At 34.9% G+C, this 140297-nt stretch overlaps 3 protein-coding genes across 14 annotated transcripts; 2 read left to right on the plus strand and 1 right to left on the minus strand.

Annotated features, from left to right (window-relative positions):
• Positions 1–72786: 72786 nt before the first annotated feature.
• Positions 72787–117151, minus strand: LOC149566585 (uncharacterized). 12 transcript variants are annotated; one of them, XR_016362236.1, is made up of 9 exons: positions 116875–117114; positions 116388–116457; positions 107104–107219; positions 106773–106903; positions 106311–106378; positions 104491–104796; positions 102929–102998; positions 73560–73675; positions 72787–73424 (listed from the first exon to the last, which is right to left on the minus strand). XR_016362236.1 is itself a non-coding variant. In XM_089819885.1 (9 exons), the coding sequence occupies exons 7-9, from the start codon at positions 97329–97331 to the stop codon at positions 73378–73380; spliced, it is 216 nt and encodes a 71-aa protein (XP_089676011.1). In that variant the 5' UTR covers positions 97332–99195; positions 102929–102998; positions 106311–106378; positions 106773–106903; positions 107104–107219; positions 116388–116457; positions 116875–117139; the 3' UTR covers positions 72787–73377. The 12 variants fall into 12 exon arrangements, 5 of the variants coding, with proteins under 5 accessions (XP_089676011.1, XP_089676008.1, XP_089676009.1 ...); XM_089819885.1 differs by lacking the exon at positions 104491–104796 and adding an exon at positions 97279–99195 and having other exon boundaries at positions 116875–117139; XM_089819882.1 differs by having other exon boundaries at positions 73611–73675.
• On the plus strand, positions 78227–83231 carry LOC149566586 (uncharacterized). The gene is made up of 4 exons (XM_089823368.1): positions 78227–82396; positions 82519–82751; positions 82869–83021; positions 83107–83231. Exons 1-4 carry the CDS (start codon positions 81774–81776, stop codon positions 83229–83231), a joined length of 1134 nt encoding a protein of 377 aa, XP_089679494.1. The 5' UTR covers positions 78227–81773.
• Positions 83324–84903, plus strand: LOC149566587 (uncharacterized). Its single transcript, XM_089819880.1, has 2 exons — positions 83324–83507; positions 83613–84903. Exon 2 carries the CDS (start codon positions 84100–84102, stop codon positions 84724–84726), a length of 627 nt encoding a protein of 208 aa, XP_089676006.1. The 5' UTR covers positions 83324–83507; positions 83613–84099; the 3' UTR covers positions 84727–84903.
• Positions 117152–140297: the final 23146 nt, after the last annotated feature.

Below are 140297 nucleotides of genomic sequence, written 5' to 3' on the forward strand. Positions count from 1 at the left end.
GATTGAATAAAGATTTGCAATCCTTGACATGGATGTGATTATTTTTCATTTCAGGGCCTTCTATCCATCTCTCAAGGAACTTCCTTCCTAGATTTTTAAGCATTGGGAGCCATATATAACTAGCAGTATTCAGATCTTTCCTATGGTGAAAGGTTTCTTTATTGCAAGATTCAACAATGTGGATGATATGAGAACCATCCTATGTGATCATTTGTTCACATGGGAGAACTGCTTCTTATTGATGGTTAAACCTTCACACAAGGACTTCAACCCTACTACTAAAACTTTATGTAAAATGTGTATATGGGTACAACTTCCTAACCTCCCTCTTCATTTCTAGCATGATTTTATTCTTAAGGAAGTTGGTGATGCTTTAGGAAATTTTTTAATGGTGGATTCAAAATCCTCCAACATTTATCATTATACTTATGATTAGATTCGTGTGGATATTGATGTGTCCAAAGGCCTTTCGACAAAGATCAAACTATGTAGTATTGTTGGCTCTTGGATTCAATATTTAGATTTTGAAGGTCTCCATTCAGATGTAGGATTTGCTTCAACACTTAGCATGTTGCTACAAAATATGAGGCTAATCAGGTTAAATCTAATAAACCCTCCTCATGGTGGAAGGGTGCTTTTTTGTAACATTATACGTTGTCCAAGAAGTCCTCATTGGTGGTGGAAGTTCTCTCTGAGGCTATTGCTAATCATTAGGAAGGTGATATTGTCCCTCCTAATCATTTGGTTGTTGATCTTAGTTAAGTGGATGTTGTTGTTGCAGACCCTCTTGTGGCTAGCTATGATTGTGATGGCTCTGTAGTTTTTTCTTCTACTACTGCTAATGATCAGAATAATGTTGTTATCTCTAGCCAAGATGAAGTTGAAGAGCCTTTTGTCACTAGAATGTCCAATGTATTGGCATTGTGGCTTTTAGGGGAAATTCTAATATAGTCGACCCTATCATAATTGAGAATGGTGGATATGGTATTGTTGGTTGTGATACAGTAGCCCTTATCAGTAATGGTGTTGGAGTTGTTGGTTCTATCAACTCTACTAATTCATTGTCATGTCACTTTGTGGTTGAAAGATTGAGTAGGGATGGATATGGTTAAAGGAAAACATTCAAAGAGGTTTCCATCCATTTCTTCTCCTGAAGCCCACAAGTTGGGGGCTAAGGGGAAATATTAATTTTGTTGTCTATTTTCTTTTTGTTCAGTGGTTAGTTCATTAATGACTTATTCTTTGTTGAGCACCAGTCTGTGAGGGTGGGTATTTTTGTGTTGTTGGACTCCCCTTCCTTTGTTTGTGTCAAGTTGTGTCCATGTCTAATTTCTTTCTTAAGAATTTATTACATATCTTTCTATTTAGTTTTTAGGTTGTCTTACTTTGCTTCTACTTTGTGTCAAGGTTTTGGGTATGTGTTTTTCGGTAATGGGCAAAACTTGAAAAGTAGGCACTTGCACTTGTCCTTATGAACTTTTCCTATTGTGTTACATTCTTCATTAAGGGTAGATTCTTTAATTTTGTGAATTTCCTATGCAATGGTTGGAAGAGGTTTTTGATTCCCTTTCTTTCAGTGATTTCTCATCAATAGCATTTGAAAGCCCTTTTATAATGTTTATTTCCTTTTATGTTTGATTAAATTGATGCATTCCTTGATTTATAAGCTTCATGGTTGTGGGTCACAACTCTTGATTTATTTCATTACTGAGTAGGTTCACATTTATAAATAATATTATTATACTTATTTTTTTATTAAATAAGATTTGATTATTATAAATTTTCCTTATTTATTATTAAATAGAATATGATTGTTTCCTTATTATTAAGTATTGATAATAAATCAATATAATATCATATGGATGATTAATGAGACACAATTATTTATCAAAATTAAAGTGAATATATTTATATTAAAATAATATATACATTTACATAAGTCATATGTCAATATGGGTTTATGATATGATATTATGTAATGCTCCACTCAAGAAGCTAAAAAAAAAACCTTATATGATATAATGTTTACTGAACTATTTTTTTGAAAGTTCATACAACATCAAAATAACAATGTGAAGGAAATATACACATACACATCAATTCTACATATGCAATACAAATACAAATTTCATTCAAGGGTTCCTTCATGTTTATATATGTTTAAGAAGTTTGATTAATAAGTTTAAAGCTTAAGTACATTATCCATAATCATAAATGACTAACATATACATAATCTCGTAAGAAGATACATAAGTCCTCTATTACAGACAACCCGAATATAACATTGGTTCTCAAACCTAAGTCCTCACAAATGCTCAACAAAATAGATCTCATAAAAATAATTCTCAATTTGAATTCATAAAGCACATCATAACATCCATTCAAGTAATGATCAAAAAAGAAAACTCAAAAGAAACCTCTAGTGTATATCCTAGTTGACTGACTAAACAAATCATATAAAACCATCAGGAAAAAGAACATCACAAGGTTTAAAATAAGACACCAAGAAAGCATAAGTTTCCTACTTAAATTTGTTTGTTCTGAAAGTCTAGTTTTGGCTATATGGATGTGTTTATATGTTTCCTATTTTTCAGCTTGGGCATACCAGATGTTTAATCATAGTGTTAATTATCTTTTAAAATAGATAACCTCTTCATGGTTAAATAGTTAATAAGAATGAATAAAATAATATTTTAACCATGAATTATAATAACAATATATTTGTAAGTAATCATTGTCAACAATTATAAATCCAATAATGTTATTAAATTTAATTCAACATATTTAAATAAGAAATAATGTTAACTAAATTTAATAACATTTAAACATAACAATCTTAAATTAATAAATTAAAGTTTAAACATATCTTAAATAAAATATAAACCAATTGCTTTTAACATTAATAATTTACTTTAAATTCTGGAGATCACCTTGTGGTGTTGTGGTTGCAATATTAATTATGCAACCAAGGTTGAAATTCCCACTTGGTCCAAAAAAAAGTCAATGCTAGTTAGGTGGCCTCATTAGTTCATAACTCCAACCAAAAGAAAAACATTACCGACAAAAAATAATTACATTCACTTTTAATAAAATTTAATTATAATAAATTTTAAATATATTAAAAACTTTGCATAAATTAAAGTTTACATAAGAAAATAAATTTTAAAAAAAAATACGTGAGACCAGGCATGTGCAGGTCATAGCCCTTACGGACTCCCCATGGCATCCCTTTTAAGGGAGGAACCACTGCAACATTCATGTGAGTTGCCAAGGTATCTACACAAGTTGCAACAATAGCCATGTGTGTTGCCAAGTATATGTAGTGATCTTTAACTACAAATAAGGGTTCATTAGGAAACTATGATTGGACAATGCAAGATAGAAGGCTAGAAGGGCACTGAATTTCAAAATGCATAGAATAACATAGAAAAGCAAATCAAATCTAAAAAATCATGAGTCTCATGTAAAATCAATTTAAAGAGGATCTAGGGGGACTAAGTTGACATGTTCCCTATAGTTTCAATTGTTTTCAATTGCAAATTATCCCCAAGGTCATAAAATTCATAGATCTTGAGGAATCAACGTTGAAATTGAAATAAATATTCATGTAAAGAAAGTGAGCTGATGTAAAATAGAGACTAGTTATGAAATGGAAATATGCACACCTTCAAAAGTATACTTTATGTTGTAATGTCTATGAAGATGCTTTTAGTCATCGTAAATGTTTTTGTGGAGTGCAGAGAATAATCAAGAATGTCTTTCACAAATGCATACATTTGCAAATAATCCTCAAGTCTCCAAATGTTGCTATTCACATTGACTCTTTCCTTATATAGAACTCTACCCACATTGACTTTTGTATATTTGAAAAGGGCTCTTGCTTACTCGAGGTCTTCTCTACTTGGCCTTCATGAGGGAGAGAATGTTGTTACAATGAAGAAGACCACCTTCAAAGGATGCCTTGCATGCTTCAAAATCTACTTGAGAATGCTTAAAATGTGAATTATAGGAGAGATCTTGAATTAAAATCACCTTGTGTCCAAATGAGGAGAGGTGGGTTACTTAGAAACCTCTCACAAGCATTTCAAAGCTCAAAAATCAAAGAGAGCTAATAAAATTTTAGGTTTCTTGCTTAATTAATGAGACAAATCCCTAAATTAAATTTGAGGGCAAACCATGGGGTTGACCTATTCCTCCTTGAAAGGCCTTGAAATTTGATCTAAGGTTTAGGATTGTGAATAAGATGTTGGGTTAAAAGAAAAAATGAGACTAAATCAAGCATAACAAACACATAATCCTAAGAGCTAAAATGGGGCCTAATGAGCATCTAATTGTAGGTGCTTACAATTTAGGATGTTGCATGGAGGATGGATTATTAAGAAACCCCATTTTGAATATTCCTGATGAACTCTATTGTGGTGAATAAATGTGTGGAGATGTGGAGATATTTATTATTGGAGACATAGTAGAAGTTAAAATATTGAGGGTAACAATTATAGGTCACTACTCTTGGTACACCACCTCATATGGATGACACAAGTCACATGAGGCCAAGAGGGACAATGCATCCACTCTTGAGCCTATAATATGAAGTCACTAAGACATCTCATAAATCCAATCTATCATATTACTCTTATGATTAAGACACCTTAAATATAATTTTAAGCAATCTATTGACTTAATTTGCATTTCTAATATATACATATACATATACATACATATATATATGTGTGTGTGTGTGTGTGTGTGTGTGTGTGTGTGTGTGTGTGTGTGTGTGTGTGTGTGTGTGTGTGTGTGTGTGTGTGTGTATGTATGTATATATATATGTGTATATATATATATATGTATATATATGTGTATGTATATATATATATACGTATATATATGTATATATATATACATATATACGTATATGTATATATATATGTATATATGTATATATATATATATATGTATATATGTATATATATATATATATGTATATATATATATATTTCTAACTCAAAAATATCTAATTATGAATTGTGTTTATAAATATTTTTACTTGCTCATAGAATCTTAATTGAAGCAAAAATAAGGCACATCCAAAACCTTACTAGTTCTAAATAATTGTAATCCAAGAAATATTTTGGGTACTCAATTTGATGACATTAGAATACCTTAGTCCCTACTCAACTCCAAGAATCAATCATAAGACTTATTTGTCTTAATTCTATCAAATCAAAGGAGAAAGATCACTCAAAAAATATGCAATCAAGAGATAACACTTCTATGAAAAGGATAGGAACAAGAGATGATTCCTTTCTAATAAAAACTTAGAAGAACTCCAAAAGAAATGGATAGGTTATGGCTGTAAAAAGAAATGGGAAAGTGAGCACACTTGAAAACAAGAAAGAAAAAAAGAGAAAAGTGGCATTTTAAATGTAAAGATCCATGGAACTCAAGCTATCAAAGGAACATTTGAAGGAAAAAATTATGCTTCAAATACCAAGAGGATTGGAAACTAGGGGACATGTGTGGGAAAAGAAGTCATCTACAATCTGGAAGCGATACCGCATAAATAAATGAGGGAGAAAAAGGAAATCCAAGAAAGAGAATATGCTACAAAGAAGAAGGTCTTGAATGCATCCAATAAAAATATGAAGGAAAAATAAATAAATAAAAAATAGGACTTTTTGGAAGAGAAACTTTAGTAACTACAACACCAAGATCTCCAAATAGCTTATCCCATAATCCTCAAAATTAATGGTTGTGATATGCCAACTCAAAATATCTCAAGAGAACCCCTAAGGTTTCATGGAAGATTAAAATAAATATAAGTCATCATAATGTGCAAACATGGGTTATCCCAAGTTGATCTTTGCATTTACAATTGATGAGGACATTAAGATGAGAAAAACTTCTTTTAATTTAAACACCCAATAAATTTTAAAAACCTTTGTTAAGATTATTCAACTAAAAACTAGCTATACTAATAAAAAGTATTATAGCCAAATCACACTATTATTCATCATTATGTAAGGAAGCTAAAGTGTGCAGAATCACTTCCTACACTAATCTTTGAGGGGATGATTATGCAAATTCAACTAACTATTGCAGAGATCTCAAGAAATGCATAATAACATAATAAAAATAATAATGAATGCATAACACAATAATTACCATGGGAAACCCTTCCAAGAGAAAACCCTACCCTCCAAAACCCACACAATGTATTATCAAATATTAAAGATTACAATAGACTTGCAATACAAGTTCTTATAAGAGTGCATCACCACAACTCGAACTTAGACTCGGACTCAGAAAGTCTCCTTCTAGCACCAGTCTTGCAAACTAAACTTGATGATTCAAACACCTCCCCAAGCTCTCCTTTTATAGTGATTTGCCACTTGAAAACCATTTATGGTTTTACAAAAATATGGGCCAAAACCATGGGCAAAACAACTATGCCACATGTTACCCACTTGTCATTTGTAACTCCAAGAATGGCATTTTTGTCCATAATTTTTTCCTCTAGTTTAGACCCCCATAGAATTCATAAAATGAGTTGTTTACACTCTAAAAATAGCCCTTCTACATTTTTCTAGAGACTAGACACAATTTTAACAAATCATAGACCTTTTTCCAACTCATAAACATGTAGAAAACTACCACAAACAAATTCTAGAATTTTCTAAAAAAATTCTAGAGTTTTCTAGATAAAAATTTCTAGAGTATTCCAAAAAAATATTGCAAGGCTGAGACACAATTCTCAACATTCTCCCACTTGTCGAACACCTTACAAGAGTCAAGGGATCCACAGTGTCATGGAATTAAGTGCTAGGGGTCGAGAGGCCCATAGACCCTGAACACCATCTAAACTTCTCTATGCTCACAGGCTTAGTTAATGCATCAACAAAATTCACCAAAGTCTCCACCTTTTCCAGCTTCACTTTGTCATCCTCGACCATATCTCTCACAAACTGATATTGTACATCAATGTGCTTGGTCCTGGCATTGAATATCAGGTTCTTTGCTAGGCAGATTGCACTCTAACTTTCACTATAAATTGTCATTGTACCCTATTTGAATTCTATATCAGAACATAGTCTCTTAAGCCATATAGCTTCCTTACAGGCATGAGTAGCTGCCATATACTCTACCTCTATAGTGAAAAAAGTGACCACAACTTGTTGCTTGCTCATCCAACTAATTGCACCACCAAATAATGTAAACACATATGCATTGGTGGATCTTCTACTATCAACATCACTGGCCCAGTTTGAATCCACGTAGCCTCGAATATCCAACAAATGCTCATTTCTTGTTCCATGAAAACATATTGAGTACTCTAAGGTACCTCACAAGTATCTAAATTTTTTTTTTACTGCATCCCAATGTGCTCTTCCTAGATTAGACATATAACGGGAAAGTACTCCCAATGCTTGGGCAATGTCTAGTCTTGTACAAACCATAGCATACATAAAACTTCCAATAGAACTCTAATATGGTACTTGAATCATCTCTTCCATATCCAATGGGGATGAAGGACACTATGAGCTAGAAATGTTTGTTCCCATAGTAACAAGAATGCCCAATGGTCTAGTATCCTGCAGATTGAATATTCTTAGAATATTACCGACATACTTACTCTGGCCTAGCCAAAGCTTTCTATTTTTTCTATCTCTTATAATCTTCATTCCTAGAATGTACCTTGCTGCACCGAGATCTTTCATTTCAAATTTTGCTGAGAGCTAAGGTTTTAATTCTGCATTCAAACCTTTTTCCTTTGCCAATAAAAAACATGTCATCAACATATAAGGCAATAACCAAGAAATAATCACCATCAGACTTGTAGCATATACAGTGATCATATTTGGATTACACAAATCCCAAACTCAATACATATGTATCAAACTTCTAGTACCACATCGTAGGACTTTGTTTTAAACCATACTAAGACTTCTTCAATTTATAGACCAAATGATTTTTACCTTTCGCCACAAAGTGCTCTAGCTATGTCATATAAATTTATTCCTCCAAATCTCCATGAAGGAGAGCTTTCTTCACATCCATTTGCTCAACTTCTAGATCATAAGTTGTTGTAATAGAAAGTAAAAATTGAATGGATGTCATTTTTGCTACAGGAGAAAAAATTTCACCATAATCAATTCCTACAACTTGGGAGTAACCTTTTGCAACCAATCGTGCTTTATACTTCTCAATGCTTCCATCTGAATCCATCTTCCTTTTGAAAACCCATTTACAACCAACATGCTTCCATCCTTAAGGCAATGGTACGAGGTCCCATGTGTCATTTCTCTTAAGAGATTCCATCTCTTCTTCCATGGCTATCTTCGAGGACTCTAAATCATTCATACCAAGAGCCTCTTCTACAGATTTTGGTTCATCAATATTAGCATTGAAAGAAAATATACACCTCCAATAATCAGGGGAATATCCATACCTTTCTGGTGCTTTCCTCTGCCTATGAGACCTTCTAACAAGATTTAGTTTAGGTTCACGTTCAGGTTCATGATTAGGTTCTCCCTCTTCCTCTGATGATTCAAAACTCATAAAGCTCTCTTCAACAACTTATCTTTCTAAGGGCCTCAATTCAACTTTCTCAAGTGTAGCAAGAAGTTGAATCACATCTTTCTTTTCTTTTATCTATTATAACTGCATTGTAATAGAAAAAGGTTCATTTTCTCTAAAAATAACACTTCTGGAGTAAAATACCTTTTGTGCAATAGGATCCAAAAGCTTGAATCCTTTCACACCATAACTATATCGGATTAAGATACATTTGAAAGCTTTTTTTTCCAATTTTGTTTGCTTCTCCTTTGGCACATAAGCATATGCCTCACAACCAAAAACTCTCAGATGTCTAAGTGAAGGCTTGTGGCCTAACCATGCTTCCGCTGGTGTCTTATCAACAAGATCTAATGTAGGAGACTTGTTTATTAGGTAGCAAGTAGTGGCTATAGCTTTAGCCCAAAACTTTTGTTCCAATCGAGCTCCACTCAACATACTCCTAGCCTTCTCCATCAAGGTCTTGTTCATTTTTTCTGTAACTCCATTATGTTGTGGAGAATATGGTGTTGTCTTCTCTCTTTTAATAGCACAATATTTACAAAATGTGTCAAAATCATTGGAGCAATATTCAACGTCATTATCAGTTCTCAAACACTTTATCTTCTTTCCATTCTAAAACTCAACCATTGCTTTAAATTCTTTGAAATGACTAAAAACTTCATCTTTACTTCTAAGAAAATAAACCCATGTTCTTCTACTGAAGTCATCAATGAAAGAAACATAATAAACTAATCTACCAATAGAAGGAACATCAAATGGACCAAATATATCCAAATGGATTAGATCCAAAATACATGAGGACTTATGAGAACTTGAGTAAAACTGAATTCAATTTTGTTTACCATGGATACAATGCTCACAAAAATCAAAATCAAGATTGCAGTCATTCAACCCATCAACAAGGTTTTTATTCTTTAAGGTTCATAGACCTTTCTCACCTATGTGGCCGAGTCTCTGGTGCCATAACATAGTCTTCTCTTTAGGTAACTTTGATTCAGTAGATAGAGCACCCTTAGGTACCCAAAAACCACGACCATCTGTTGAAAGAGAAACCCTCTCCTTCTCCAACAAAGTAGTCCTCTTCATAGTCTTATCAAAATTACTATTGCACTCAACTATGCATGCATCAAGTTGGTATAATGTACTCAATATACTTCCTCTCACTATTATTATAGCACTTCTCACCATTTTCACACCTACTTTAGAAAATTGTACATGCACACCTGCATCTATTAGTTTACTAACAAATAACAAATTCCTTGCTAGTCCTAGGATATGCAAGACACCATCAAATCTTCTAATTCTACCATCAAATTTTTTTACACAAATACTTCCATGACCAAAAATATCAAGAACTAAGTTATCACCCAAACACACCTTACCACCATCAAACTTTTCATATTTACTAAACAAATTTCTATTAGGAGTCGTGAAAATATGCACCTAAGTTGATCAACCATGTATTATCACCTACAGAAGTGGCCAAGGCTACAATGAAAACATCTCCATCTTCCTTCTCGGACTCAGAATTGGAATCTTGCTTCTTCTTCTTTTTCTTTTCCTCTTTGCAGTCCTTTCAGAAGTGTCCAAGTTTGCCACAATTCCAATAGATCACCTTGGACTTACCACGAGATTTTGATCTTCCCTTATTTCTGGACTTAGAACGGCCATGCTACTTCTCGTTCTTGTCTCTTTCCTTTTGTCTTCCTCAAACACTCAAAGCCTCTTTGGCATTCAAAGAGACTTTCCTTCTCATCTTCTCAAAAAGTAGAGAACCAACAATGTCTTCCATCTTCAAGACAACTAAAGTGCTCCCTATGGCCATGACAAGGTTGTCCCATGAGTCTGGCAATGACCATAGCAATATTTGACACCTTTCTTCTTCATCCATCCACACCCCAATTGAGGTCAAATGAGTCACCAACATATTGAAACTTTCAAGGTGCTCAGAAATCTATCCACCTTCTTCCATTCTCAAGGAATACAACCTCTTCCTCAAGAAAATCTAGTTTACAAGTGATTTCTCTTGATAGATCTCACTTAGCTTCTTCCAAACCTTCTTTGTAGTAGGTTCTTCATGGACATTAATCAGTATAGAGTCTACAAGACACAATCTAATGAGACTTTTAGCTTTTCTGTCTCTCACATCATACTCTACTGCTGAAATTGGATAACTGGGCCTTGTAATAAGCCAATTTAATACCCCAAAATTGGCTTATTGCCATGATCACCAATTCTGGTCTATTTTTGATCGATTCTAAAGTCCTATGTCATTAGGCAAATTCTTATTCTGCTACTCGCTACTTGACTTAATTGTCAAATGTAGAAAACCTAAATTTACATTCATCATACTCTTTATTTAATTCCTAAAGTATTGATTCATATTAGTCACATTAAAACCTGTTGATTACAATTTAATTTAATTTAAAGTATTTACACTTTAATTAGATTAAATTATATCCTAAGGCTAATGTACTATGGAATTAAATTTATTTAATTTAATAAATATGCCTATTTTAATTAATTAAATGAAATTATTTAATTAAATGGAGAACTTACTTCTAATTAATTAAACAAAGTTATTTAATTAAATGAGAAGTCATTCCTAATTAATTAAATAAAGTTATTTAATTAAATACGAAAAGTGCCTCTAATTAATTAAATAGAATTATTTAATTAAATGAAAAAGGTAATTATGAGAGCATATCTCATTTTATTAAATTAAATATCTCTCCAAAATCTCTCTTCAGTTCAAAAAAGAAATTCTCAGTTCACTGCTAATCAAATTAGAAGTGACCCAGATCACTTGCTTTTACACTAAAGTCTATCTGAGTTGACGGACTCTTACACTCAAATCTGAGCCAATTAACTCCCTTTGATTTGGGAATCTTTCTTTATGACTGAACTTCATTTTCAATCCTGACCGTTGATTAAAATTGATCTCAACCGTTGATGGATTCTAGGAAAGTATATTTAAGAGATCCTCATTTCCTCATTACAGATGTTGAATTTTCATAGTAGTGAATTGCTGTCGAATTGAGCACTCACCTTATTTTCTAAATTTCCACATTGCTATCATTTTTAGATTCTCATCTAGCTTAATAATGCATACATTTAGCTTAATGTCTTTTATTTCTTAGATTAATTGCTTGCACTTCATTTAGAGTATAATTGCATTCAGCTAGCTTAATTGCATTCATCAAATCCTTCATTCTTAGAGGGTCTGGTTGCTTACACCTCGAATCTGAGGATATTTAATAAGCAAAAAACCCTTTAGATAGGAGGCAATGGGTCGCACTATCGTGTGTCTTGGGTAAACAATACCATGTTTATCCCAGGATGATTCCGCAGGTAATGAACATGTTGAAGTGTCTGTGAGGTTCAGAGGCCCATAATTCACAAGTACATTTTTGGCACATGCCATGGGGCCTGAGAAAATCAATTTCTCAGGGCTTCTCTGCATTTTTTTAATCAAATTTTAAATTCTCTGTTCATACGATTCGGTACAGATTCAAGAATCTTCACGCAAAACTATTTATTTTTGCACGAGGATCCAAAATCTTCGCGCGAAGATTCTCTCCGGGTTGTGTGAGAAAGTGCCTAAGCGCACAAAATTTCACACAGCACCTATTTCTTTGTGTGGGCTATAAAACAATTTTGTGCAAGCTGCGAACAATTTTGCGTGGCTTGAACAAAGATTTCGCTCAAAATCCTATGACAGCAGTTTCAGTTTCTAGAATTATTTTTTGATCTTCAGCTTATCTGATTTTGCTAATGTACTTGTCTTAATCTGGTCTTTGATTTCTTGCAGCTTAACCATATTTTGTAGGACGTATTGCTGAAGATTCCTTTTAAAAACCTACTCGAAAATAGACTGACGGTTTGCTTGCAAGATGCTGTCAAAGACACGCTTGTCAAAGATCAATATTTTCAAACCCACAAAACAATGTGTGTCTTCCTTTTCTATTTTCAAAACTAGTCTAATTAGGAGCTTGTGAACTTCCTAGAGTGCAAGACGGAAGAATAGGAGAATATGCTCTTCACTTCTTGGAAGTCATGACCAAGAGTGAATCAGAAACCTAGACACTTTCGAAAGATGGCATTCTGAAGAAGGCAACCAGCGTGGTGGTTCTCCAACACTTATTCTCTTCTATGATGAGACAATGATTTCCTTTAAGGGAATCAAAATCTTTAAGGAAGAATGAGTTTGGATTGATTAAGCCAAGTTGGTAATTAACTTGTTTGGCATGTTTGGGTGAGGAAATAAGGTAGAGGATTATGCTCTTTCCCCTTGAGGGAAATCAAAAACTCGGACCCTTAGATCTAAACCACCAGTCTGTGCCAATCCTTTAGAGGGCCTGCCAGAGTGATCCAACCTCCAAGAATGACCCAAGTGAACACACTCCTTTCGTTGGAGATTCAAACTCACTATAATCAAGATGCTTTGTAGAGTGAAAGACTCCAAAGCTGGATTAATTTCTTCCCCTTAATTCTTGATATCGCATATCAAAGAGAAGCTCTGTTTGTGCACTGGTCGATGCCGGCCCCTGGCTTGTTAAGCAAGTAGTGTGCACTTTTAGATGTTGGTGTGGGATGCTAGTCTCAACTCCACTTGCAAAGCCACCAGGAATTAATATGAACAGAAGCCAAGTAAAAACCTCCTAGTTAGAAGCTACCTGGTTCACCTCCGAAAGGAGGCATAATCTTTGTGCAAGGAGGGGGAAGAATCTCTCCTATAGAACTCACCATAGGCATGCTATTGGATGTTTGAAGGTGGTATATGCACTCGTCCCCTGCCACAAGGGCACCCGTTCAGCGTATACTATTGAGTCCTTTGAATATACCAAAAACAAGAGCGCCCTCTAGGGGGTGACACGGATGTGTGAGGTACACGCATGCGCATAATATGTGGGACAAAGGTTTTTCCTTCTCTACCAATTTTTCTTTCTAGGGATAAAGTGTGTCTGTTATCGAGTCATCAAAAAAGTCCAAACCATTTTACAACAAACAAAAGTCAAGACTCCCCTGTCCTGTCGAGTTGCCCTGTCCTCGGCAGGACTGTTTTTGACTACTACTTGCCTCCCATTGTCTTCTTTGAACACTTTGCCTAAATTTTAAACTTGAAACTTTGTCCAAACGTCTTGTGAGGTCAATCTCATTTTCTATCCAATTGAACTTGTCTCAAAAATCTGCCCAATTTGTCCAAAAAGCCTAGAAACCTTGTCAAAAGCAGTTGTTGTTGTAAAATTGGTCTACCTTCTCTCGCAAGATCATTTGGGTCTTGCACGAAATCATTTTTTCTTCATGCGAAATCATTTTGTCCTCATGCAAAATTAAACTTTTGTCATGAGTCTTCGCATGACCCTGTGAACTTTCTCGTGCAAAATTAAACCATTGTCACTGACCTTCACATGAGCCAGAAAACTTCTTCGCGTGGCCTGTAAAACTTCTTCGCGCAACCTGTAAAGGTTTCTTGCACGAGACTTTGTGTCAACATTACCAATTTGGGTCTATTTTAGCTATTTGTAGTTTGCACACTATCTTTTTCTACATCCTTTTATCACTCTCTATCTGCAAATAGTCCTAAAATAGTGACACTTCACTTAGTTGAAGACTTATGTATTGTACTTTGACTGGTCTCGTCTCTTAAGTTACCTTTTGTCTTTGTTTCTTAATGCTTGTCACACTTTGTGTCGCATTGGTCATAATCTTTGGCTTTTCTAGCCTTTAAATCAGACCATTTGTGCCATTAGTGCACAACATTCTTGCTATTATCTTGTCCTTTTTGAGACTCAGTCTTAGTGTAGTCCTTGTCTAGGTTCTAGCTTCTTGTCCTTGTCTATGACTGTCACAACCAGAAGCGGCAACGTGTTTTATCCTCTTAGACTTAGACATGGTCATGCCAGGGGTCGTAATCACGATAGAGGTTGCTTACCTTACGTTACACAATCTATATCTAGTGAGGCATCTTCACGATCCCCCTCACCTGCCAGGTCACCTCGAACTCAGCAAACATTTTCCAGAAACTTGCAACAAGTTAAGAATCCTTTGTACCAAGAGGATACTGAGATAGGAAGAGGTCCTACATTACCAAACACGATGTCTGATCCTTTTTTCAGAAGATCTTTTGAAACACAACATGCTGAAACTGAACACATTCCTATAATGACTAATCGTGAACCTAAACATGGTAGTTACAGTCGACATCAAGAACCACCAAGGAATGACAAAGAGAAAGAGAAAGACCATGACACTGATGAAGAATAGGAAGAGGTGGAAATACTCCTTGAACACATAGCAAAATGTCAAAGAGGTAAAAAATTTCAAAAGGTCATGGGAATCCTACTCAACGAAGAGAAAGAAAAATACTTTTTCAAACTTGCCCAAGAGGGAGCTAAACTGCCCTCTCATTTCAATGTGGAAACCATTATCACACTTGAAGAAGAAACTGAGACTTCTAAACTTCAAAAATAACTGAAAATTATGCAAGATCAATTGGCTCAGATGATGCATGAGAAAGAGAAACCCATAAAGACATACACATTGGACACTCTTTTTGCATTTCCATTTGACAAAAGCATAAACATGCCACCTTTCCCACGAGGCGTAGAGCTACCCAAATATGACAAGTACTTTGGTACTACTTGTATATGAGCAATGTTAGTACGTTAATAGAAACCAAATTTAAATAAAACTTCTACAAACTAAACAAAATTCATAAACTTCAAGATAGACTAAGATGAGCTCTCAATTGAGAATATGAGCTATTAAGGGGCTCTCTCAATGAGAAGTTGTCTTGTTGAGTGGCTTTGTCTAAATAGATAGGATGTATGCTCAAGCTTATGCTTCAAAAAGGGCTTCAAATGGAGTTGGAATTTGGGTGTGAGTGTATGGTTTTGATGTAAAATGGCTTCTTAAAATGGCATTATGACTTTACTTCATGGATTGTGTTAAAATGGCTTGGGAGAGGATTCCTTAAATAGGCAAAAGGCTTGAGGGATGGAGGGCTAAGATGCAAGGATGGGAAAAAGCTCATGGAGGGCTCATATTGCATGAGAGGAGAGCACATGGATTGTGCTTCCTTACAACCAATTAGGGAGTGACACATGTCACAGGGTGAGAGGATGGAGGAAAGGGGAATGATGAGTCAACAAAGGAGGCTCAAGGGATAAAATCTTCATAAAGACCCTCATAATGGCTTGTAAGAGCAATGAAAGGGCTTGGAAGAGTCATTTATGGCCTAGTGGGCTTCATAAATTTTTATGGTTGGAATATTTTGAGGGAGATGAGAGGAATTTCGACTTGGGCTTGGTTAGGAAGGTTTTAAGCTTACTTAAGATTGTGCAAATGATTAGAGGATGGATTAGGATGGTTTAGGATTAGATTAGGCTTGTTAGAGATGGGCAAGTGGATGGCATTTAATGAGGGTGGGTGAAGGAGAAGATATTTGCTGGCTTTAGCTTGGGTTAGCAAGTCTTAACCCATGTTTAGGGAATGTGACAAGGTTGGGGGGGGATTAGGATTAGGGTCAAAGATAAGGATTGACATCTTCTAGAAGAGTCTAGGCTTTGGATGAGGATGTCAAATACATTCTAGAAGAGTCTAGAACTTCCTAGGATGATGATAAATAAGGTTTTTGGGAAATAAATAAAGTTTTATTTATTTCAAGGGTTTGGGTTGAGGAGATATTTATTAAAATATTTTTAATAAACATGAAGATTAATATTTAATCTTAATTAAATATTTTGAGTTGGGATTAGGGGTAGGAAATGATGGGATTAGCCTTTAATCGAAATTAAAGAAGGATTAGAAGATTTTGGAAGAGGTTAGTGGTCTTAAGGAAATTGGCCAAGTTTTGGGCAAAAAATAAATTATTTATTTATTTTGGGATTTTTGGTCAATTTATTAATTAAATAATTAATAAATAAGGAAATAATGTTTAAATAAGATTTAAACATTTTTGGGAGGGATTCCTTAATTAAATATTTTAAATTAAGATAAAGGGATTTAATGGCATAAAAATAAATAAATAAATTAATTAATTAATAAATGATGATGTCATCAGAGACTTTTTTCAAAAAATAAAAATATTTTATTTTCTAAAGGATTTTTAGGTGTCTACACTACTGATCCCCAAGATCACTTGCAGGAATTTGATGCTTTGTCCATGGAGTTTATACATGATCACACATACCTCATGCGTTTATTCCCTAGAAGCCTAGGTGGTCAGGCTTTGGAGTGGTTCTCACATTTACCTTCTGGTATCAAGACGTTCGATGAAATTGCCAATCTATTTGTTCAACAATATTCTCATAACATACAACACCCTATCAATATTCAAGATCTGTGCAACCTTAAACAAAAAGCTGATGAGCTTTTTCTCACATACCTCCAACGATGGAGACAACTATACACTAAGTATTCTTGCAAAATCCCAGAAACAGAGAAGCTTGACATTTTTACTGATAACCTCTTACCTGATTTCGAGTATAGAGTCCAACTACAAGGTCCACATACCTTTGAAGACATGATTACATAGGCTATCCGTATCAAAGAATTTATGGTCAAGAAAGGTGAACTCACTCTTTAGAGAGACATAAAACAAGGTTCCAGTTCCAATAGGGATAAAACCAAACATGTCAACAAGAACCAAGAAATTGTATATGATGGAGTTGTTGACAATGTCACACCCAAACTGGCTAAAGTAGCATTTAATCTCATAGACTGCCTCAAAGTGGCCAAAAATGTTGAGAAACCTCCCCCTAACAATAAGACGTCTGGGAAAAAATCGAGAAACTCTTGGGCAACACACCCCAAACGAGAATACACACCTTTAGGAGAACCCCTGGATGTGGTTTAGAAAACATTGCTACAACACAAGCTTATATTACCAATGGATAACCCTCATCCCTATGATCCACAACCACGTCCACCATGGTGGAATGAGACCTCATTCTGTGAGTATCATCAAAAAAAAGGACACAAAACTAGCAACTATATAAACTTGTGCCATAAAGTCCAAGACATGATTGATGTTGGTGACCTTGTGGTAGATGGACATAACAAAAACTCATACCACAAGGCATTCAAAGAACCTTTCCCAGCTTATGAAAAAGGAGAGACTTCGCAACCTCAACCCTACAACAAGGTCAACTATACATATTCCAATGATGACAATGTCATTCATATGGTTGAACCTATGGATTCTGAATATTGCAACATTATTAACAATAAGGGGAAACAAGATAACAACAAACCCAAGACACCATTTTTCTTGAGGGGCCCTACTTCCAATGCAATGGATAATATGCCCTCGCAACACTGTGCTAACACTATTACTCACTCTCATGCCAAGTTGATGCTCAAAGGCCCTGCACCTCCTACTTCAAATCGTGCACAACACAAAGACAAAGTCCTTGCTGGTCCAGCCGATAAAGGTGCAAAACCCACAACGAACTTGACCACAACCAATTATAGTGTTCTCGATCAGCTGAAATGAACTAATGCTCAGATTTCCATCTTCGAGCTGCTTAAAATCTTGCCTGCTCATAGGAAGATTCTGGACAAAGCCCTCACTGAGGTAAATGTTCCTCAAGATCTTGATCTTGAGCGATTTCAATCCATGGTAGGTCACCTGACCTCACCTTATCTTATGACCTTCTCTGAGGAGGATGACAACTCACTGAATCACCCACGCAATCAGCCTCTACACATTGAGGTTATGATCCACCTAACACATGTTCATCGGGTACTCATTGACAACAGCACTGGCCTAAATATTATCTCTGCTGCTCTTCTTAGACAATTGAATTATTCTGAGGACTCTATTGATCCTCGATGAAAGATCACTATCAAAGCGTATGACAAAGTGGAACGAAAGTCTATAGGCCTTGTGGTTTTACCCATTCGTGCTGGTCTTGTAGAGAGGATGTCACCTGTCAGGTGCTTGACATTCCCTTGGCTTACAACATTTTTTTGGGATGGCCATGGATACATGAGATGCGCGCTATGCCATCCACATACCACCAATGCATCAAGTTCCCATTTAATGGCTCCGAAGTTACTATTCCTACCAGTACTAGCTACACCTATAATATGCTCAAAGCTACTGAAACTTTCATCCCTGCTAACTGTGAGTCTACTGATTATCATGACAATAAGTTGAAACAAATTGAGCAATCATTCAAACTGAAAGAAACTGGCATGGGAGAGTATCACATTGAACCAGTGATGTCATTGACATCTCTCCCAGAGTCTCCTCGACATTATGGGAGACCTTCAAAGGAAAAGAAGTCATTCATGCTAACACCTCAGACCAAGTATAATGGAACTTTTGTCAAGGCTACAGTTCCCTTAGAAGATGAAAGAAAAAATAGAGCCATTGTTGCATGGCTGTACAGAGAAGAGGCTCCAATGGACCTAACAGAACAAGCTCAAGAAATTACTTCTAAGAAATATGGGCCTGGCCTTAAGCTTATGAAGCATTTTGGTTACAAGGGAACTAGCCCTATCGAGTGCAATAACAATGGCCTAATCAATCCTATCAAAACAAAAGCTTGAAACAACAGTGATACAACTGACCTAGGGTTTAAGAAGGTCCTTTTTCATTTGGGATCAAACAAATTCATACCGGTATCTGAGAATTCATCTAAACACAAGTCACAAGCTGAATCTAATACTCAAGAGGAAGAATCTGATGATGAGGATTCCTACCCTCATCCTATTCCTTATGATCTCACTAAATTCTTTGCTGAGCCAGATGACTTTGGGCCACGTGTTAGCACTGTGGATGATACTAGTGATTCTTCTGAGGACAATACTAAGCAACTCAAATATCATTCAGAAAAGGAAGAATCTAGCCAATCATGTCGTATTGAGTATTTGTGTAAGAATCCAGAGGCTGAAGGAGAGTATGTCCCTATCACTGTTGGGGAGTTCTATAGTCTCTCACCATGTAGCACCGATTCTCATGAATATGAATTTGACTCTCTTTCAAAAGCTACTACTAATAAAGACATTGACCAAGTGCATGTCTATGAAAACCAAATCGAAGTGGGTGAAATGTCTAGGGTTAGGTCACAGGGGTTTGATCCAACTAGTGTGCTAGAGTCGTTAATTACTAATATTCATACTTCGAGGCATTTGAACACACCTATGGACAAAGTTGCCATAGGTCTCAAATTGCTAGTCCACGCACGTAATGACTATACTGTGAACGCAATTGAACCAGCCACTACTCTCTCACTCACACATCCTGAGCTTATAGATTAGAACCCCAATGTATCTAACGAAGTCCCCACATTCCAGAATGACTATGCTCTCGCCTATTACCTAAATGCTATCAAACCTGTAACGTCTTCCACCAATGAGCAGAGCATTAACATGACTGAGGCTGACATCAAATATCTCAATCACACAATTAAAAAGAAAAAAATGCAAGAGGTCTGATGGTGAAAACCACATTGTGGTAGTGTCGGATCCCAAAAAAGTAAAAAAAAAGACATATCCAAGGGTGAAAACCTCTCTGAGGCACTCGCAGATGAGATATTTGATGTCCTTCCTAGTCACTTTCAGGAGAGATCATCAGTGTTAATAGAGCTGACGCAGCCAATTAATCTGGGCATAGAAGAACATCCTCATTTGATACATCTAGCACAGTCACTGTCACCTAAAGAGAAGGAATAATTCATTGCCTTTTTCAAAGAAAAGAAAAGAAAATTTTCTTGGACATACTCTGACATGCTAGGATTGGATACTGATCTTATCATGCATCACTTGTCCATAGCACCAGGCATCAAACCAGTTAAACATAAGCTTTAGAAAATGCATCCTCATGTTGCATTGCTTGTCAAAGTAGAATTGGAGAAACTTCTAAAGGCTGGTTTCATCTGTGCAATTGATTATGTTGACTGGATATCCAATATTGTTCCTATTTCCAAGCACAATAAATCTATCAGGGTTTGTACAGACTTCTGTGATCTTCACTTGGCATGTCCTAAAGATGACTTTTTGCTCCCTAATATTGATATGATCGTGGACATGATAACTGGTTATGAGATGTACTCACTTATGGATGGTTTTTTTGGATACAATCAGATAAAAATTGTGCCAGAAGATCGGGAGAAAATGACTTTCACATGTGCATGGGGAACCTTTTGTTGGAATGTGATGCCATTTGGTTTGAAGAATGCCGGTGCTACATATCAACGAGCTGTTACAACAATTTTCCATGACATGATGCATAGAACCATGGAGGAATATGTCAATGATACCTTGGTCAAAAGTGCTAAACACAATACTCATCTGCAAGATTTGGGACCCATCCTAGATCATATGAAAAAATTCAATCTTCGGCTCAATCCTAAGAAATGTGTATTTGGTGTCACATCAAGGAAGTTGTTGGGATACATTGTTTCTGCAAAAGGAATTGAAGTAGATCTAGAGAAAGTACAAGTGATAATGGACATGCCACCACCTCAGAACATCAGTCAGATGAGAGGACTACAGGGAAGGCTTCAATCTATTTGCAGGTTTATTTCACAATCGGCGGATAGATCACAACCCTTCATAAAGACCTTACATAAGGGTGTGAAATTCAATTGGAGCCAGGATTGTGAGAAAAGCTTAACATAGATCAAACAATATCCCTTCAATCCTCCAATTCGTATGCATCCTATTCATGGGAAGCCTTTGCTTTTATACATTTCAGCCACTAAAACATCTTTGGGAATCTTGTTGGCTCAAGAAGATAAAGACAACAAAGAAAGAGCTATTTACTACTTGAGCGAAACACTGGTTTCTTATGAGAAGAACTATAGCATTATTGAGAAATCTTGCTTGGCAATTGTCTTTGCTTCCCAGAAGTTGAGACACTACATTCTTGCCAACACTCCATGGCTTGTGGCTAAAATAGATCCACTAAAGTACTTGCTCAATAAGGTGGCTCTCATAGGAAGATTGGCTAAATGGGTCATGATATTCAATGAGTTTGACATCCAATATGTTGAACGCAAGGCTATAAAGGGACAGGCAATTGTAGACTAGCTGGACGAGGCACCCATACAAAGTCTTCTACCAATGAACATTGATTTCCTAGATGAGTCAATTCTGACACTCATGCACCATACATGGGTTATGTTTTTCGATGGGTCCTTCATGCAACAGGGATCAGGTGTTGGATTAATCTTTATTACACCACAAAGATACACATTTCCCAAAGCATACAAGATTTTGTTTCCTTGTACAAATAACATTGTTGAATATGCAGCTTTGATCAATGGCATGAAAATTGCAGCTGAATGGAGAGTGGATCAGTTAGACATCTTTGGTGCCTCTCAACTTGTTATCAACCAAGTAAATGATGTGTATCAAACAAAGGATGAGAAACTAATTCCTTACAAGCACATGGTTGATGACTTGAAGAATTATTTTGCACACATCACCTTCCAGCAAGTTCCATGAGCAGATAATAAAGCGGCTGATGCCATGACCACTCTGGCTTCCCTGCTACAAATGCTTGAAAATGATTTCCGACATGAGTTCTTGGTGGAAGCATTACACTAACCAGCCTATGACACCCCTAATTCTAGGATGATTTATTCTATTGTTGGTCAAGAATCATCCCACTACCATCACATCTATTCCTACCTTCGTAATCAAACCATTCTGGAAGGTCTGACTCAAAATGAGAAATGTTACCTAATCTGTAATGCTTCGCATTATGTCATTATTGTTGACGATATGTATAGGAGAGGTCTCGATAGAACACTCCTTAGGTGTTTAGAATCCGACGAGTCCAAACACACATTAATTGACGTTCATGAGGGCATTTTCGGATCTCATTCCAATGGCCTAACACTAGCTCACAAACTCCTTCATGCTGGTTACTACTGGCCCAAAATGGAGCAAGAAGCTATCAAGTATGCTAGGTCCTACAAGCAGTTTTAGTTGCAAGGGAATCTCATCCATGCTCCAGCCAGAGAGCTGATTCCTTCTACTACAACATGGCCATTTCAAAAATGGGCCTTCGACTTGGTGGGACAGATCCACCCAACCTCTTCTAATGGACATAAGTTCATCATCGCAGCTACAGATTATTTCATGAAATGGGTAGAGGCAATCCCTCTCACAGTTTTTGATGGAAAAATTGTAGCGCTTTTCATCACAAACTACATCATCTGCAGATATGGTGTACCATCCTCAATCATTACTGAAAATGGAGGACAGTTCAAGAATCAAGACCTCAAGGAACTGTGCAAAAAATTCAAAATCACACAACATTGGTCTTCCATTTATTTCCCCCAGGGTAATGGCCAGGCTGAGGCATCCAATAAGGCAATCCTCAAAATTCTTCATCGTATAGTTAGCAAATTAGGGAGAGATTGGCATCTCCAGATCAATCCAACTGTATGGGCATATAGGACAAGCATTAGAACTCCAACGGGCACAACTCCCTTTGCATTGGTGTATGGGGCGGATGTTGTGCTTCCAATAGAGGTCGAGATTCCTACCTTGAGAATCTCTATGAAAGGCCTTATCACTGATGATGACTACAAGATAGCTTGGCTTCAAGAGCTTGTGTTACTGGATGAACAAAAACAAGTGGCATGTGATCATCTGTGAGCATATCAACAACGAATGGCAAGAAGCTACAATCGAAGGGTCAGGCCACGTGACTTCCAGCTAGGTGATCTCATCCTAAGAGAGAACCCCAAGAATCGACAACAATGAGTACAAAAAGGAAAGTTTGAACCAAACTGGCTCGGTCCATACATCATTACTGTAGTATATGGATCTGGCACCTATCATCTTTCCATAACCGAAGGAGAAGTGCTTAAAGAGCCTATCAACACTCTCCACCTGAAGCAGTTTTACAGTTGATTTAATCTCAGCAAGCTCTTTGAACATATCTATATGTCTTGAAAAATCATAAAAATCAGAAAAAGTCCTGAAAAAAATTGTTACCCTGGTGAAAACCTAGCAATAGGCACCTTGGTAACACCAAAAAAATTGAAAAAATCTCAAAAATACAAAAAAATTGAAAAACAAGAAAAGTGCCATTGGTGAAAACCTGGAAATAGGCATGATGGTAGCAAAAAAAGGAATTTCTACCAAGAAGGTGAAAACCTGATAAGCAGGCACCTCTTGTTCCCAATGCCCCATCTTGCAGTGCATCCTTTGGCTCTTTGTACAGTCACTTTCATGCTTTCACTTTCCTGCTTTTCCTGCTTTCTGCTCATGTATCCATGGATTGAGTCTTGTCATAGCTTGGGGGCATTCCCCCTTAGTGTCACTCTTTTTGAGATTCTCCTCATAGAATCTCCTTTGTGACAGTCACTAGTGGTCCTCACTGCATCTGCCTATTTTTGCTAGTGTCACTCTTTCTAAGATTCTCTTCATAGAATCTCCTTCACGACAGTCACCAGTGGTCCTCACTGCATCTGCCTACTGTCGCTAGTGTCACTCTTTTCAAGATTCTGCTCATAGAATCTCTTTCGCAATAGTCACCAGTTGTTTCAACTATGTCTGCCTACTATTGCTTAGGTCATGTCTCCAGATTCCTTTATGGAAAATCTCTCTTGCATCAGTCACCAGTCATCCTCGTTGTGTCTGTCTACTATTGCTCAGTTCTTCTTAGGTTCTTCATTGTGAAGATTCCTCTTTGACCTTAGTCACTAGTCGTTCTGACTGCATCTGCCTACTGTCGTCACCCTACTGAAGATATTTCTTTCAAACATGTTCTGGACACTGACACTTGACATCAATCCCATAACAAATAATAGTTTCAAAATGACATACTTGTTTGGATATGCCGAGCTTTTTCTTTGTTTGCTTTGTTTTTGCTTTATCATGTCTCTTCGAGCAACTCGATGATGTCATTTCTGATTAGAGACGTAATGAACGGGGGCATGATCTTTTTCTTTGCTTTCTATTTGTGGTTTAGTTCCAATAAGTTGATCTATTCCTATAAAAGGGGTGTCCACTATAAGAGCCTCCATCTTGTATTGGATGGCCATGTGTACCTTGACTCCTTTTATACGAATACGCCAATAACGTTGGTTCTTCTCCTTGTTTGTTGGAGTGAACTCTTTATGCTACATTAAATACTGATACTCATCCTACTAAGTGAATGTACGAGTCACTGCGAGTATATCTAGCACACTTCTGTCTCAAGTTACGAATGCAAGGGTCGTTGCGGACATAATAAATATTGAATACTTAGCATAATATGGATCTCCCATGTGTCTGGCATGTTTATATGCAAGCAACATTTAGGTCATCCTAGCATTTATGCTTTGATGCTTATGTTAACTTGCTATATTAAAAGGGACAAATGTTCTGGTCATTCTGACTTCTTGTGCCTCAAATGCTTACATTTAATCCTGACAAACCTATAACGTATGTTCTATTCATATTCCCATGATTGTGATGTTAGTGAGAATTGTATAACATATGAGCTTTGTTTTATATCCAATGATGATAAATTGTTGAGGCTTGGTAACCAGACCTAGGGTTGCATTTAACATAGTCTTGCATTGCATACTTCACTTGCATAAGCATGTGATTCAATTGCAAATCTACTTTCACCTTCTCTGATGAGGGATTGCTGATCTCTTCAAAGAATCATGTTCTTTCATGAACTACACAAATGATTGATTAATCACCCTCTTGGATACTTTGGCTACTCAGAACCCATTTTTCGGGATTGAATTCAAAATCTGACACACTTAAGTGGCTCAAAAAAGCATTTTAAAATTTTTGTGCAATCCAAATTCTTTTGATACTTTGTGATTCTTGGAATCTTTTGAACTCAAACTTGAACTTTTGGACCTCAAAATCTCTTCGGATCAACTTCCAAATTTCTTCAGATCATTTCTGATCTCTTCATATTTCCTCAGATCGTTCTGATCTCTTTATATTTCTTCAAATCATTCTGATCTCTTTATATTTCCTCAGATCGTTATGATCTCTTCAATTTTTTCTAATCATTCTAATCTCTTCATCTTTTCTTTAGATCATTCTGATCTCTTCTACATTTTGTTGAACCTCAAATTTGATATACTGCTTCACATCATATTTCTGGTGTGTCATCTTTCAATTTTTCTCCCGATGGGGCAGGATGATTACATCATTGAATACTTATTGCTTGAGGCATCTCGTTCCCATCTTATGTCCTCATCACTTGGGGCATCTCATCACTCAAGGCATCTTGTTCCCTTTTATCTGGCATCTTTGTCATCTACCTTATCTTTTCATCAATTGATCAACCTTATAACAGCTCTTCTCAGAGTTTGATGGACAGGTATTGGGATAGTCTAAATCCTAACTCCTGAGGATCAAGCCTCGTTCTGGGGATGATTCTACAATTCATGATTGGACCTTGTTATCTTTTTTCATCTCGAGTATCTAGGTGTTCTATCTAGATCCTTGAAGGTTAAGCTCTGTTCTGTAGATAGTCTTCTAAATGCTTTCAATCTCAGGTATCTAGGTGTTCTATCTAGATCCTTGAAGGTTAAGCTCCATTCTAGAGATAATCTTCTAAATGCTTTCAGTCTCGGGTATCTAGGTGTTCTATTTGGATCCTTGAAGTTTAAACTCTGTTTTGGAGATAATCTTCTAAATGCTTTCAATCTCGGGTATCTAGGTGTTCTATCTGGATCCTTAAAGGTTAAGCTCCATTCTGGAGATAATCTTCTAAATGCTTTCAATCTCGGGTATCTAGGTGTTCTATCTAGATCCTTGAAGGTTATGCTCCGTTTTGGAGATAGTCTTCTAAATGCTATCACTTCCAGGTATCTAGACGTTCTGTCTAGATCCTTAAAGATTATGCTCCGTTTTGGAGATAGTCTTTTAAATGCTATCAATCTTAGGTATCTAAGTGCTCTACTTGGATTCCTTAGGATTAAGCTCTATTCTAGAGATGGTCCTTAAAAGCTTATCAATTGGTCTCTGTGTCATCAACTTCAGAACCAATCCCATCTTCGCATCACGCTTTCTAATTTTTCTTTGAATTGAACGTGCTATTCGCACATTCATTCAAAGAGGGGCAAAATGTAATACCCCAAAATTGGCTTATTGCCATGATCACCAATTCTGGTCTATTTTTGATCGATTCTAAAGTCCTATGTCATTAGGCAAATTCTTATTCTGCTACTCGCTACTTGACTTAATTGTCAAATGGAGAAAACCTAAATCTGCATTCATCATACTCTTTATTTAATTCCTAAAGTATTGATTCATATTAGTCAAATTAAAACCTGTTGATTACAATTTAATTTAATTTAAAGTATTTACACTTTAATTAAATTAAATTATATCCTAAGGCTAATGTACTATGGAATTAAATTTATTTAATTTAATAAATATGCCTATTTTAATTAATTAAAGAAAATTATTTAATTAAATGGAGAACTTACTTCTAATTAATTAAACAAAGTTATTTAATTAAATGGGAAGTCATTCCTAATTAATTAAATGAAGTTATTTAATTAAATACGAAAAGTGTCTCTAATTAATTAAATAGAATTATTTAATTAAATGAAAAAGGTAATTATGAGAGCATATCTCATTTTATTAAATTAAATATCTCTCCAAAATCTCTCTTCAGTTCAAAAAGGAAATTCTCAGTTCGCTGTTGATCAAATTAGAAGTGACCCAAATCACTTGCTTTTACACTAAAGTCTATCTGAGTTGACTGACTCTTACACTCAAACCTAAGTTAGTTAACTCCCTTTGATTTGGGAATCTTCCTTTATGACTGAACTTCATTTTCAATCCCAATCGTTGATTCAAATTGATCTCAACCATTGATGGATTCTAGGAAAGTCTATTTAAGAGATCCTCATTTCCTCATTACAGAGGTTGAATTTTCATAGTAGTGAATTGCTGTCAAATTGAGCACTCGCCTTATTTTCTAAATTTCCACATTGCTATCATTTTTAGATTCTCATCTAGCTTAATAATGCATACATTTAGCTTAATGTCTTTTATTTCTTAGATTAATTGCTTGCACTTCATTTAGAGTATAATTGCATTCATCTAGCTTAATTGCATTCATCAAATCCTTCATTCTTAGAGGGTCTAGTTGCTTACACCTCGAATCTAAGGATATTTAATAAGCAAAAAACCTTTTAGATAGGAGGCAATGGGTTGCACTATCGTGTGTCTTGGGTAAACAATACCATGTTTATCCCAGGATGATTTCGCAGGTAATGACCACGTTGAAGTGTCTATTAGGTTCAGAGGCCCACAATTCACAGGTACAGGCCTCAACTTCTTTTCATCAACTGCATCCCATAGATCCCAATCAATCAATAGATCTTCCATCTTCAGCTTCCACATTTCAAATTTTGTGCTAGAAAACTTCTCTACATCAATCCTCCCTTATGTGCTTACCATATTTGCAATCCTACAACACATAAATAAAAACCTCTGCACAAGCTCCCACTCAAACCTTGATTAGCTCAAAAAATCTTGTACCCAACAAATAGAACCAAAAATGGTCAGGCTTTTATACCACTTGTAAGGAAGCTAAGGTGTGTAGAATCGCTTCCTACACTAATCTTTGAGGGGACAATTATGCAAATTCAACTAACTATTGTAGAGATCTCAAGAAATGCACAATAACATAATAAAAATAATAATGAATGAATAAAAAAATGATTACTATGGGGAAACCCTTCTGAGAGAAAAACCCCACCCTCCAAAACTCGCACAATTTATTCTCAAATATGGAAGATTACAGCAACACATCAGCACAACTTGAACTTGAACTCAAACTCAAAGAGACTCCTTCTAGTACCAATCTTGCAAACTGAACTCAATGATTCAAACACCTCCCCAAGCCCTCCTTTTATAGTGATTTTCCACTTGGAAACCATTTGTGGTTTTACAAAACCATAGGCAAAACAACCATGCCACATGTTACCCACTTGTCATTTGTAACTCCAAGAATAGCATTTCGTCCATAATTTTGTCCTCTGGTTTAGACCCTATAGAAGTCATATAATGAGTTGTTTACACTCTAAAAATAGCCCTTCTACATTGTTCTAGAGACTACACACATTTTAACAACTCATACACCTTTTTCCAACTCATAAACATGTGGAAAACTACCACAAATAAATTCTAAAATTTTCCTAAAAAATTCTAGAGTTTTTGTGGCTAAAATTTTCTAGAGTTTTTTGAAAAAAGCTTGCAATGTTGAGGCACAATTCTCAACACATTACTTGAGGGAAAGCATGTGATGCCCTCCCTAGAGCCACTTTTATATGACTTAGTACTTGCATTTGGGAGATTGATATCTATACAATATCATATTTTATTCTATGTTTTTTTAGAGATAATTTAATTGAAGTATTTACTTAATCTAAATGATTAACATATTTGGACTAACCCCATTAACCAATTATATGTGTATATAATTTTTTGGTGTACTTCCATGTGCGTTAATACTTTTATATATGTATATGCAGATTGTATATTTTTGATCGATGATGTAGGTGTATGTAGATAACAGGTATAAAAAATCCTCAAAGAAATTAAAGATGTAGAGATGGTACCATGAATCATATAGTTATCCTTGTTTCCCTACAACTCTAATAGGAAGTTAAGAAACCTTGGTTGTGGGATCATATGTTTGACAATTTGATTAGAGAGAGTTAGTGTCGATAATTTTATGATCTTGATATTTGGGTTTTTATTTTAAGTGTATATATTTCTTTTGATTTTACATATATGATCTTCTACCTTGATATTTTAAGTATAATTATCTAGGTATATATGGGTGCACACATATATGGATGCCCAAATAAATATACAAACTATTATGGGTGTAGTAATTTAGTGAATTGTATGTAAATGAATTATAAACATGATTAGATATTAAAAAGTGATAAAATTGTAATAATTTTCTTAAAGCAATATGAAACACCAAGATTTAGAAGCACAAGAGATAACACAAGAGAGACGAGAGATGATCAAATGAGAATCTCAATAATGATCAATGATAATGGATTTCAAATGAATACATCATATAAGTGTCTTGTATATAAAGGCAACTGATATGTCTAGGAGTCATACAAGAGATAAGCATAAAAATTAAGCACATGTCTGCCAAGAGTGGATTATCCTCCATTGTACATGAATGTACATGTAACAATGAGAGGATAAGAATATAAAGTGTATCTTGTAAAGAGATGTAGTAGACAACATGTACTCAATTGGAGTGGAAACTACTATGTTGTCAACATGATAACTCATATGAATATGTAAACTCCTAAGTGTCTACATGAAAATGCATCATCTTAAGTAAACTTAAGTAAAGTGTAAATAGTAAATACTTATTTACACCCAACACCCCCCTTAATTGAAACTTAGGTAAATGTACTTAAACTCACAAAAGCTAGCTAATAATGCAAGATGGGTCCCTGCTACTAGGCCATGTTAGGTACCCACGTACAAACTGCAAGTGCAAAAGATATGCATTGCAATCTCTCATAAAGTAGAGAAAGAGGCAAAGCCACATGGGAAAAATCCCCATCCAAAAAGAGATATAAGTACAATAAAAGAAAATGAGAGAGAAGAAGACCTTGCATGAGGAAAAGATCCCCCATAAGATAGAAGAAGTGGAAGAGAGACCAAGTAACTCCCCCTCAATTTAGAATGTACACCTATGATAGATGCTTCAAGATTGATGTAGAAACTCCTCCATGAGTATAGAAAAACATTCTTACCCTTAAGAAGAAATAGAACCAAAGGTGTATCCATGAAGCCTCTCCCATCTGTAGGAAAAAAATCTCAAAATGTATGAAATCTCTAAAACCTGCTCAACTGTCCCCATGTCAATACTAAAAAGGTGCCTCCTCCAAAACATGTGTACTATGCCACTCCTCTAAAAAAGACTAATTAGGATCAACTGAGGATGAATGTGGAAAATGTATCAAAGACTCAAGTATCTCTTCTAAATAAAAATTAACCTCCTCCAACTATTATGTCAAAGGATCTACCATCATGTCAACCTCAAAAGACTAATCAAGTAGAGAATGAAGATGAGGGCTAGCATGCTCCCTTGCAACAACTAAAGAAGGATCATCTCCACCAAAGAGAAGATGAATGTTGCCAATAGTGTCTCCCAAATATGCAATGTAGGAATCTACAAAAAAATTGAAAAATGTTTGTCAAGCAATCATCCCATGGAACTGAGTCTAGAAGACAATGAATATCCTATTGCACTAAATCATGTGAATCCACAACTGTGTGAATACAAGCATCATCAAGAGAAACAATAGATGCAATATCAGTAGGAGGAGAAGAAATAGATGGCTCAAGAACTTGATCACATGTCAGAATACCCAAGTTCAAGTAGCCAAAGTCCTCCTCAAAGTTTGAATCAACACTAGAATTTGTTAGGATTAACCTCGGAAAGAAATAATAGTTACATGCAAATATAACCAATACAATAAAATAGTAGATCACACAAAAGAGAACACAAGATACCAAGATTTAACATGGTTCACCCAATCCCTGGGCTACGCCCACCAATAGCAAGTCCAATATTATTACTATCCAATTATTACAATTCACAATCCCTTACAGCTCAATACCATTGCAAGAAGCTACAATATTACCATTACATTTTGAAATCCCTAACCACAAGCCTTTTATAAAAGTTTTTTCCGCTTACAAAATTAGGGCTAGAATAAGTCATCTAATAGGAAAATAGCAATTGACGCCTTTCATAATACAAGGTCATTTTTGGCTTCGAAGGCATTGCCCCTTGACCCCACCCTACATTGTGATAGGAAGTGCACCTCGGGGGCTACCCCTTGACCCTGTCTTGGGGGCACTGCCCCTAAACCCCCGTAGAAATAATATGGGGAGAAAACCACACTAAATAAATCTCTAAGTTTTATTAGGCTCCACATCACAACAATCTCCCACTTGGAGACTAATCAGGCTCCACAACAACAACCTCCCACTTGGAGACTAATCAAAGCACTGCTGAACATGTAGCTCCCACTAGAATATCAAACCACCCTAGACTCTATTGTTCTTTTATTTTGTTCAATCTAGAAGACCAACCGAAGCTAAAGAGAAGTTCAATTTCTCCCTTGTTACTACCTTGGCAAACATATCCATTGGATTCTCATCTGTATGTATCTTGTCCAGATCTAATTTTCTATCATCCAATACTAACCGAATGAAATGGTACTACTACAATATGTGTTTTTTCTTTGAATGCATAGCTAAATTATTTACAAAATGAATGGCACTTTGACTATCTGTAAACAAATAATTATCCCTCTGTGGGTGTCCCAACTCTTCCATGAAGAATTGAAGCCATATCATCTCCTTAGCTACCTATGTAGCAGCAATATACTCTACCTTTGTAGTGGATAAAGCATCAACCTTCTATAATCGAGAAACCAAACTTATTGTTGAGCCACCAATAGTAAATACATAACCTATAGTACTCTGTTTGGTATCAATATCCCCTACTAAATCAGAGTCAGCATATCCCTATAAATCAATAATAGAGCTCCCAAAATGTAAACACTTACTAGATGTTCCTCTCAAATATCTAAGAATCCTTTTAACTGCATTCCAATGCTCAATTTTTAGATGACTCATATACCTACTAATAACTCCCACTACATGTGCAATATCTAGCGTTGGACATATCATAGCATACATCAAGTTCCTTATAGATGAAGCATAAGGTACCTTGGACATCTTATCCTCCTCTTCTTGTATCTTTGGACACATCTCCTTAGTCAACTTCAAATGACCAAGTAAAGAGATGCAAACAACTTTACCATTCTCCATAGAGAAATGTTGGAACACCTTCGTAATATAATCATCCTGAGATAATGTCAATTTCTTGTTTTTCGTATCTCTGCAAATCTTCATACCAAGGATTTGTTTTCATGCCCCCAAATCCTTCATGGAAAATGATGTGCTAACCATTCCTTTAACCCCTTAATGTGATCCATGTTAGACCCAGCTACAAGCATATCATCAACATATAAATATAAAATAATATAAATGTCATCATCCAACCTCTTAAAATAAACAAAATGATCTGAATGACACCTACTATATTCATGCTCATGCATAAACCTATCAAATTTTAGATACCATTGCCGAGGTGCTTGCTTCAAGCCATATAAACCTTTCTTCAATCTGCACACTAAGTTCTCCTTACCTTTGACCTCAAATCCCTATGGTTGTTCCATATATATCTCTCCATCCAAATCACCATAAAGAAAGGTTATTTTAACATCAAGCTTCTCCAAATGCAAATCTTCAGTAGCCACAATACTTAAAATAGTGCGAATAGAAGTCATTTTAACAACATGAGAAAATATCTCATCAAAATCAATGCCTTTTTTCTATGCAAATCCTTTTACAACTAACCTGGCTTTAAATATTTTCTTACCTCCATCTTCTTCTTTCAACCTGTAAACCCATTTATTTTGTAAAGCCCTTTTACCTGCAGGCAACTTGCATAAATCTCATGTCTTATTTTTTAGCAAAGAGTCCATTTCGTCTTTCATTGCAGACTCCCACTGAATCTTTGTATCCACCTTCACAGCTTCATCATAACATTCAGGTTCACTAGCATCAATAAGTAAAATAGAATACAAGGAAGGAGAAAATCTTTTTGAAGGTCTACTTAGCCTTGTTGACCATCTAACATTCACTGGGGCGTGTGGTATTTGTTTGTGCGATTGTTGTAGATCATGAGGAACTACAGGAACATCATCTTTTGGAGTATCATCCAGCACTATATAATCATTTTCTTTCTTCTCATGTTGCTGCAACAAATCTTTGTACAACACTTTGTCATTGAATATGAAATCTCTGCTTCTTATAATTTTATAATTTTCAAAATTCCAAAGCCTATAACCAAATTCATTAATTCCATATCCAACAAATATGCATTTCTTTGACTTAGCTTCCAACTTGGTTCTATTTTTAGAATCTATTGAGAAAATGCTTCACAACTGAAAGTTTTGATAAAAGAATAATTCACCTTCTTACTAGTTCATGCTTCCTCTAGAATACCACAACCCAAGGGAGTATAGGGACCTCTATTAATCATATATATAGTAGTATTGACAACCTCCACCCACATGTTTAAGGTCAACCTTGCATGCAACCTCATGCTTCTTGCACTCTCCATTATAGTCTTATTCACGCATTCAACCACTCCATTTTTCTATGGAGTCCTTGGAACAGTTTTATGTCTATGAATAACATTTTTGGAGCAATAATCTTCAAATTCATGACTGCATACTCACCACCATTATCAGATCTGAGACATTTTAATTTCTTACCAGTCTCATTTTCAACCAAGCATTTCCATTTTTTAAAATTTGAAATACATCATATTTCTATCTAAGAAAATAAACCTATACTTTTCTAGTTGCATCATCAATAAATGTAACATAATAATGAGAGCCACCAAGGGAAGATACCTAAGCTGGTCCCCATACATCTGTATGTACAAGCTCTAATGTCTCACTTTTCTTTTCCTTCTCAATGTTCACAAAACTCACTCTCTTTTATTTTCCATACACACAACTTTCACATAAATCCATATTAACACATTTTAGACCTAGTAAAACTTGCTTTGAGTGAAGTATTTTCATACCTTTTTCACTCATGTGCCCAAATTCATTGTGTCATAGCACTGTATGAGAATCTATAATATTTGTTTATTCTCCTTGCTCAATTACCGCAACTATTCCTAAACATTCATTTTTATTTGAAACAATCAAAGTAGAAGGAACAATATGACATGTACAAAGATATAAGGTACCTACTTTCACACCTTTTTCTACTACAAGGGAACCTTTTGAAACCTTCCAATTTGTATCATTAAAAGTAACTACACAACTCTCATCACCGAGTTTCCGTCCTAAAATTAGATTCCTTCTTAGCCTATTAACATGTCTTCCCTCATGTAGTAGCCAATGATTATCATTCTACAACTTAATCTTAACTTTTATCTTTCCAACAATCTGATAGGGTTCATTATCCCCCAAATAAACAATCCCAAAATCCCCTTGGACATAATCAATAAAATAACTTCTATGAGGTGTAGCATGAAATGAAGCACCAAAATCTAAAACCCATGAATCATCAATACTTTCTAAAGAAAAAAGCAAAGCATCCTCTTTAGATTTTTTACTTATCACATTTGTCTCCTTGTTCCCTTCTGGCTTATCTCCTTCATTGTTCTTTCTATTACAACAATCTTTCTTCTTATGCCCTGGTTTATCACAATATCGGCAATCTCTTAGTCCTCTGGATTGAGACCTCTTTCCCTTTGACTTTCCTCTTGATTTCCTATGATTTCCAAAATTATTTCCTCTTTTAGTCATTATGTCTCTACTTTGTGCATTCAATGCACTTCTTAATGTAGATCCACCGAAGGTTTTTCTACGAGTTTCCTCACTCAAAATAACACTGATCACATCATCAAATTTTAAGGTATTAGATCCAGAATAGAATTACTTATAGCCATTACCAAGTCATTCCAAATTTTAGGCAAAGAACACAAAAATCAAGAAAGCCCTAATTTCTTCATCAAAATTAATACCCACAGAAGATAACTAACTAGTAACAGTATTAAACTCATTAAAATGATCTGCAACATATCCACCTTTTGTCATCTTCATATTAAATAAATACTTCATAAGAAATACCTTGTTTGAAGAGAAGGGCTTTTTATACAATTTCACTAGGGTTTTCATCAACTCTTTCATCATCTTCAATTTTGTGATGTTAAATTTCACTAATGGTGCCAAGCATAATCGAATGATTCCAAGTGCCTTTCTATCTAAAATTTCCTAGTCCTCATTTGTCATAGTTCCTTGTTTCTTTGTTTTTCCTTCCAATGGCTTCCATAAATCTTTCTGATAAAGATAGTCCTCCATTTGTGTCTTCCATAACTGAAAGTTATGTCCATTAAACTTCTCCACCTTTAGCTTACCCTCATCTATCATTGCTTCCACTCAACTGGGAGACCTTTCTATAGAGGATCACTTAAAAAATGATGATAGTCTGGCTAAAAAAATGATAGTTTGAGCTAAAAAAAATGATGATAGTCTGGCTTTGATACCACTTGTTATGATTAACCTCAGACAAAAATAATAGTTACATGCAAATATAACCAATACCAAAAAATTGTAGATTGCATAGAAGAGAACACAAGACACCAAGATTTAACGTGCTTTACCCAATCCTTGGGCTATGTCCACCAATAGCAAGTCCAATATTATTATTATCCAGTGATTACAATCCACAATCCCTAACAGCTCAATATAGCTGCAAGAAGCTGCAATACCACTATTACATTTTGAAATCCCTAACCCTAAGCTTTTTTATACAAGTTTTTGTCACTTACAAAATTAGGGCTAAAATAAGTCATCCAATAGGAAAAATAGCAGCCAACGCCTTTTACAATATAAGGTCATTTTTGGCTTTGGGGGCACTGCCCCTAAAAAACTCCTGCGGGAGTGTTACCCTTTGACCCCACCCTATGCTGCCCCAGGATCCTGTAGGGACACTACCCCTCGACCCCATCTTGGGAGCGCTACCCCCAAACTTTCGTAGCAATAATATGGGGAGAAAATTGTGCTGAATAAAACTCTAAGTCTAATTAGGCTCCACATCACAACAAAAGTGTGATCAATATCTATTGAGAAATCATTGTGATCATCATGAGCAAAATATGAGAATTAATATAGCCTAGATGCATGATCAGCCGCCCCTATAGCAATGACCTCTCTAGTCTTCAAGTCTCTAATAAACACTAAATCATGTGTGAATTCCACAATCCTCCTTGTATCCCCATGAGTGAGCTTATAGATGGAAAGATGATTATGACTTAAGTGAGGTACACAATATACATCTTTGATGTATCCCTCCCCCTTATCAATAGTTCATTTCCCAATCACATTCATGTAAGTATGATTGCCCATCAAAATAGGTGGAGTGTGACAAGGATCAAATGATGAAAACATAGACTGTGAAGATGTCATATGATGTGAAGCCCTTGAATCTAGAAGCCATTTCCCTAAATCTTGACTTGAAGTAGCAACTATGGCTTGATGTTTCTCAATGTGATCTTTTCCTTTATCTAAATGTGGAGAAGAGGATGCATTAGTCATTCTTGAAGGTATATTTATTTGATTCTTCTTAAGAAGATTCTTTAGTTCATCAATTTCCTTCTTATAGCAATGATGTTCTTCATGTCCACTCTTTTTGCAATATGCACAAGTAAGCAACTCCCTCTTGGATGATTTCCTGTTATTATTGGAATTGTCTTGTGGTGAGGAGGTGGATTTTTCTTTCTCAAATTGTGTCTTATGTTTCCACTTTTTTTGCTTCTTTTTGCCTTGATTCCCTTGATTACCTACCAATGCCTTAGAATTGGAACACTTGATAATTCCCGTACTCATTAATTTTGATTGTTCCAACATCAACATCTCTCCAAATGACTCAAATGAAGGTGTAGTGAATGCACTTCCCATTGTCAACTTGTGAGTTTTGTAGCTTGAAACAAAGGATGCATTTTCTGAAGGAAGATTGTCCATCATGTGATGAATCAATTGGAAATCCTTGATGGTAATACCACAATCCTTAAGTTGTACTCTTAACTCATTAGCCTTGTTGATGAAATCTTGGATTGTGTCAAATTTTTCAGGATCCAATTTGAGAAGCTTTGCTTGAATTGTGATTCCCTTATCTTCATCTACTTTACCTTTAAAATTTTCAAGTTTATACCAAGCTTCCTAGGAAATACTCAAGGGTATAATGTGAAACAAAAGATCTTCAATGACTAATTCTCTAATGATTCCAAAAGCCTTAGAGTCTTCAATTTTCCATATAATTATTTCCTCAGGATCTACATCAGGACTAGAGGGAATTAGAATTGTTCCATTCACAAAGATATTGAAGCCTCTTTTCATTAACTTTATCCATAAATTTTCTTTCCATGTCACATAGTTATGTGGAGTTAATTTAGAAAATGAAGAAAAACTCATGATGAAAAATTGAAAGAATTCAAGAAAAATTACACAAGACGCCCCTCCAAATCACTCAATGAAAGAACCCCCCACCCCCCCACAATATTAGATGCTTTGTAACTTTATATTTAGTGCATGTACAATAGCCACTTGTCAAAATGGAACAAGGTGGACTTCTGATTTTGATATCTACAATAGAAAATGTGAAGTTATAGTAGACTCAAGTACATAAGACACCAGATATCTCAAGGATCTAAACAGTTACAAGTGCCAAAAAAGACCAAATGTTGAAAGTACAATAACTACTTATAGGTGCTCCAAATTGATACCAAATCTAGAAAGTAGACAAAAAAATATGCACTTTCAAAAAGAAATGGTACCTGAAAATGTGCCTATATAAGCCCAAATGAAGCCTCTAAAGTTGCAAAATGTGGGATCGAACATGTACAATCATGAAGATCTGGTTGTCCCCCAAAACCAAAATATGGTTGCACCAATGCAAAATTTAGGAAATGTAGCCCAAAATCAAAAAAAAATGAGCACAATTTGGAGTCTGGGTGAGTGATTTATGGCCTTTTAAAGTTAGAATACCAAATTAAAACTCAATATGATGAGGGGTTAAAATGTAAATGCTTGCTGACATCACCAAAACTACATGGATAAAATTGACAGTTTGGACCTCACCACAACAAAAAATAAAAGCTCTCCTTTGACTGTGAGATGGGAGTCAAACTAAATCACCAAATATATGGATCAAGAAAATTTATTTATAAAAAATTACCATTCTCGTTCATGATGGATGTTGATTGTGAATGTTTATGAATAGGTAGCATTTCACCCACAGTGAAGAAGGTAGTAATAATCATGTACACCAAGCTCAATATCACTAGAGAGAACCTTTGTGTGAGCTCAAGCGTTTAATATAGCTCATTCATCCTTTCATGAGGATAGTGTGTGTGTGCCAGTGTTCTAATCTTGGATCTCAAAGGGTCAAATCTATGTGATCAGATTGAAGGAAATATTGCATGAAGCTCAATGTCATTATTCTCATCCTCAAATCATGTGAGGAGACTGCTAGACCATTGTGCTTGCAACTTCTGCTACATTGGATCTTGGAACCCATGATGTAGAGAAGTGTAGATTATGGTGTATGCCAATCATAAAATACTATGACCAATGTGTGATCTGCAAGCTCGAGGCCTTGTGTGGATCTGTTAATGCCTTTGAAGTCTGATATTGCTATTGATTATGGATATGTTAGCCGAGGAATATCAATTGGGTTGTTCACAATCACCCTCCCTATGTTCATGCCCTGATGTGGAGAGAGACTCAAAGCAATGGGTCTAATGTTTGCAACTAGAAATGATGTCTCTACATAGATGTGGAAACTAGGCAATGTGTAACCAAATTTGATGACTACCTTGGCTCACGTGATGAGGATTCATATCAACTACATGTGGAAGGCCCATGTGGAAAGTTCCCATCTGTGAAACTCATGTGGGATTGGGCTCAACTTGGTGGTAGTGTGAGCTCTAGTTTAATATAGAATGGAAAATGCACTTCTTGCCACTATGGTTGGGCTCACACAATGAGATATCCAAAGGAGAATTGTGCACAAAGCAGAGTGGATGAATTGTAGATCGATGATGCTAGTATTGTAGATTGTGTGCTGGTGTTGGATCAATTATGCGATCCTTGAAATGTGTTGATTGGGTAGATCTGTGTGGTCTATAATTATTCTATCATGAGAAGAATCAGTAGTTGTCGAATTGTAGATCGGTTGTCTTCGGTAAAAGATGATCAAATTGGCAAATTGGGCTTCCAAGTCAGATTTGCAAAAAAATATTTTCCTCAGAATTGACATTTATCAACATAGACAAATTTATAGTCAAAATTCATTGGAACGACCACCCAAATGCATCTTGTTCAAGACACTCCTAATAACTGCAGATATCCTAGATCTAAATTGTGGCCCTCCAAAATGAAGCAAAATGATGCTCTCCAATGGCTATGCAATGATGCTCCTATGGTGCTAATACCATGTAAGAATTTTCCTAAGGCAATAATGCAATGCCAAGATTTAGAAGCACAGGAGATGGCACAAGAAAGATGAGAGATGATCAAATGAGAATCTCAATAATGATCAAATGATAATGGATTTTAGATGAATACATCATAGAAGTGTCTTGTATATAAAGGCAACTAATATGTCTAAGAATCATACAAGAGATGAGCATAACAACTAAGCACATGTCCACCAAGAGTGGATTATCCTCCATTGTGCATGAATGTACATACAGCAATGAGAGGATAAGAATATAAGGTGTATCTTGTAAAGAGATGTAGTAGATAACATGTGCTCAATTGGAGAGCAAATTACTATGTTGTCAACATGACAACTCATATGAATATGCAAACTCCTAGGTGTCTACATGAAAATGCATCATCCTAAGTAAACTTAAGTAAAGTATAAATAGTAAATACTTATCTGCACAACAAAAATAATCAATTGAAATTAAAAGAATATACATAATATAATATAATAAAGTCTTATTCGAAATTCTAGTCTAGGTTCTAGGAGAATCAAACTGAAATGTCTTAGGGACAAAGCTAGTTAGTCACCATCAAGCCATTAGTATTCCTTGAGTTATGTGTTTATGATTTTAGTTTTATTAATTAAATTTCAAGAAAATTATTAAATATGGAAAATAAATAAGTTTATTCAAGAGGTTTAAACCTATGACCTATGAGTTTTAGCAAGTTCTCTTTGCCATTAAGCGATTGATGATCCTTGAATTCGAAGCTTGGTGATAACGATCTTAAAGATTGAGACCTAATTAAAGTAAACAAAAAATAAACAACATAAATAAAATCATAATTGTAGTTTGATTTATTAAATGACATTGTTTAATAAAACAAACCATAATAGAAATTGTTGCATCCATCTGAAAGTAACTTCTCCAACCAATTGGATAATTATAAATTGCTTCCCAGATGCTAATGGGGAGGGAGGGAAAATTGAGAGATCAAATAGAGGATTTAAAATTTAGAATTCTTTGAGAGGAAGTTTCTGTTGGTGGAGACTACTGAGAAGAAGGCCTAATAGGAGTTTGCAAGCATGTCAAAATCGTTTAACAAGCCTTCACAGTTTAAAAAATAAAATAAAATCAATTAGGTACCTTCCTTCCCTATAGATTAGAGTATATCATTTTGTTAAATGTTTTGTGATTAGTGGTGCAAGATTATGTTATTTGTGTCCTCGTAAAACAAAACAAATAAATGGAATCTATAGAAATAATGGTAGTATCTTAAATAAGGGTAATTATAGTTTAATCAAATACAAATTTAGGTAGAATGATAAATTAATTAGAATTCTAATAAGTGGGTTTATATATATATAACCCCATTAACTATAATGCAGTCCCCATAATGAATGACAAACTAAAAAACTGTGGGTTTATATATATATATAACCCCATTAACTATAATGCAGTCCCCATAATGACAAACTAAAAAACTAGAAAGGGATTTAAAATTTATAGTAATTATCAAGGGTGAAATTTATAGATAACATTTTGATGTAAATAAAGTTTTAAGAGAAAAAGAAGTAAATTTATAAAGCTGAAAATATGACTTAAGTGCAACAAACTTAAAATATATGTGGATTTATAAAAGTTATAAATCTAATTTTAGTTGGAACAAATTTAATGTCAGTAATATTTACAAGATAAAAATTTGGTTTAAACTTTCAATGCAGATTAAAAAACTAAAAAATAAATAATTTTATTAAATTTACAATTTCAAAATTGTAAGAACAGGCTCAAAATTTATATGAAGTACAAAAATAATAATAATGTGTTTATTGATAAATCTAATATAAACACAATACAAAATGAGTATGTAACCAAACTTGGTGTAAAAATAGTTTATACGTAAAAGAAACTCTTAATCATCATTTTATTAAAAAGTTTAGAATTATAAATATGATTAAAATAAAATATATTTAATTTAGAAAAAAAATTGCATACAATTTTAAACACAAAATAAATGGGCAATGTTCTCAAGAAATTAATTTAAATTCTCATAAGAAAGAGGTCTAGAGTTCTATTCCCATTCCCATCAAAATATAGAGAGAAGAAGTAGAAGTAAATTAAATATTCATTTAAATATATTTATAAATATGACGTTGATGAAATATATATAGTAAATTTATTTACGTTTTAGGAACACAAGAATTATTTTATTGTGAGATATGTAATAATTTATATCAAACTATTGTTCATATTAATAACAAGTGTGTAATTAAGATTAATAGTTTCAGGTAAATATCAAATGTTTAAGATTTACTAAGCTAGGGTATAAGGGTTGGGTGAATCAATTGCTAAATTTATATTAAGTTGAAACCAACTAGTATTTATAATGGGTATAATAACTAGTTGTTTAAAATAAAAGGGTAAAGATTATAGTCTTGGGGTATAGTTAAGAGTTGTGAAATTTAAGTTAATAATAAATATATATAGGCAAAAATAGCTAAGTCATTATATTTTATTAATAATATTTTTTAAATACACTACTTCAAAAGGCTCCTGGGGGAAAGAAGCGGGAAGAAAACCCCCAATCGTAGTTGTGATTGAACATATACAGAGAAAGCAATACACTGTATGTGTACCAAAAGGAAGAACATCATTACCCAATTCATGCGCTCTATGTCCAAAGCAGACCTCACTCAAAAGCCACTTAGCAAACATGATTGGAGAATCTCCATTTTATTTATGAAGGACGCCTTTGTCCTTGAGGAATTCTAGAATTATATCTCAAGAAATTACAAAGAAATTGGAGTCCATACAAAAGTTCCGCAATTCCACACCCCGATTAGATAGCCAATCTACAAAAAAAGTTTTAACCAAAAGAGGGGTAAAAATTTTATTGACAATCTACAAAAAAAGTTGCTTCTCTGAAGCAGTGGGAGATCTTTTAAGATATGAAATAGGGCAGCCAATGCCAAACCTCCACAAGGATATAATGAAGCTCCTAGTTGACAACTTTTTTAGTTAATAATAAATATTATTAGGATTAATTATGGCTTAAGTATTCCATAATTATCCTATTAATCAGGGATACTTAATTGTTCATTCATGAACTTCTTGAATACTTTATATTGAGTAATATTTCCATTAAATGTGCATTTTAATGATTGTTGTATTCTCATGTTGATAAGATCTCTTGATGATGAAGAGGATTTATTGATAGAAACCTTGGAATTTTTCTTATTGTGAATATTGATTATAGTGGTTATTTTATGTATAGTATCCTGCAAGCCCCATGACTTCCCAGGGTTGCCAGAGGCTTTAAGATCCTCTATGTTAGTCTTGAAGTAATACTTTATGTTTCTTTTGAATGTCTTCATATGTATTGGTGATGGAAGTGTGATTTTTTATGTAATATCTTTACCATCTTGAATTGCTTTCAAATCTTGAAGTTTTTTAATGAGTTATTATCTCCTAAATTTGGCTTGGATGCCTTAGATGGTAATGTAAGGATTTTGGGGCTTAGCCTAAATATGTGTTACTTTATATATTTCCTTTCTAATATTTTTTGTGGAATGTTGTGGAGTAGGGTTAGGTGTTCTAGGTGAGTCGTTCACCATAGGTGTTGGGATCTAGAAGTGGTGACTAGAGGATCCTTTGTAGTAGAGGCTAGAGCCCTAAGTAGGGTGGTTCTACATATGAGTTTGTAATCAAGTGGAAATATTAATTAAATAAATGGTTTATTGGGGGTTTGGGTTAATGCATTAATACAGAGAAGCGATATTGGGCCACACTTGTCCTATTGGAAAACTGGGACTATATGTCATCTTGTATAAGGCCTTGTTATGACAGGGTGACAATGATTCAGGAGGTTGATCCCAACATTATGGAAAGCGTGATAAAGTCACATATTCCATGTTGGAGTAGTAGGACCGTATGTAATTATATATAAGGTCTGGATGCAGTAAGATGACATTAGTTTAGGAGGTTGATCCCAACATTTGAGGGGCATGTGATGTCACTCACCTAGATGCATTTTAAGCCCTAAATCTTATTTATTTTCCCCTAGAAGTTTGTGCAAATATTATTCTTTATATTTTAAATGTTTTGTTGGGTGAAACCTATACTTTAAATCACCTTAGAACCTATTTAGACCATGGTCTCATCTCATAGCTCGGGGGAGTGGACCATTCATGGTTCCACATGGTTGGGTGGAGAAATAATTTTGAGGTAGCATTCATGCTTCATGGATTGATCTACATTGATTCTTGCTGAGAAGTTTTCTGAGATTATCACTTGGATCTTGAAGTCCTTGTGTTTTATTTCTTGCAAAATAAATCTATGCAATGCATTATGAGCTCCTAAATGAGGATTTAACATCATATGTATATATATCATGAATTAAAAAGTCATCTAAAAGGAAAAAGGGTATCTCTAGGAGAAAACAAGGGGAAAGTAAAGATGTGGTGTTTCAAAAGTTTAATGAAATAGTGATGATGTTATGTAAATAAAAAACTAAAAAAAAGAAGTGGTCTAAACTTACTAAAATTTAGCCTTATTCAGAAGAGAAAATATGAAAAAATGGCTCCCACTGGTGACGTTTTTGAAAATTTGCCTCCCGCCCATCACGCTTCGGCTCCTACTCACTTTTCTTGCGATGGTGTGTGGGAGGCTCATGGTGTGCTGGCTGCCTCTGCTACGACCAGGCTCCCTGTAGCAAATGTTGTTACGGCTTCCTCTATTAGGGTTCTTGGGCCCCCTCTTATTGTGGTTGTTGCTAGATCTAATGTTGTTGTTCCTGCTATGGTCACCTCTCCTACCATTTCTCGCATGGTTGGAGGTTAATCTACTATCTCCTATGCAGATGTGGTAGCTTTTGAAGTAGGTATTGTTCCAGCTCTGAGGAAGGGGTCTCGTTTGACTGTGGCTAGTTGTGAGCCTATGTCTATTCCTGCATGTAAGTCACTTTTGCTTAAGCTTGAATCTGACATTGTTGATGAGATTAATACATATGTGGATGATTTCTCTACTACTGTTGCTATCTTTCATTTTAGGGGTTTTTGGCCCTCTCTCTAATCTTCAGGCTTGGATCTCCAAGTTTTGGGTACCAATCATTTCAGATTAGTTCAGATCTACCCTATGGCAAGGGGTTTTTTATTGTGAAATTTGCTAATGTTGATGATAGGGATTCAATCCTGTGTCATGGTTTCTCTTGGGAGGAACGGTTCCCCCTAATGGCCAAACCTTGGTATCTAGCATTTAACCCAACTACAGAGTCCTTTGATAAGATTCCTCTTTGGGTTAGATTGTCGAATCTTCCCCTTCACCTATGGAAGGACTCAATCTTGGAGGCTATGGGCGATGGCCTTGGGGATTTCTTAATGATTGATTTGGTTTCCTCCAATGTATTTAGGACAATGTACGCTCACATCCTTGTAGAGATGGATATCTCTAAAGGGCTCCTTGTTATGATTAAGCTGACTTCTTCGAGAGGTTCTTGGATTCAACTTCTCGATTATGAAGTTCTTCCATTCAGATGTAGGAAGTTTCATAATACTGGACATCTTGCTGCTTGATGCTCCTCTGATAAGGTTAGATCAAAGAAATCACCTTCTTGATGGTTGGGGGTTTCAAATGATCATTATACGGTTGAGAAAGTTGCTTCGGTTGTGGATGGGTTGGATAGTTCTTTGCATATTGATCTCACGTTGGATGAGGATTCTGTAGATTTCTCTGATGTTGCGCATGTTTTTCCTTCCACGGTTTTGACTCAAAGTGTTGTTGATGTTCCATCTCCTGCTAACTCTGTGGTTCTAGACCCTTTGCCTACTTTGAGTCAAAATTTTGTTGCTATCCCTTCTACTATGGACTCTTTCCAGAACACTACTACTAGCTCTTTGGTAGGGGGGTTAGTGGGGATTGGTAGAAAATTGCGGGGAAGGTGGAGGATGGTTGGACTTCAGCTAAAGGGAAAAAAGGAATGTCCTCCAAACCTTCATTTGATATGGCTTTACGGTCTCAAAATAAGGGACCAAAATGTAAATCTTGATGGTCTATGTTTGACTTGGGTTGTTTGCCCTCATGTTGGGAACACTAGTGTGTCCCTCTAGTTTGTTCAATGGTTCTCCATAGTTGTTTTGAGATTCTCATTGTTATATCTTTCTTGTCCCTTTGTACAAGGTTTCAGGTCCTTTTAAAACCTGTTTTTACTTAATCAAAACATCTAGCCTTATCCTTTTGGGTTCCTTGGTGGGGTGTTGCAAAGAAATCTCTTGAAGGGAAAATTTTTATATCCCTACCAATATTAGAAGAGTTTTATATCCCCACCAAAATAAAAATAACTATGTTATGAGGAAATTGAATTGAAAGAACTTAAGATTTTCTTAAAGGATACTATAAGTAGAGAATTTTTTTACAAACAATTTATAATGTAATTTTTGTATTATTATATTTCATAGAAAAAGACTAAAATAAGATGAAGAAAATAAATTTCAATGAATTTATTATATGGTAATCCTTAAAAAGGTTCAAATTCACCAAATGTTAACAAAAATGCAATTATGGGAAATGTATAATTGAGTGAATATAATGTGCGCACTAGTTTAGAAAGGGATGCAACTTTGGAGGACATGTCTCTCTCTACAAGAGTGAAGTATAAGAAATAGAGGCAAGCAATAAAGAATTTCCTTGATTTTCAAGTAGATTTAATCTACAATGACCCCTATCAAGTACCTAGATATTATCAATAAATCGATATTAAATATTAATCTTGATAATGAACAACATTGTGGATTCTTATTTATGATTTGTTATGATTGATTATTTCTTATGAATAACATGTATATGATAATATTATTGTGTGATCTTCATTTGGAGGATATAAGCACATTTTGTGTAGTTCTTATATTTTGGTTGTTCACTATGATAAGGAACTCCAATCATGGGCAAAGAATAAGGGTGGAAGTGAATATGTAAGCAATTATGGATCTCTCATTAAATAAAACCCTCATCTTAATCGCAATAGCCACAAGAATTCAAGAGGGAAGGTAATCAACTTAATGGATTATGCATCTCTCATTAGATACACCCACTCATCTAGATGGAAAGAACCACATGAGACCCAGATGGATGGTAGTTGACTCTTGTCTCTATTGAAGAGGGTTAATGGATTATGGATATTTCTATTTACACCCTTCATTTGTATGAAAAAATCCACATAAGGCCAAGAGAAATAGTAGTTGACTCTTGGGTCTAGTGTAGAATGTTGTATTGGTCTCTCGTTAGATATACCCCCTCATCTAGACAATAAGAGCCATACAAGGCCAAGAGAAATGGTTATTGACTCTTAGATCTAATGTAGAAGATTAATTCATTATGTATCTCTCACTAGATACACCCCCATCATCTAGAAATCAAGAGCCTCGTGAGGTTAGGAGGGATGGTAATCAGCTTGTGGGTTTATTGTAGATGATTAATGGATAATGAGGAACCTCACTAGGTACACCCCCTCAACTAGATATAAAGCATCACATAAGGCCAAGAGGGATAACAATATCCTCTTTGGCCTAGGGTTGAGGTTTTTTTAAGCACCATGATACACCCTTTATCCTACATCTCCAATCATTGGACTTTATTAATAAACTGAACATAACTCATAGTTAATTTAATGTTCTTAAACCCAATTGCAATGATCTATCTTTAATACCTTTAACAAAGTAGGTCTAGTTTTTGAATTGTGTTTCAATGATTTCTTAACATATCTTAGTACTTAAATGTTATTTTTATTACTTTTCTAATTTATATGAATCATTTAGGGAAAAAATCTATTTCATATACAAGAAATGCCATTACATCTACCCATGTGATCAATGGAGCAAAAACATCTAGATCTAAGGAGTTTGAGCCTCGAGACATTCCTATAATTAAAACCACGTCCTAGTGAAAAGGCTTGGAGATTTCAATCTCTCTTAAAATGCAAGCAAAATTAGAGTGTCCCGCGTAAAAGACTCATTTGATAATCATTTGATAACAGGGACTCATAAAAGTGCCCCGCGTAAAAGTGTCCCACGTAGAGTGTCTCTTATAATCATTTGATAACAAGGACTCATAAAAATTATATAGAGCTAATGACCATATCATCATACAACAAACCTCCCTAAATTGGAGGGAGAGACTTAGAAATCTAACCCATATTAGATGTACATTAAGAATTTTTTGTGATATTTGTGATATAGGGGAAAAACTAAAGAATATACATGAAGTGACATTACATCTAACAACATGATCAATGGAGAAGCAACCTCTATGTCTAAACATGAGACCCCATAATCAAGAGTTTTATACCAAGGCCTTTCCTCAACAATTAAAATCACATCATAGTGTAGAGGAAATGAGATTCCAATGCCTTTTAAAATGCAAGCAAGATTAGGGTGTTCCACATAAAAGGTGGTATTCTCAACCTTTGAGAAGCAACCAATTCTATCAAATTAATTAAGTAGGAGACACCTCATAAAAAAATCCATATAGGGAGAGAATTAGAAATCTAAAACAATTAGACACACACAAAAGGTTTTGTACAAACGTTAATAAAGTTGACCAAGTTTTGGAGAGAGATTACTCTCCCAAGGACCAAAATTTACTATGCAAAAGAAGCAAATGAAGTAATGAAGAATTCTTTAGCACAAAGGAAGAGTTCACTCTTACTTTCGATAAGAGACCACCACAAATGCAATACCCAATTGTGAAGGTCTAATAAAGTGGGCCATTGGTTGTAGAAATCTATGCCAATCCTGATTATTGGAAAAACCCCTCATTTTCCATCCTACCTTAGCTATAAGCCATCATAATTGGCACAAAAATGGTACAAATACTCCTTCAAAAGGACGAGTGATACCAATACCAATTCCTAATAGAATATGCACCAACAAAAATTGAGACATTAAATTACCAAAGTTAAATGGCACACCCACACAAAACCAACAAACTACTCACCAAGGTGTCTCATCGAAAAAAAGTTTGGATGGCTCTCGCTCCTACTCCCACCCACGCTCCTGCGACTATTTTTCAAACTGGTGTTTTTCTTGCCCATTTTCCTGTGGTTTCCGTTGTGGATGCTCTTGTTGCTATGGCTCAAATCCTCACTACTCCAACTGCTCCCACCCAGGTGTGTCTTCTTGTTGCCACTGTGGCAGCTCACCCATCATCCTGATGTTCCTCGTGCAAGGCTCCCTATTGTTTCTCCTGGTGGGTCTCAAGTTGTTGTGGGGAGATCTTATATTTCATATGCAGATGTGGCTACTTATGGGGCAGGTCTTGGTGATCTTGTTGAGAGAAGGGGACTTCATTCGTCTATGCCCATCTTTGTAAGTAACCTACTTGTGATTCATCTTGATCTAGACACTGTTGATGAGATTTCCCAATATGCGGAGGATTACTCTTCTACTGTTGTTATTTTTCATTTTCGAGGTTTTTAGCCCTCACTTTCGGATCTGCATGCTTCAATTTCCAAATATTGGGAACTAATCATTTTGGATTTAGTTCAAATTTACCCTATGGCAAGGGGTTTTTTTATTTTTGCAGATAGAAATTCAATCCTGTGTCATTGTTTCTCTTGGGAGGAGAGGTTCCCCTTGATGGTCAAACCTTTGTATCAGGATTTTGATCTAACTACTGAATCTTTTAATAAGATACCTCTATGAGTAAGATTGCCAAATCTTCCCCTTCACTTTTGGGAAGATTCAGTCTTGGAGGCTGTAGGGAATGTCATAGGGGACTTCAAATTGGTTGATTCAGTGTCTTCAAATGTGTATAAGATGACGTATTCTTGCATGCATTCTTGTGGAGATTGAGATCTCCAAGAGTCTCCCTGAAAAGATTAAGTTGTCTTACCCTAATGGTTCTTCTATCTAGCATCTTGATTATTAGGGTATTCCCTTTAGATGTAGGAAATTTCATAATACCAGCCATCTCATTGTGTGATGCTCCTTTGACAAGGTTAGATCAAAGAATCATCTTCTTGGTGGTTGGGGGTTTTCAATGATCACTATACAGTTCAAAAAGTATCCAAGGATGAGGATGGGGTGGATAGCACTTCTCAGAATGATCTTTCTTTGGTTGGGGATTATGTTGTTGTCTTTGAGGATTTTATTGTTGTCCCTAAGGAGGCTTTGATTCAGAATGTTGATGTTGTCCCTTCTCTTGCTATTGACTCTATCCACAACATGGTTACTAGTGTTGATTCAGTTGTTTTATCTCCTGTTACTGTGGATATAGAGGCCCATTCTTCTGCGAGGGTTTTGGGGGTTAGTAGTGAGGCTACCCCTTGTCTAGCGATTTTCCCTGGGGATTGGCAAATGGTTGCTGGGAAGGTGGAGGATGGATGGACATCAATTAAAGGAAAAAAAATCAAATCCTTCAAAATTTTGTTTGATATGTCTTTACGTTCTCGAAAGACTGGACCAAAATATAAATCTTGATGGTCTTTGGCTTTTTGGGTTGTTATCCCTCTTGTTGGGAACTTTGGTGTATCCCTCTAGTTTTTTGGGTGGAGTTCCATAGTTGTATTAAGATCCTTCATGTTATATCTTTCTTGTCCCTTTGTACAAGGTTTTGGGTCCTTTCAAAACCTATTTTTACTTAATCAAAAATAACTACTCGCCAATAAAAAAAAAAGAGTAATTATAGAAAATGGTCTCATAATATATGGCTCACTAGGCACACCCATGACAAACAAACTGAGAATAATAAACAACACAAAGATTAATGACATAGTTGCACCAAAATGCACACAACAATAGTAGAGTTTGCAACACTAAACACAAAGTAACTATGAATTCCTATAACAAGTGATGAATGGAGAAGAATAGGAGTAAGAGTGGCCATTTCCAAAGTCACAAGAAATAGAATTATTTTTTTCAAAATTTAGATTATTTTTTATTGAAATAGACACAAAAACAAGGGTCTTAACCAATACACAACCATATCCCATAGGTGTCTAATAGAGAACAACAATGCACTAATAATACAGGTGCTTCCAATTACAAGGAAAGATCGTAAACCACCCACTATCAAAAAGTCAAGTAACCCACCTTAAAGGTTGGTAGACAACTCGCCCATAGAATGGGAATGAGAAAAAAAGCTAAAGAACTATATTTCTAGGCCATCAGAATCTTGTCCAAATGATACCATCACTAGGATCCCCACCGCAAGGTGAAGTAAGTGTAAGACTCTAATTGAAAGACTATTAGCACAAAATGAATATTAGAGCTTGGCTAGAGAAATAAAAGAGGAAAGGTTCAGATGGCTACTAGGGGCCACACCCAAATAAAAGGATCCATAGAAATTGTAGAGACCAAATTTGCAGCAAGAGTTGCATCCAAAGGGAAATTATAATTGACATGTAATTAGTCATTAGATGAAGAATCAAAACCCAAGATAATCAAATGTTCATCATTAGTGTCCTTCCACCAAGTATTATTCCCTTTTGTGCCTCAATAGAAAATAATTTGCAACTAGATAATCAATAGACAAGCATGTCTAACATTAAAAGTGGAGGCCTTCATAATCTAGTGATTGATTTCATGATCTATCCCCTAGCACGAGACCTCATCTCCTGAAAGAGGTATGGAGATGCCAATGTCAACCAAAATGCAAGAAAAGGTAGAGAGAACCATAGCAACTATAAACTCATTCACCTTTCAAGAAACTGTGATGAACCTCCTTATAGCAGTATCGTGAGAATGCTCGAAATAACAGAATACAAAGTGATAGCAGAACTCAGAATGAATCTACTGATCGCAGGCCACTTCGAGGGGGTAACCTCCTTTGAGCAAGCTCAATACAATAAATTCGTCCGTGCCCATCAAGGGCCTCAACCTATTCTTATATACTGAGTACGATCTAGAAAAGTAATACTACCTATGCATGTGGGATAATAAAATATACTCACGGGACGACTTACAAAGCATATGCGTCCAACAACACTACTCTAACAAAATAAACAGAAGGAACACACAGGTTCCTAACATCCCCTCTCCCTTAGAAAAAAGCTTTGTCCTCAAAGCTTAAGGTGTGGAAATTGTTGTTGAATCTGAAGAAGGGGTTCCCAGGTAGCATCCTCTGGTTGCATGCCATGCCACTGAATCAAGACCTCAGAGATGGAGCGAGAGCGAAGCTGGCGAGTGCGCTGGTCAATGATTGCCACCGGCTCCAGGATAATGGATCCTTCCGTATCCATTTCAGGGAGAGTAGTTTGTGCTCTGACAGTGGTACCCAGAACTTTCTTTAGACAAGAAACATGAAAGACTGGATGAATGCGGGAAGAAGGAGGAAGTTCCAGTTTATAAGCAACTGAACCAATCTTCTGCAGAACCTTATAAGGCCCATAAAATTTTGGGGCCAGCTTATGACGCCCTTTCAGCTTTAGGGAGGATTGTTTGTATGGCTGTAGACGAAGAAAAACCATATCCCCAACTTGAAATGAGCGCTCAGAACGGTGTTGATCTGCTTGCTGTTTCATCCGATTACGGGCCATGTGAAGATTATCCTGTAAGGTACGAAGAATCTGATCCCTGCTGCGGAGAACTATGTCAACTGCCTGGACTGGTGAGCTGTTGGGAGTGTAGGGAAGGAGCACTGGAGGTGCCTGACCATAGACTGCTTCATATGGAGTCATTTTAGAGGCAGTGTGGTAAGAGGTATTGTACCACCATTCAGCTAAAGGGAGCCACTTGGCCCACTGATGTTGCTGTTCGGAAGTGAAGCAACGAAGATAAGTTTCCAAGCATTTATTGACAATTTCAGTTTGACCATCAGTTTGTGGGTGATAGCCCGAACTCATCTTCAGTTTGGTGCCAATTTTCTGAAACAGTTCAGTCCAAAAATGACTGGTAAAAGTTGCATCACGATCAGAGACAATGGAAGAAGGGAGTCCATGAAGACGAAATATCTGGTCCATGAAGATTTGTGCAACAGAGGAGGCAGTATAGGGGTGGCTGAGGGCACAAAAATGACTATATTTCGAGAGACGATCAACCACAACCAAGATCACTGTCTTGCCACCGGATTTAGGAAGCCCTTCAATGAAATCCATAGAAATATCAGTCCAAATTCGTGTAGGGATGGGCAATGGTTCGAGCAAGCCAGGAAGGAGGGTCGTTTCACCCTTGTGGCGTTGGCAAGTATCACATTCAGCCACCATCTGTTGAATCGTCTGTTTCATCCCTTTCCAAAAGAAGTTTCTCCTTGCTCGCTCATAAGTTTTGAGGAAGCCTGAGTGCCCTGCTGAAGGAGAAGCATGGAGTTCATAAAAAATAGCCTGATGTAGAGCTGGGTTCTGAGGAAGCACTAGCCGACCCTTGTATCGAAGAGAAGCACCATCCCAAGAGTAATGTGGTATAGCAGAAGGATTATTGGCTAGCTGGTGAATGATTTGAGATAAAGAAGAGTCACTGTCATAGCCCTGCTGAACAGACGCTAACCAATTGGGAATGGGCATAGAAATAGCGGAAAGGGAAGCTTGATTATCAAATGTGCGAGAAAGAGCATCTGCCACAATATTCTCCTTACCCTTCTTGTAGGTGATCTCATAATCATACCCCATGAGTTTGCTGACCCATTTCTGTTGTGTAGGAGAGGATACCCGTTGGTCCAGGAAGTATTTCAGACTTTGGTGATCGGTTCTGATGCAAAAATGACTCCCTAAGAGGTATGGCCGCCACTTCTGTACAGCATGCAAAATAGCCATCATTTCTTTTTCATAAGTAGAGAGGGCTAGATTCTTACCAGAGAGGGCTTTGCTAGTGAACGCAATAGGATGGTCATCTTGTAGGAGAACAGCACCCAATCCATTGCCGCAAGCATCACTCTCAATAGTGAAGGGTTTGGAAAAATCTGGCATTGCGAGAACAGGTGTACTGCACATAGCCTGTTTCAGTTGTTCAAATGCAGTCTCAGCAACAGGGGTCCAAGAGAAGGCATCCTTTTTTAACAGAGCTGTCAATGGTGCTGCAATTTTCCCGTAATCTTTGACAAACTTGTGGTAGTAGCCAGTCAACCCCAAAAAACCCCGAAGGCTCTTGAGAGTTTTAGGATGCGACCAAGTTTTCATGGCATCTATTTTTGTAGGATCCACCCGCACTCCATGGTGTGCAACAATATGCCCGAGATACTCCACTTCCTCCTGGCCAAACACACATTTAGATAGTTTTGCACAGAGTTGATGATCAGAGAGAAGTTGCAAGACAAGCTCCAGATGATGGAGATGCTCAGCCCAAGTTTTGCTATATATGAGGATATCATCAAAGAAGACCAGAATGAATTTTCGGAGGTATGGTCGAAATATGTTATTCATCACTACCTGAAATTTTGAAGGAGCATTCGTGAGGCCAAAGGGCATGACTAAAAATTCATAGTGACCATCATGTGTGCGGAAGGCAGTTTTAGGTATATCCTCCTCATTAACCCGAATTTGATGATACCCAGAACGAAGATCTAACTTGGAGAAAAAATGAGCCCCATGAAGTTCATCAAGAAGTTCATCAACAACTGGAATGGGAAACTTGTCATTTATAGTGAGATGATTAAGTGCTCGGAAATCAATGCAGAGTCGCCATGACCCATCTTTTTTGCGAACAAGCAGAACTGGAGAAGAAAAGGAACTGGTACTAGGGCGAATAATACCTTGCTTCAGTAAGTCACGGACAAGTATCTCGATTTCGGTCTTCTGATGAAATGGGTAGCGGTAGGGCCTGATGTTGGGCGGAACACTGCCAGGAAGGAGCTGAATACGGTGGTCCTCTGGACGAGAAGGAGGTAATCCCACAGGTTCAGCAAATACACCAGAATACTTGTCCAAAATGTGTTGGAGATCGGCAGGAGTGCTAGAGACTGCTGATGGCTGCATCTGAATGGAATGGAGCTGAGCGATGACACCATGTGAATTCTTCTTAAGAAGTTTTTCCATACGGTGTGAACTGATGATGCTGAGAGACCCTGGTTGTAAGCCTTTCAAAGTGTGTTGGTGCCCCTCGGCTGAAAATTGCATCCAAAGTTCAGCAAAATCCCAGAGAATGGGGCCAAGAGTGCGTAACCATTGGGCACCCAAAACCACATCACAGCCACCTAAGGGTAAGGCAAACATGTCAGAGCGCATGTTATAATCGCCAATAGAGAGACGCACATTGCGACATTTCCCTTTACAAGGTAAAGTGCCCCCATTGGCAATCATGACTTCAAAGCTAGAGCAGGGATGGATAAAGCAATCAGCCTGTTTGGCTATTCGTGGATCAATGAAGTTATGAGTGCTACCAGAATCAATGAGTATAGTAAGAGGGATCTTCTTGAAGAAACCCTGGACCCGCATGGTTTGTGGAGTAGTGACTCCTGCCAAAGCATGGACAGATATCTCTGGTGGAGCTTCTGGTGAAGGAGGTTCAGGCTGGTGAGGCTCAACCTCATCATCCACTGTTTCCTGAGCATCTACATATTCTTCCAGTTCCGGTGGAGAATCCACATCCAAGAGATAGAGCTTTTGTTGAACACATCTATGGCCCCGAGACCATTTCTCATCACAATTATAACAAAGCCCTTTGTCTCGCCTGACTCGCATCTCTGTTTCAGACAAGTGCTTGATCGGAGTAGTTCTGGGAGCTGGTATGACTGGAGGGTTGTGAGAACCTGTATTTCTGAATGGAACAAAATTAGATCTGGAGCGTTGTAGAGCACTAATCTTGTCTTCCGCTAACTTAGCCAACCCAAGGGCTTCCATCATTGTAGTAGGTCGAAACATTTTGACTTCTGAGCGAAGTGCATCCTTCAGACCGCTGACAAAACAACTACGGAAGAATTCATCAGACAAGCCCTCTGTGTGATTAGCTAATTTTTCAAACTCTGTCTGGTATTCTCTTACAGTGCCTATTTGACGCAGTTTAGTGAGTGCTCCTGTGAAATCATCAAAGGAACTAGGGCCAAAGCGCTCCAAAATGAGGGTGCACAATTCTCTCCATGTTGGGCCTACATTAGCCTTGATGTACCAACGGAACCATTGAAGAGCTTCATGTTCCAAATGAAAAGATGCAAGGGGGACTTTGTGGTTATCCAAAGTATTATGCAAGCTGAAATACTGCTCTGCCCTATAGATCCATCCAGTCGGATCAGAACCATCGAAGTGTGGAAAATCAAGCTTTGGTCCACGGAAATTGCCAGAAGAGGACCCAGTATCTCCTGAATGGTTTCGGCTCATGGCTGACTGCTGAAAGTTAAGACCCAGAATTTTGTCATCCAGATCTTGAAGTTTGGTTTTGAGGGATGCCATTTCTTCTTCCATGATTTTTGCTCCTGTACGCGTAACAACCATAAAGCAAGGTTTTTTTTTTTTTTTTTTTTTTTTTGGAATGGGTAGAAGATGAGAAACAAAAACTTTTTTAGTTACGGCAAACTTGAATTTGGGTAAAACTCAGATAGGAAATGGGTGTTCGACGGGTGGTGGGAGACTATCTAGGGACAAGGGAAACAGAAAAATGAGGGTTTCAAGGGTAGGGAGGCGAAATGAGGCGAACAGTCCAAGAGGGATAAGGGAGCAAAATGAGGAATTGAATCTTGTGGCTCAGTTTGGTGGCGATTGGATGAGAGGTGAAAAAGATAGGGCAAACCCTAAAATTAGATAAATGAGGGATTTAGGGCTTTGATATGTAAAATTTGGGGTTGGGTCGCCAAGGAAGGAAGTATGCGAAATGATATTGCAGACGTTCTGCGGAAGTATGAGCAGAAACAGAAAGCAAACAAGGAAGCTACGACTAAAAAAAGAAAAAATTTTACTCTTTTTTTTTTTTTTTGAACAGTCGACTTAGAAAAATTCACTCACAGACAGAACAACTGAAAAGAGTTATTGCAATAACAAGAGATATTAGAAGTGAGAGGAACCTGAAGGCCACGACAGAAAAAAAATTTGATGTAATTTCCACCCAGCGAGCCCAAGAGAGTGCTCTGATACCAGATGTGATGAACCTCCTTATAGCAGTATCGTGAGAATGCTCGAAATAACAGAATACAAAGTGATAGCAGAACTCAGAATGAATCTACTGATCGCAGGCCACTTCGAGGGGGTAACCTCCTTTGAGCAAGCTCAATACAATAAATTCGTTCGTGCCCATCAAGGGCCTCAACCTATTCTTATATACTGAGTACGATCTAGAAAAGTAATACTACCTATGCATGTGGGATAATAAAATATACTCACGGGACGACTTACAAAGCATATGCGTCCAACAACACTACTCTAACAAAATAAACAGAAGGAACACACAGGTTCCTAACAGAAACAACCAAGAATTTCCAATGGCCTAAAAAATAAGTTCTCCTAGAAGTGAAGTGGGGGGAGATTGGGGAGATGAACCAACAACTAACATACACTAAGTAGTTCAGTAAGAGGACTAAAGTAGATTTTCCAAATTTCAACTAAGATAGAATGAGCCCTTAAATCTCACACCTTGCTCAACACCAATATTTCTCTTCAAAGGAGGAGAATATAGCAAAAAAGTCCCATTTTTCTCAATGCTTCTAGAGACTAAGAATCAATAAGAATTTGTAATCCAACAATAAAGATTCGGAAGAAAATGCCAAAAACTAACAAATCTACAAAATAACCCACAACCTTGGTAGAAATCTACATTATCCACCACATCCACCCACACACCACCACATGGAATGTCGTAGCACAAGTAGTCAATATTTTTCCTTTGAGGGAACAACAAAAACAACAACAACCAATTTGGCTACATCCTTGGTAGAAATCTACATATCCACCTCGTCCACCCACACTCCACCACATGGAATGTCGTAGCACAAGCAATCAATATTTCTCCTTTGAGGGAACAACAAAAACAACCAATTTGGCTACATGAAAAAGGTTTTGTCCAAAAACACCAAAAGGGAGGCTTTGGGTGAACTTGCTCATTCACCATTTTAGCATGTTCATAACCAAGTCTCTAAAAATAATGCCTAGTGAACACCACACTAGCATAAACCCTTTCACCACTAATGCAAAGTAACATTCATCACCCCTAAATCACCCAAAGATGGAGTGACACCCAACACTCCCATTAGAAGACCCAAAGCAATTGAAGGTAGGACATTTAAGAAAAGGCCATAAATAGAAGCAATCATTATCGAAGCATCTTGTTGCAAACTAAACAAGTCCTCCAAAAAATCTACATTGGTGGAGCCTCCATTGTTGACCATGTCTTAGTGGTTGTTAGAGAGAACACAACATTAAAGAGTACATTTTGAAAAAATTCAATCTCATATTTTATATTATTTTTAAAAACAGGTTTTGACGGGTTCCTAAAACCCTTTACATATCATAAAATTTTCAATGAAGCCCAAACCAAACAAAACAATAGTCCAAAGGTGAAACAGGTCAACAACCAAGACGTTGTGACCAGAGTGGCCACGCAGAAATCAGCTGACCTCACAAACAAGTTTTTAACGGGCACCTGAAACCCCATGGTAAAAAGGAGGATAAAACAATAAGCCACTTACCATGTTTGACTACAAATAACAATAGGCCAAAAGTGCCAGGAGAACCAGAAACGAGGCAGTCACAACCTCAAACTTTCCCTTTTGGTTTCGTCTTATGAGATCGTAATGCCATATCAAAATGAGTGGAGGGATTGACCTTTTCACCTTTTACTTTGATCCATCCATCGTCCACCAAACTAGTAGCCTTATGCCATGCAAAGTCATCAGCATCACAACCAGCCCCCAAAACCAAGGAGTGTACCTTGGCAGAAGAGGGGATAGCAACATACTGAGATGGGGCAGCCACATTCGAAGATGGAGCCCCAAGAGGGGCAATTGTCGGATCACCAGAGATAGAATTTGAAAGAGGGAGAGCAAAGGAGGTCACCATCAGAGGGGAAGTAGTCATACCATTAGAGACAGCAGTCGAGTCCACCACCAAAGTGTCCTGAGAAGAGCCAACATCCCCAGTAGAGGGGGCATTCTGAATCGTGTAGTGCTCATATGAAACCCCCTTCCACCAAGAAGGAGGCTTCTTCGATCTAGATTTTTCAGAGGAGAAAACTGCAACAAGGTGGTCAATCTTGTGGCATTTCTTGCAATGGAAGGGGATACCCTCATAATCAACTAGCTGGATTCAAGACCCAATCAAAGAGGCCAACTTAATCTTTTCAGGGAGTCCCTTGCAGATGTCGATCTCAACCAAGATGTGAGCATAAATTATCCGAAACACATTGGAAGATGCAATATCAACTAGCAAGAAATCTTTGAGGGCATCCCCCACCACCTCTAGGTGAAGGGGGAAATTCGGCAGCCTAACCCACAAAGGGATCTTGTTGAAGGATTTCATCGACAAGTCAAAATCCATATACCAGGGTTTAGCCATCAAGGGAAACTTCTCCCCCCCAAGAGAAACTACGGCACAGGATGATATTTCTATCTTCAATAGAATCAAATTTGATAATGAAAAAACCCCTTGTCATAGGGTATATCAAAGTTGTTCCCAAAATGAAGGGCTCCCAAACACGGCGAATCCAAGCGTGCAGGTCCGATAGAGAGGGCTAGAAACCCTTAAAACAAAAGATACCAGTAGTGGAGGAGAAATCATCCACATAAGTGGATATCTCATCAACAATTTTAGCCTCTAAAACAATCCTCGAGTTACTTGCAACCACTGGCACATCACGCACAGTTTGACCTCCATAATTACAAATTTTCGAATGCCCATTCAAACCACTAATATTGGCCTCATAAGAAGCAACATCTACATAAGAAATGGTAGATCTACTAGCAACATGAGGCGAAGCGGTAGCCATCCCAACAAGAAAAGAAGAGAGGCCTCCTGAACCAGCACCATGGGCAGGAGAGGACTAAGACCCAACTAGGGCAACGTCGCACAAGACAGATTTTTGAGCAAGTGGCAAGGCATGCCTAGCCACAACTACACCCTTGGAAGAGGCCTACACCAAGACCTAGATAGAGGTAAAGTTAGGCCCGAATACAAATTTTCACGAGGACAAAGGAGCAAGTGCAGGCCCAGTTGCAGGCAAAGCAATCACGGGCATTGTTGCGATCATAGAGAGTATTTCCAGGTTGGAGAAAACCTAGTTTTCCACACCTTTACTAGAGTCATATTTTATATTGTTATCAATTCAATAGATGAAAAATATGAATTTTGAATTGTATCTTATTTTGGAGAAGAGTTTCATTTACTCATGCTTGATAACCCCCTAGGATAAACAACTAACAGTTTATTTCTAATAATATTTTTCCTAACAATTTATTTCTAATGTGTCTTATCTTAGAAGTGGAAAGTAAACTCCTAGAATGCTAAAATAATTGACTCCTTATTTTGTATGGTAAAATTTATGTGATAAGTTATGATCGAACCTACTTAGAGAAGACTGTGGTTTCTCTTGATTTTTATGTTGCCTTTAAATGATGACAACATGAATAGGCATAGATTGATGATCTCTTCCTTACAGATGATGCTAAATATTGCTATGAATATATGAACACCAATAAATATTAACAATTGGATGAGTATACTTTTTTTATAATGTAAATCTTCTCGCATGACAACTCTCACCTCCCTTTCTGTGGCTTTAGCTAAGGATTATGCAATCCCAGAGTCTTCTAGTCTTGGTGTGACAACTTACGATAGGAGTGTTGTCGCCTCTCACACTCTTGTTGTGTTACATACCGGATTCCCTATGGTCACTACTACTCCTAAGGTTATTCTCGTCAATGTTCCCATTTGTGTTTGTGCTAGTGTGGTTCACACTTGTGTTGGGGAGACTTGTGATGTGTTTCCTCCTTTCTCTAATGTGTCTCATATATGATTGTCGCAACTTCATCAGGTTGTGTGTTGCAAGCTACTACCCCTCATCTAATGTGTGGTAATGGAACTATTTGGATTACCATCAAGTGCTTGTGTTAGGGGGTATGTTGACCCTCTTTATAAGCTTTGGTATCCAACAGGGTGTCATTATGGTGCATTCTCCTGCAAGGGAAGTTATTGATATGGTTCCCTCATATTTTGTTGTGACAACACGTCCAAATCTACTAGAGTACAACACAACGACCCTTTCTCTCTTTGCAAATATATTGTATTTAATATTTCTTTAGAGTTTGACATGGTCGTTGTCCACAACATCAATGTTTTTACCATTCACAAAGTTATTTGTTGATTTAGGGGCTCCTAACCAAGCCTTACGCAGTTGCACAAGTGGATTTCACAAAAGTGGGAATCAACCTTATCAAGTATGATTCATATGTTCCCTATGACAAAGGGTTATCTTATTGTAAATCTTGATAATGTCAAATATACAACAAAGGTCTTATTTGATCACTTCTTTAACTAGGATGATAAATATAAATATTTTCATAAATATAATAAATAAATTACTTGATAGGAAATATATTATCCATTGTCAAAGAAATATGTTAATTCATTTAAACAAAAAATCCTTGAACCATTATTTTTTGAGATGAAAAGCTTTGTAAACTATATGAGAAAATGGATTAAATTAGTTTTCAAATTGTTTAAAATGTATTTGTTGAAAATTTCTAGAATCATTATTTTTCATAAGAAGAGCTACGCAAAAGCTTCTGATGGGTGGGTAAGTTGGGTTGGTCAATGGATTTGCTCCCTACCAATGTCAAGTTTGATTCCCCAACCTAGCATTAAAATGGAATATATAATTTACAAGTCCTTACCCATGCCCTAAGGGATTATTCTCCCCTCAGATCACCTCAAATTGAGCTTTGGTAGGGTCGTGAGGATTTCCTCCATAACCTACCAAATAAAGAGCTATGTGAAAAAAATAGGTTTTACCTTTTGAGAACTAACCTTTAGAAGTTCTCCATGGCTATGCAAAAACATTTAGGTTTTACCTTTGGAAGTTATTCCATTCTTGAAGACAAACCTCCAAACTTGTTTAGTACTTGTTGATTGCAACCTATACATGCACTTCATGATTATATAAATGAAGAGCTATGTAAAAAATATAGGCTTTACATTTTGAGGACTAACATTTAGATGTTATCCAAATCTCTATAAAAACATTTAGGTTTTACCTTTTGAAGCCCAACCTTTGAAAGTTCTTCCATACTTGAAGACAAGCCTCCAAACTTGTTCAGTGCAACCTATGCATGCACTTTGTGATCATATAAATGTAAGTATTCAAATATTACTTGGGACAACCATATTATGTTACAAAGTTTATGATTACAAAAATAATTTAAACCCCATTAATAGAATCATTTTAAACCTCATTAACAAAATCACTTAAAGCATGCAAGCATAGTACAACCATTAGAACACTCAAACAAAGAGATGCCAAAGTAAATTAAGACACCAATGATTGCGTAAGTCAAACCCCCATATAAATAACATAAATTAAGACAAAACCAAATTGACAATGTCTCTCAAAACACAATTTATATAACATAATACAAGACATAAAGAACAAAGAGCGACAATTGCAAACACAAACAATACACAATTCTAGGCACATACATAAGATGAAAATAATTTACATATGCACATAAACAATATAAAGGAATTTCAAACAGGGGGAATACATGGAATGTGTTTGCAAATATACTTCACTAATCTTCAATCACTTGCTTCATGTGTCATGCCAACTCAATAGCTTCAATGGTGACCTTACAATAGTTCCAATACTCACCTTACACATGATTGGGAAGTGGGTGAAGTATCCATTACTTTTTTTGTTCACTGTGATCGATAGAACACAATGTGGTGTGCTTGGTTTCATTCGTAACTAACCATGACTTTTTATAGCACTAATTGGTGTTGATCTCAATTGTCCTAATGGGATGGATGTTTAGTGCCTTAATGATGTGGGCACATTTTTCTTTTTGGTGAATGTATAAAAAAAGGTAGTGTGCCTATGAACCTATCATGGATCATTCTCCTAAGTGCACTTAATTTAATGTACCAATTGGCAAGAGTTATGCTTAATCTCAGATATTGATTTCCTATGTTGTTCTTCATATGATGCTTGATATTTAATTCAGTGAGATTCTATATTTAAGAGTTAGCTTACGCATTCTTAGATCTAGTTGGTTAACTTGTGGACCTATACTTGAGGCTGCAATAAGTTTTATCATATATTATGCATTTGGTCAATTAATTAATTGAGAGTCAGACATATATTGTATAACATGTTTCCTATTATTAGAGATTGTGAAGTCAAAGTATACTTGTGTGTCCTGGTGACTATATATGTAATGTCCTTGCGTCTTAGAAAAAAATGCTCTTGGATAATTTCAGTACTGGAACTTTTAAGGATGAAATATTACATGATGTAGTAGACATGAGTGCTTGTCATGCTTTTGTCAAAAAACCTTGGCAATTTGAAAAAGGAGCTGTACATAATTGTAATATTGTGACATTTGAGAAGGATGGTAAGAAATTTGTTTTGATTCCTTTGAAGGATGAGGAAGATGCCAAAGCAAAGAACTTGAGTGTTTTCAAGACTAAGTTTGAGGATAGCAAAACCTATGGTTAAGGTTAGAACTGATGAAGGATAGTCTGATTAGAAGTTATATGATCTTGTTATCAAGAACAAAGATAAAGTAAAGAAATCTTCTAATCAAAGGAAAATGTGCTATTGGTATGATTCATTTGATCCTTGAAGTTGCAGCAGCAATAGTATATTTGAGATAAATAATGGCACAATTGGTTGCAATAGTAAGTTCAGATAGACTTTGATGTTGATTGATGAAGATGATTTGTGGATTAAGAATGCGATTTATGTTCTAAATTCTCTCAGATGTTCATAAATCCTTATGGAACATTTTTTTTTCACCTTTGGTGTTGATGCAAGAGCATCCTTAGGCTATTGGCAATCTTGCATTCCCAAAGGGATATTTGCTTGTTATTTATTTACAGATATTTGTCTTACAATTTGTTCCAACGAACACTTATTTGTCCTTTCCAAATTTCACAAGCTTGGCTTCATATTGTGGACCTATCGTGGATAATTAGCTTAAGTGCGCATAATTTAATGTTACAAGATGTTATTCTTCGTACAATGTCTGGTATTTAATTCAACAAGGTTCTACATTTAAGAGTTGGCATACACACTCATGGATAAAGATGGTTAACATGTGGACCTGTACTTGAGGTCACATAATGTTTAATCATATATTATATAATTGGTTGTTGATTAATTCACTCATTTATCATATAACGTGTTTCTTATCATTGGAGATTGTGAATGTGTTTCCTATCACTAGAGATTGTGAACTCAAAGCCAACATGTGTGTCCTGGTTGTGGCTATATATATATAATGTCCTTACGTCTTAGAAGCCAATATCTTGGTACTTAAAGATCAAGGAGGTAGAACTCAAGACTAACAAGTTTTGATTTGTAATCTAGAATGCATTGGTCGTAACCAAGGTGGTCATACAACCCAACATATCATTTTGCATGCAAGTTGTGTACTCAAATAGTATTCAATTGTATAGACAAAGATCTATTGTTAATAAAGTGGGATTTTCAATTGCATCTTGCTATACTTTTGTTATGTTGTTATTGTTGGCGGATTGGTCATCACCATTGGAGGTACACCTACCTTGTATTACATTAACAAGTGACCAAACTTAAGTTTTCTACTATATCAAGTCTACTCATTCAAAGTAAGTAGCTTGAGACTTCAATCAATAATGCTTTTAAAATTTCCTTGCACAATATATCCAATAAAATTTTGTCAAAATGAATCCCCTAATAATATAACTAAATAGTGTCCCCTAATAATATAACTAAGTAGTGTTGCATAAGAAATTAGAAAATATAGTTTTAATACTACTTAATGCTATATCGATATTTTAAAATATGAATGTTTCAAACATAAAAAATAGTTTTTTCTAATTAAATATACAAACATTCATGATTATGCTTTAACTAATTATATTTTGGAAACAAAAAGTTAAATATTAGAAACATCATAAAATAGAAAAACTCAATCATTGTTAGGAACATTTTAAGAAATTAGAAAATATAGTTTTAATACTACTTAATGCTACATTGATATTTTAAAATATGAATGTTTCAAACATAAAAAATAGTATTTTCTAATTAAATATACAAACATTCATGATTATGCTTTAACTAATTATATTTTGGAAACAAAAACTTAAATATTAGAAACGTTATAAAATAGAAAAACTCAATCATTGTTAGAAACATTTTAAGAAATTAGAAAATATAGCTTTAATACTACTTAATGCTACATTGATATTTCAAAATATGAATGTTTCAAACATAAAAAATAGTTTTTTTCTAATTAAATATACAAACATTCATGATTATGCTTTAACTAATTATATTTTGGAAACAAAAACTTAATTATTAGAAGCATCATAAAATAGAAAAACTCAATCATTGTTAGAAACATTTTAAAATCTTACAATTTACCAATTACTATATTTACTTGGAAAACCATCTTTTATAGATTTTCACCTTTTGTCACTATCGGCGGACCCCTTGGTCCTTTGGGTACAAGTACTAGTATAGTTTTATGCACATGACTTGCTCGAAAATATAAGTAGTGCTATATGTACATATATTGCTTCTTTATGGTTATATGAACTATTAGATATTCAATGCTTTCATTGTTAATAGGCCAGCAACAATGAGGCCTTGGCAGCACATTTTATAAATAGACGCTATATGTACATATATTGTTGCTTTATGGTTCTATGAACTATTAGATATCTAATGTTTTCATTGTTGTTTATAGGCAAGCAATAATGAGGCCTTGGCAGCACATTTTATAAATAGACATGATTTTAGAGTCCATGAAGATATCCAAGAGCACTCTTAAATATAACTAATTCCAAAAGCACCCTCTTAAACAACTCCATTTTATTGCTTGAAAATCTAAGTAGTGCTATAATATACATATATTGCTGCTATATGGTTCTTTGAACTATTAGATATCTAATGCTTTCATCATTTATAGGCCCTATCTTTGGCAAATACTTGGTGTTTATTTTAAGACAGTTTCTTTTTCATATTTGATATTTGATGTTTAGATTAAGTAGTAGTTTCTTTTCAGGTTTGATAAGTGATGTTTAGATTAAGCAGGAGGAATGTGATCAATGGCAATCATGTTAAAGACAATTAGGAATTAGAGTGGTGTATCATTGAAGAAGGACCATACATTGATGGTTGAATTGGCAAGCATGTAATATAGTATACAATTATTTTTGGTAGTCTTCCTAATATTGTGTGTTGTTTATATATTTGCAAATATTTCAATATATTTATATAGAAGAGGAGTCACATGACCCTACATGGCTTTAATCACAACAAATGCACCAATCTTAATAAAATAGTTGTGATTCTTAAAAAGGAGGAGAATTTGCCTTGCACCTTCTCCTAAAGACATTTACTATTTTATTAAGATTGGTGCATTTGTTGTGATTAAAGCCCTATTTGTTGTGATTAAAGCCACGTAGGGTCATGTGACTCCTCATCTATATAAATATATTGAGATCTTTGCAAATATATATACAACACACAATATTAGGAAGACTACCAAAAATAATTGTATATTGTATTACATGCTTGCCAATTCAACCATCAATGTATGATCCTTCTTCAATGATACACCACTCTAATTCCTAATTGTCTTTAGCATGATTGTCATTGATCGCGTTCCTCCTACTTAATCTAAACATCAGTTATCAAACCTGAAAAGAAACTACTACTCAATCTAAACATCAAATATCAAATATGAAAAAGAAACTGTCTTAAAATAAACACCAAGTATTTGCCAAAGGTAGGGCCTATAAATGATGAAAGCATTAGATATCTAATAGTTCAAAGAACCATATAGCAGCAATATATGTATATTATAGCACTACTTAGATTTTCGAGCAATAAAATGGAGTTGTTTAAGAGGGTGCTTTTGGAATTAGTTATATGTAAGAGTGCTCTTGGATATCTTCATGGACTCTAAAATTGTGCCTATTTATAAAATGTACTTCCAAGGCCTCATTATTGCTTGCCTGTAAACAACAATGAAAACATTAGATATCTAATAGTTCATAGAACCATAAAGTAGCAATATATGTACATATAGTGTCTATTTATAAAATGTGCTGCCAAGGCCTCATTATTGTTGGCCTATTAACAATGAAAGCATTAGATATCTAATACTTCATAAAACCATAAAGCAGCAACATATGTACATATAGCAATACTTATATTTTTGAGCAAGTCATGTGCATAAAACTATACTAGCACTTGTACCCAAAGGAGCAAGCGGTCCACCGATAGTGACAAAAGGTGGAAATCTATAAAAGATGGTTGTCCAAGTAAATATAGTAATTGGTAAATTGTAAGATTTTAAAATGTTTCTAACAATGATTGAGTTTTTCTATTTTATGATGTTTCTAATATTTAAGTTTTTGTTTTCAAAATATAATTAGTTAAAATATTTTAAAATATCAATGTAGCATTAAGTAGTATTAAAACTATATTTTTTAATTTCTTAAAATGTTTCTAACAATGATTGAGTTTTTCTATTTTATGATGTTCCTAATATTTAAGTTTTTGCTTCCAAAATATAATTAGTTAAAGCATAACCATTTATGTTTGTATATTTAATTAGAAAAAACTATTTTTTTATGTTTGAAACATTCATATTTTAAAATATCAATGTAGCATTAAGTAGTATTAAAATTGTATTTTCTAATTTCTTATGCGTGAATGTAGCATTAAGTAGTACTAAAACTATATTTTCTAATTTCTAATTGTAGAAATAATTTTGACATTTTCGTACTTAAAAGTAATAACCATAATCTTAGTTATAGCCATCATTGTTATTGAATAATCAAATAGTACTTATGTATTATTTTTGCATAATATATAATTGTATATAAGATATATAAATTGAAAAGTAATTTAAACCAATCTTGATTAAATGTTAAAGAAACCATTGAGTAATGTGGAAATATATAATTATGTAATGTAAACTAATTTGAATAGTATAATTAACTATTATTAATTCAACTAAGAGATAAAATTTGATTAGCCACTATTTTAACTATGTCTTTTTTAGGTGGCTACTAATTGTACTATAATTCTTGTTGTGTTGAAAATTGTAAGAAAATAGATTAGAGTAGCATACAATATACATTGAAGCTCCATATCTTATTGGAAATGAACTCCTTTTAAACAAGAGAATGCATTTGATTATTTGATAAGTAGATCATTATTTACGATTGAATAGACCGTATATGATCTATATCTATTGTCGAAGTATCATACTACGTAGGTTTACAATTCAAATAATAACAATCTTAACCATTCTAATATAATTTTAACTAATTAATTAATTATCTTATAATAACTTTTGTACTAGACAGCTATAGATTTTTCTCAACTTTAAAATGATTTCAAATCAAAATCAAGACATAAATCTAGGAATTATAATTCTTAAAATAACATAGCTAGTAAAACTAAATACTATATCAAAATGAACTACTTAAATTCTAAAAATTGGATGCATTAAAAGCTTGATACAACTTTGATTATTACAATCTTAAATTCTCAAAACTGGATTCACTAAAGCTTGCTACAACTTTGATTATTATATTGGAGAAAAATAAGATTAAGGGGCTCACCAAATAATCCCACAAGCAATTTACGGAGCCATATTGCATCTCTTGCTCTTATAGAGGTTGCAATAAGATATATCTCCTTTGGTTCACACAAAAAATGGCTTAGAATATTCACTACATAACACATACCATGGTCTTGTGTTAACCATTAATTACCTTAAAGTAGAGGTTTGGATCTTCATCATTCTTGGAAAACCCTAGTCCCACAAGATAGTAGCCAATCCTCTCATACCAAGCTCTAGGGGCCTATTTCAGTCCATAAAAAACCTTCTTTAATTTGCATACATGATATTCAACATTATGTAACACATGTTGGCTCTGATTTGATATCTCACTCATAAAGGCAATGAATAACAAATTAGGCAAGAAACAACCTTGATATAGCATCTTCAATAACTACCTTTATTGGATTGCTTAAAGAAGGGTTAAATGACTACCGACTTCCACTCAATTATGTCATACTGGAGGCGTCCTAGGAGGTACTGGACTTTTTTGAAAAGTTTGCTTGATTTGACTGTGTAGCACTATCTTCTTACTACTAAAAGTGTCCTTGACCACCAAATCCTCTACAACTAGAGTTATTTTGATACCATCTAAACATAATGTTAGGTCTAAGGCTTTACGTAACCTTGTTAGTGGGTCAATGAATCCTTCTACAAAGAATACTATTAGCCTCCTATTTGGCATATCAAGCACATATTACAACAAGTTTATAAAATGCCGATACATAATCTTGCACTCTGCCTTCTTACTTTAAATAGTACTAAGTAGTACCTATTAGATCTTTAATAAGTCTCTGACTAAAATCTTCTATGGTGGAGATTGAATCATGTCCTTGAGTTACAAGTCCATGGTACCACCACTCATGCACTAACTCCTTCCAAGTGTAAGGTGGCAAACTTGATGGCCCCATCTTCCTCGTTTAGTTTAATGAGTATTCAACTTATATAACCATAATTGATGGTACTTGTTTTATCAAAATTAGGTTAAATAATTTTACCTAAGCCACATTGAACGTCTCTTTTCTTTCCTTGTACTCCTTCCTCCTCTATCTACCTCTGGATTTCAGTCCATAGTACTCAAGTAAGGACATGTTACTCTTAATTTCCTCATTCAACACATTGTATTCCACTAAAAGGCAATTTGTTTGATCAGTCTGAACAAGTTATTCAATTTTGAGCACTTCGTTTGATAAAAAATTGCCCTAAACATTATAACTGAGGTCCTTTCACCACCATGGACTTATTATTTCATTGACAATGCTTGCTTCACCCTAATTGTTAGAGTTTCCTCTATTAGCAACACTTCATCACTCTCATTGGAAAACTTTCCACCATCCTAGTTCAGCTTAAGCCATCTAAGCAATTGGACAACTTCCTGTAATGTCTCTAATGAATCGAGTTGCCTTCAGAACATTTAACAAAGGCCTTTGCTTCTATATTATTGTTGCCCATGTGTTGGAACTCTTCTTTTTCTCTCTCGGATGGTACTGTTGTTTCCTGTCACTCGAAGCAATCCTAGAGCTAGCAGAACTGAGGCTTTGATACAACTATAAAGACCTCAAAGTCTATGATATATAACTTTGTTTTTCCTTTAAGCTATCAAATTGAAAAAGAAACTGAGTGCACAATATAAATTCAAAAGAAAAACATTTCAATGCAAGAGCCTCCAAATTCCTTATAGATATTTCATATAATTAAGAGTGCTTACACAAGTTCAGAGCATCAATAAACAAGTTTATTATAGAAGCTGCAAATTCGAGAATCGATTTATTCATTGAACTGACAAAATCTTTTAAAAGAAAGCAATTTGAAACTTATAGATTATATAGATCTCTTGATGGTTTCTTCCCAAGATCCGACATGCTCAAAGGCAAAAACAAAATAATCAACATACCAAAAAACAAAGTAGTCTCAAATATATACCCACTTGGTGAAGTATATTAATTTGTAGTGCAAAAGTAAACAATTTAATTGCATTCAATGTCATTCAAAAAGAGTATATCATAAATAGTTAAGTTGTTGGTAAAAATCATATTTGGATTGAAGTAAATACAATCATACAAATTAAAAATCAACCAATAGTTTTATTCTCTAAAGATAGAACTTTACTAAATACAATTATAAGCAATTAATTTTGCCAAAAACATGGTATTTTCATATGTTAGTATGTAGCAATAATGTTGTAACTAATACAATTATAAGCAATTAAATAAGATCATATTTCGATTAAAGTAAAATAATCATAATTTTTTTTTGAACTAAGTCTCAAGATGATGGGGAAGATGTGGGTAAAGAATAATCAAATTTCTAGGAATAAGCATAACAATCATCAGATCTCGAAATCACCAAAATTGGGCCTGATAGAATATCTAATTATGGGTGCTAACTTTTTAGGATGGTGCAATAAACTCTATTGATTTTGATATGATTAATCTAGATCGCACATGTATCAATTTCAATTACATTACATCTCCAAAAGGATAATTAACCTCGAATCCTCAAGTCTTCTTTTAAGATGATAGCTTAACTTATTCATGTTCTGAATGATTATGATAAACAATTAAAATTTTAGTTTATTTCCATTAGGCTAGGGTCTCATTTTCCAACATCAAACAAATAGCATGAAAAGAAAGTTGTCATGCAATCACTATGATGAGCATCTACTCTCTTTTACGTTTATTTTTCATATTTATGATTTTGATATATATAATTATTGATTACTAATCAAACTCGATTTATGATTATGTATATTTATTTCATTTGAATAATCTAAGATATGAATCATTTAACATTCACAAACTACATCGTAAAACTTGAAGTTTGAAAATTATAACAATTAAGTCTCATCAATGTACCGCTCACATAATCTATGAACCACTCACATTCATGTAAGTTAACATTTGAATGTGAGTTAACATTTAAATTAACTAATAGTTACGTAATCATTAAATGCAACTAATATGATAATGCATATTTATATATTTACTCAATTAATTTTATACTAATTTTAATAATAATAAATTGAAAATACATATTCTTTTTCTTAGATACATCTTATTGAGTTACAAATATAAAAAGTCAATAAATATGAATCAATCTAATTCAAAACTCAGAGAGAAAAAAAAAAAAATTTATCATGCTCGCAAATACTCTTTAAAAAATATATAATCATGTAAACTTCATTGTAATATGTGTACATTAATATTAAACATATAAACCCTGGCCAAGTTAATTTGTTATGCCTAAAGTTATATATAGTTATATATATAGTTATATATATATATATATATATATATATAAAATTGAAAATGAATAGAAACTTCCACTAGTCTACAAATTTGTATTTGATTTGAACACGCTGAAATATCAGTGACCAATAAGAGTAAGTTATCTGAATAAAAAATCAAGTAGACGGGGGAAGAGACGAGATACTTCTCAGAAGCATTTGGGCAAAATTTTCCTTGTCAAGTGGTGGCATCTTTAAAACCGCCCACTAAATTATAGCGGACTAACAAAAGCGTACATCAGCAGACCAAATTGTACGCACTTTTCTACCTTGGCAGCCAAAAAAAAAAAACGTGGTGTCATTAAAAATGAAAAATATCCCCCGTGTATTGACACTGAAGTTTCTGGAATTTTTCCACTTTGGCTTATGTCTGTTATGCATAGTTTGTTGAATATCATCAAAAGTTGGATATCTACAATAGAAGTAAAAAATCATTGAAGACAAATCATGCAGGCACACATTCATAAGACCTACATCTAAACCTGACAATTGCGCTCATTAAATATGAAAGACTTGCAAAGAACTTATCAAAAGATTTACATTCCAGAAAATGCAGAAGTTTTTAAAGAGTTCGACATCTCAACTTATTCAATGTATCTCGCATGAAACAAACTACCTATGGAAAATTTCAGAAACCAGAAACATATAGATCTCATTCAACAACTTTAGAAATCTAAACACGGAAACTGAAACTAGTTGCAACCTCAAATACGTCACACGTTGGCTTGAGACACGGTTACTAGAATTCCGAACGTGCAAACTGAAAAGATCTGACGAAATGTCTGAACGGCCTATCGGCTAAAAACTGAGTAACTTTACTGTAGGGATTTCACAGAATTTGTTCTCATAATGCCTAGATGATAACCATTAACAAAACATGTGAATTCGATTCTCATGTCATGGAATTCTAAGTTTACACCATGCATTACGGACAGAATAATTCAAACAAACCCTACAGTGATGTCGCCATCTCCATGCGGCTTCGCTTTTCTTCAAACATGTGAATTCGATTCTCATGTCATGGAATTATAAGTTTACTATGCATACAGACAGAAGAATTCGAACAAACCCTACAGTGGTATCACCATCTCCACGTGGCTTCGCTTTTCTTCAAATAGTAAGTTCAATAATTTGAAATTCTATAGTTGCATGGCGTAAATAAATAATAAGAGACAAATATAAAGAATTTGTTTTATTAATGACAAACACCATAGCCTTAATACGATAATTTGTTTGAATAATTACGGTCTGTAGCCTTGTAATAAGGACTAAAGAATAGCATCAGATCATTCTTGTAATAGCATCAGATCATTCTTGTCAGACTTTCTCTTGTTAAATCCGGCAGATGATGGCAGAAAACAAAAATTTAAAAAGATGACGAGGAATTGAAAATATAAATATACCTCAATTTTTATACTTCTTCAGAAAATACAGCGGAAAAAAATTGACTGGCAGATTTATTATAACGGGTTGCAACAAAAAAAGAAATTAAGAGTTATTTTGCAACCATCGCAAAAAGAAGAAAAATCATGCCGCATGATACTCAAGGATCTGCGAGGCTTCTCAAAACTTGTTTTTATTAAAAACATATAACCCTCCGTCCCCCGTCCCCACCGACCAACCACCACCAGTTAACTTGGATGGTAAATATCGATCCATCTAATCGTCTGCTTGGGGCAAAAGAGAGTTCACACATAACCCAAACTGGTCATAGAGACCATAAATCCAAAATTCAGATGACGCACAGATCAGACCTTGCAGTTGCACATCAAAGTTCTAGTACCAGCAATGCTTCAAATAAGATGGAGAATGCAGCTGCAAGAATCATCAAAAGCACGCACATTCAATCCAACGGTCCAGAGTATACATACTTAGTACAAATAATTCAAGTAACAGAAAACCAAGATAGCAAATCAATGCAACCAATTTCCTTCCAGAGATACAAGGCACCTGGGAAACTTTTATTCAGAACTTGTACAATACAATGGAATAAGACTCTACCCAGGATGTGAGCAAAATTCATTACATCACCTAGACTGAGTTCCTGGATGAGGAGATAAAGTAACCTGCAAAATATGATAAAGGTATTAGGCTCACTTTGACAGTATTTAAACAAGAACTTCCTAAACAACATTCAATGCAGAATTCAAATGACGCAGTCACTTCTTGCAGAGATTTTAACTCTTCACAAGAAAAGCACATAAAACAAAAGGAATTTTGTATTGACTTCAAAAAGAATTGAGAATATTTAACAATGATCCAAGAACACCAATTTCAAGAGATCTCAACAGGTTAGCAGAGCCATGCCATTAAACTGCAAGAGTTAACACTGCATTCTACATGATATTTCCCGTGGAACATCATCTTCCCACCTTTTTCTTTTTGTTCTCTAGAGTTCGGGATATTTTTGTCCATTTTTTTGCTTATCTCAGTGATGCTCTGCTCTTCTGCTTGATAATTTTGTTAAACTACATAATAGCATGGAAATTGCCGGTTTTCAGTTTCTTCTCCCTACTTCAAGCTACAACAGCCTTAAGAGCAGATAGCATGCACAATTGTAGACTTATTTAGCTTATTGTTTTGTGCACTTTCAGGTATAGCAGCAGGGGAAGGTCACATAGAAAATACTAATATAAATTTAATAAAATTACTAATACGCAGCATTTCCTCTCATGCATAATCAATGCAGAAGGATAATAAAGCAGGATAGAGAAAATGACTCTGTTTAGCAGTAGAAACAATACCATACTAACAGTTAATTACACCACTTACTGAGCTGTATATTTGTGAAGCTGTAAATTTATTACAAAGAGTCAAAAATGGTTCTGCATCATGCATTCCTGTCTTCATATATAAAACTTACAATGAACGATAATTCAGATTTACTTTGTAACTGTTTTACATAACTGTTCAGAAAGATATAGAATTATGCTTCTGTAAATTTTCCATGGATCAGGTCAGCTAGGAATTGAACATAACACCTAGGTCAAAGCACCTTGCCATTCAAAGAGTACACCTTTCCTCGAAGAAATGACTACACGGTTATAGGCATGCTAGGAATCGAACTTGGTATCTTCTCCCAAATTTTCCATGGAACAGGTCAGCTAGGAATTAAACATTACACCTAGGTCAAAGCATCTTTGCCATTCAAAGAGTAGGCCTTTCCTCCAAGAAATGACTAAATGGTCTTAGGCATGCTAGGAATCAAACTTAGTAACTTCTCACAAACTTGTTTTCAATTGACTGTTCAATTACACATCTCACTGACCTTTTAACTAGCCATTGTAGATTTGTAAGCCAACCTACTGCAATTCCGATTTGATTTGTGTGTTATGTTGTATTTAAAGACATTCATTAAAAATTCATCCTAGGATGTTAGATTAACCTACAAGTCACTGAAGACCATTTGAAAAATATTCGTCATAAAGCTTTATAAGATCATTACATCAGCCTCAATCAAATTTTAACCATTGCACTATTCCTTGTTGTCCTCAATCCATTTTCCTAAGTCATCATATTAATCCAACATGCAGCCTTCTTTAAAGGCGAATTTAAATCATGCTAGGACACAGGATTCACCTATGTATCATTGGAGAGCATTTAAAGAATATTTATCATAAAGCATTGATAGACCATGACAGCAACCTACAGCCATTGCATGCTTGTTCCAAAGCCACTGCATCAATCCAACTAGGGGGCTGCTGACTCAGGGTAACATGGCCATGATTTGTTAGATGCTCCGAATGTGATTGTGATGGGGACACAACAAAAGAACAGAATGGACACAACAGAAAAAGGGGAAAATATATTAACTGAGAAAATAAGCTAGTACAACAGTACAGAGAAAATAAACTTCAAAACATGCCCTAAGGGCTTACAATAGCATAAATCTGGAGATAATTTCTCCTTACAGTACCTCCTCTCAAACTCCACTCCGAACTGCCTTTTACAATGCCATAAATCTCCTTAAATAGACCCCAGAGGGTTAAGGACTAGGAGTACATTCTAAAAAGTGCTAGTAGGCATCCACCGACCAAATAGAAGGTTCCAGAAGTTGCGTTAGAAGTCGGTGCAAATCTAGAAGAATCCAAAAATGGTAACCGAACTTCCGGGAGGCATAACTTTTGAACCGTAGCTCCGATTGACGAACTGTTTACATTTCCGAAAAGCTCTCGAAGCGCTCTATAGCCCTATGGACAAGCTTCGCTCGTCCCCCATTTTTCGGCCCTTTTCGAGGTCATTTAATGCCCCTAACCTGACTTTGAAGCATTCTTAGGGGGTCTCCAAAACCCGAAAAACTGCAATAACTTTCAAACCGTGGGGCCTTTTGACCTGATTCTTTTTCTGGAATGCTCTAAATCACAATTACATTCATCTAGCCAATTCACACCTTCTAGGTCACCAAAATGATGGCCAAATTGCATGCTCCTATTTTTTCAGGATTTTCTAGCACACTGATAGTTGAACTGTGAGAGTTGGAACCTTTATTTGACCCAAATGGGTATCCAAAAATGTAAAGACATGAAACAGAAACTAAGTCTAAGTACATTTTTTTTGGGTGACACAGGATTGCCCTTATACCTCTGGATGCTCCTGCATCAGATTGTAAACACTCAAGTTCCTTACAGAACTCAAATTTAAAAAGAACAAGGTGAGTAGTTTCCAGTGGTCAATTTTCTCAATTCTGCCAAATCATTCTCATAACTTACAATTCATATCCATGCTTCAAATTCAGTTTCACAATTGTGAAGATCAGTTCTAAGCTCATGTAGGTGAACCAGAGAAAAGTTGAATCAGTTTGAAGCATAGTTAAAGGATTCACGGCAATTCACGCGATTCAATTCAAGCAAAACAATTTTTTGTGAATCAGTGAATCGAATCAGTGATAAAGGGTTTATGAAATAAGTTACTCACTAAATTTCAAGGGTTTTTTTAATTTGCCAATTCCTGGCCGATTCAATTCCAATTCATGGCTGATTTGCGACTTGAATCCAATTCTCGTTACTGGACTTAGAGGATCTCAAGAAATCTTCTAAACAAGCTCTCTTACAGTTCAAAATCCAAATCAACACATCAAGATCGGTTTCACAGTTTTTCATTAAAAATTCATCCTAGGATGCTAGATTAGCCTACAAATCACTGAAGACCATTTAAAGAATATTCGTCATAAAGCATTATAAGATCATTACATCAGCCTCAATTAAACTTCAGCCATTGCCCTATTCTTTGCTGTCCTCAATCCATTTTCCAAAGCCATCATATTAATCCAACTTGGAGTCTTCTTTACAGGCATTCATTTATTTAAATCATGCTAGGACGCACCAGGAATCATTGGAGAGCATTTGAAGAATATTTATCATAGAGCATTAATAGACCATGACAGCAGCCTACATCCATTGCATGCTTGCTGTTTGTCCTCAATCATTGTTCCAAAACCATTGAATCAATCCAACTAGGGGCCTGATTCAGGATAACATGGCCATGATGTATTAGATGCTCCAAATGTGATTGTAAACACTCAAGTTCCTTACAGAATTCAAAATTAAGAAGAACAAGGTGAGAAATTTCCAGTGGTCAATTTTCTGCCAAATCATTCTTATAACTTGCAATTCATATCCAAGCATCAAACTCAGTTTCACAATTGTGAAGATCAGTTCTGAACTCATGTAGGTGAACCAGAGAAAAGCTAGGTCAGTTTGAAGGATTTCAAAAAATGTTCTAAACAAGCCCTATTACAGTTCATATATCAAATCAACACATCAAGATCAGTTTCACAGTTTGAGGAGATTTGTTTGGTGTTCACGTAGTTGAACTCGAGAAAAGTTAGTCAGCTAAAAGGCTCTAAGAAATTCAGCTAAACAAGCCCTAAAAATCCATCATCATTGTGAACAATATATTCCTTTCTCATTTATCTAAGGGATTTATTTAATAAACACACAGTTTAAATAATTAGCATAGATTTGGGATATTTATCAGTGTAACACGGGGATGCATCCCCCCGCCCCTCCCAAAACCACCCGAGCCCTGGTCCGGGACGTCCATGGAACAAGGACTTGGCCTCCCCGCACCACCATCACCACCTTTCCACACGTCATCGCTGGGATTCAGGACACGTAGAAGTCCCCAAGACGGTGGAGGCAATGGCTATAAAGCCGTGAATTTTGATGCTCATACAAAGAGAACACTTGAATTTTTTTCATTAGTCATAAAAATTTGTATACAAAAAACTAAATTTGGGGCTGGATAGCCACTAGCAGAGATGCGGGGGCACAGGAATAAGTCCAGCAGTTCCAGTAATGAGGAGTTTGCCTACAGGGATGATTAGAGGCCTCCCTTCACTACATTTTGACATTTTGTACTTGTAATCATCTTTATCATAAAGATATATCATATTTTGATATAATAGAAATCTTACATTCACCTTTTCACCAATACTATAATTTTAGTATTCTAATTTCAAATTTGTAATTCAATATACAATGTTCCATCGTTCATTGTTCAAATATTTAGTATCACTCTGTTTGGCATTTGCAAGTTGGCTAGTTAGTATTTACTATTTTACTTCTTGCACTAATAATTTTAAATCAGAACTTTCTATTTGCCAATAATTTTAATTTTTAAATTTTTATTTTTAATTGGTAATTCGATATTCAATGCTCAAAATGAAGATTTCAAGGTTCAATGTTCAAGTATAATGTATTATGTATTGGGCATGTTGCAATTTTGTTATTTAAAAGTCTTGGTATTATAATACATCATTTCATACCTAGCATTTCAAATACTATTAGCATCATTTCATAACATACATGTGTGTGTTATGCGTGCGTGCATGTTTACATATGTATATCCATTATGTGCATGTCCTACAATAATGGCATCCCATGAGACCACGTTTCTTTGAGGCATTCTGTTAAACATGGTATACACACACACATACATATATACATACATCTCTACATAGAAACATATGTAAGTGAAAGTGTTTGCATGCATACATCCATTTTGTGCATATCATGCGATTATGGCATGCCATGAGACCATTTCTTTGAGACATTCTGTAAACGTGGACTACATGTATGCACACGCACACAATTTTACATACATACATATATAGATATGTGTGTGTGAATGTGTTTACACACGCCTTCACATTTTGCACGCATGTCAACAAGACTAATAACAATAATATCCAAAAAAATTTCTCTACAATTTAAGGTTTCAGGAATGTCCATACCCTGTTCCAAAGCTCACATTTTGGTACAGGCAGGGATGATGCTGGAAAAGGTTGTGAAACATTTAAACCTACCAATTCATTTTCTCCAATGTAAATATATTTGAATGCATGCACGTATACTTGTGTCTGTGTGTGTGTGTGTGGTTTTTCAACAAATCATTTTTGTGCACACCCAGCACTCGTGGCTTGCCAAGAGACGACATTTCTTTGAGGCCTTCTCTAAAATAGTCCACATGCCTTGCCTATGATTCCACATTTTGCATGCATGCATTCTAGGGTAAGTGTAACTTTAACATATATATACTCTCAACAAATCTATTTTGTGCATATCCAGCTATGACCACATTTCTTTCAGGGCCTGTTTGGCTGCTGCCATTAGCAAATGCTGCATTTGTTTTACATCCGGAATTTGTCAAGTTCTAGATTTGTTAATTCAGAACTGAGTTTTGTTGAGCGGGAAAAATGAATGAAAATTTGATTTTATTCCAATTCTAATTCCAATTCCAATTCCAACTCTTGTGGTGAAATTAACAAATCCTCATTTCAAGCCAAAATGGTAACTTGAAACTCGTATTCCAATTCCAGTTCGACTGAAGATAAACCTTTTTAGAATTTGTTCCTACCAATTCAGGATCGATTCCAGCAAAGAAATGGGCCCTCAGGTATTTTGTCAAACGGTTCACATGCTTTTGTCTATTGCTAGCATTTTGCAAGCATGTCAACCATGGCAATTGCAACTAAAACATCTGAAAAACAAAAAAATCCATTATGCTTTTATTGATGTCCATATTTTATTCCAAGACTCCTAGTTTGCCACGGGCAGTGAAAATGCTAGCTAAGCTTGTGGAATTTAGCTTTACACCTGCCAATTGCATTTGCTTGAATATGAACATGCACACACACATGCTATACATATGTGCATGCATATGAATATATGTACATATGTATATATGTATATATGAACGCATTGAAATATACATAATTAATGCATACAACATACATATATACACACACATATATACATACATATGTGTGTATTTTATGCCTGTTTGCACATACATATCCATTTTGTGCATATCCTATGTGATTTTGGCATGCCCTGAGACCACATTTCTTTGCGGCATGTCATGAGACCACATGTATATGCATATAAATATATATGTACATGCATTATTACAAACAAACACATATACATACCCACACATGTAAGTGTGCTGTGTATGCTTCCACATTTTGCATGCACGTCTACCAAGCTAATGGCAACTACAACATCCATCAGTATTTCTCTATCAGTTCTGCTTTGAGTGATGTCTGTGCCCTATTTCAAAGCTCCCATTGTGGCACAGACAGAAGGCTGTTGGTAAAGGTCGTCAAAACTTTAGAACTGCCAAGTCAGTTTCTCCAATATAAATATACAGAGACATATGTGCATGCATGAGTGTATACACACCTATGTGTGCAGGTATTTCAACAAATCCATTTTGTCCATATCCTGCAATCATAACTTGCTATGACACCACATATCATTGAGGTTGACAATAAAACAGTTCACATGCCTTGCCTATGATTCCACATTTTGCATGCATGTCTACCAAGACAATTGCAACTTGAACACATATATTCTCTCAATATATCGATATTGTGCATATCAAGCAATCATGGCACGTGATGACCGCATTATTCTTAGGCATTCTGTCAAATAGTTCACTTGCAATCCTTCCATTTTGCAAGCATGTCTATGAAGGCAAAAACAACTACATCATTTTTACAGTCCTTAATGCTTTGATGGATGGAGAGATTGAGAAATTCAACTTCACACCTGCCACTTGCATTTTCTTGAATATAATTACATCTCTCTCTCTATCTCTCTCTCTCTCTATATATATATATGGAGTGATTGAGAAATTCAACTTCACACCTGCCAATTGCATTTGCTTGAATATAATTATGAAGTTAAACACACAATCTCTTTGTCTCTATCTCCCCCTATGTGTGTGTGTGTGTGTGTGCGCGCGTGCACATTGTGCATGCATGTTTTTGCACATGTATATCCATTTTGTATCTACCCTACGATTATGGCATTCCATTAGACCACATTTCTTTGAGGCATTTTGTTACATGTGGTCTACATGCATATATACATATACATATACACATATATAACACACACACACACATATACATATATATGCAGTCATACATATATATATATATATATACATATATGCGTATACACCAGAGTAACGAGAATTGCCATAAAATCGCCTGAATCGGCGATTCGGCGATTAGATTCAGCAATGGCGATTTTTTTGGAGTCGGAAATCGCCATTGCCGATTTCTTCAAGTGAATCGCCTGAATCGGCGATTCAGGCGATTCAGGCAAAAAATCGCATGAATCGCCTGGAAAAATCGGTAGGAATCGCCCGCGGCCAATAAAGTATAGAGTTGTAAAATTTAAAAAAATTGCTTTTTTTTTTAACTTTGTTTTTGACCTATTCTCTTTGTTATAACCCTAAAGGGCCTTCGATTTGTTTAACATGAGTAGAAGAGAGGAAAAGTGAGAGAAAAGAAGAGAAAAGAAAAGCCATAAGTTTCTAACCGGCAAGAAGAAAGAGCACAAAAGAGATCAGCAATCCATTTGGGGAGGCCATCAATTGCATTGGGAGCATTAGGGAGCCAATCTCAACACTCCTCAACTCATTTGCAAGAGTTAAGTGCTCTTTTTTTTTTGCATGTTAGTGTATTATGCATTTTTTGTTAAATTTTTATAGTTTTCAAGATTTTTAGTTTAGATCTTGAATGTTCTTTATTTTTACTAAGTTGCAAACTAGGGTTTGTTGTTTTGTAGCTTTTATTAGTTTCAAACTTTGATATTTTACATATAAATTTTTATTGCAGCAGCCTTTGCTTTCATTTTTTGCAAATTCGCAATGGGTAGAAAAGATGAATGTTGGAAATATAACGAAGAGTTTCCTGGAAGAACCAAATATCAAACAAAATGTATTTTTTGTAAAGAAAAAAGAACTTCTGGGGGTATTTATAGATTGAAATACCACATTGCTGCTATACCTGGACACGATGTTACAATTTGCACTCACCAAACTCCTGAGGCAAAACGCACTTGCTTAATGGCATTAGAAAAAATTGAAAAAAACAAAGCCAATAGGAAAATGCAACTTGAAGGGTTAAGGGGTATTGGCTCCCATGTTCCCGCATCCGCATCTGCAGCCGCATCCACATCTGCATCTGCATCAGCATCAGCTTCTGCATCTGTAGGTTGTGTTGGGGAGGGTTCTTCTAGGCCTCCTTTTTATCCTAGTTCTTCTGCTCGTGCTAGTGCTAGTCGGTCACATACTGAGACAGAGTCCCACACCAACCTATTGCAGCCTAGAGTGCGGAAAAACAGAATGGATAGTTACTTTGTGCCCCGCACTACTCCTGGTTCCCAACCCACGCTTGAGGGCATGGGTTTGAACAAGGAAATTCATGATGCTGCCAGAAAGGAGATATGCAAATTTTGGTACTTTTGCAACATTCCATTTATTGCAGCCAGGTAATTGATTATTTTTTCGTTGTTTTCTTTAAAGTTAAAATTAAAAGTAAAAGTAAAACTTTAATTATATTTACTTGTTTTATAATTTGAGTCTTTGACATCTAAATTTTTATTTGTGACAGGGCTCCTTATTGGCAGAACATGATAGACGCGGTTGCTATTTGTGGTCCGGGGTTTAAAGCCCCAACTGAGTCTGAGTTGAGCGGATACCTCTTGGATGAGATGGTAGAGGACATGAGGGCTGAGCTTGAGGAGAACCGAAAGGAGTGGATTGCAAAGGGTTGCACCATCATGACTGATGGTTGGACAGATAGGAGGAATAGAACACTCCTCAATTTTCTTGTATCCTGTGGAGGTAATTGATCATTCTACTTTCCTACATACATAATTGTAAATTTTGATTTGTTGAATGCTAATTTGTTGATGATCCATTTAATTTTAATATTCTAATTCGTTGTTTTGTTACTTGTAGGATATACCATGTTCATCAAATCCATTGATGCTTCCGCACATGTAAAAAATGCCACATACTTATGTGAGGCTATTGAGGAAGTCATAGCAGAGGTGGGAGAACAAAATGTGATCCAGGTGGTGACGGATAATGCAGCAAGTTATGTTGCTGCAGGTAAACTTTTAACTTTTCAAGTTTTGAAAATAAATTTATTTGAATTTTGAAATTTGAATTTCTAATTGACTTAAAATTGTTGTAGGTAAACTTTTGATGGAGAGGCACCCCACCATATTTTGGTCCCCTTGTGCGGCACATTGCATTGACCTCATGTTGGAGGAAATTGGCAAACTTGAGTTTGTCAAGTCATGTGTGGAAAGGGCATAAAACATATGCAAATTCATTTATAATCATTCATTTGTCCTTAGCAAAATGAGGAAGTACACAGAAGGCAAAGAGTTAGCTCGCCCAGGTATCACGAGGTTTGCCTCGAATTTCATCACCTTGCAGTCCTTGTTGACATCAAGGGATGAATTGAGGAGCATTTTTGTTGGGCGGGAGTGGATTTCCTCTTCCTATGCTACGACCACTGTAGGGATAGATGTGGCGGATTGCATATTTGATGAGGATGGTTTTTGGAAACCCGCTAGAGAAATCCTGCAGGTAAATTTATTGCAATTTAACATTTAGTATTTTACTTTTACTTTAAGTTATATTATTTTATATTTAAGTTTTTACTCAAAGTTTTTTGTTTTACTTTATATGTAGGTCACTGAGCCCCTTGTAGCTTTGCTACGAACTGCTGATGGGGAGAAGCCCTCTATGGGCTACATTTATGAGGGCCAAGGAGGCCATCAGAGCCCAATATGCAGGAGTGCAGGAGAGGTATGGCCCTATTTGGGACATCATCGATAGGAGATGGCAGAATCAGCTCCATCGACCCATCCATGCAGCAGCTTACTTTCTGAATCCGGCATATCGTTTCCGTCCTGAGTTCAAGGCGGATGCGGAGGTTCTCACTGGCTTATACACAGTGATTCAGAGGTTGAGTAGCGATGAAGATAGCGCTGCTACGATTGTTGAGCTAGACCAGTTCAACAATAAAGAGGGGCCACTTTTCTCTAGCAGGATGGCCATAAATGCTCAGACAACACTACAGCCAGGTAAAAATTAAATAATATATTCAATGTTCATGAATCTAGATTCTAATCTTAAAGTTGATTATGTAATTTTAGAGTTAACTTGTAATTTGTAAATGAGACTAATTGTTTCTATTTTCAATTTTTCCCTTATTGCAGATAGATGGTGGCAAATGTTTGGGGCCACAACCCCAAAACTTCAAAAAATTACCATTCATATTCTGAGTCAGCCAAGCAGCGCTTCTGGATGTGAGCGCAGTTGGTCCATGTTCGAGCACATCCATTCGAAGAGGAGAAACAGGTTGACAATGCAGAAGTTGAATGATATTGTCTTTGTTCATTACAACCTCCGTCTTAGGATCAGACAGATTTTGGGCACTGACTCCTCTCCGATCATTCTAGAGGAGATTGATCCAGAATCAGAGTGGCTCACAGAGGTTGTGGATCCAGTCTTCACTGAGGAAGACCATGTGTGGGTTGACCAGGTGGATATAGAGGCTGAGGCAACTAGAGCACGTTCTTCAAGCATTGGTAGACGCACACGTGCACGCACAGGCATAGGCCCTAGCGACGTTCATGAGCCCATCTTACATGCGGGAGATATGGCTCGGCAGTCCTCTAGGACCTACATTAGACGCCTTGCTACTAGGCAAACTGGATACTCAGAGGCTGAGGCTGAGGCTGCAACCGAGCTTCAGGATGATGTTGAGGATGATGATGATGACTATGAGTCTGAGGCTTGAGCTGGAGCCTTGTTTTTATATTTTGTTTACAGATATTGATACTGAATCATTGATAGACATATGTTTCAAACTTTCATGGATCTTCATCTTAGATTCTTACATACATTTATGATTTGATGTCTTATGGATCATCTTACATACATTCTATGATTTAAATCATTGTGATCATTTGATTTCTATTTACTTCAGCTAGCCTACAATTTACATTTTAGATAACATAGTTACATATGTGATGGATTTTATGTTCCATGTTTATATATGTTAAGTTTTAACTTCTATTTGATGATGTTATAGTGTGTTTAAGTTATATTCAATAAAGGGTGCATGAAATAAGTTTTAAATTGTTAAAATTTTTAAATTTAAAGGGTTTTTTCAAATTTGCCGATTCATCGCCGCTTCATTGCCGATTCACGATTCAATTCGGCCTTGCCAATTCCGATTCTTGTTACTTTGGTATACACACACATACATATATACATATACATATACACACATATACATATATACGTATACATACATACATACACATACATATATACACATACATATACATAAGCACATGTATATCCATTTAGTGCCTACCCTACGATTATGCCATTCCATGTGTCCACATTTCTTTGAGGTGTTTTAATGAACATGGTATACATGCATACATGTGTTTTCTAGCATGGAGCATGATCAATCTCGAAGGGGGAGATTGTTAGTTTGTGGTGACTCATTAGGGAATGATTGTACATACTACATAATTCCTTGGCGAAGTTCGGGCTTTTTTTGGGAGGATACTTTATCAGGATTTTTTGGGCCAACCTGTTGTAACTAATTTTAATCCTAAGCGGCAAAAATACTTGTATAAAATGGCTTAGGGTTAGGGGTTTTTTTATAAGGTGTGATGTGACAATAGCTTCTTGCGGCAGTTTTGAGTTGTAAGGGATTACAAATTGTAGTCAAGTTGTAATCACTGGATTATAAAATATTGGACTCGTTGTTGGTGGGCATAGCCCAAGGATTGTGTCAACCACGTTAAATCTTTGTGTCTTGTATTCTCTTCTCTATGCATTATTATTTTCTGATATTGGTTATATTTGCGTGTAATTGTTATTTATGTCTCTTTAAATCCGAACAACATGCATATATACATATATATACACATATATAATACATACACATACAAATATACATATACATACGTGTGTGTGTGTGTGTCTATATATATATGCCATGTGTATGCTTCAGCAATTTGCATGCATGTCTAACAGTCTAATGGCAACTACACAAATAGTTATACATATACATACATACATGTCTCTATGTGTATATATATATATATACCAACACACACACATACATACATGTGTACATACATACATACATACATACATATATATATGCCATGTGCATGCTTCCGCAATTTGCATGCATGTCTACCAGTCTAACATTCCAACAACATTACTTTATCAGTGTTGCTTTGAGGGATGTCCATTCTCTATTCCAAAGCTCCCATCTTGGCACGCACAGGGAGCATGCTGCAAACAGTTGTGAAATAATTAGAGGTCCCAACTAATTTTCTCCGATATAAATATACACCGATATAAATATACACATGGGTGACTATATGTGTGTGTGTGTGTGCACACGCGCTCGCATTTTCAATGAATACAGTTTGTGCATAAACCATGAGACCACATTTCTTTGTGGCATTCTGTAAAGGTAACATCTATGCAAAGATTAGGATGCACCATTGCACGAAAAATTTAAATAATTAAAAATATTGTACTTTATTATTTTTCAGTATTTATAAATGAATTTATTATTTGGATCCTTGCAAAAACAGAAGTTTTCAAAAAGAAAATACTATTATTTTTTATTTTTTATTAAATAAAAATGTTGCTCAATGGTGCATCTGTAAAGTTTCTGCAAATTCTGCTATAAATCAGAATGAGATAATACCTTGTATTGCTTGCTCAAGATGATCTTCTATAACTCAGACTTGTATGAAGTGTTCTCGATAGTATAAATACTATTCTGAAAATGTTTCATCTCTGCAATAATTTGTGTAGGGCAGAATTGCTAAAGGAGCAGACCTTATATTATTTGTGTGTCCTTTATCCACAAATATACCGTGTATAAATATTACAACCAAAGGTCATGTCCCTAGAAGGGACATGTCCCTATCTAGGTCGGCCCTGAATTGTTTTCTTTAAAATCGGCAACTTTACAAGGAGACATAAGTTAATACATTAAACTAACCAAAAGATGATTTAGTTAAACCTTAACTATGTTGCCCAAAGGGGACATCGATGCCTATTAAGGAGAAGACAATTACTTATAGGCTTAACTTCCTAAGGGATTGAATGCATTCTCAGATCTGTACAATCTGTAGAATCAGATCAGTATGAGATCAAAGTTACAGAATTAACAGCATCGTGATCCCTGCAATGACACCGTCTTCTATAGTACAATTCACATGCCTTGTCCATGATTCCATATTTTGCATACATGTCTACCAAGGAAATTCCAACTTAAACTTTTTTTTTTGATAGGTAATGAGTTGAAGCCTAGATTATTTATTATTTACAATGAATGGCTTCTGGATTATTATTTACTTATTGTTTTGCATCTCTTGCTCTCTGTTATCCTGATGATGGACCACATAGTGTGATTTGAAACGTTGATGGTAAAAATCTCAACACAGTCTAATCCAAAATCCATTCACTGTAATTGTAATGGATTGTGGAAATTTGATCTCTCTAATATTTATTATTTATTATTATTGGTTGAGATTAGTTGTTATTGTGTGTTGAGCTCGAATAGACTCATATCCAAGACCTCCAAGATGTGAGCCTCACATTTTACCATTGTGTTGTAGGCTCTTGCCTATCTTAAACATTATATATACTCTCGACATATACAAACAAATAATACATACATATATATATATATATATATATATATATACACATCCACATATATATATATATATATATACACCATGGTTACTTGGAGATACATACCATGGTTACCTGGAGATCCGTCTCCCCCCCTAAAAGACATGTCTTGGAGACGAAGATGCATCTTGGAGACTTTTAAATGTCTCTGGAGACATCAAAAAAGGTTGGAGACTTCATGACAAAGTCTCCTAAAGTCTGCTAGTCTTCTAATCCAAAAAGTGAAGTCTCCACAAAATCTCCTGATAAAAAAACATGTAAAATATAATATTAAATTATTTTATGTATTTAGCCCTCATTTAATTTTTTTTAATGCAAAAATTAAGACCAATGACAATTTAAATGATTTAGAGAGCATGATAGTTGAATACCTTGAGATGGATGATCACAACCTTGTAGAGTAGATAATAGTACCATCAACATACTAGTACTAGATAGATTTCTGGTTTGTTTACTGTACTAAGTTTATTATTTTTGTTTGCATATCGGCAATTTAGCATCAAACTATACTTTTTTTAATTTAAATTCTGAATATGTAATGATAATATTAGTGAGTATCAATATTAGTGAGTATCAATATTAGTGAGTAATGATAATATTAGTGAGTATCAATCTGATATGATAATGATCATATGCAATATTCAGAAAACAAGTATCACTATGAGATATAGTAATGTGATTATGTTTGTTCTGAAATATTTGACTCTATATTAACGTGGCATTACTATTATTTTTAAATTTAGTCTTTTGGTTTTATAGTATTACTATTTTGTATTAGACTCTTTAAACTATTGAAAAAAAAGTTTGCCCTCTCCAAGTACCCCCGTCTCCTATTTTTGAAAAATTGTCGTGCCGGTACCAGTACGAGTACCAGAGACCTCAAGTCTCCCCTTCTCCCAGTGACCTTGATACATACATATGCATGTATTGTATATCAATTTTGTGCCTACCCTACGATTACGGCATTCCATGACCACATTTCTTTGAGGCATTACGTTAAAAATGGTATACATGCATGCATACATATATATACACATATATAATACAAACATATACATATGTATGTATGTGAATATATATACATATACACATACATATATACATATACATATACTTACACATACATATATACATATGCATTCGTGTGTGTGTGTGTGTGTATATATATATGCCATGTGTATGCTTCAGCAATATGCATGCATGTCTACCTGTCCAATGGCAACTACACAAATAGATATATATATATATATATATATATATATGCCATGTGTAGGCTTCTGCAATTTGCAAGCATGTCTCCTAGGCTAACACTATTGCTTTGAGGGATATCCATACCATGTTCCAAAGCTCCCATTTTGGCAAAGACAGGGAGGATGTTGCCAAAGGTTGCAGTATATTTAGAGCTCCCAACTAATTTCCTCCAATATAATTATACACATGGGTGACTATATGTCTTTCTTTTTGTGCGTATGCATGCATTATCAACAAATTCAGATTGTGCATATCCAACATTCATGGTTTGTCATGAGACCACATTTCTTTAAGGCATTTCGTAAAGGAACATCTATGCAAAGATTAGGATGCAACATTGCACAAAAATTTTAAATAATTAAAAATATTATACTACTTTTATTTTTCAGTATTTATAAATCAATTTATTTTTCTGATCCTTGCAAACAGAAAAGTTTCAAAAACGAAAATATTATTATTTTATTATTTACCATTAATTAAAAATGTTGCTGAATGATGCATCTTGATCCCTGCAATGACATTGTCTTCTATAGTACAATTCACATGCCTTGCCTATGATTCCACATTTTGCATACATGTCTACCAGGGAAATTGCAACTTAAAAACATTTTTTTTTATAGGCAATGGTTTGAAGCCTAGATTATTTATTATTTATAGTGAATGGCTTCGGGATTAGATTGTGGATTATTATTTACTATTGTTTTGCATCTCTTGCTCTCTGTTGTCCTCATGATGGATCATGGAGTGTGATTCAAAACGTTGATGGTAAAAAGCTTAACACAATCTAATCCAAAAGCCATTCACTGTAATTGTAATTGATTGTGGAAATTTGATCTCTCTAATATATATTATTTATTATTATTTTTTGAGATTAATTATTATTTTGTTAAGCTCAAGTAGACTCGAACCCAAGGCCTCCCAGATGAGAGGCTCACAATTTACCGTTGTGTTGTAGGCTCTTGCCTATCGTAAACATTATATATACTCTCCATATAGATATATAACAAGAGATGCAATGCATCATAGTTCCTGCCTAACGCATAATGGTTGTAAAGGTGTAGATGATTGAGAATAAGGTTAAATAGTTCTAAATTAACATTGTGAATGCAATAATATTTGCCTAGAAATGCACTTGTGATCTGATAGGATGGCTCATATTTTGTTGTCGTATTGCATTCCAAGACTAAGCATATATCTATTAAGTATCATGTGTTGAGAGAGAAAGCAGTAGAAAAAGAGATCGGATTAGAGTATGTGAGTACTAAAGATCAGACTGCAGATATCTTTACGAAGCCTTTACCTAAAGATCCTAGAAATGCACTTGTGATCTGATAGGATGGCTCATATTTTGTTGTGAAGTTCTCGTGTTATATCATTATATCTTTGGGCATTTAAGCCCAAGAATAAGAGGCCAAAGTCCCCAATATGGCACTAAGTACTTAATATCATACTATGATCAATACATATGCTTTAGACAAATTTGCACCTTCTACATTGACAACTTAAACTATGTGCAATGAGGAAAGATATACATACCAATATTTGAATTATAGAACTTGAAGAAGTGATGAAGCATTTAGAGTATCACATTATATGTTTAAGCATGTTATGCATGCTACTAGAAAACCACAAGTAGTTGGAAAAACTCCCCCAACTATGTATTATTCTCATCTTGATTATCAAATGGAAGTCACACTATTTTTAATCATTAGATAGAGATAAATAGCAGTATAGAACAATAACAACATAAACATATATGCAAAGGAAAAAAAATAGATAATATAGAGGAGGAAGAGGAAGAGAGATACAATAGTAAGATAAAGTGATACCAACATAAGTTGTATGTGTGAGAGAGAGAATTAAATATAATTATTTTTTTAATAAAACAAATAGTCAAAATAAAATCATGGTTATAATAAAAAATTAAAATATATTATATTTCAATTAATGAAACCAAGAATTTAATTTTTATATTAGAACTCACATTTGTATAAGAAAAAATGAAATGTATTGAAATATAAAAATATTTTATAAGTAAAACTAATTGTTTAATTTTACACAATTAGAGAAGGTTTACTATTTAATGTTTTGTATTTCCAAATTTTTCATAAAATTAAGTAATTTTTAATTATGAAATAATATCTATATAATCTAATATGTACATTTGGAAATAATAAATAGATGTAATACATATAAATTCGATGTTGATGAATAAATATGATGTAATAAATAACAAATAGAATATAACTATTTAATTTTAATACATAGATTATAAAAACTTAATAATAATTTATATATCTTTTAGAATTGAATTATTTCTTGTTTGTAGTTATTTTCTTTAGTATGTTTATTTGATGTAAAATGCAATTATTAATTTAATATTAAAATATATTTTTAAACTAAATCATAAATTTTTTAAATAAAAAATATTAATAATAATAAATGATATAATTTATAAATTGTGACACTTATCAATTATACATATTACAAACACTATTATAAAATATAATTAAAAAATAATATTGTTTAATTTATTTTTACAAAAGTAAAATAATAGTAATAATTTAACTATTTTTATTAAAAAATCAAAGTTTTAAAAAAATAAGAAATTCAAATACAAAGATATAACATATTAAAATTATAGTGCTATTGAGAACTAATATTGATTAGACATGTTGTGTAAGGTGTAAGATAAAATGATGGAAAAATAATAATTCTTATCAACTTGTCATAAATGTGGAAAAGATAAAGTTGTAATTAATATATTCATTAATGCATGATTAAGTTGTTAGAAAATACTGGTATTTTTGTTGAAGAAAATTGTTTTTCTCCCCCACCAAAAATAATATGGACCAATAGAATGAATGGAAAATGTAATTTATAAAATAATGAAAAATTAGAAAACGATATAAACATTTGAAATTTCATATAATCTTTTAAATTCTTTGATTTGATTGGTTAGTGTTAATGTCATATTAGCACTGACATGCATGCATAAGTATTCTTGCCATGGGCAGGAACTAATAATATATATGTGTGTGTGTGTGTGTGTGTGTGTGTGTGTGTGTGTATGTGTGTATATATATGTGTATGTGTATGTGTATGTGTGTGTGTGTGTGTATGTGTGTGTGTATATATGTATATACTATATTTATCTATATACATATGTATATACATGCATATATGTAAACATACATACATATATAGATACATACACATACAAATATACATGCATACACATACACATACATATAAATATACATATATACACATACATATACTTTTGAATATCTGCCTCTACCATATCTAAAATCAACTTCACATCGTGTTGTAACTCTGGCATAAGTGTTTAATACTCGATAGCTTTCATTTCAACATTCAAGTTTTCAAGATTGGTGAACACCCTCACTTGCAGACCTCTCATGTCAAGCACTTTCCGTACTATTTCAACACCATGTTCTCTTGCCTATCTTAAACATTATATATACTCTCCATATATGTATGTGTGCGTGTGTGTGTGTGTATATATATATATATACATACATATATAAATACATATATATATATATATATACATACATATATAAATACATACACAAATATACATGCATACACATACACAGGCATACATACATATATATATACACTTCTGAATATCTGCCTCTACCATATCTAAAATCAACTTCACATTGTGTTGTAACTCTGGCATAGGTGTTTAATCCTCAATAGCTTTCATTTCAGCATATTCAAGTTTTCAAAATTGGTCAAAACCCTCACTTGCAGACCTCTCATGTCAAGCACTTTTTGTACTGTTTCAACACCATGTTCTTGCTTCTAAGCTAACAGTGCTTCAAGTGCATTTTCTTGTAAAACATTAATTTTGTTAAACAATTGTAAACTTTTAGAAAATGCAATGTTGTTTTCTATTAGCATTGACGAGCTTCCCTTGAACAAAATCAAAATGAAGTGGCATAAATGAAACACGAATTATGGCATTTCCTTCATTACACCCATATCTTTTGTTTATGTCCCTAAGCTACAAGGAACAAAACCGAAGAGGTAATGCCGACTGCAATGTCGGCAACACGTAGCATGGCCACAGATGCAATGGCAACGCCTATTGGTAAGTAGATTCCTCTTTTTCTCTCTCATTTTTCATGTGTTTATTTCACTTGAAATACTATTTATTAGGGGGTATTTTGTAATATTGGATTCATTTTATGCAATAGACGATGAGGACATTCGTGTTAGATGTACGGGAACACTAAAAAATTGTGATGAATTGCTCGTGAGCAATAAAGATGGACTTCCCCTGCGAGTAGCCCAACTTCCAAGTACTTTAAAGATTGATCATTTCATAAAGATTTTAGATGTTAACAAGGAATTTAGATGTGGGGGGGGGAGGGCTAAATATCAGGTTGCTTCTAGTTTTACACAGTTATTCTCCCTAGAAAGAGACAACATTGAAGAATTAATGAAAATTTCCTGAATTGTTTTCTTGTTTTAGATTTGAATATAAATTCAATTTGAGATGATTAGTCCTTAATCACTACTGATATGGAGATCATATTATTTAACATTATCTGATAGCATCTTATGTGGCTTCTCTATTTTTTGCCCATAAAATTTTTTTCTATATTTTTTTTTCAATTAAACCATGACCAGCATATGCCATATATGATGCATCTACCCATTCAATCAACTACACCTGCCATGCAAACGCTTCTAGTTCTTTATATTTGGTGATCATATGTTCCTAGATCACCTTCTAGTGGCTCACTTCGAAGTTTTGCAAGTTGCTACTAGATTTATTCTTTGTAGGGAAATAGTAAAACAGGTTTATTGCTTGAGATAAATTTTGTCCATATACTCATTTGTAATAGAAATGCACAAAAAAGCTCTTATTGATGAATTGTCCCATATTTCTTAGGCTTATTTATGCGATTTGTTATGAGAAGTTGACCATACGGCTTTATTTGGTTACTTTTATGGAGCTTGAGATTACTTTCTTGGTTTGCACTTTGCACCATGCCTCTCTATTTGAGAAACTAGAAATGAATTCTACATTAGTAGTTCTTCGAAGACAGTTTTTGGTCAATATGACATTTCTACAATTTTAAATACTGCAAACATAATAGTTAAGAATGAGATTTGGACATTGAAAGGAACATTAATGTTTGCCTGCTACACTTGACCAGGAGGATAAGTTTGTACCTGGACAAAGCAGACTGAGTAACCTTTCAACAATTTCATCATCCCAAGATCACCAGTTAGACTCCCGTGTGAGTATCTTTGTTTGTCTTTAAAGATTTGATAGTGTTATGGGTTCCTATTTTGAAATGGATACATGTGATCAAGCATTGTTTTAACTCCTTGTTGGTTGATGTTGCACTTGCAGCCTAACTTAACAACTGGAGAGGAAGTTGAAATAGAATATGAAGTAGATGGTTGGTTCTATGTGAGTAAACATATTTAATAAAAAATAATGCATTGCATCTCTAGACCAGCCTATTTACTGGCTAACCTTTTATATATCCAAATTATTGCAGGCAAGGAAAAAACGACCTAGAAGAGATGGTAAAATGGTTGGATTGGTCCCTGTGCTTTATGTGAGCCCTTCCTAGAGCAGTTTTTATGTAGCAAAGAAATAGATATGTAGCCCTTCTGTCCCAATCTCATCTAAATTTAGTCATGATCTAGCCTTGTCCTGTGTGTATTATCGCCTGAGTTTTGGTAGTTTTGTTTGAAAGTAGATGTGCATTTAAAAAATAATGGCTTTATGTAGATCCATTGGTTTTTAATTCTTTTATATTTTATCCTCAAATCATCTATCTTCATGTTGTTTTCTGCAAGCTAATGTGCTTTCATGCAAGCGTGAAGTAATAGTTGCTTCAAGTCAGGTATTCTCCCACTTTATATGTGCTCATTTTTTTGGTCTAATTGAAGGATACTGAGTTGATTGTGGATATAATCCTATATTCTATTGTAATATATTCGTTATTTTTTCCATCTCAATCTTTGCAAAACATTTTTCTGACGTGGTCACACTAATGTGATACTTTGTTGCATGATCACTCTTATGTATGTTCACTGTATTGTAACACCAGTTTCATATGCCTTTTGATTCGATGGTGTTCTTGGAACTGTCTATTATTGTAAAATTCAGACATCATAGTATCAATCTGTTATTTTGATTGGATGGATTTCTAGACATCTCAGAGAATTTTTTACATGGGGACTGGTTTGATCCATTTGTTGTGAGAAGTTTGAACGATCATTAACCAAATAAACTATCTTTAAAGGTGCTCTACTGCAAAAAGATTAACTTAGTCTGAGGTTGGTAAAAGGCTTCTTGTTAATGCCTCCTAACAATTTTCCGATATCCATAGAGAGTTGTTTTTGTGCCGGGCTGTAAGTATTCGGAGAGATGATTCTATACATCAATAATAAATATGAGTGTTGTAAATATAATGGAAACAATTATGTAAAACCTTATTTTTCAATATAGGGTTTCTATGAAAAATGTTGGTATGATCATATTCATAATTTTACAGCTATGTCAGAGTCCTCAGCTAGTAGTTGACTGGAATGCTAGAAAATAATTAATTAGCTTCACCTCAGAAGCCACTAATTTCCACAAAAAATAGTGTATGTATCAGGTACATACATGTTTCCTTTATTGGAAAAAGCTAGGGAAGATTGGTAAGAATTTCCACAAAAAATAGTGTATGTATCAGGTACGTACATGTTTCCTTTATTGGAAAAAGCTATGGAAGATTGGTAAGACTGCTGTTGGCATTCCCGTTCTAGATCAGGTGCTAACATTTTTTCTATAAAGAAGGTTTCTTATTCCTTTCAAACATCTAATCTTAATGTATGAATAGTGATAATGTTGCTATCACAGTCATGAGTCATGGAAGACTGAGCAGCAGTGGAAGAGGACAGCCAAATAATGAGGAAAACAATTATTTTCATAGTTACAAAATGAAGTGACAGTGTAAACAAAACTGAAAACGGTGATAAGTCAATGCTGCAGGACAGCAATATCAAATGAAGTTCAAAGCTAAATGAGAAAATGATTTCAAATAAGTGCATGTAAGTGATTCAAAGGAATCCCTGTTGCACTGAGAGAAGTCAAAAAAAAATGGAAAAGAAGTTTTGTTCAATACATTAAAAACAGTGAATGCATATGACAAAACACAAACTATCTCAATCTTTGCAAGACATTTTTCAGAAGTAGTCACACTAATGTGGTAGTTTGTTGCATGCTCACTCTTGTGTATGTTCACTGTATTGTAACACCAGTTTTAGATGCCGTTTTAGTTTTTACTCAATGGTGTTCTTGGAACTGTCTACTATTGTAAAATTCAGACATCATAGTATCAATTTGTTATTTTGATTGGATGGATTTCTAGACATATCAGAGAATTCTTTACATAGGGACTGGTTTGATCCATTTGCTGTGAGAAGTTTGAACGATCATTAACCAAATAAACTATCTTTAAAGATGCTCTACTGCAGAAAGATTAACTTAGTCTGAGGTTAGGAAAATGGATATTATGTGAGTCTAATGATTTTCCGATATGCGTAGAGAGTTGTTTTTGCACTGGCCTGTAAGTATTAAGAGAGATAATTCTATACATCAATAACAAATATGGGTGTTGTAAATATGATGGAAACAATTAAGTAAAACCTTATTTTTTGATATAGGTTTTCCCAGAAAATGTCGGTATGATCATATTCATAATTTTACAGCTATGTCAGAGTCCTCAACTAGTAGTTGACTGGAATGCTAGAAAATAATTAATTAGCTTCACCTCAGAAGCCACTAATTTCCACAAAAAATAGTGTATGTATCAGGTACGTACATGTTTCCTTTATTGGAAAAAGCTATGAAGATTGGTAAGACTGCTGTTGGTATTCCCATTCTAGATCAGGTACTAACATTTTTTCTATAAAGAAGGTTTCTTATTCCTTCTAAACATCTAATATTAATGTATGAATAGTGAATATTGTTATCACAATCACAAGTCATGGAAGACTGTGAGCAGCAGTGGAGAAGGAGAGCCAAATAATGAGAAAAACAGTGATTTTCATAGTTACAAAATGAAGTGACAATGTAAACAAAACTGAAAACGGTGATAAGTCACTGTTGCAGGACAGCAGTATCAAATGAAGTTCAAAGTTAAATGAGAAAATGATTTCAAATAAAGGCGTGTAAGTGATTCAAAGGAATCCCTGTTGCACTGAGAGAGATCAAAAAACAATGGAAAAGATGTTTTGTTCAATGCATTAAAAACAGTGAATGCACAAGATAAAACACCAACTATTTTCTCAGAATCTGACAAGAATTTACCTGTCATAACTGATGCTGCTGCCTGTTTCTGCTGAACTAATGGAATAAATCATAAAATGTTGCTTGGTTTCTGACTTATCCTTGGTGAAATCTGGCTTGCAAAGCTGCTACCAGTTCTTACATTGGGTGTTTTGAATCTTTCTTTCTGACTGATGAACCATATATGTTTTGCAACTCACTTAGATTTTCCTTTACAGAAGCCTACCCTCCAAGATTTGTAGAATTCAATTTGGGGCTCGCCAAAGCTTTCTTTTTTAACAGATTTGGTCTTTTTCCTCTGTGGAGCTGGTGACAATCCTTTTAAAGAAACTTCCAGTTGGAGTAGCTATGGGTGAATTATGTTTTGCTGAGTCTGTCAGTATATTCTTGGTACTGAGAATGTTTTTCTTTGTCAATGAGCTAAATCCTTTTTGAGTTGTATTCATTGCAGTATGATAATCCACATTGTCCTCCTCAATCAGGCTTTTCTCCTCAATAGGAAAACATCCAGTATGCTCTTGAACTTGCTTTGCAAACAAGTTGGAGTCTGTGTCCATGGAATTTGTGACAGTTCTGTCAAATAATATTCCACCTGCAGGGGTCAATGAATCTGAATAATCAATCTCTGATGGATATCCCTTCCCCTAGCATTTGATAAAGTTTTCTGAGTGATCACTAGAGTCTGAGGAAAGATAAGCCCATCGCACATCTAATGTTGTGTAATTTCTACACATCAACATTTGATTTACTGGAGTGAATGAGCGAAGAGCATTGTGAAAGTCTGTAGCTTCCTTATCCCTATTCACGAGGTTATCCATTTCTCGGCACTCTATAGGCTTTCCTGCTATTGTGCAAGTCTTTCCCATTTTGAATCGCTGTGATATTTCTATTTCAACATTTGATTTAATGGAGTGAATGAGCGAAGAGCATTGAGAAAATCTGTAGCTTCCTTATCCCTACTCACAAGGTTATCCATTTCTCGGCACTCTATAGGCTTTCCTGCGACTGTGTAAGTCTTCCCCATTTTGAATCCCTGTGATATTTCTATTTCATGTAGGGACCCTAATCTTGTGCTTGGAAAAGGATTGTCATGACTAGTTGAATCAACAGCATTTATTGTTGAGGAAAACCTGTGGTAAGACTCCATCATGCCTTGCATCCCTGGAATGTCTCCCAAACCTTTTGCAAGTCTATCATTTGCAACTTCACACAGACAATCTGCTCTCAATCTAGACTGTAGTCCAAATTGATTGGAAGGCTTCTTATTAACTGCAACTGACTCACTTAAACCACGCTGACCCAGTTCTAAAACCACATTTCTTTTGATTGAAGGTGTCCTTTCAATGTCACATTTGTCCATGCCACCTAGCCCCTTCTAGAAAGAGAACTTTCAAACATACCAACATTTTTTTTTTAGTAATTCAACTAGCCATCGAAATTGCAACGGAATGTTCCGACGGCTAGCCATCACTTGCACAGCACAGCTGTCACAACGGCGAATCCCAAAGGATGAATGTCGCTTCTACAGCATAGTTGTCACATTGACGTCGCAATTGCGACGTCTGACTAGAAGCTTAAACCATCATAATTACAAGGGCGTGACGTCACAATTGCGACGTCGTGAACATGAACTCTTGACCCTTCCTTCCAAGTTACGACAATGTCAGCCGTCGCAATTATGACGACTCCTCTCATCGTCACAATTTGCAACAGCAAAAGTCCAACAGTCGTCTGACAGGAGACAATTCATGGTTCTATCACTAGGGCGACGGGTGGACGTCGCAATTGCGAAGGCCTGCCATCGCAAAACAGGTCCAAATGTGGTAATGCACACACATATATGCCATATGTATGCTTTCACAATTTGCATGCATATCTACCAGTCTAACATTCCAACAGCATTACTTTATCATTGTTGCTTTGAGAGATGTCCATACCCTGTTCCAAAGCTCCCATTTAGGCACAAAGAGGGAGGATGATACCAAAGGTTGTGAAATATTTAGAGCTCCCAACTGATTTTCTCCAATATAAATATACACATGGGTGACTATACGTGTTTCTTTGTGTGTATGTGCATTTTCAACAAATCCAATTTGTGCATATTGTGCATTCATGGTTTGTCATGAGACCACATTCCTTTGAGGCATTCTGTAAAAGGAACGTCCATGTAGAGATAAGGATGCACCATTGCATAAAAAATTTTAAATGATTAAAAATATTATACTATTTTTATTTTTCAGCAATTTTAAATCAATTCATTATTCTGACCCTTGGAAAAACAAAAGTTTTAAAAATGAAAATACTATTATTTATTATTTTTCATTAATTAAAAATGTTGCTCAATGATGCATCTTGATCCCTGCAATAACATTGTCTTCTATAGTACAATTCACATGCCTAATCTATGTTTCCACATTTTACATACATGTCTAACAAGTAAATTACAACTTAAACCTTTTTTTATGGATAGGTAATGGACCGAAACCTAGATTAATTATTATTTATTAGTATTTGTTGAGATTAATTATTATTATGTGTTAAGCTCCAGTAGACTCGAATCCAAGACCTCCCAAATGAGAGGCTCACATTTTACCATTGTGTTGTAGGCTCTTGCCTATCTTAAACATTATATATTCTCTCGATATATACATATATATTACATACATATACATATATACATACATATATATACATACATACATATATACATACATATATATACATACATACATATATACATACATATATATACATACATACATATATACATACATACATGACACATGTACATGTATATCCATTTTGTGCCTGTCCTACGATTATGGCATTCCATGAGACCACATTTCTTTTAGGCATTATGTTATACATGTTATACATATATATACACATATATAATACGTACATATATATACATACATATACATACATACACATACATACATGCATACACATATACATATAGATACATACATATATTCTATTTTTGCGCGTATATATATATATATATATATGCCATGTGTATACTTCAGCAATTTGTCAGCAATTTGCATGCATGTCTACCAATCTACCTATATTTATATGCCATGTGTATACTTAAGCAATTTGCATGCATGTCTACCAATCTACCTATATTTTGCATGCATGTCTACCAATCTACCTATATTTTGTATTAATTTGCCTGACATGCTGACTTGTGGTCTTGTGGCTATATAATGTGAGATCTAAGATTAGGAAAGGAATCATTGAACTTAGATAAAAGGAAAACAATAAGATTTGGCTCTGTAAGCCCGAGCTTCTAAGTTCGTAGATTGTATTTTGATTGTTTATGCCTAGCATGTTAAAGGAGGATTGTCTCATTATATCTACATTTGAGTCAATATAATTTCTTGTGGTTTCTCCTAATATTGTTGGCATCGGTGTGCAACTCTAGCGAGGGTAGCTTGGGAGTGTCTGCTTTTGGCCTCCTAGCCTCGAATCATTCGTTGAAGCTCAAGGTATATAACTTCATAATTTATACAATTATGTTCTAATCTTTTTATTTAGAAATAAAATGTCTACAATTGAATTTTATTTATTCAAAAAATTAAGTGCATGCATTTTTCAAAACATTATCAAATTTTTAATACAATGCTTTTATAGAATAATGCTTTACACATTATTAATAGATTGGCTTTTGCTTAAAAACTTCAAAAATACATTGTCCTCAAAGGGAGAAGCAAGCTAACATTACAGAAATATATATATTAATGCATTTTAAAATAATGACTAGATTATTTGCATGTTTTATTATAAATAAAATATTTTCATAATTAATATGTAATTATAGATTAAACTTAAATTGATATTAAAATTTAAATATAAAAGAACTTAATTTATATTATTCATAAATTAAAATATAAATATTATATTGTTCATAAATTAATATATAATTTGATAATTAAAATCTTTCTTGAAACATAAGATGGATTGTGATTCATTTTGTGCGTATTTTTATTGTCTATGCCTAGCATGTTAAAGGAAGATTGTCTCATTATATCTACATTTGAATCAATATAATTTCTTGTGGTTTCTCCTATATTGTTGGCATCAGTGTGTAACTCTAGCGAGGGTAGCTTGGGAGTGTCTGCTTTTGGCCTTCTAGCCTCACATCATTCGTTGAAGCTCAAGGTATATAACTTAATAGTTTATACAATTATGTTCTAATCTTTTTATTTAGCAATATAATTTGTCTACAATTGAATTTTATTTATTCAAAAAATTATAATATATTTTGACAATTAAAATCTTTCTTGAAACATATATTGGAAAGCATTTTGACCAAAATGCCGTAAAAAATTCATATGATAAGTAGTGATGACCATCAAATTCCAGGCACGTCAACACCTTAGTCCAAAGCAATCATTTTGGCATAGGCAGTGAAAATGCTGGTAAAGGTTGTGGAATTTAGCTTTGCAGCTGGTAAATTGCATTTGCTCGAATTTAAACACATGCTATATATTTATGCATACATATACATATATGTACATATCTATATATGTAGTATACACAAAATTTAATGCACGTGTATACACATATATATACAACATGCATGTCCACATATATATATATATATATATCTGTGTGCGTTGTACATGCATGTTTGCCAATATTTAAAAAATCATATTATATTATTCATAAATTAAATATTTTTGACAATAAATATTTTTCTTATATGAAAGACATTGAAATGGCCAAACCATCATAAAAAAATCAATGACAGGTAGTGGTGACCCTCAAATCCCAGGCCTGTCCATAACTTCTTCCAAAGCTACCATTTTGGCATAGGCAGCAAGAATGCTGGCAAAGGTTGTGGAATTTAGCTTTGCACCTGCCAATTGCATTTGCTTGAATATAAACACACACACATGCTATATATAGGTGCATACATATGTATTATACATATATGCATATATCTATGTGTGTGTAATATACAACATGCACACCCATATACATATACATACAGAGAAATATATTTGTTTGTGTTGTGCATTCATGTTTTGCCCATATAAATCTATTTCTTTAAGGCATTTTGTTAAACATTGTATACATGCAATATAGATGTATTTACCCACACACACACACATATATACACTGTTATTTATAGTCCAAGCCACGTCGAAAAAACATAGAAATTAATATAACTTCTCAAATGTCAAATGGAACAACTTTCTCTGCACTAGTATTTGGTAAATCAATTTTATTGATCAGCAAATCTAATTAATGGGCATTTTAGATGAAGCTAATCGTATGCAAACTTCAAAAACAAAAATAGCCCATAAAGATAAGCTTTGAATTCATAAAATGACAAAAGAGATGACTTGTGATACGGGAAGCCACCAAGACAAGTGAAAGCAGTGGCTGCCCGACTATATTAAGCAATTTAAGCTTATATTTGACAACTTTTAGATATTAAAGTCCACTGGGTAAAAGAAATTTCGTTTGTTTCACACTTTTAACTAATTCTGAAATCAAGTGCATAAATAAAATACACTCTGATTGAAGTCATGAACTATATTGAGAAAATTAATAAGATAAATGCATGATGCAAATTATGAAAGGCGAAGGAGATGAATTTGTTTAGATACTGTCAAACTTCATAGCCCAAGTAAGGATTCCCAAAAAAACTCCTTACCTGCCACTCACGAGCGCTGTGCCACCCGTAAGCTTTCAGAGTTCCTATTCTAAGCAGCACGGCCATAACCCTAACAACACCCAAAACACTATGTTTAAATTGTGGCTCTTTCTATGTTGGAAAAAAAAAAGATAAACCTAAATTTGAAATGAAACTTATACACAAATTAACTACTTATCTTTTTTTGGGAAGGGAATCTCAAAGCAGAAACAGATAATATACACTGATTACACACCAAAAAAAAAAAAATTTGATTGCATGCATTACAGATAAAAAGTAAAATCCCTAATTGAATATAGCATGAACCGAAGGCCACTTAGAAAGCAAATTTCTCCTGTGTAATAAGAAAAGGGTTAACAGCAAAAATTCCTCCAGTGAAACTGATAAAAGGCAAACGAGTATTGACAGCTAAATTGTTTGGTAAAGATCAGGTTTGAATTAAAATAGCGAACATCGAAATGGCAAAACATAGAAATACAGATAAATCCCTCACATTTCGTGTTTCCTGCAGTACTTGCTCTACTTATCATTACTGACCTCTCTTCATTCTCGTCAGAAACAACGGATGAGGCAGAAGTAGCGTAAACAGGTCGAGATAGAGGCTACTTCTACTCACATGTAAAACCCTGTACAATACACTAATGATGCATACCCAGCTGTCGAGCTCATACAATGGGGCCACTGGAGGCAGGTGTTGGTGTAAGGAAAGGAAATTAATGAGGGGAGTTTGATTAATTTAAAACATTGGTTAGCGATGTATCCTAATCCCTGTATAGACATTTTCTTCTGGACAAGAGTTCAATGCCTTGCCTATTATTCCGCATTATCCATACATAGTCTTCCAGGGCAGTTGCAACTTAAAGACACACACACACATATATGTATATATATACTGTCAACAAATCTATTTGTGCATATCTGGCAATCATGACATGCCATGACCACATTCCTTTCAAGCACTCTGTCAGACAGTTCACATGCCTTGTCTGTGGGCCCATTTTGCAAGCATTTCTACCATGGCAATTGCAACTACAACATCTGACAAAAATACTTTATGCTTTATGGGATGTCCATACCTACTAAGCCTAGAGCTTGATGCTCTAAATGGCAGTTTTTTCAATTTTGGACCACATATGATAGCTTGAAAATTAACTGGACTGAATGGATTGACAAAATATATTTTTATAAAACCGTATATTTGACACTTCATATTAATAATAAGCTGTATACATGGGAAAGCTTTGGCTGTCTGAATTTACTAGGCAGCTTATATTTATATTTGACTAGTTTTAGATATTAATCTCTGCTGGTTAAAAGAATTATAGCTTGATTTACCATTTCAACTTAATCAAAATCAAGTGCATAAATAGAATACACCCAGATTAAAGTCGTGCACAATATTGAGAAAACAAATAGCATAAATGTAAGATGTGAATAAGAAATGTTTCTATCACATGTGTTATAACTGAACCGAAGTCCACTTAAAAAGAAAAATTTCCCACTGTCATAAGAAAGAGGGTAGCATTAACAGAAAAACATAGAAATACAAATATATCCCTCACAGTTTGTGTTTTCTGCAATGCTTGCTCTCCCCTGTTTTTACCAGTCTCATCAATCTCGTCCAAAACAACGAATCGGTAAAAAGTAGTGTATATAGAAGACACAGGCTACTACCACTCACGTGCAGCAACATTTACACAGCACCCAAAATGTACCATTTATTGTAATTATTAATTAAAATGAAAACTAATTAATTCAAGTTTGAAATACAATGAATATAAAAAAATTAATTAATTAATAATTACAATAAATGAGGCTTTTTGGGTGCTGCATAGACAATGGTCTCGCATGCAAAACCCTGAAAAATACTTCAAATCGTTAAGGTTAGTGTGCTGGCAATGAGTGTATTTCTTAATTCTCAAAATTTGATGAAACATGGACAACACTGGTAGCAGTAATAATACACAATTTATATTGTATTTTAACAATTACATCATTTAATTAAAATTTAGAAATCTCAGTTCAATATTATTTAGAGGATTATTCTATTTATATTCAAAAGGCATTGAAATGACCAAACCATCATAAAAAAAAAAATCATATGATAGGTAGTGGTAACCCTCAAATCCAAGGCCTGTCCATACTTATTCCAAAGCTCCCAATTGAGCATATGCAGCCAGAATGCTGGCAAAGATTGTGGGATTTAGCTTTGCACCTGCAAATAGCACTTGCTTGAATATAAACACATGCGCATGCTATGTGTGTGTGTGTGTGTGTGTACAACATGCGCGCCCATATACATATACAGATATAAATTAAAATATTTGTCTGTTTTGTGAATGCATGTATGCCCATATATATCCATTTCTCTGAAGCATTCTGTTAAACATGGTATTGATATATTTACAAGTACATACATATACACATATATACATGCATGTATACATACACATATCTATATGTGTGTGTACATATATACACAAACTCCAAAAAAAATCTCACTGAAACCATGGCAAGTGGCTTAGAAGATTCTACACAAATTGTGCCATGGTATCAACTAAGCAGATGAGAAGAAAATGAGCAGAATTTGGAGTATCACATAACCCTACCAAAGCAGAATTCTTTTTAAAATGAGATGAACCAAAGCCAACCTCTCTGCTCAAATCTATGCACAATAAATGAGTAGTAGATCTAAAAATATTGGAGTGTTAGAGCTACTAGATTCTTAAACTCAAGAGACGATTTTTGCAGCCTCCTAATTTAAAATATTGGATGTCAGTTAAAATTTGCCTCCAGGCATAAGGTTAAGATTGTTGCAAACTGGCTGAAAGTTGTTTGCCCCAGTGTGAGAAATATAACAAGATGTTAGTTACTGTTAAAAGATTGTTATAAAAAAGAGTGATGCCATTTCTGGTTTCTTGCCATTAAGGATGGTATTAAGCAACATGATAGTAGTAAAGGTAATATTAAACATTGTGAAATATATATTCCAATATTATGAAGCTAATTATATGAGAACTTAAAAATTAACCCATAAAATATGCTTCGGATTCGTAAAATGAAAAAGGAGGTGACTTTGGAATGGAAAGCCGCCAAGAAAAGTAAAAGTCGTCGCTGCCTGAATCTATTAAGAAAATTCAGATTTGACGACTTTTAGATATTAGTGTCCACTGAAAACAAGAAATTTCTTTTGTTTCACCATTTTAACCCTATTCTGAAATCAAGTGCATAAATAGAATCCACTCTGAAAGTCATGAACTATTTTGAGAAAATAAATACGATAAATGCATCATACCAACTTATGAATGGCAAAGGAGATGAATTTGTTTAGATATTGTCAGACTTGATAGCCTAAGTAAGGATTCACAAAAAAAATCCTTACCTGCCACTCAGAAGAGTGTGCCAGCTGTACCTTTCAGAGTTCCTCTTCTAAGCAGCACAACCATAACCCTAACAACGCCCAAAAAAAAAAATGATCAAATTGTGGCTCCTTCTATGTTGGAAAAAAAGATATAGATCAACCTAAATTTGAACCAAAACTTATATACAAATTTGAAGTTTAGCATTGGCTTTTCGTGGGGGGGGGGGGGGGGGGGGGGGGATCTCAAAATTGATCAGAAAATAAACCCTGATAAGACTTCAAAAAAAGTCTCTGCAATAATATTTTAAAATTAAAATCCTAAAACAATGAGCCTAAAGAAATGTTTAACTTGAAGTGCAAAATTCCTCCGATGACACTGCTAAAAGCAATGGACAGTTAACAACTATTTAAAAAGAAAGGGCTTGCGGTAAAATAGCGCAAAATGAAACACAGCAAAACATGATTTATGAATATATCACGCACATTTTGCACTGCTGCAGTTCTCGCTCTCCATGTCATTAACAGCCTGATTGATCTTGCATGAAACGGTGGAGGAGGAAAAATGCAGTGTAAATATGAACTCATGCCCCAAACTGGTCGTATAGAGTTTAAATCTAAAACAAGGCAATACAAACATCAAGCTTTGCATTTCTCTTTAAAGGTATAGACATCAAAATCCTAGTAACAGTAACACTGCAACTGAGGATAGAGAATGCAGCTATAACATCATGAGAAATAAGGGCATTCAATCCAGTGGTCCAGAGTTCAAAAGAATACAGTAAATTTATGTGAAAAAAAAAAGATGGTCATGTACCTCGGACAATTTTCTTCAGAAGGTAAAAGAAACTGTGAAATACAACAGAATATGACTCATCCCATAATGTGAATAGCTCATTACATCACTGAGACCAAGTTTCTTCATGAGTTAACCTGAAAAACATGATTAAGGTGTTAGACTCACTTTCACAGCGTCCAAACAAAATCTTCCTTCTAGAGAAACCATTCAATGCAGAATTCAAATGAGGCAGTCCCTTCTTGCATAGAATCCAACTCTTCAGAAAAAGAAACATATATGTTAAAGTCTTATAGATAATAGAACAATAGACATCTATTTTATTTTGACATTCCAACAGAATTGAGAAAACAATGATACCAGAACATGAATCTCAACAGATCTCAGTAGGCTATCAGTGCCATGCCTAACTAATACCACATAGCATGATGCAATAAAAAGCTAATATGCACTTCAAATGTAATCCACACAAGATAAGCTAGAATAAAATAATTATCACATTGAAAAACTTCTGATATATGTAGGTTAGGTGTTTATTAAATGCTTCATTTGTTTTTATTACCCTAGATTATTTATTTTTTATGCTTCACTTATTTCATTAGCCTAGATATTTCTATTTTATGCAAGGGTTTTATTTTCCCTTACAAAGAAATTCACATACATGTCCAAATGAATGTGTGTGTAATTGTAAGACTGAAAATTAAATACTTCTGCATCTCCATTTTGGCCTCAGTTTGACTTGTATGTTTCTGTACAGTGTATATGTGAGTGTGTGCCTCAAATAATTCACATGCATTGTACATGTTTCCACAGTTTGCATTATTGTCTACCTGAGAAGTTCCAACTACATCACAAAATTCACTTATCCTTTGTATTTTAAAGGATATGTCTATAACCTGTTCTAATGTTCCCAATTCAGCACATGCAATATACACTGCTAGAGATTGTGGAATTGGAATGTGTCTAGAGGCTTTTTGATAGATCTATTATATTCCGAAATCATTGTATGCCCTAAGACATAATTTCTTTGAGCCATTGAATTAAAAAGCTCACATGCCTTGTGTCTGCTTTGAGAGATGTTCATGCCCTGTTCCAAAACTCTCATTTTGGCACAGACAAGGAGGATGCTGGGAAGGGTTCTGAAATCTTTACACCTGCCAGCAACACTTTCTCAATTATATAAGTGCACATGCATATGTGCCCGCATCTGTCTGTATTTTCAACAGATCTATGTTGTGCATATCCTTCAATCCTGGATTGCCATGAGACCACATTTTTTTAAGGTAAATCAGATTACATGTCATGACCGCATCTCTTTCAAGCATCTGGGTTAATGAATTTGACTCAAGAACTTCATAGTTGAATCCTGATAGCAATATCACAATTTGACTTGCTGTGGAAAATATCTCCTACTTATCAATTGATGAGCTTAAGTGGCTTTCTAACGAATGGTTCAAATGGCACCACACTTAGTGAAGGTTTGGAAAATGAAGTTGCAAGCCGAGTGGGTTTAAGCACGGACGAAACTCTTTAAGCACGCTCAAGCTGTAGCAGTACTAGGATAGGTGACCTCCTAGGAAGTCCCGGTGCTTTGCCCCTAAGAGCATCACCTATATCCAATGAGTGCTAGGTGCTCCATTCATTCTCATGAGAAATGAGTTCGTGTGAACCACTACTTGTGAAACATGGATCAATGAGTTTGACTAAAAAACCACAGAGTTGAATCCTGATTGCAATATCACAATTTTGTCAAACAGTTCACATGCCTTGTCTATGCTTCGATTTTGAAACCATGTCTACCAGGACAACTGCAACTACAACATCTGAAATAATTCCTTTATGTTTTAATCAATGTCCATGCCCTATATCAAAGCTCCCATTCTGGCATAGGAAGTTAGGATTCTGGCAAAATGTTGTAGAATCTAGTTTTACACCTGACAACTGCGTTTGCTTGAATACAAGCACACACACACACATGTGCATATGCACATATACATACACGCTTGCCCACACATATGCATGCACACAAATGCCATACATGTGTATTGCATACTATGTATGAAAGCATAAATGCACACACACACACACACACACACACACATATATGTACATATATGCCTATATAAAGAAGCATGGTATACATATGTAAATGCATATACGTACACGCAAATGTTATACATATGTGCATACATACATATATCTATGTATATTAGCATGAATGCACATAGTATAAACATGCATAATATACATAAATACATGTATGTGCATGTGTATATCTGACTTGTTGTTGTTGTTGTTGTTATTGTTATGCCATAGGTGTATTAATGTTTTAGTCCAAATAACATATGTTTTGCCTTTTTGGCCTTTTCAGTGGTCTATTTTAGGTTGCCAGGTTGGATTGATTAAAATAGACCCAAAAAAACTTTTAAAAAGTCAAAAAATAAAATAAATTAAAAAATTGGCCAAATTCGTGCCAGGTTCATCTGACAAATTTAGGAAGACTTTGAAGGTCTGCAGAAGACTTTTGCAAGAGTATGAAGGACCGGACTTTTGGAAGAACTGGACCAGACTTTGGGGTTGCCAGGAAAAAATTTGGTAACATAGGTTATGGAAGGGGTGGTGATGTCAGGCTGTGATGGTGGAGTTGCTGAATGTGGACATGCGCAGCCCGGTTGAGGAAGAGGTGCTTTCAGGACGGATCATGCAGGGCGTGGTTGAGGAAGCAATGCTCACCAAACTGCCAGGGTGTAATGTTTCCGGTTTTTATGTTTTGTCACTGAATTTTGGTATAGGGTTGTTGCTTTTTTATTCTCTATTCTTCAATGGTTGCAATCTGTAGTATGTGCACCCATCATTTCAGATGTTTGGTAGTTCAATGTGTTCTGGGGGAGGGTGTTGCAGTGAAAATTGAAGTGATAATATTGCAGGGGGCTGCTTAGTAGGGTCTGTATAGTGCTGTGTACATTATATAATTATACGCTTTTGGAAGACTTTTTTATCTTAAGTTTTTGATAACTTTTATTCTTAATAATAAATTAAAAAAATTTACTAACAAAAAATTAGTAATAATAATGCAGTCTTAAAAGTTTCTTATGCTCGAAATATAAAAATATAATGCTTTGTAGTAGAAATATTAAAAGTAAAAACAAGCATATATCAAAAGTGTTTGTCTGTCACTGTCCTCCAGCCATTTGTAATGGGTTTCAGGAGCCCTTCAAAACCCGCTTTACCCTTAATGAAAAATGAAGATTATATTAGAATTAAAAACGAAGATTATATTAGAACATAATAATATAATCGTATCATAAAATAATCGTGCCTTCAAAAATAGCTTAATATTAATTACAATATCATTCTACAATAATGATTTAATATTCATTACAATATAATAATATAATAATGCCTTTAGTGGGATATGATATCTTTTCACATGCCTTTCCTATGATTCCACATTTTGCATGTATATCTACTAGGGCAATTGCAACTTATTGATATATATATGTGCTTTCAACAATCCTATTTTGTGCATATTCGGCAATCATGCAATGCCATGACCACATTTCTTTCAGGCATTTGCCAAACAGTTCATGTGCCTTGTCATCCAAGCATGTCAACCGTGGCAATTGCACCTAAAACATCAGATGAAAATCATTTATGCTTTTAAGAATATACATAATTAATACCACAGATACCATATTTGCACAGGCAGCAAAAATACTGGCAAAGATTGTGGAATTTAACTTTACACCTGCCAATTTGATTTGACACGCACATGAGCACACACATCCTATATATATGTAAATGCATATAAACATATGTACATATGTATGTATATATAAATGCACATATATACATACATATAGATATATATATACATATATATATATATATATGTACATATGTATGTATATATAAATGCACATATATACATACATATAGATATATATATACATACATACATACATATATATATATATATATATATATATATATATACAATATGCAATCCCATATACATATATACATTTCAAAATACATATGTCTGTTGTGCATACCTGTTTGAACATACATATCGATTCTGTGCATATCCTATGATCATGGCACGCCATGAAACCACATTTGATAGAGGCGGTCTATTAAACATGGTAGACATGCATGCACATACGCAAACATAGATATGCACATACACTATTGCACATTGGGGTTTTGGGTTTTGATATACATAGATAGATATGTGCATGAATTGTGTATGCTTCCACACTTAGCATGCATGTCTACCAAGCTAATGGCAACAACATCCAACAACATTTCTCTATCATTTATGCTTGAAAGATGTCTGTACCCCATTCCAAAGGTCCCACTAGGCACAGACGGGGATGTTGGCAAAGGTTGTTAAAACTTTAGACCTGATAACTCATTCTCTCTAATATAAATATTCGGACACTTATGTGCATACATGTGTGTATACATGTGTGCGTGTATGTGTGCAGATATTTTCAACAAATCAACATGCATATCCTGTAATACTGGCTTGGCATAAGACTACATTTCATTGAGGCAGTCAATAAAACAGTTCAAATACATGTGTCTACATGTGTGCATGTATGTGAGCAGATATTTTCAACAGATCAATGTGCATATCCTGCAATACTGGCTTGCCATAAGACGACATTTCATTAAGGCAGTCAATAAAACAGTTCAAATGCCTTGCCTATGATTCCACATTTTGCGTGCATGTCTACCAGGGCAGTTGCAACTTAAACATATACATTCCCTCAATATATCTATTCTGTGCATATCCAGCAACCATGGCATTTGATGATCACATTACGTTCAGGCATTCTGTCAAACAGTTCACATGACTTATCTATGCTTCCATTTGCAAGCATGTCTCCAAAGGCAAATGCAGCTACACCATCTGACAAAACCCTTTATTTATGCTTTGATGGATGTCCATACCTTATCCCAAAGCTCTCATTTAGCAGTTACGAGATGATCAAATGAGAGGAAACAGTTGAGAGCTTAGATTGACACAATTTTCAGATGATCATACAAATTGAAATGGGCGTGTGAGTAGAAAGAAACTAGAAAGACATTGAGTACAGATGAAGGTATGGGATCAAGGTTGCACGGGGACAAGGGTACTTGGATACTCAGGTTACTGGCACGGATGTGGGTAAGACTTTTTTTTTCAAAGTAGGGGACAGGAGCACTTGGGTATATCGAAGTTCTTTACAATATTATTTAATATTTATAGAAAATCTGAAATTATGAGTCATGACAACGGTTTTTCAAAACAAGAATAGTGGTGAAGTTTCCAAATGTAATGTATTATTTTCAGTTTCAGATTTGCAATATATTTGTAATAATAGTATATGATAAATGTTTAGATGCATAACATAAAAGGCAGCCTTCAAACATGAACAAGACCATAAATCATATAACAATGATATACTGCAACTAATGAACTTGAGTAAGTAGATTTCCACAATTTATGAAATCAATTGCTATTATTTCTGGATTTGATTGTGCAACTCTTTTTGCATCAACATTTTGGATCACACGCTATGATCCATTATTCACTTACTCCTTATGCTCTATTTTACTCATACTGATGATGCATTAGAATGTGATCCGAAACGTTGATCCAAAAAAAGTTACACAAATGAATCCAGAAATAGTATCACTTGAAATGATAAACTTCTGACCTGAACAGTAATAAAGTTTCCTGCTAATCAGTATTGTATCAAAATTTCAAACTGATTACATATTGATATTGAATTGAGCTTGATAACAACAAGATGATATGCAAACAAAAAGCAGAAATCTTAATCACGGTCCTTAGCTATTAAGCTCTCCACTAAGTCCCCAGCACTTGAGTATGTGGATACATTTACTAGGGGTGTGGGTACGCATACCCATGCAACCTAATATGAAATGGATGATTTTGGAGTACTCAGTACATACACACAGCATTCAGTATGGGCAACGTCTATACAGCCATGAAAATGCACTTCCATACGAAGGAGAGCACTTAATTAATTTTTTAAAAAGTTAGAAAAAGCAATGTAACGGAAGTGCATTTCGTGGCTGTATAGCCACGGGCTTCAGTATGCACATATCATCATTCGAGATCAAATGGCTGTGTCGGATTATACACACAGTGAACAATAACGAAGGGAATCGAGCATACAAAGGAGGTGCCAAGGCTCACACTTGTTGAGGTCCACTTCAGCAATGGCCCTTCATGTGAAACTGTTGTCTAAATTTTAAAACCTTTGTCATGAGATAACGTGTGATGTGCTCTTCATCAGTGGGATGGAACCTGAATCCAGGAGGCAGCTGTGCATCACCCTTATCATGACTGTAACCAAAGTTAAGAGCCTGAATTATTGAATTTTCTTCCCAATCTGCTCACAAAAACACAGAAAAACAAATGGATTGTTTCAACTGTCCTCCATTATATAGGCTAAGGCAGCCCTTCCCAATTTGCCAGATGCCCACTTAGCCTTTTGCAAAATCTGATATGTGGGTTGCGGGGAGATGTCGTGTTGACTTCTTATATGGGTGTTAGGAGAGGTTGGAAAACGGGATGGGACGGGATGTGTGGAAAGGCGCAGATCAGAGATGAATACGGATGGATCCTATTACCAGTCTGAAATGAATTCCCTCAGCCTGGTGTGTACATGTGTAAGAAAAACATTACCATAGACAGGCTTGCTTGGTGTTGAAAGAGCATGTGTGTATATCATTATCATTAAAGGAGGGGAAGGGTAGGTTTTGATTTTGTGTATGTGTGGGGGGGGAAGGGGGTTATTAAAAGCTCCTCCTATGATGTATATGTGTGTGTTGTCAGTAATGGTAGAAAGTAAGTGAATGCAAAATTAGGTCACAAGGAACAGAAAGGAGTTTTGTGGGGCTGTAGCTAAGATCAATAGAGGATCATTTGGATTGTGTGCTGCATTATCATATGATGGGCATGAACAGGCCTAGGCCTAGTTATTATTTATGATCATGGTATAGTCTGCCTCTGCACAGTATAGGATGGTATAGTACTGCCTATACTACTACTGACTGACCTAGCCTCCTGCTGCTCCTGCTGGTCACTAATGTGGTTATATGTAAGCCACTTAAACTACACTGTGTAGACAAGACCCTGCCTTTTCCTTTTCCCTTTCTTCCTTCTCCACTGAAAAAGATCAGGTTATATGTAGGGCACTTGTACTAAACTGTGTATACAAGACCCTTCCTTTTCCTTTTCCCTTTCTTCCCTCTCCACTGAAAAAGATCACCACATAGACATAGATCACAAGGGCACAACAAGAGACAAAATATATGTTCACTCCTAAATCCTAAATGAATGAATGAATGGAAAAACTAGGTGGCGTCATAAGTTATAACACAATGAATCAAAATTTAATGACTATTAGTTTCCCTTCCATTCCCCCCAACCCAACAAAAGCTTCCATTGTGTAGCCCCTTGATTTCTATATATTATTAATATATGGGCTTGCAGCGTTGAGATTGTTGGCAGAGATTGTGGAATTTACCTTCACATAAAATGAAAGCATGATAACAGAGATTGTGGAAATTAGCTTCACATCTACCAATTTCATTCGCTTGAATATAATTATAAACACACAAATTCTAAATATGTGTGCATACATATATGTATATATCTATGTATGTATCTATGTATGTATGCACATATGTATACATAGATGCAACACACATGCCCGTATAGATCTATATACGTACATGTGTGTGTAGTACATGCATGTATCCATTATATATCCATTTTGTGCATATCCTACAATTATGGCATCCTATAAAACCACATTTCTTTGAGGCATTCCATTAAAAATGGTATCCATGCATATACATACACACACACCCATATACATACATTTACATATTATATATATACGTACATAAAAAAACATGCATACACACACATATATATACACACACATACATGCCATGTGTATTCTTCCACAAGGCTAATGGCAACTGCAACATCCAACAAAATTTCTTTATCATTTATGCCGTAAGGGACATCCATACTCAAACTAAAGCTCCCATTTTGGCACACAGATAGGGAGGATGCTCTCAAAGGTTGTGACATATTTAGACCTCCCAAGTCATTCTGCAATATAAATATACCTAGGTTGCATGGGTACACATACCCAAATACTGGGTGCAGGTACCCCAAGTACTCGGTGGAGAGCATCATAGCTAAGGACCTTGATCAAGATTTCTGATTTTGTTTCGGCTTTTTGTTTTCGCATCAGCTTTTTGTTTACCAAGCTTAATACAATGCACAAGCCTCTCATGTGGGAGCTCTTGGGAAGTTAAATAATAATAATAATAAATTTCAACAAATAATAATTAATCAAGGCTTCGGCCCATTACATACACATTTGTCTGTTGTGAATGCACGTTTGCCCATATATATCCATTTCTTTGAGGCATTTGTTAAACATGATATACATATATACATGCACATACATATATGCATGCACACACAGACATGCATGCACAAAAAAAAACCCTCACTGAAAACCTAGCAAGTGGCATACATGAAGAGTCTACACAAATTGTGTCGTACTATCAACAAAGCAAATGAGAAAATAATGGGCAGAATTTGAGTATCACATAACCTTACCAAAGCAGCATTTATTTTTAAAATGAGATGACGCAAAGCCAATCTCTCTATAGCTGCTTCTCAAATCTATTCACAAAAATTTAGTAGTAGATCTAGAAATATTGGGATTTTAGAGCTACTAGATTTTTGCGCTCGAGAGATGATTTTTACAGCCTCTTAATGAAAATATTGGATGTCAGTTAAAATTTGTCTCCGGGCATAAGTTAAGATTGTTGCAAACTGCCTGAAAGATGTTTTTCCTAGTGTCAGAAATATAGCAAGGTGTTAGTTACTGTTAAAAGTTAGAAAAACGTGATGCCATTTCTGGTTTCTTGCCAAGAGGGATGGTAATGTGCAACATGCTAGTTGTAACAGTAATATTGAACATTCTGATATATATATTCCAATAATAAGCAATTTAAATTTATTTGTAACAACTTTTAGATATTAACGACCACTGGGTAAGAAAAATTTCGTTTGTTTCGCCATTTTAACTTATTCTGAAATCAACTGCATAAATAGAATTATTAGGGTCATGAACTATATTGAGAAAATAAATAGAATAAATGCATCATGCGAATTATGAATGGCAAAGGAGATGAATTTGTTCAAATACTGTCAAACTTCATAGCCTAAGTAAGGATTCACAAGAAATCCTTACCTGTCACTCAGGAGCGCTGCGCCAGCCGTACTCCTCTTGAGTTACTATTCTAAGCAGCACGACCATAACCCTAACAACGCCCAAAAAAAATTGTTTGTAATAGTCGCCCTTCTATGTTGGAAAAAAAAACTAAATTTGAAATAATAAAAATTAAACACAAATTTAATGCTTGTTTCATAGGAAGAGCATTTCAAAACTGAAACAAATAATAAACACTGATTAAACACAAATCAATGTCTAAGTTACATGAGTAAAATCCTTAATTGAGAAAATTATGTGAATCGACGTCCACTTAAAAAGCAAAATTCATCCATGTCATAAGAAAAGGGTTTTAATTAAAGAAAGGATTAACAGCAAAAATTCCCCCAGAGAAACAGATAAAAGGAAATAGAGGTTTATCAGCTAAATTGTGGCGTAAAGAGAGGGTTTGAATTTAAATAGCGAACAGCGAGACGGCGAATCATAGAAATACAAATAAATCCCACACATTTTGAGTTGCCTGCAGTGTGCATCAATCTCGTCCAGCGCGATGAAAGCGGTAAACTAGTATAAAATTGATGCAGACACATGCTACTTCTACTGGCATGTAAAACCCCGTACGATGCATACTCCAGCTGTCGAGCTCATACGATAGCCATTTCGATACGATGGGGCCAGTGGAGACAGGTGTTGGTTTAAGGGCAACGGCATTAATGGGGGAGAGTTTAGTGTAATGGGTTACGGATTAATGACTAATGGGTGTAGTTTTTAATAATTCCGGGAAGCTTAGATGATACGTTAACAACACTACCTAATGGAAGTAATTATGCACAATTTATATTGTATTGTGAAAAGTTAAGAAATCTGAGATCAATATTATCGTAGGAGATGGGCCATGGGGACATTCTAGTTGAACTGTGGGGAGATATGTAGATCACCACATGTAACATTAGTGAGATAGCAGTGAATGTAGCAACTTTGTGTGAAGTTGGGTCATGGGGACATACTAGTTGGTCCATGGGGAGGATATGTAGATTACCACATGAACATTACTGAGATAGTAGTGAATGTAGCAACTTTGTGTGAAGTAGAGTTCTATTTCTCTAGCTAGGTGTTTGTGGTTTACTTATAATTGTTGTTATAATTTTTGTCAATAGAAATTTGTTGTTATGAATATATTTTGAAGCATGAGAGCATATCCTATGCAATTGATTCTATTAAAGACTCGATAGTTATTTCTTTTGTGCTTACACTACTTGGAGCCTTCCTCATTGATGCATAATTGAGACACTTTAAAATCTTTTTTTACCTTTTCCTACATTTAAATAAAAATACTTATATGATTGGGGTTCCCCCCGTAGTGTGATGGTAAATGTCACAAGCCTTAGTTGATTAAGGTCTTGGGTTTGAAACACTTGTTGTTCCCACCACCGTGCTCATTGTTGATTATGCTCGCTACGTCTACTTGGTGTTGGTTCACGTGCTTCTTCCTTGGGGTTTGTGCATCCATGCAGTTGTTACCGTCGTCTTGTTTTCGGGAGTTATAAGGGGAGTTGCCATGGAGTGATAAGGGATTGGAAGGTATAAGGATATATGATTGGAGCGATAAGGGGATTGGTGATCCTGGCATTGTTGACTCTAAGCTAATGTGATTTCAAGGTTGAATGTGAAGTTAGGTGTATTTAGAGCTAAATATTAGAGGTGTTAATACCTCGGAATTACCACTGGATGGGGCCCCCAACTATGGCTCCACTGGTTCATAGCTCTAGTCAAAAGTAATTACCAATCAAAAAAAAAATTACTTATATGATTAAATCAAATTAAATCTTATTAAAAAAGAACATCTATCAAGACAAATTGTTTATGTATTTTTTATTATTAGTTCATGTCTTTGGCTTGGGGAGCATATTTATAAATATTTGGAGATATACTAATGTTTATAAAAGTTCTATCAATTTGAATATTTTTATAAATTAAAAAATGCCTTTTTTTAAGAATTATATTGGTCTATGATTAAAAAGGCAATGAAACATATACATTTCTATTTTAAAAAATTAAGAAATTTATCATTGTTGTTCATGTACTTGTTTTTAATAGTATCATTAACACAATTAAATGTTATTAAATGAGAATGTTTTTGATATTTTCATAAAACACATTTCTTACCATGAGACTCACGTATCTAAATTAAAGAGACTTGTACAAAAATCTCCTCCCAGTGACCGAACTACTGGAGTTGATCTTCCATCAACACATCATCTATCAATCTTTCATGCAGGTGAAAATTGCTTCATTTTGACATAATTTAATTTTTTATTTCAATTTTTTGTTTCTAGTCTAATTTTCTCCACGTCTGTCAATGCTCCCTAAAGATCTCATTTTTTTAAGGCTAAAATCACAAGGAAAATTCATAAATTTGTGTGTTGAGTAAATTTTCTTAGTGGGTATGTTTCTTCTCCATTTTTAATTGATAGAATGTAGAATCTAATTCTGTTTTCTATACTTTCCAATCGCTTTGGACTAGATCCATTTCAGTTTTGTGATTTTTCAATTGCTTTCTAATTGTTTCATTTCATTTGTTTGAGATTTTTAAACCCTTTGTTAATACCCATTTAGGAAATGCCCTTTAAAATACTAATATTTTCAAAAGTCGAGCTCAAAAACCCTAGATGATAACCCACGATTTGTGAAATATAGAGGCTTGCACGACTAAAAACCTTAGTGTCTGCAAAATCTATGCAAGAAATAACTCAGGATTTTACAAACCCTTTGCACTACCAAACAATGTGAACAGACCCATGATTTTATGAATCCCTGAAAAAAATCATGCAACAAAAGAACAACCAAACAATGTGCCAAAACAGTTAGCACAATTCGGAGACAAAAAAACTACACAATTTTAAGGGAAAGAAGACCCTCTACAATAGAAAAATTATGTGCTTGGATACCACAAAATGGTAATTGATTAATTACCCTGCAATACCCTCAAATAAAAACTAGGGAATTAATTATTTTTCTCTCTGTAGACAAAGCTAGAAAATTAAATTCATGCTTGTGACGAGGACAAATGAGGAAGTATTCAAAGAGGATTTATATCACCTTAGTCTGTCACAATAGATTGGTGTTTAATAATTTAAAATTAAGTTGGGGCTTATTTATTTATTTTTGGCTCATGTAGAACATGCTCCTCTAACAAAAAAAATTGGTTCTTCTTTATCGTGTGGCCTCCATTATTGTGAGAAATAGCCTATGTACACTACAGTTTATTATCTTCAACTACCCACCACATCATTAATGTGTTCTACCTAAAAGGTGGAAAAAATTATTGGATGTAGAAGATAAGAAAAACACATCAGTACTTTCATCAAATTTCACTAATTTTCTATTGTGGCTCCTCTCCCCTAAGTTGATAAGGATAAATGTCTCTTTCTCATTAACATTTGTTGGCTTTGCCAAGTATCCCCTTCTCCATCTCTTATCTTCCCATTTTTAGCCCACATGAGCTCTTGAACAACCTCCTTCATGGAAGGCACCTCTGCGCATCCACTTTTAAACAAGCTTCTACTAAATTAGTTGCATTTGTCATGGACTCAATCTCATCCATTCCCATTAAGTGAGGATCAAATATTTGATGGAGGACACCTGACCTTTTTTAGACAAGAACAAGGCCATCAAATTACATTGCTCTTTTTCTTTGTTTATAGATGGAGGTTTTATACTGGTTAAGAGCTCCAACATTACTACTCCAAAGTTATAGACGTCTCATTTGTGTGTGAACGGTGACAATGTAGTGTGGGTACAAATATCCAAATGTCCCCTTCACTCCTATAGCCAAATAAGTATTGTCAATTGGCATTAGACAAGACAATCCAAAGTCCAATGACATTGGAGAGCATGTGGAATCAAGTAAAATGTTTGCAAATTTAATATCTCTCTACACAATTGGAACTTATGCAGAGGAATGTAGATAAACCAGAGTTTTTGTTGTGTCTATTGTGATATGTAACCTTGTATTTTATGTCAAGCATTCCATTTCATCCTTTCCATGGATATGATCGAATAGTGTTCCATTGGAGATGTATTCATGGACCAATAAAGGGATTTGAGTTTCCAAGCAACAACCCAAAACTTTTATAACGTTTATATGACCAGTCTGGGATAGGATTATGACTTTGTTGATAAATTGATTGATTTTTTCCTCACCCACTTCTTTACATCTTTTTGTGACCACCATTCTACCTTCTGCTAGTTTGCCTTAGTAAACATAACCAAGGTCCAAAACCTCCAACTCCTATTTTAAGGTCATTGGAGAAAATATTGATTGCCTCTATGGGCTCTGCTTCTAAGAATAGGGGTGAATGAGTCTGTCTCAAAAAGCTATAGAGTTGAATCTTGACAGCAATATCACAATTGAACGTCGTGTTAAGCATGTTATAAATACAACTTTTCCTCATTTGAGCTATCAATACCAAAAAATGCAGGTTTTGTGTAGCTATTTAGCTAAATAATACTTTCATAGTTATTCCTTAAACAATCAATATTAGTATAATACATTGTGTTAGGATTAACCACAGACAAAAATAATAATTACATGCAAATATAACCAATATCAAAAAATAATAAATTGCACAAAAGAGAACACAAAACACCAAGATTTAATGTGGTTCACCTAATCCCTGGACTATGTCCACCAAACAGTGAGTCTAATATTATTTCTATCCAATGATTACAACCTGATTACAATCTGTAATCCCTTATAGCTCAATATTGCCACAAGAATAAATTATCACATCACACATTATGAAATCCCTAACCCTAAGCCTTTTTACACAAGATTTTTGCCACTTTAGGGTTATAATTAATTACAATATGTTGGCCCAACATTATGATAAAATAAGGCTCAAGATTGTTTTCCCACATAATTATGAAAAGTGTATAGAACATTCATGATTAGTCACCGCATATCAACAATCTTCACTCGGGGACTAATCGAGCTTCACACTAGACAACAATAGTCTCCCACTTGGAGACTAATCCTGAAGCAATATTGTTACCGCATGGGGCTCCCACTAGATCAAACCACCCTAGACTCTGTTGTTCTTCTATTCTGTTCAATCTAGAAGACCGACTGAGGTTGAAGAGGAGTTTAGCTTCTCCCTTATCACAACCTTTGTAAACATATCTATTGGGTTGTCATTTGTATGTATCTCATCTAGCTTTAACTATCTATCATCCAAAACTGACTTAATGAAATGATACCACAACTGAAGGTGTTTTGTCTTTGAATGCAAAGCAGATTTTTTTGCAAGATGAATGGCACTCTAACTATTTGTAAAAAAATAATTATCCCTTTGAGGGTATCCCAATTCTTTCAAGAGGAACTAAATCCATATCATCTCCTTGGTTGTCTCTATAGCAGCAACATACTCTGCCTTTGTAGTGGATAAAGCATTAACCTTCTGCAATTGAGAAACCCAGCTCACTATTGCCCCACCAATAGTAAATAAATAATCTGTAGTAATCCACCTAGTATTAATATCCCCTACCAAATTTGAGTCAACATAGCCCTGTAAGTTAGTAGCAAAGCCCCCAAAGTGTAAACACTTACTGGATGTTCCTCTCAAATATCTAAGAATCTGTTTGACTGCATTCCAATGCTCAATTCCTGAATGACTCATATACCTGCTAACGACTCCCACTGCATGTGCAATATTTGGCTTTGTGTATACCATAGCATACATCAAGCCTCCTACAACTGAAGCATAAGGTACCTTAGACATCTTATCCTTCTTTTCTTATATCTTTGGACACATCTCCTTAGTCAACTTCAAATGACCGGGTAAAGGTGTGCTAACAGCTTTAGCATTCTCCACAGAGAAACTTTGCAACACCTTCACAATATAATCAACCTAAGATAATGTCAATTTTTGTGTTCTTCCTACCTCTATAAATTTTCATACAAAGGATTTGTTTAGTTGCCGCCAAATCCTTTATAGCAAATAAACGTGTTAACTATTCTTTTAACCCCTTAATGTGATCCATATTAGACCCAGCTACAAGCATATCATCAACATACAAACATAAGATAATGTAGCTATCATCATCAAACCTCTTAAAATAAACACAATGATATGAATGACACCTATTGTATCCATGCTCGTGCATAAAACTATCAAATTTTAGATACCATTATCGAGGTGCTTGCTTTGTAAAGTCCCCATCTTTTTAGCATCTCAGTGGAGTTCTTAGCCTTTACATTCTACGAAGGCTAAGTGGAGAAGTAAGGAGAAATTGATTAAATTAATTTCTTATTAAGTCATTAAATAAATTAAAATTAAGAGGTGACTCTACATTTAATTAATTTAATTTTCTAGAAGCACAATTAATTATTGTATTGCAAGGGAGAAGCTTCTAAAGAGTGCATTTTCTAGAAATACAACTAATTATTGTATTGGAAAGGGGGGAGCTTCTAGAGAATGCAATTAAATAATATTTTATTTCCTTCTAGAAGCGTGAAGGAAAAGAATAAATAGAGGTGAGAGCTTCATTGTTAATCATCTGATTATTGTGAATTGCATTTGATATAAACTTGGGAGAAGAAACTAAGGTTTCTGATTTCAGTCAACCATTGGAGAATGCCAACTCTTTAATGTTGCAACCATTTGAGGTGGTGAAATATCCACTAAATTTGGCTTTCAGGAGAGCTTCATTCTAGAGTTCTATTTGTGCTTAACTTGGAGAATACATTTTGGTTGCTACAGTATGCATGCATGATGTTGTGCTACAGTATTTATGTTTGATTCATCTCCATTCTTGGGCATCACTATTATCAGTTTCCTCTTGCAACTATTAGTAGTTAGCATTATAATTTTTAGGCATATGTTTTTTTGTGAAAATTCAAAATCAGATTTTGGCATTACTGTAGTCATTGTTGCAAGCCCATTTGTCTTGTCAAACTCATAGAAATATTGTACATGAGAATGAATTCAATAAAGGAGATACATGTTGCTTACCATTTGTTTGATGAAATGTCCATCTAATAGCATAAATGATCAGCATAATAGTTGTGTGTCAATTATTTGTCAAAATGTTAGTTGGTTGTAGGTATGCATTCCATATCTAGTTTCCATGTATAATCATTAAAAGTACCAAAAGAACAGCACTTGCATATTAGTTCATTGTAAGAGGCATTGTAATATCATTTATGAACATTCTAAATTTCTTAGCATTGAAAGGCAACATACAAGTGTTTGACAATATTCCTTGAGCTAAAATTAGTTAGTTTGGGAAAGGGATATTACATTGGTATCAGAGCTAAATTCTGCCATCCTGAGGGTTTAGCAATCACAAGCCACCTGGGGTTGGCTCTCATAGATTTTTCACTATCAAGCGAGCTTTGTTTGATAGGGAACAAGATTTTGATAGGCAGCCAGACACCATGGGTGATAGGCAAGAGCGTAGCCCACCAAGAGACAATTGGAATGAGGATTAGGAAATAAGGGAAATTTTTAAAGCAATGGTTATAGGACAAGAGCGAATGGCTCAAGCTTTGCAGACACTCACCACCATGGTTGAGCGCATGTACCCACAAGACAGATAGAATCGGGAACAAGGGGATAACATGAGTGCAGTGGGATTGCCTAGAGCTCATTAAACTCATTCCAGAACAATAGACAAGCCTATACGTCCTACCTTTGTTAGAGAGGAACTAGTACAAGAGCCAGTAGAGGAAGTTGAGGACGAAACATTTGTAGATATCCTTATGGCTACAAATGATGAATGAGAATTATTGGCACTACAAGTTCGAGAGAGGATAACCTTTGAATGCTTTGTAAATCAAAAGAGAGAACATTATAGGTCACTCGGATAGGATAGGAGGCCTAGGGGTCAAAATAGTGAACTAAAGAGGGCTATAGGCAAGCTTACCATGCATACATTTGATGGGAGTGGTAAGATGATAGCTCAAGCTTGGATTCATAAGCTTGACACATTCTTGGCACTGAGGCCAATGACAGAGATTGAAGCTATCAAATATGCTACTTTACATTTGGAGGGAGTAGCACATGATTGGTGGTGACATGATATGGTAACACTTCAGTATAATCAAGTGACAAAGTACCAGGGTTTTGTGGATAGGTTGGTTGAAAGATTTGACAAGAAATATCTAAAGGTTTACTTTCGGGAATTAGCACAACTAAAATAAACAAGCAAGTTGGAGTATTTCATTGGTGAATTTCAGCAGTTAGTAGTCTTGGTGTCAAATATTTTAGAGCATAGATTGATAGTTCTTTTCATTGAGGGCCTATCCAAACCACTGAGAGGTTGGATAAGGGCATTTGATCCCATTTCTTTACAAAAAGCTATGAAAAAGGCAGGAAGTATGGAACATGTAGTCCTAACAAACAAATTTCAATCCAAAGGAGCATCTTCTAGTAAGAATAACAAACCATTTTATTAAAAAAATAGAGTGGACTAGTTTTAAAAATGATTATAAATATAAAACTCCAACACCTTTTGACAGGGAAACATTAAATGATTTGAGGAAGAGAAAATTATGTTTCTACTGTAAGGGACCCTATGATGCAAACCATGATTGTCCTCTTAGACCAAAAGGCAAAGCTAACAGAGTTATGTGTGGTAGGCCAGCACTAGGGAAAATAATAATAAAGAATTAATAATTTATAATGAAGTTTGGCTAGTCTATACGTGTCAATTTGAGAGCGTAAGTTTGTGAAAGGTGTCTAAGCAATATGCTATCAAGGGATGGTAGTTGTGAGATGAGGGTTTATGAATGTAGCTACAAAATGTGAAATTGAATCTATGAAAAACTAAATGAATCCCAACGACAGGAACTGTCACTTCCTGGCAATAGGAACATCAGAAACAGAAACAATAAAACTAATCTGCAATAAAGATAACTATAACTCACAATAGATCATTAATTAATTCAAATTCATGTGAAATATTATTATGCAATAAAACATAGGTCTTGAATGCATAAACTAATATAATATGATTAAAACACATACCATGTAATTCTGAACTGATCAAAATACAAATAAAAACAAACTTAAACACACTCCATAAAATAAAGAATCACCAAGTGACTTTAGAGTGGACCCGCCTCTTTAGCTTCCTGGTGATGAAGAGACAAATTTCTCTTACAACTTCTTAACCATGCACATGAATATGGGACTTATGATTTAAAATAGTAATAATATCTCTGTACACTACCGTGTATTTTTCATAACTGTACATACCTCCCTACTTCTGTCTCCTACTACTTTTATAGATGCAACTTTAGAAATTAAATAACTACTTTGTTATGAACTCTATAAAAAGAGTGGCTACTACATAACAGAGTTATAACAAAATCTATGGCTTGCAAAGAATAGCCAATTTGTTGTCATCATTCAAACAAAATACTATTTCCTTCATTCACATTTGCTAAACCACGGTTTTGAGATGGTTTTATTGTAAGCAATGATAGTGGTTTGTTACGGGCCAAGCTTAGTTCCATATGTTGCCACATGATTTTTTGCAGGTGCAGGTAGAATATGTGGCTTAGAACATAAATATATCCCATGCCAAGAATAGGTAATGCTTTGTAGCAACAACATTGTCTTCAACTAAAATGATTTGCAACAATATAGATTTGAAATAGTTTGTTATGGATGAGTGATTTTGATTTTCATGCCATACTTGCACTGTTGACAACAGTATGGAATAATATTCAATCAGATTTTTTTTACTGATCACTCATATGCTATCCTCCTTGATGTCTTCTTGCTGTAGAAAACCTGTTAGCACAAATCTGTGGTGGAGAGAACCATGGTTTGTTTCCAGTTGATAAATATGGATCATAGGTTGTTTTTAACATGCATCCACGTAAGTGTCCTTGCTATCATCCCCACGTATTATGGATTGTGGATGATATTTGTAGCAGACGTGTCTAAATCAAATTTGATGGAGCTTTGTATTGGTGAAAGAGCTACAAGAAGATGCATAGCGGGCGATAGGAAAAACCATAGGCAACGGGAGGATCTGTGCCACAAATCAATATGCTACAATAATAAAGATTAGTAAAACATAATCAACAATGAATTTTTCCATATTTTAATCCCAAAACAATATTAGATATTATGTATTTATATTAAATCATATGCAACGTAAAATAGGAAAATGGGATGAAATATAATGGAAATGGAATAAGGAAGTGAATAGGTAAGTGCATAAAATGGATTAAGATAGGGCATTAAATAGGTTATAATTGGCTCTCGTCATTCCCCCTAACTTAGCTTATTGCACGTCCTCGTGCAATCATTATGATCATGAGATCTTTAGTTTTAACTAAAATCACTTTAGGTTTATGGTTTTTAGCTTTGTCTCTACCCTAAACCACGATAACTCGTAGATGAACACAAATCCCTTTCTTTTCTTTACATGACAAGCTTTTTATTTTTCTTCTTCAATAGGTATATCTCTTTTAACTTTTCATAAATTATTTTTCTTTTCTCTTTTCTTTTTTGTTTCTTTTCATTTTTTACAGCATCATGGTTCAAAAGGTTTCATATAGGAGAATTTATCTCAATTTGCACAAGAGGAGTTTAAATGGGTGAAATAGGAGAGATGAGAGATTAAACAAAGCTTATTATATGATGGATATAATGGATAGTATGATGGGTTTAGTAAGGGTGATGGATGGAGGATAATAGGGTGACATTCCTCCCCCCAACTTAAAGGTTGACCGTCCACGGGAAATGAGGAGAGGCTAGGAAGGGGTGTTGCACAATGATCAATATAATAAGCAATACAAATAAAGTTAAGAGATAAGATAAGGTAAAACAAAATCGATTATTTTACCAACATGCATGGGTAGAGAGACCAAGGCGGGAACATAGAGTAACTCAGCAACTATCACCACTAAAAGTGATGAATCAATCAATAATGAATGAAGAAAGGCATCCAAAATTGCACTTCAACACCACAAAAGTCCACCATCTAACTAAAAGCATTGAAGAGAAGACCACTGGAAGGAACCATAAACTAAGAGAGTCATGACTACAATTGGACAGGCCACCATCAGCAACTGAACCATTATAAAGCATATAGGAGGTAGCACATTCCATGGAAACACCTCAATTGAACAAGCAACAAATACTAGGGGTGATCAAAGATTTGAGGACCATACCGAAGAGGAGCAGAGCTGTAGAAGTGAGCAATAGGAAGTGCCAAGAATGAAAAGAACCAATTAAACCAATGAGTGTTCCTGAAAAGAATAATTATCAGAGAAACCAAGAACACCAATTATTGTATTTTTCTTTTTCTTTTCTTTTTTTGTTTGGTTTTTTTTTTTTCAATATTTTTTTTTCATTTTTTCACGTTTTGATAACGACAAGTGACCATTGGCAAGCCAATTTTCAATCACTCACTACTTAATGACGTTGTAAGAACAATTTTCACCACTAAGAATTTATTTTGCAATTAACATTTGCCGGAAACTGGTTTTTAGATATTAACTGGCCAACAATGCTTGAAGGTTTTCATTGTTGGATCTTTTTTTCTTTTTTAATTTTTTAATTTTTTTCAATTTTTCAATAACTGCATAGAATGACCAAATAAATGAAATCCTAACATGGATGATGAAAAATGATGCCATCCAAAGCTTGAGTTTTGTCCATGACCTCACAAAAAGCACTGTTGAAACTTGATTGCATAATGAACTTGGAATAATTACCAAGAATAATCTCCACAAAGTTAGGAACATTAAAACACTGCACTATCAACCTTGATCTATGTATCTCATGCCACTGAATTTGAAAACCACGTGAAGAGATTTAGAACATATTGGGCACTTAGATAAGTGTATTACTCACAAGGATGATGATTCTCATATTTCTCTATGCCAATGGAATAAGATGACATCTCCTGAAGATATGAAACCCTATTCTTGTGAAGCTTGTGAAATATTCATTGTAGGAAAATGGAAAGTTGTGAGTAACACACCTTCATTACCAAATACATGAGTATGGAGTGAAAACCAATAATAGTCACCAATTTGTCCATAGAACTCCAGAGAGACACAACTCGAGGACGGAGTGTAGTAGCTGGCACTGTATTCAAAGTATCTTCAGATGTGTTGTTGAATAATCATGAATGTCATAGACCATATTACATATTTTTCTCCATGTGATTAATCACCATGGAAATAAAATCTCATCTCAAGGTGTTGAACACCCTCAGCCAAAATCTACATGTGATCTTGAATAGTGAAGCACCAGTGAAATGGATATGCACCATATAGCTAGCAAGCCCACATAATGTGAACAAAGCCAACATAGTGTGTTATGCAATGCTTGTGTAGAGAAGCATCATCAACTGGTAATGATTCTAAGATTATCACACCACAACAAGGGACCTATAACCACATTCTCAAAACCAAGCATATCAAGCATAGTAAATAAATATCATCCATTCAATAACTCTATCATTAAGTAGGTTATTTAGTTTTACAGATGATAGATAGAGTTATTACTATGAATAGATACTTGATAGAATTAATATATACAAATAAACTCTTGTGTTCATATAATAGCAATGCAAATTTAACACTAGAGCACATACCTTGAATTGTTGAGATGTCACATGTTGAGGTTTACTAAAAGGACCAACAAAACAATCAATGAAGCTTAATTTGAAATCATCCAAAAACCACAAGATCGAAGGGATTCCCCCCAACTTAACTTCATGCTACAAGGTCATGAAATCATTAGGATAACCAAAGAAATTAGGTAACCCAAAGAAAGTAACACATCTTTAGAATTTTGTGAGCCTTATTGAATGATAGATAAATCAAATATTTCAATAATTCAATGGATTTATTCCCAAATTAACTGTAGGTTATAAAAGTATAGGGAATTCAAACCATCCAAGGAATCAAGAAATCAACACGTGTAATCAATGAAAGATCAGCTGGATATACAAGAACCAAGAATGAAGAACATATATATAGTAATACTTTGATCCTTTCTAAATAAATAAATCATCCATAGTGTATTAGGACAATAAAAAGAATTAGCAATGAGGAATAATGATCACCCAGTTTTAACATTTTGGCCATTAATGCATAGAATCTCGTATGATTGCGCTTAATCAATTATTGGTCCCAAATCAACAAGTATGTGAGGGATGCACATTTTAACCATAGGCCTCCAAATATCAATATGTATAATAAGTACAAGAGTAATAAAATATAGATATTGGAGGATTTAGCAGCATGTTTGTGAAATATGGAATGTATATGGTTTAATATTACTTAGTGAATGATTAACATAAACACGCTTGCTTACGAGTCCCATAATTTAAATTGGTGCAATTTGAAGTATGGGCTCATTTATGGATATTTGGAATTCACTAAGTGGGAAGGAAGAACAAAGTTGATTTCAATAAATAATAATGTTCTTCCAATTTAATTAAACCAAAACCATATCCGTTATATACATCAATACATTCCAATGTTGATTTATCAATTTTAAGCACATCATTAGATTGTATAGGGGTCCATGAAATTTTACATGTATTATTAACCACCTTATTATGAATTGGTATATGAGGCAATATAGTTGCCTTTGGTGGATAAGGTGGAGTGGGTAGAATATGACGTGAATAAGAGAATGAATATGGTAAGAAGTGTGAAAGAGATAAGGTAGATGGGAATAAGAAGGATGGGTGAAATGAAGATGGTAAGGATGGATATGGTGGAATATAAGAGGGATATATGGGTTGTTGTGAGCGTGCATAATTACATTAATTGTGCATGCTAGGTTGATAAGTACATTTTGAAGAAATATGTTGGATTTGTAATGAATTAGAGTGACAATACATGTTACCAACATAATACATACCTTGATCTTCTTGGGTTGGTGCTTGAGATTGTTTATCCATTATAAGGAATACTTGGTCACTTCCACCCTTATCATGGTAAGGATTAGAAATAACTTGTTCCTCATCCACCATGTACTCATGGTTGTTTGAGCATATGCATTGGTCATCTTCCTTGTAGCAATTAGAACAACAAGTGGTTAGATTTCCATCATCAAAATTGCATTGCTCTAAGAATTCATCAATGATTTGCTCATGTTCAAACATAGAGATAGAATTCTTGAATACCTATGGTAATGCAAGATCAATATCATTTAAGATGCATTTATTAGGTACAGGGGATGTAAAAATGCTACCTTTGGTTGGCGCAATTTCCCCACTAGTTTCTTCTTTTGTTTTTAAATTTGAAGGTGGGGGTTTGGGGGCAGCAGCCACTAGTAGGGTCAAGGGGCAATGCCCCTTGTGGGGTCCTGGGGTAGCACCTCGCAGTATAGGGCAGGGTTGAGGGGCAACGCCCCCGACGCCAAGCACATCTTGCTTCTTGCATTCCCTTTAAATTTTACATTTTTGAAACACTTTTCAACCAAAATTGATGTAGTTGAACAACCATGAAAATGCATCATTTTAAACATTTTTCTTCAAAAATTATTTGTTTTTACCAATAACTCACAACAACTTATGATAATGTAAAATTAAATCTAGTTTCTTAAAAAAACTAATGAATCTAATTTCTAAGCCTACTTGCAAACTCTAAAACAAAACTCTAAAGCAATGCATCTATATGATTTAACCAATGCAAATTATGATTAATTACTTAAGCAAGGCTAGTAGTTGCAAAAGCTTTCATCCTAACGCGTTGTTCATAACTCAAATCAACAAACTAACATGCCTTTGACACCTTTCTCTGGGAATGGTGCCAAAATGATAGGCCAACATTGGGGCAAATAATAATAAAGAATTAATGATTTATAATGAAGTTTGGTTGATTTATACGTGTCAATCTGAGAGCGTAAGCTTGTGAAAGGCATCTGAGCAATATGCTATCAAGGGATGGTAGTTGTGAGATGAGGGTTTACGAATGTAGCTACAGAATGTGAAATTGAATCAATGAAAAACTAAATGAATCCCAGCAATGGGAACTGTCACTTCCCGGCGATAGGAACATCAGAAACAGAAACAACAAAACTAATATGCAATAAAGATAACTATAACTCACAATAGATCATTAATTAATTCAAATTTATGTGAAATATTATTATGAAATAAAACATAGGTTTTGAATGTATAAACTAATATAATGTGATTAAAACACATACCATGTAATTCTGAGCTGATCAAAATACAAATAAAAACAAACTTAAACACACTCCATAAAATAAAGAATCACCAGGTGACTTTAGAGTGGGCCCACCTCCTTAGCTTCTTGGTGATGAAGAGACAAATTTCTCTTACAACTTCGTAACCATGCACATGAATATGGGACTTCTGATTTAAAATAGTAGTAATATCTCTGTACACTGCTGTGTATTTTTTAGAACTGTACGCACCTCCCTACTTCTATCTCCTGCTGCTTATATAGATGCAGCTTTAGAAATTAAATAACTACTTTGTTATGAACTCTATAAAAAGAGTGGCTACTACATAACAAAGTTATAACAAAATCTATGGCTTGCAAAGAATAGCCAATTTGCTATCATCATTCAAATAGACTACTATTTCCTTCATTCACATTTGTTGAACCACAATTTTGAGGTGGTTTTATTATAAGCAATGATAGTGGTTTGTTATGGGCCAAGCTTACTTCCATAAGCCACCATGTGATTTTCTGCAGTTATAGGTAGAATATGTGGCTTAGAACATAAATATATCCCATGTCAAGAATAGATAATGCTTTGCAACAACAATATTGTCTTCAACTAAAATGATTTGCAACAATATAGATTGAAACAATTTGTCACGAATGAGTGATTTTGATTTCCACATCAGATTTGCACTGTTAGCAATAGTATGGAATAATATTCGATCAGATTTGTTTTACTAATCACTCATATGCTATCCTCCTTGACGTCTTCTTGTTGTAGAAAACCTTTTAGCACAAATCTATGTTGGAGAGAACCATGGTTTGTTTCCAGTTGATAAATATGGATCACAGGTTATTTTTAACATGCATCCACGTAAGTGTCCTTGCTATCATCCCCATGTATTATGGATTGTGGATGATATTTGCAACAGATGTGTCTATATCAAATTTGATGGAGCTTTGTATTGGTGAAAGAGCTACAAGAAGATGCATAGCGGGCGACAAGAAGAACCATAGGCGACAGGAAGATCTGTGCCACAAATCAATATGCTACAATAATAAAGATTAGTAAAATGTAATCAACAATGAATTTTTCCATATTTTAATCCCAAAATAGTATTAGCTATTATGTATTTATATTAAATCATATGTAATGTAAAATAGGAAAATGGGATGAAATATAATGGAAATGGAATAAGGAAGTGAATAGGTAAGTACATAAAATGGATTAAGATGGGGCATTAAATAGGTTATAATTGGCTCTCATCAATGTGGGCATACTATGAGGAATCAGGATTAGATAATTCAAACCAGCAGTCTGATATAGAGGAAATAGATGGTGAGAAAAAGGAAGACAAGGCTGAAAACTTGTCTAAAATGGAGTCTAATGATGAGGAAGGAGACAGGAAACTTAGGGAAGCTCATCTCACTAGTATCAAGTAGGAAGGATCATTTTGAATGAGAGGAGTACTTGTTGGATAGTGAGTTATAACTTTGGTTGATACTAGTGCCACTCATAATTTCATTGATGCTAGGTTGGTGGAGAAGTGTGGCATACAAACAAAGGAGTTTGGGGGAATTAGAGTGAGGGTAGCTGATGGATATGTCCTCAATTGTGATTGTAAGATAATTAGACTCCCATTGGAAGTTAATAATTATGCCTTTAAGGCATATTTCTATGTTGTGCCTATGAGAAATACAAATATAGTCCTTGGGATGAGTTGATTACACGATATTGGTGAGTTCACTCTTAATCTCAAGGAGATGGAGATGAGGTTTAAAGTGAATGGGAAGATACAAATTCTTAAGGCAATCAGGGACTATGATTTCAAAATGGTCTCTTTTCGAAGGATGGCTAGATTGATTCGACATGATCAGGTAGAGTGGGTAGCAAACGACATGATCAGGTAGAGTGGGTAGCAAAGTACATGTTAATGTAATCACATGAGGGACAACAGAATACTAAATATCCTCCTAATATTCAAGAGCTTAGAGTTAAACACTCTAATGTGTTTAGTGACATTCCACTTGGTAGACCACTAGACAGAGGTATTGAGCATATCATTGAGTTAGAGGAGGGGGCTAAGCCCATCATGATTACACCTTACAAGTATCCAAAGAGGTTGAAGGATGAAATTGAAAAAAACATAAAAGAATTACTTGCTATGGGCCACATTAGACCAAGTAATTTTCCTTTCGCTTCTTTAGTGGTGTTGGTGAAGAAGAAGGATGTGCATTGATTACAGGGTGCTTAATAGGAAGACAATTAAAAATAGGGATCCCATTCCCCTGATTAATGAGTTGATAGATGAGCTTCATGGAGCGTACTTCTTCTCAAAAATAGATTTGAGATTAGGTTATCACCATATCAGAGTTAGAGAGTAGGACATTGAGAAGACAACCTATTGATGTCATTATGGCCATTTTGAGTTTGTAGTTATGCCATTTGGGCTAACTAACGCACTTGCTACTTTTTAGGCAACAATGAATGGGGTTTTCCATCCTCAATGAAGGAAATTTGTACTTGTCTTCTTCGATGATATCTTGGTGTACAGTAGATCTTGGGAGGAGCACTTGGTTTACCTTGACACAGTGTTGGATATATTGGGCAGAGAGTCCTTGTATATAAATGAGTTGAAATGTGATATGGGTATGACAAAGTTGTTGTATTTGGGTCACATAATTAGTGCATAAGGCATACACATGGATCCTGAAAAGATTTGTGCCATTGTTGAGTGGCCTTCACCTATGAACATTGCACAGTTGAGGGGCTCTCTAGGATTATGTGGTTTCTACAGGAGGTTTGTGAATGGATATTCTAGGTATGCAGCACCCTTGACAGATTTGATAAGAAAGGAATCTTTCTTGTGGAATCCTGAGGCCAGGAGTGTTTTGAGAAATTTAAGGAGTTAATGACTTCCTGTCCAGTGTTAGCATTACCAAATTTTAGCAAATCTTTTAAGCTACATTGTGATGCTTCTAGAGAGGGCATTGGAGGAGTAAGTTTATGTAGGAGAAGTACCCTATTTCTTGTGAGAGAAAAAAATTAAGAGGGCTAGAGCAAAGCTTTAGCATATATAATAAGATGTTAGCCATTATGCATGCTTTGGCTACATTCAGAAAATATTTGGTAGGTAGGAAATTTTGTATCAAAACCGGCCATAATAACATTAAACATTTTTTTTGGGGCAGAAAGATCTCAATGTTAGGCAACAGAAGTGAGTGAGCAAGTTACAATCCTATGACTTTGATATTAAATATTTTAAGGGGACATAAAATGTAGTTGTTGATGCTTTATCACGTAGGCCCCATTTGAGCTTATTGATAGATATATCAGAGGATTGAAGACACTTGATCCTTTCAGAGTATGCAAAGGATGAGTGGACGGTCAGATTCATAAATGGAACTATTCAGGACAACAGATACACCCTTGTGAATGAGCTCATTGTTTACTAAGGGCGAATATTTTTGGTTCCAAGCTCAATAATGAGGAAGATGGTTCTGAAATCTTTTCATGATTCACCTATGGTAGGACATCCTGGTTTCTACAAAAAATGTCAACATATTAGATAGCGCTTCACATGAAAAGGGCTCAAGGTTGAGGTATTTCGGTATGTTAGGGAATGTCCCACCTGCTAGCAGAATAAGCAGGGACACTCCTATCTAGTCGGTTTACTTCAGCCACTTCTAATTCCTGATAGGAAGTGGGAGTGTTTATCTATGGACTTCATCACACAACTGCCTAGAGCCCAAGGTAGGGACTGTATATATGTGGTTGTGGATCGCCTTACGAAGTTTACACACTTTTTTCCGATCAATGCTACATACACTGCTACACAGGTGGTAGAGTTTTTCTTCAAGGAGATATTTAGATTACATGGCTTACCTCAGAGCATTGTGAGTGACAAAGACAATAGGTTTATGAGTCACTTTGGCAGGAGCTATTTAGGTTATGTGCAACAAAGCTCACTCTAAGTACTAGCTACCACCCTCAAACAAATGGTCAGACTGAGATAGTGAATAAATGGGTGGAGGGATATCTTTGAAATTATATAGCAGGGCAATAGAAGGGATGGGTAAAGTATTTTTATCTCTATGAGTATTGCTACAATACCACTTATCACATGTCTATTCAGATGTCACCCTTTATGGCCCTATATGGGTATGAGGCACCCAATTTTATGGATCTGCTTTTGAGTGACAGTAGAGTGCCCAGTGCAAGTGATTTGTTAGAGGAGAGTCAAGACATTGTTAAGACTCTCAAGGATAATATAAGCAAGGCATAGAATCAACAGAAACAATATTCAGACAAGAAGAGGACTAAGTGGACTTTTGAGGTTGGAGATATGGTGTATCTTATCTTGTAGCCTTACCGTCAATTCACTCTCGAGAAGAGTGGTGCTGAGAAACTTAAACCATGATACTACGATCCATTCAGGATTATCAAAAAAGTGGGAGAGGTAGCTTACGAGTTAGATTTGTCAATGGAGAGCAAGGTACACAATATTTTGCATGTGTTATGCCTCAAGAAGGCGCTAGGACATCATATTGTTCCTTCTATAGTGCTCCCACAGTTGGATAATGAGGGAAAATTGGTCATTGGTGCCAGAGGCTATCATTGATTTTAGGGAAAGGAACTTGAGGTGACATACTATAAGGAAGTATTTGGTGAAATGGAAGGACCTGCCAGTAAAGGATGCGACATGGGAGAATGAGGAGGTTTTGTAGCATTTGGACTTGAAGTTGCTCGAAGAAAAGCAATTTTAGGGAGGGCAGACTATAATGTCCCCATCCTTTTAGCATCTCAACGGAGTTCTTAGCCTTTACATTCTCTAAAGGCTAAGTGGAGAAATAAGGAGAAATTGATTAAATTAATTTTTTATAAAGTCATTAAATAAATTAAAATTCAAAGGTGACTTTGTCTTTAATTAATTTAATTTTCTAGAAGCACAATTAATTATTGTATTGTAAGGGAGAAGCTTCTAGAGAGTGCATATTTTAGAAATACAACTTATTATTGTATTGGAATGGGGGAAGCTTCTAGATAATGCAATTAAATAATATTTTATTTCCTTCTAGAAGGGTGAAGGAAAAGAATAAATAGAGGTGAGAGCTTCATTGTTAACCATTTGATTATTATGAGTTGCATTTGATATAAACTTGGGAGAAGAAACTAAGATTTCTAATTTTAGTCAATCGTTGAAGAACGTCAACTCTTTAGTGTTGCAACCATTTGAGGTGGTGAAATATCCACTGAATTTAGCTTTTGGGAGAGCTTCATTATGGAGTTCTATTTGTGCTTAAATTGAAGAATACATTTTGGTTTCTACAGTATGCATGCACGATGTTGTGCTACAATATTTATGTTTGATTCATCTCCACTCTTGGGCATCACTATTATTAGGTTCCTCTTGCAAATATTAGTAGTAAGTATTGTAATTTTTAGGCATATGATTTTGTTGTAAAAATTCAGAATCAAATTTTAGCATTACTGTAGTCATTATTGTAAGCCCATTTGTCTTGGCAAACTCATAGAAACATTGTACATGAGAATGAATTCAATAAAGGAGATACATGTTGCATACCATTTGTTTGATGAAATGTCCATCTAATAGCATATATGATCAGTATAATGGTTGTATGTCACTTGTTTGTCAAAATGTCAGTTGGTTGTAGGTATGCATTCCATATCTAGTTTCCATGTGTAAGCATTGAAAGTACCCAAAGAACTTCACTTGCATATTAGTTCATTGTAAGAGGCATTGTAATATCATTTGCGAACATTCTAAATTTCTTAGCATTGAAAAGCAACATACAAGTGTTTGACAATATTCCTTGAGCTAAAATCAATCAGTTTGGGCAATAGATACTACATGCTTCAAGCCATATAAACTTGTATGCAATCTACACACTAAGTTCTCCTTGCCTTTCACCTTAATTCCCTATGGTTGTATCATATATATCTCTTCATCCAAATCACCATGAAGAAAGGTTGTTTTAACATCAAGCTATGTAAAGTTTCTGCTAAATCCTTATCTTTTAATCAAACTTTTAATTGAGTCTTATATGCTGAGAATGATCTTCCAAGTAGTATGAATATTGATGAATTTAGTGCTTATTATAATGCAGATACAATACTAAATATTCAACCTTTTATTGTGATAGAGAATCTTAGATATAAATTGCAGGATATAAAATGCTTATAGGAGCAGATTGCTATAATTGTGTGTCTTATAATCTGCATTTACAACCTACTTATATATCCTTTCTGAAGGGTATGTCCCTCATGGGACATAACCCTTCCTAACTTGGCACCTATAGGACATATATATATATATATATATATATATATATATATATATATATATATATATATATATATATATCATAAAATGCGAACATTAGGGATATATTGCTATTGAGAGGAAGTATGGTCTGTACTGTCATACCTGTAGGTTTATCTTGGTTAATATTCTTAACAATCCCTCTTAATTTGATAATCCTACAGAGAGATATTATATCTAGCAACACCAATGCAGATGAATAAGCAAGAATTAATACTCTATATCTGTCTGTCTCTTCTTAGTATGTGGTATCATAGACCACATGATACAAAGTCATATTACTAAATCTTTGATATGACAAATCACTGCCACTAGTGATATTATACATGATAAATCTGAAGAGTAATCTCTACATTTATCCAAGTTATGATTTCATAGAAACTGGTATTTCCATATCACAACATGATCTTGAGTTTTAAGATCTACCAGAATATAGGATAAATCCGGAGAATACTAAGATTCTTCCTTTATCCAATTTGTGACCCATGAACATAGCAATGTCAACATCACAATATGATCTTGAACTCATCTAGATCTTACAGTAGAACTCTACTATTTAGCACATTATCTAAGAGATTGTCACCTCTTAAAAATAATGAATACAAATGGTGGAGCCCATAATAGTCAATAGCTTGACAAAATAAAATTATTTTATTAATAATCAAGGGAGAATAAATGGATTACAACTCAACCATACCAAGTCTCCTCCTAAAGTGTTCTATCTTCACCCTAGATAGAGGTTTGGTGAGTATTTATGTTGTCCGATCTGTAATGCAAATGTATTCCAATTTTATAGAATTCCTATCTACCATATCTCTTACATAATGGTAAGAAATTTCAATATGCTTGGACCTATCATGGAAACCTAGATTCACTGAGAGCTTGATGGAACTCTGATTATCACAATGAATAATCATGGGATTCATAGCTTGCCCAAATAATCCCACAAGCAACTTCCTTAGCCATACTACTTCTTGGGAGGCCATTGTTGTTGCAATGTATTCAGCTTCTGTGGAACTCTGTTCTACTGAAGACTGCTTTCTACATATCCAAGATATCATTGTTGATCCCAAACTGAAACAACATCCTAAAGTACTTTTCCTATCTTTAACACTTCCACCTGATCTGAATCAATGAATCTATGTAAGTCTAAAGCAACTTTCTCATATTTGAGTCCGAGATTAAGAGTGCCTTGTAAGTATCTCATAATGTGTATAACTGTGACTAGCTTCAGTTTACACATAAAATGACTTAAGGCATTAACTGCATAGCAAATATCTGGTCTTGTATTTACTAAGTACGTAAGCTATATAACCAAAGAATATTTTAGGCCTTTTGCTTTCTCTGATTGTTCTGGAAGGTGTAGCAAAGTCTTGAGCTACTTCAACTATTTTAATGGCCCAAAGTGGTCTTTTCTTTGAATTTTCATCGAGGTTCATATTTTGAATTTCATCTTTGATTTCTTCTAACTTCTCCCTCTGGGACCCAGATTCATGATTTATTTTAGAACTAGATAAAGGAGAAGGTTCATCAGAACTTATGGCTCTTTTGAATGCAAGATCTTTTTCGAAGATTACATCTTTGCTAAGTTCAATAGTTTTCTGTCCAAGTATGAAAATCCTATATGCTTTAGAAGTTTCACTATACCCTACAAAAATACCTTTCCTCCCACAGGGTTGTAACTTGGTTCTCTTTTCTTTTGGAACATGGATATATATAGGACATCCAAAATTTCTAAGATGACTTATATTGGGTTTTACTTTAGTAAATACTTCTTCAGGCATTTTATCTTTAAGATAGGAGTGAGGACTTCTATTTTGAATATATAAAGTAGTATAAGAGGCTTCTGCCCAAAGATAATTTTCTAGGTTTTGGTCAAAAATCATAGCCCTAGCAACTTCTATAATTGTCCTATTCTTTCTTTTTGCTACCCCATTTTGCTATGGGTTATAAGGAACAGTGTACTCCCTCTTAATCCCTGATTCTTTACAAAACCTTTTAAACAAGTCTGAGGTATATTCTTCTCAATTATCAATTCTAAGGGCTTTCATTTTATGTCCTAAAATTTTTTCAATTAATGCTTTGAATTCTTTAAATCTTTGTAGGATTTCTTCAGATTCCTTGCATTTTAAAAAGTAAATCTATGTTTTCCTAGAGAAGTCATCTATGAACAAGATATAATACCATAATCCTCCAAGAGAAGGAACAAACATAGGTCCACATAAATATGAATGAATTAATTCTAGTACATTATTTGTTTTCCTAGTACTATCATGAAAGGGACTTCTAGTGCTTTTACCTAGAGCACGCCCTTTACAAATACTAGGGTGGTCTTTATTTAATTTGGATTATCCAATAACATCTTTTCCATAGTTGATAAAGTTTTAAAATTTGGATGCCGTAATC

The sequence above is a fragment of the Cupressus sempervirens genome, chromosome 3 (genome assembly GCF_028749045.1).
Source record: "Cupressus sempervirens isolate cs-2001-9-10 chromosome 3, ASM2874904v1, whole genome shotgun sequence".
Lineage (NCBI taxonomy): Eukaryota > Viridiplantae > Streptophyta > Pinopsida > Cupressales > Cupressaceae > Cupressus > Cupressus sempervirens.

Coding starts and splice junctions, on each gene's coding strand:
- LOC149566585 (XM_089819881.1), bottom strand. CDS start 104,621: ATGTTGCTGCACGTGAGTGGTAGTAGCCTGTGTCTTCTATATACACTA. Junction 102,999..104,490: donor CATTGCAGAAAACACAAACT/GTGAGGGATATA, acceptor GGGTGTTGTTAG/GGTTATGGCCGTGCTGCTTA. Junction 73,676..102,928: donor ACAGCGCTCGTGAGTGGCAG/GTAAGGAGTTTT, acceptor CATATTTTGCAG/GTTACTTTATCTCCTCATCC.
- LOC149566587 (XM_089819880.1), top strand. CDS start 84,100: ATGAGACTAATTGTTTCTATTTTCAATTTTTCCCTTATTGCAGATAGA.
- LOC149566586 (XM_089823368.1), top strand. CDS start 81,774: ATGGGTAGAAAAGATGAATGTTGGAAATATAACGAAGAGTTTCCTGGA. Junction 82,752..82,868: donor TTTTCTTGTATCCTGTGGAG/GTAATTGATCAT, acceptor TGTTACTTGTAG/GATATACCATGTTCATCAAA. Junction 83,022..83,106: donor AGCAAGTTATGTTGCTGCAG/GTAAACTTTTAA, acceptor AAATTGTTGTAG/GTAAACTTTTGATGGAGAGG.